The sequence below is a fragment of the Dipodomys ordii genome, unplaced genomic scaffold (genome assembly GCF_000151885.1).
Source record: "Dipodomys ordii isolate 6190 unplaced genomic scaffold, Dord_2.0 Scaffold59, whole genome shotgun sequence".
NCBI classification, from domain to species: domain Eukaryota; kingdom Metazoa; phylum Chordata; class Mammalia; order Rodentia; family Heteromyidae; genus Dipodomys; species Dipodomys ordii.
In genome coordinates, this window is record NW_012267275.1 from 8,945,852 (window position 1) to 9,088,622 (window position 142,771).

The 142,771-nt window shown below is 35.0% G+C and overlaps 2 protein-coding genes across 19 annotated transcripts; one reads left to right on the forward strand and one right to left on the reverse strand.

The window, feature by feature from the left end:
- Positions 1-23,249: 23,249 nt before the first annotated feature.
- Gin1 (gypsy retrotransposon integrase 1) lies at positions 23,250-41,917 on the reverse strand. 6 transcript variants are annotated; one of them, XM_013022001.1, is made up of 9 exons: positions 41,842-41,903; positions 41,373-41,583; positions 37,114-37,259; positions 35,018-35,211; positions 32,622-32,927; positions 27,177-27,368; positions 25,786-25,968; positions 24,946-25,231; positions 23,250-23,839 (listed from the first exon to the last, which is right to left on the reverse strand). In XM_013022001.1, the coding sequence occupies exons 3-9, from the start codon at positions 37,253-37,255 to the stop codon at positions 23,565-23,567; spliced, it is 1,578 nt and encodes a 525-aa protein (XP_012877455.1). In that variant the 5' UTR covers positions 37,256-37,259; positions 41,373-41,583; positions 41,842-41,903; the 3' UTR covers positions 23,250-23,564. The 6 variants fall into 6 exon arrangements, with proteins under 6 accessions (XP_012877455.1, XP_012877457.1, XP_012877454.1 ...); XM_013022003.1 differs by lacking the exon at positions 41,373-41,583 and having other exon boundaries at positions 37,189-37,259; positions 41,842-41,913; XM_013022000.1 differs by lacking the exon at positions 41,373-41,583 and having other exon boundaries at positions 41,741-41,884.
- Positions 41,918-42,067: 150 nt separating this feature from the next.
- Ppip5k2 (diphosphoinositol pentakisphosphate kinase 2) lies at positions 42,068-106,985 on the forward strand. 13 transcript variants are annotated; one of them, XR_001175263.1, is made up of 33 exons: positions 42,068-42,247; positions 50,223-50,618; positions 52,913-53,108; positions 55,687-55,777; positions 57,357-57,442; positions 59,914-60,068; positions 61,778-61,879; positions 63,662-63,823; positions 65,205-65,326; positions 66,328-66,429; positions 67,483-67,569; positions 68,282-68,357; positions 68,442-68,551; positions 69,219-69,304; positions 69,475-69,516; positions 69,658-69,783; positions 69,926-70,047; positions 70,251-70,433; positions 72,149-72,290; positions 74,243-74,466; positions 78,327-78,454; positions 79,206-79,320; positions 82,509-82,616; positions 82,701-82,817; positions 87,005-87,172; positions 89,350-89,523; positions 90,785-90,857; positions 92,488-92,607; positions 93,456-93,518; positions 97,065-97,205; positions 97,654-97,703; positions 98,074-98,341; positions 99,776-99,849. XR_001175263.1 is itself a non-coding variant. In XM_013022054.1 (32 exons), the coding sequence occupies exons 2-32, from the start codon at positions 50,505-50,507 to the stop codon at positions 105,504-105,506; spliced, it is 3,774 nt and encodes a 1,257-aa protein (XP_012877508.1). In that variant the 5' UTR covers positions 42,068-42,247; positions 50,223-50,504; the 3' UTR covers positions 105,507-106,985. The 13 variants fall into 13 exon arrangements, 11 of the variants coding, with proteins under 11 accessions (XP_012877508.1, XP_012877509.1, XP_012877517.1 ...); XR_001175264.1 differs by having other exon boundaries at positions 98,089-98,341; XM_013022054.1 differs by lacking the exons at positions 97,654-97,703; positions 98,074-98,341 and adding an exon at positions 105,394-106,985 and having other exon boundaries at positions 99,776-99,901.
- The last annotated feature ends 35,786 nt before the right edge of the window (positions 106,986-142,771 follow it).

The window sequence follows — 142,771 nt, forward strand, 5'->3', positions numbered from 1 at the left end:
CCCCAGAATGAGACCAAAGGTGTTTGAGGGCGGTGGGCCAAACACTCCTGTGGAAAGAATCTGATTTCCTGACTCGGGGGTCAATATTGTGTGGGAGGAGGCACAGAGGTCCAATTCCTGTGGTTGTCCGTATGAGGGTGCTGATGGTGTGTGAGGGGTCACTTGGGGGACAAACCTGACAGCCCCAGGGTTCTGTCCCGTTTGGTTTCTGGGGTCCTGGGGTGGACCCCGGACAAAGCTTCCCTGTTTGGGTGGTAGAGGATTGCCCTGGATATTGGTTTTGGAGCGACATTCAGAGGCCTAATGTTTGCCCCGTTTGCACCTTGGGCATAGGGACAGAGGGGGTGATTTTTCAGCCTTGGGGGCCGTACAGTCCTTTGAAAAATGGCCAGGCTGTTTACAATTAAAACAGGTTTTATGGGTTTTGGCTCTGAGTAAAATCCTTAAGGGCGGCACCTATGGCCAGGCCAATGTTATTCGAGGTGGCGTCAACATCAGAGCAAAATCTGATAAAGTCAGTAATGGTTTTGCCACGGCGGTGGGGATGTAAAGCCGCTTGGCAAGCAGAATTGGCATTTTCAAAAGCAAGATGTTTAATAAGCTCATTATCAGTTTCTTCCTTTCCCATAAGGCTCTTGGCAGCCTCTGTAAGGTGTCCAATTAACTCACTGTAAGATTCATGGGGTCCCTATTGAACTTTGGCCAAAGAGGTAATGGCAGACCCTTGAGAAGGGAGGCTTTTCCAGGCCCTAAGGGCAGCGTGTTGAATCAGAACAAGCAATCCTGGGGGAAATTTAGCCTGGTTTTCATTAGTATCAAATGGCTTATTGCCCATCAATTTTTCTATGGTCCAGGACTTAGAGTGACCGCCAACAGATGTGTTATGGCGAGCAATATCCTGGCATCTTTCACCATAATCAGCCTTCCATAAAAGAAAATCTCCTCGTGTTGGTTAGCATGGCCCAGTCATTAACTGTAAGCCAGTCCTTGCTCAATGATTCCAAAAGAGAAATGGTATAAGGGGCGGTAGGGCCATACAGGGAAACAGCATTTTTTAAATTCTTTAATATGTCTAAATTTAAGGCAATGGTATTTTTGAGTTCTAATAACCAGATGCTCTCCTCCTACCTCCTCCCCATTTGAGTCATCAGACTTGGGTCCTCCCTCGGCTCTTCCTCTCTGTCCTCCACCTCAGTCTCTTGATCATTAGATTCTCCTTCTAGATTTTCCGAAGTGGCTCTAATATGAGACCGAGTGACTGGAAAAGCATGAAGGATCTTTTCTTTTTTTGTCGTTAATTTTTGTAAGCTTGGGTTCCTAATCTCTAGGTCCAATTTATATAGTTGTTGTAATAGTTGGGCCTTTTCCTTCTTGACTTGAAGTAGGGACCTTAAGGTCTGGGCTTCCTGGGAAAGCTTAACTGTGGCTTGTCTGGTGACCTCCTCAAGGTCTGTTGAAGAGGCCAAGGCAGGGGCACAGAAGGGAGGGGCTATTTTATAGGGGGGGTTGCGTGCCCAAGGGCTTTAGAGGGGGCCAATCTGAGGCGTGGTATTTAGCAGCCTCCTCTTCCAAAGTGGCCTTGTCCTCCGGGGGAAGGACATCATTATTGGGCCTTTGGGATCTGAGGTTAGAAAGAACCGGGTATATAGATTGTGGTTTTTGTAATTGTGAGTCGCTGTTAGCGGCAGGCATTGGTTTGGAAACCGAGGGACAATGGGACGCGACTGGGGGGGGGGTGGAAGGGAGAGGAGTTTTTGGGCAAGGGAGGCCTGACTCCCCTTAAATTTATGTTTTAAAAATTCTTCACCTTCCTTAAGCACTCTAGACACATCTTTGTGTTGGTGGCAAACTTGAAGGATCTCATTTATGAGGTTCCAATATGAAAAAGCCTGAACAGGAATCTTTTCGGGGCCAAAAGTTTCATAATAATCCTTAAGACAGTCTCCAACACGACCCCACCTTCTTTCATCTATAGTGCCCTCCTGAGGAAACCAAGGGCAAATATCCTCCAGGAGCATAAAAAATTGAGTTAAATCTTTTTTCTTAACCCGCGTTCCTCATGCCTTGAGTGAGGCTTTTAGGCCTTGAACAAAAAGTTCATGCTTACTAAGTGTTTGTCCCAGAATTGGGTCGCCTCCCTTACCTTACGGATCTGTATTGCAGTCGGGTGTTTCTGCGGTGATCACGATGCGAATCTTCACTCACTGAAGAGAGCAGCCCCTCAATTGGGTGACATTCAGACCAGGATCCGTGCTTCGAGCCCCACGTTGGGTGCCACCTGCCCCAGCCCTCGGGGTTGGTCAACAAGGGCTTGAAGAGGAACTGACCTGAATGAGAGACAAACCAGACATGAGGAAGGAGACCAAGACAGGGTTCTGATCAAGGTCTGTTTATTGAACTTACAAGCAGGCTTATATACTATAAATGAATGAGGAAGTGGTTGCAACATATTGGTAACACAGTTTATTTTACAAAAAACGGAATGCAGGTGGGTGGGGTAAGTAAAAGATCAGTTTCTATCTTTATGATAAATCTAAGCCACAGGGAGGTCTGTTACAAAATTCCTTAGTGGATGAGCTGACAATTGGCTTTGTGGTTAAGCACTCTAGCAAGCAATAGCTTTAGGAAAAGTTTTACAGTGGTCTCTGGCATATATATTATTTCTAAATGTCTGAAAAGCAAAATTCTAAGTTTGGAGAACATAGTAGTGAAAGATCATATCCGAGCTCTTCTGGGATTTACTTTCTTTTTTTAATTTTATTTTATTGTAAAGATGCTGTACGGAGGGTTACAATTACATGGGTTAGGTAATGAGTGCTGTTCTTGTTGAGCATTATTACTCCCTCCTTTGTTCTCTCACGATCCCTTCCCTCCTACACCTCCCTCGCTACCCCACCCCAGAAATTAAAGTTTATTTCCAAAATACTGTCTTGTGAGTATCATTGTTGCAATGTGTCATCTTGTGTCCCTGTTTCAGCATTTTGTTATTCCCCTTACCCTCCCCAAATTAGATAAATGTATATACAAGATGCAGGGTACCAAAATCAAGTGTAGTGATAACAGGGGATATACCATAGGGGTGAAAGCATACAAAGGAAACAAAACAATCACTCACTTAGTAAATTTAAAAAAACAACACAGAAAGACCTCTTGTGTGCATATCTTGAGGATCACTTTGCTTAGCATCATCTTATATGGTCATATGTACATAGCTTTTGAGCTTTTCTGCTCATCTGATAAAATTATACTAGACATATACTTATTGCAAATGAGGAAAACCATGGGATCATGGGTCTGGATTACTTCACTTAATAGAATGTTTTCCAAGTCTTTCCATTTCCTAACAAATGGGGCAATGTCATTCTTTCTAATGGAAACATAGAATTCCATGATGTCTATATCTATCTATTAGATAGATAGATATAGACAGATAGATATAGATACCACATTTTCTTAATCCATTAATCTACTGAGGGGTATCTGGGTTAGTTCCACATTTTAGCTATGGTGAATAATGCTCCAGTAAACACAGTTGTGCTGGTAGCACAACATAAGTGGGATTGCTGGGTCATAGGGGAGCACTATATGGAGTCTTTTGAGGAACCTCTATACTACTTTCCAGAGTGGTTGGACAAGTTTACACTCCCACCAAGAATGCATCAGGGTTCCCTTTTGGCCACATCCTCTCCAGCATCTGTTGTTAATAGATTTCTTGATTATAGCCATTCTAACTGGGGTAAGGTGGAATCTCAATATTGTTTTGACTTACACTTCTCTTTTGGCCAGAGAAGTTGAGCATTTCTTCATGTGTTTATTGGGCTTTCTCATTTACTCTTCAGAGAAGTTTCTCTTTAAGTCTTTAGCCCACTTATTAATGTGGCAGTTGTTTCTTTGAAGATTTGTTTTTGAAGTTTAATTTTTTGAGTTCTAAGTATATTTTAGATGTGAGGCCCTTGTCCATTGCTAGTGAAGGTCTTCTTCAATCTGTGGGCTTTCTACTGATCTTGCTAGCTATGTGCTTAGCCATGCAGAAGCTCTGCAACTTCATGTAACCCCATTTGTCCAATCTTTCTTTGATTTGTTGTGTTTCTGGGTCTTTATTAAGAAAATTTCAGCCTATGCCAAGGAGCTCTAGATTTTCTCCTATTGTTTCCTGTACTGCTTTCAGGGTGTCTGCTTTGACTTGGAAGTCTTTGATCCATTTGGAGTTGATTCTGGTGCAGGGTGATGTATAAGGATCAAGCTTTAGTTTTCTACAATTTTACCAGTGCCATTTACTGAAGAGGCTGTCTTTCTTCCGTTCTAGTTTTTTAACTACCTTATCAAAGATTAGTTCGCTATCTGTGGGTTCATTTCTGGGTCTTCAGTTCTACCCCATTGGTCCCCAGGTCTGTTCATGTGCACGTGCCAAACTATTTTGATTACTATGGCTTTGTAAGAGAGTTTGAAGTTTGGTATTGATTATTTCCCCAGCAGTGTTCTTTCTGGTAAGGATTGTTTTTACTTTTCAGAGGATTTCATTGTTCTATATGAATTTTTAGATTGCTTCTTCTATTTCACTGAAGAATGAGGTTGGGATATTGATGGGTATTACTTTGAATTTGTAGATTACTTTGAATTTGTAGATAGTGTTTGGCAGTATTGCCATTTTCACAATGTAATCCTCATAATCCAGGAGTGTGGGAGGTTTTTTCACTTCCTTAGTTCTGCTTTAATTTCCTTTTTCAGGTTTTTAAAGTTATCATCATAGAGGTCTTTCATTGCTTTAGTTAACTTCTAGGTATTTTATTTCTTGTGGGGCTATTACAAAAGGAGTTGCTTTCCTGATTTCAGCCACACTCTTCTCATTATTGGCATACAGAAAGCCATTGATTTTTGAGGGTTAATTTCATACCCTGCTACTTTGCCAAAGTTTCAAATCAGCTCAAGCAACTTGGGAGTAGAGTCCATGTGGTGCTTTAAATACAAGATCATGTCATCTGCATCCCTATTTGGATCTGCTTTATGTTTGCATCTTGTCTTATTGCTTTAGCTAGGCATTCTAATACTAATTTGAAAAGGAGTGGAGAGAGTGGACATCCTTGTCTCATTCCTGAATTTAGAGGAAATGGCGTTAGCGTTTTGTCATTAAGTATAATGTTGGCTGTAGGTATGTCATATACAGCCTTTATTACATTGAGGAATGTTCCCTGGATTCCTAGTTTTTCCAAGGCATTCACCATAAAGGGGTTTTGGACCTTGTCAAATGTTTTATCTGTATCTATTAAGATAACCATGTGACTCTTATGATTGTTCTTGTTGATGTGATGAATTACATTAGGTGATATGCATATATTGAACCAACTTTGCATCCCTGAAATGAATCCCTTTTGATCATGGTTATGAATCTTGGTTGTTTCTGTGGTGATGTTTCCATTCTCATCTCTGATTTTATTTGGGTGTGTTCTTTTTTTTGTTTTTTGGTAAGCTTTTCTAAGGGTCTCTCAACTTCGTTAGTTATTTTTAAGAACCAACTCTTTCTTGATTCTTTCTATGGTATATTTTGGATTCTTGAATTGTTTTCAGGCCATTATTTGACTTTTATCATGCTCTTTTTGGTTTTCTATGTGTAGGACATCTTTAAGTATCTTTTGTAATGCTGGTTTGGTGGAGATATATTGTTTCAATTTTTCTTTGCTGTGGAAGGTTTTTATTAGTCCCTGCATTATGAATAAGAGTTTAGCTGGGTACAATATTCTTGGTTGATAGTTGTTTGTCTTTAGGGAGTGGCATACATTATTCCAGTCTTTTCTTACTTTCATGATCTCTGATGAGAAGTCTGTAGTTATTCTGCTTGTTTTCCCTTTATAGGGAATTGATTTTTTTCTCCTTGACATTTTTAAGTATCCTTTCTTTGTTCTCTAATGATCCTGTGCATATTGCAATGTGACAGTGGGATGCCCTGTTCTGGTCTAATCTATTTGGGGTTCTAAAGGATTTTTGTATCTGAATGGGCCTTTCTTTTTGTATATATGGGAAGTTCTTTGCTATGATTCTGTTAAGGAAATTTCCTTTAGCTTCTGTCTCTAGTCCCTCCTTAAATTAGGTTTTCTGATGGTATCTTCTATATGTTGAAAGGATCAATTATTTTTCTTGGATCTGTCTTGAATACTTGTATGTTCTTTGTAATATCTAGGCTACTTCAATCCCAGAGGTTCAATCTTCTGCATGGTCTAATCTACTGTCAAGACTCTCTGCTTATTACCTTTTTTTTTTAATCCATTAGATTTGATGGCTTCAAAATTTTTGTTGGAGTTTTGTTTTAGATCTTGTATGGACTTCTTTACCTCCTTGATTTGGTTTTCAGAGCTAAATCTCAAATCCCTTAGTTGAGTGGTTATACTTTCAGTTGACTCCCTTTCCTTTTGTTGGACTTCATTCAGCATTACCTTTGTGGACTTCATGGATTCCTCCAGGTTTCTGTTTGTGGATTCTATGATTGCCTTTATTAATTTTAATTATTCTCATCCTGCTCACACAGTTCCTCTATTAATATTTGATTATCCTCGTCACTCTCTCAAAATTTCTCTATTAACTTTGCTAAGCCTCATCAGGTTCACACAGTTCCTCTATTAATATTTGGTTTGCTTCATCCCACTCACACATGGCCCTATCATGGTCACACAAAGCCCTCTGCATAACTAGAATATGTATAATACAAGCAGAAGAGGTCAAAAGCTATGTACATATGACCATATAACCTGATGCTAAGTAAAATGAACCCCAAGATAGGGACACAAGAGATTTTATCTTTGTTGATGTTCTTTTTAATGTAAATATACTATGTGACTTATTTTTGTTTCTTTGTATGTTCTTCCCCTATGGTACAACCCCTGTTGTCATTGCATTTTATTCCCATGTCCCACATCTTGTATATATATTTTTCTAATTTGGGGAGGGGAAGGAGAATAACAAAATGCTGAAATAAGTATACAGGATGACCCATTGTAACAATGAGATGTATAAGACATGACCCATTGTAACAAGGAGATGTACAAGACAGTATGTTGAAAACGAACTTTACAATAGGGGGGTGAAGGGGAGGTGAGGGAAGAGTTGGGGAGGTGGGGAGGAAAGGGATGGTAGGGGAAAAATAAAGGAGGGTGTAACAATGCTTGATAGGAAATGAACTCATTACCTTTCTCTTGTAACTGTAACCCTTCTGTACAGTATCTTTACAATAAAAATATCTATTAAGAAAAAAATAAGAAAACCAGTCTTTTAAATATGTATTTAAATTTTTTCTTGAAGATTGATATGAATATTAACATTTATAAACATTTCTGCACTTCTGAAAAAAAAAGCCCTTTGCAGGTTTTCAATCTTTTCATTCACCATGTTTACTACTAGTGTTTGTAAAGCATTCTGAGGACTCTCCTCTGGATTATTCATTAACTGCTCTGTTGCCTGTTTATAATGAGCAGGAGATGAGGTTGCTTGATTTGCCCTTTCCCTTGTGGTTCTATGGCTTGTTCTGCTCATTTAGGTATGAAAGATAAACCAATTCCATGCTAGAACTCTATTTTAAGTCAAGCATCAACCTAGAGCCCTGTAGTTGCACAGATTTGTTGACACAATCAAAATGAATACAGATATAATTTACTTCAACAACAGACAACTAGGGCTCAATGTACTAAGTAAATCAAAGAGGGAATCAAGAGACCAGAAATTAGTAGGTATAGGGAGAATTGTGAGGAGAAAATAAGATTAGAGCAATGTAGGAAGAGAAAGGAAGCAAGGGAAGATAACTAAGACCTACATTCAGAGAAAGGAAAAAGACAGAAAGAAAGGAGAAGAAACAAAAACAAAAAGGAAAAAGAAAAAGAAAAAAATTAAAAACAAAAAATTATATAACGAAATAATACTACAATTAAAGGAACTAAGGTTGAAAATTGTGAATTAAGTAATCAATTTTCACACAATGAAAAATAACGTTTAATAATCAAAGATGGTACATATCTGCAGATGAACTGAACAGCAATTAAGTATAGCAAGAAAAGAAAAAGGACGAAAAGGGAAAAAGGAAAAAAATGAAAAAACTAGAATTTTTTAAAAAACATTAAGTAAAAAAAAGAAATCTTTGATATATTTGGGGATTTATTTATTATTTTTATTTGCCTTTTTTAATGTTTTTTATTGTGAGAATACTGTACAGAAGAGGGATTACAGTTACATGAGCAAGGTAATGAGTACATTTCTTTTCAAGCATTGTCTCTCCTTTGTTTTTCCCCTACCATTACTTCCACAACTACATTCCCCTCCATCCTCCCCGCCACCCAAATTGTAAAGTTCGTTTTTCGACCTCTCATTGTTGGCAATGGGGCAACCTGTATCCCTGTTCAAACAATCTTGTGTCTCCCGTCTCCATATCCAGTCTCTTGATGGTGTCTCTGATTTGCTTGTGGTGCTTGCTTTTCCTGTAGCTTAGTATGTTTCTTAAATCTGTTCTAGCACAAGTACTTTGTGAACCTTCTCCCTGAATAGTTCAGTGGGAGGGTGATCTGCTGTGTGTGTCGCCCAGGACATAGTTGATCCTTGTAGCTTGGAGTCACTGCAAGGGAGCTTGAATGTAAGTGGGGTTGTGGCCTGTCAGCAATCAGTAGCTTTTCCCTGACGGGTAGCTCCTGGAACACTCTTGTGGCGCAGCATGGAGCCACTCTCAGGATTTATGCCATTTCCAGATTCGAATTGTTTTCTTTTACCCTCCTGCAACTGGGAGAGCTGCCCATGCTGCAGAGGGGCCCGGGCCAACTCAACCTCTGTTTACCCAGTGAAGAAAGTTGCCCTTTCCTGGGCAGAGCTCCTCGCTGGGGAAGGGCCACTTTCCCCTGGCTGGTCAGGCTCTTTTGACCTGTTCAAAAATGGCTGGTCAGTGTCTGTTTCTAAAGCCTGAGTTATCGGCTAGCTGTTCTGGCCTGATCTTTCCCAGTATCAAAGATGGTGCTCTTCACCATGGTGAGAGGAGGGACTGCCTTCCAAGAGCTGTTCTGTGAGGCTTGATAATGTATTGTGGGGTACTCAACCTTTCCCTTGGTTTTCTGTTGTCAGCAGGACGAAGACTTCCGTTCCTGACTGGTTCACACTGGTGGTGAATAGAAGCCACTGGCACTGTCCCCACTGCCTTTGTCCCAGCTCTGTCTGTTGATGTGGTGGGAGTGGCAGCTGCTGCCACCACCTGTGAGCCCTCGAATCTGTGTCTTTAAACAAGCTGCCTGGCTGGGAAGGTGGCTCAGTGGTAGAGTGCTTGCCTCGCATACCTGAGGCCCTGGGTTCGATTCCTCAGCACCACATAAGCAGAAAAAGCCAGAAGTGGCACTGTGGTTCAAGTGGTAGAGCGCTAGCCTTGAGCTGAAGAGCTGAGGGACAGCGCTCAGGCCCATCAGGCCCTACAACTAAGGAAAATAAAAATAAAAGCTGCCTGGGTTTTTCCTCTCTGGCCAAACTCTGTGTACTATGATGGTCCACTTGACTTGGTATGACTAGCCTTAACTTGTTCCTGCACCAGAGCTGGGTAAGCTCCTAAGCTGTTCCTCGGCCATCTTCCTCTATCTCCTGGGATTTACTTTCTAGTACATATTACCATATTAAGATATGCTGATAAATGGGTAAGTTTTTGTTTGTGCAGGACAGAGAAAAGTCTAAATTATACTTGTTATAAAAGCTCAACTTTATCTAACCTTCTTAGGAAATAGTTTGTTTTTTTTTTTTTAATAAATAGATGTGTGAATATTTTCTCCCAGTTGGTAGGTTATCTTTTATTTCTCTCAAATTTGTGTTTCAAAAGGAAGGTATAAATTTTGATGAATTCCAACTTAGTCTATTTCCCAGAAACCACAGGATTAATAGAAATCTTTAAGGAGGACTAAGGCTCTGATTTTTTTTGTTTTGTTTCAATCCAGTAAAAGAGATAACATCAGGAGACATCTGTTCCCAGAGGCCTGCTTGCTTTTCCACCCCATCCCACCCTGGCAGTGCCATCCCTCCTTCCATTCCTCTCCATGGATCTCACTCTGAGAGAAAGCCACATTGAAGTTCATTCTGAAGTGGCTATGCACTTAACATCTTATCTAGCTTCTGAACAACTTTCCAGCTCTCTGGGAAGATAACCCTATCAAAGCTTATTTTTCAGTGGATTGTGATCATGTTCTTAAAAGAGAAGGAAGTGTTTTGGCTATTGGTCCAAAAAAATCTCGAGTAAGAAAATGTAAGGACACAAAAGATGACCTTTGATTTTGGGTATGTGCACATGTATTAATTTCTCTACTTCGGTCACTCCCTCTGTATGCCTCTGTCCCAAAGCTCTGAGTTCCTTGTGTTGATTTTATTCTCTAGCATGCCATTTGTGATTTGTTGAATTTGATTATATATAGTTATATATATATATATATATGTATGTATATATAGGGATATATAAAGATATTTGTTGGGATTATACATAGAGATATATAATATATCCATATATATCTATATATATATGGATATATACTTGTATAGGGATAAATATATAGATATAGATATAAATCCCTACCCACCAACCATGAATTTTGAAACACTAGTGGTTTGGTTTTATTTTGTTTTTGGAAAGGATAATAGTTAGAAAGCTTTCATCCACAATTCTTTATAACTCATTCGTTCTTTCAGCAGTGAGAAAACTTAGCTTTGAAGACAGTTTGAAAATTTATGGCACATGCATCATAATAATCATCCCGCTCTTCTCCATGGTAAAGAAAATGGGATTCTTTTTAAGTCACTCAGGCTCATGCAACAAATTTTGGATAGGATAAACTTCCCTTAGATCCTAAGGTTCCACATGAAAAGTACCAGACAGTCAAAATTTGGATAGTAAGGAAGAAGATGATTGCTGAGTAGAAAAAAAATATCTACTACAATCTCAGTATAGATTATGCTCAAGGATTAAAATTCATTTACCTGTGGAGACCTGTTAAACTTACTTACCTCAAGTGCTCATAATCTAGAAAAGAGAGAGAGCATAAATTATCAAGTTAAGTTCAGTGATTGAAGTACAGCCAGACATGTGACAAAACTTTGGAATGAGAGACCCCAGAAGGTATGTACCTTAATGTTCAAGAAGATAGATAAAACTAAATAAAAGTTGTAGATAGTTGGTAATACCAACTTATCTTTGCATACATTTTCAATCACTCTAGAAGCTATCTTAATAGCAAATATTGCATCGTTTTCTAATTTACCCATTGATAGTTTCTCAAATAAGAACATCATTCCATAGTAAGAATTTAATAAAAAACAAAGACTCTGGGGCATAGTTTGTTTTGAAATAAGTGCTATAAAATATTGTATTGGTGCCAGTCATTGGGCTGAAAGAGTCTGAATTCCATACCAAGTATTTGAAATATTAAGTGTCATATTCCTATTCATATATGTAAATATTTAAATATTATAACATTATTTTCTTCAAATGGCCTAGTAATCATTCTCATTATTTAAACTGGTTAAATGGCTATTTGAATTACTAATAATTAAATGGATCTGCTGATTGATGATGAATTGATCACCAGCAGGAAGGAGTGAAAGACTGAACAAAGGAAGAAGAGATTTGAGACATTCACATAAGTGAATTTTTATAAAGATTTCTTTGGAATAGTTATTACTAGTGCGGTGAATGACTGACATCTGGTGGTAGAATTTGGTAATAAATAACTAAACAAGGTGTATCTGTGCACTCAGAAAAAATAAGTTCTGTACACTAAATGATGGCTTTAAATAGGATAATACAAGTCAAGCACTGGTAACCGCTCATGCCTGTATCTCTAGCTATTCTGGAGAAGAGTTAATGATCATAGTTTGTGACCAGCCTGGGAAGAAAAGTCCAGAGACTGGTCTCCAGTTAACCACCAAAAAGCCAGAGTAGTGGCTCAAGTAGTAGAGCACTGGCCTTAAGTTTAAAATCTCAGGACTAGTGCCTAGGCCCTGAGTTCAAGTCCCAGGACACACACTCTCTCTCCTCTCTCTCTTTCTCTCCCCCCCCCACACACAGGATAACTTAAAAGACTGCTATTTATCCAATTGTTAGATCAAAATCACTCCAAGTAGCTAGATACTTGAAAATATCTGCAATGTGAGATAACACCAACAGAGTCACTATTAACACACTAAAAAGAAAATGATTAAGGGTGCTAACCTTGGGTGATCAAATAAATCAAAAGGAACTTTTTAAAAATACAACAACTATCAATGAAATTAAATGATCATCTATTACTTTATTGTTCTCTACTAGATTCCTGACTAAATTTATATTGACCCATATTAGTTTGTTTTTTTGTTTAAACTACTAAACCAATCAGCAACTCAACAAGTATGTGTTGACTCCTTACCCCATGCTCAGTTAACTAAGATAGCACATAGAATTATAACTAGGATTTGCATTTTGTCCTTAAAAATCTACAAACTTATTAAAAGAAATAAAAAATAATTTATCAAAAACATAATATATTATGCCATATATTTAATGTAATTGCTATAATTTCCTCAGAAAATAAAATCTGGAGTTTTCAGGTATATTGTATTTGAGCTAAGTTTCTATAAACAAGCAAGATAAGATGTGGAGCAGCTCAGAGTAAGTTTTGTGAAGGACTGTTTTGGGGTTTTGTTTATTTATACAATAAGAACTTGGCATATTTATGCTTTTTTTCACCTGGTAGTGACACAATAAAAATATGAAGATGAGGGGCTGGGAAGGTGGCTCAGTGGTGGAGCGCTTGCCTTGCATGCATGAGGCCCTGGGTTCGATTCCTCAACACCACATAAGCGAAAAGTAAAAAAGCCGGAAGTGGTGCTGTGGCTCAAGTGGTAGAGCACTAGCCTTGAGCTGAAGAGCTGAGGGACAGCGCCCAGGCCCAAAGTTCAGGCCCCATGACCAGACCCCTCCCCCCCCCAAAATGAAGATGAATGGGGAAAGATTAGATGAGGAAATGGTAGCTCTTGTGTGTGGAGAAGGGTAAAACGAAGAGGAGCTCCACTGTTCCTCAGTCATTCACTGTATTATTTTTCTTATTTCAAACAGTTTCTTGTCTTAACATCTTTGAGAATAAAAGGTTCACTCCAATTTTACAAGAAAATGTTAAAGAAAAATTTGTATCATTCATGCATTGAAAATAATTGTTAAAGTGAAGTTGTAGAGAAATAGTAATAAACATTTAACTGCAGAATGTATACTCTGTATTATAAGAAAAATTTAGTAAAACTGAGTGTACAAAAGTACAGCCCTTTCCCACTCCCAGCCAGTGCCAGTGGCTCCTGCTTGTAATCCTAGCTACTCAGGAGGAGGTCTGAGGATCTGAGGATCGCAGTTCCAATTCGGCCTGGGCAGAAAAGTCCTGTGAGACTCTAACCCCAATTAACCACTCAAAAACCAGAAATAGCACTGTGGCTCAAAGCTGTAGAGAGGTAGCCTTGAGCCAAAGAGAGATGAGGAACAGCCTCAGGCCCTGAGTTCAAACCCTATGGCAGATAAAACACAAACAAAAAAAAGCCTTCTTAAAATAAGTATGAAATCTCCTAGCTAGAAACAAATGTATTGGCAACAGGTTTCTTTGTTGTAATCAATAAAACATAATCCATGAACTAGTACATGAAATACTGTGCTACACATGTATACAATGTTTTATAAATACTAGTAAAATTTATGTGTTTTAATTTCTTTGCCAATTGCGACAGTGGCCACATACTTCAGGGGAAATAAGACTTCACTGAATCAGTCTAGTCATGTGACATTGATTAAAATGCATTGAAACTGATTTATTAACTCCTGTGTATATATAAGTAACTCCTGTGTATAGATAAGTACTTGAAGATAATAAAAGTAGAATTTTAAAAGGTAATAAAAATGTTTTATAAAACAGAAAATAGTATCTTGAAAATATATAATTATAACTCAATAATAAAAGGCAACTTAATATGCAACTACATAGTATATAAATTACAACTCAATAAATAATATAAAAATAGATCAATAATAAAAGACAACTCAACTTTAAGCAAATAATCTTAAGAAATGGGTCTCTGAAAAGATGTACAAATGACCAGTAAGAAGATGAAAAATGTTTAGCATGACTAGTCTTCAAAAGGGAAATGCAATAAAGTCACAATAAGACATTGTTTTAAACAGTTTTCCATTGACACAAGAAAAATACCTGAAATAATACACAAATAGAGAGAACATGTGTAATTGGGCTCACAGTTTTGGAAATTTTGGTCCATTATTGATTGGTCCGATTGAGTCTGTGGAAAGGCAGACATCATAGTAGAAGCACATGTGACACAAATCATGGCCATGGAATGACAAACTGTAAGAGGTAGCTGTTGAAATCTTGCCAGCACCTTCAAGGGCCCTTCCTCTATGACCTGAAGAATTCTCTATCCTTCCAATAATGTCACAAGTAATGCATTTAATAGTCAGGTCTTTACAAAACACCTCAAATGAAAACTATAATGAATACATTTTTCCATGCACTGATAGCTATAATAAAGACAATGAGTTTATGAGACAACATAGAAAAATTGGTATTTCATATATCATACATTGATATTGAGATGCAAACTGGTACTGCAGTTTTGGAAAATAGTGTGGCAGTTCCTCGAAAAGGTTAAACCTCTACCTCTATGTGTATACCAAAAGAAAAGAAAATGAGTATAATAATGAGGATTCATGATAACGTTACTCATAATAACCAAATTTTGGAACCAAATGTTCAGCAAATGATGAGTAGATAAATGTTAAATATGTATTCATTTATAATGCAATATTGTTCAGCAAAAAATAATGAAATACTGATATATAGTTCAACAATCATGAGTTCCAAAAGTGTAATCCTCAGTGATAGAAGCCAGTCACAAAGACCACGTACAAACCGAACAATAGGCAAATCTGTAAAGATGGATTGCAAGCTTTTTTTTTTTTTTTTTGGTTGGTCGTGGCACTTGGACTCTGGGTCTGGGCGCTGTCCCTGAGTTCTTCAGCTCAAGGCTAGCTCTTTACCACTTGAGCCACAGCACCACTTCCGGTTTTCTGGTGGTTAATTGGAGATAGGAGTCTCTTGGATGTTCCTGCCTGTGCTGGCTTTCAACTGCGATTCTCAGATCTCAGCCTCCTGAATAGCTAGGATTACAGGCATGAGCCACCGGCACCGGGCAGATTACACGCTTTTTAAGGTCATGAATGGTACAGCATTTCTAAAATCGGTATGGGGTGTGGGATTTATTTATGAAGTGATGACATGTCCTAAATTTAGACTGTGCTGATTTACACAATTCTGTGACTATAACAAACTACTGACTTTTCACTTTAAATGAGTGGATTTTATGCAATGCTACTTGTATTTCCATAAGGATCTTTAAAAATGAAAACACAACTGTAGTTATCATTAAGCCAAACAAATCACCATCCACCCCTCATGACCCAAAAGCTCTCTGGCACATCTGGGCCATCCTTTTTCATAAGCTTCCAAAACTGATTCACAGCTCCTTCAAAAATGGAATCATCCAAACACTACAAGGGCTTTAATAGAAATTCCAAGTTTCAGACATGAGAAAACACACTGCATGTATCCTGCTTAGTCCAGCAGATACCCTCTCCCAAGGTGTCCTTTAATACGCCATTCTTGCTCAGAGAGGCCTATAACATGGGAAAATCATGTGTAGAAATTTGTGTTTCACAGTACAATCATCCTTTGCTGCTGTCCTCTTGCCCCAGTTAACACTCCCTCTCCCCTGCCCATTATTGGGTAGATTGATTCCTATTTTAGCTCCTCAACCAAGGAAGCCTCAGTCTGTAAGATTCAAAACCTAATGGATTGAAAGCCTCTCCTGGAGGAGAGAAGCTAATATGGAAAGAGCTGAATTACATGTCTTAGCTGCTTGCCCTCAATGCTCATTCTGCCTTGCCCCATTATACATGATTTCCAGTTACTCATGGCAGTGGGGATAACACAGTGGATCTACACAGTTTCCTCAGCTCTGAGCAACATCAAAATGTTCTGCAGAGCAATAACCTCTTAGTAAGAATTATATACAATGTTAAGATTTTTAAATTCAGTGACAGAAATCAAAGTTTAGAAGTAAAATTGTGATTTGGAATAGAAAATATTCTAAAGAATTTTTATTCTCATTCTGAAAAAAAAACAAAACATTCCAGTTTTCAAATTCTAAATTGAGGTGAATATGAAAAAGTGACATTGGAACATCTTCAGACATTCTGCATTAATTAAATTGGATTGTAATGTCCTAGGCAAAGATAAAGTAATATATACTCACTAAATTACTGAGATTAATATTCTCCTTCATTCAATTTCTGCTGTCAGAAGAGAATGTTGACTATTGAGAACTTGCCTGCTTTATTTGTGGTCCCTTAAGCATGGTTGTAGAATTAGCTATACCTGCCAAAAGGATTAGTGGACAGAAAGCTTGGCTGTTGTCATTCATAAAGCTAGGAAACATACTGGAGCATCTGCTTCCTATAGCAAATAATGTATATATTGCCAATGAGCAATTATTTAGTCACCAGAAGTCTCAGATCACTTCAGCTTCAGCAACAGTTAACCAGAAATGTGGCGCATCTATGTCAAATGAAGATCTCTACAGCAAAGAGGAAGTCAGCTGAACGGTGAATTTCTATCCTCTGAATTCTAACTCACATCCAACTGTTCTTTCAACAGATCTGATCAGATATGTAACCTAACATGTTCAAAACAGAACTTACCAGACCTTTACTTTCCAGACCTGCTCCTCCCTGTCTTGCTCATCTTTCTAAAAGTTGGAAAACATGTATACTCTTCTCTTTCCCTAAAGACTTAAAATTAATATGTCATCAGTTTCTACCTTCAAAATATGACAGGTGATTTTTTTCTTCATTTCTGTATTACTGCTTCCATCATTTCCCATCTGATTCCTTTTCTACTACTCCAAATCTCTTTCCCCATCTATTCTCACTCCAGTTGCCAGTGATTCCTGAAAATGTAAGTATAATCATGTTACTCTCTTCAAATGCCCCCAGTTACTTTCCAGATTATTTAAAATTGGCCTAGAAGCTCAGAAACAATTTACTCTACCCGCCTTACCTTTACTTCTATTTATATTCCATCTTACTCTGGGTCCCATAATATGCCTCAAAATTACCAAAGAAAGATCACTGTGTCTTTAACTTGTTTCTCTTCTCTGGGATGGTTCTTCCCTCAGGTTTACACATAGTTCCTTTTCTTACCTTCTTCAAAATTTTGCTCATGTCACACTCATTTTTTTCTTTTTTATTTATTTTTTATTGTGAAAATACTGTACATAGGGGTTACAATTACATGGGCAAGATAATGAGTACATTTCTTATCAAGCATTGTAGCCTCCTCCTTTGTTTCCCCTTCCCATCCCTTTCCATCTTCCCTGCTCCCGCCCACCCAATCCTCCCCGCCCACCCAATCCTCCCCGCCCACCTTTCGTTTTCGACATTGTTGCAATGGGTCTACCTGTATCCCTATTTAAGCGATTTGTTTTTCCTCTTCCCCTCCACAAATTATACCGACATCAAATACAGTGAAAGCATAGGTTATACTGTGGGGCAAGGACATACAAAGCAACAAAGAAATTATCTTAAATATGCGTTAGAAGCAATCGCATGGATTAAAAAAAAACATTTGAATACATATCTTAGGGTTCATTTCCCTAATATCACCTTATCTGACCTTTTCTGCTTGACTCAGACATATACTAGATACTGCAAATAAGGGAAACCATGGGACCTATGTTTCTTTGGGCCTGGCTTACTTCATTTAATATAATTAAGTGAAGTAAAACACTCGTTTTTTTCAATTCTCATTGTGTTCATCTATTTTGCCTGTTAGATGTCATTTCTTTTATTCCCACAGCTATATAGTATTCCATTATTTAATAAATTATGACTAATCATATCTATTCCATTGTTGAAGGATATATAGGCTTTTACCAATGTTCTGTTAACAAAAAAATCCTGCTGTAACATTCCTAATTTCTTGTGCAGAATTCCCAAGTATAGGTATAAGTATCCTTATTATATAATTCTAAATTGTTTTTCCAAAATAGTTATATCAATTTACACACTTACAAATAAGCATATTTTGTGTGTGTGTGTGTGTGTGTGTGTGTGTGCCTTATATATTTGCTAATAGTTTTGTTATATTGCCAATTTGGTAGGTTTTAAGCAGACTCTATTAATGTTTTTTTTGTGGTTACTAATATGGCTATGTTTGGCTTTCAAATTAAGAATAAAATGACAAGATAAAGATAATCCAATGGAGGTAGGAATGGTTGCTCAAGCCTGTAATCCTAGTTACTTGGGAGACTGAGATCAGAGGATTGTGGTTAAAACCCAACCTGGGCATAAGTTTGCCAGACTCCATCTCCACCAATGGCTGTGCACCTGTCACCCTCAGCTACAAGTAAGAGGACAACAGTCCAGGCCAACCCAGGTATAAAAGGAGACCCAAGCTCAAAAATAACTAATGGTATAAAAGGGGGCTACAGGCATGGCTCAAGTGATAGAGCACTAGCCTTAAGGGGAAAAATAGAAGCTCAAGGACAGCACCCAGACTTAGAAATTAAGACCTAGGACCTATGGCTGGCAAAAACAAAATGGATCAACATGTGCATGGAGTATAGAAAATGCATTGAACCCCTAATGATTTTTTTCACCTCTAGCCTCAATGAGGATACTGGAATACAAAATTTTCTTAAAGGGCAATGACCTTTCTTTGAAAGAACACCCACAGTGCCTAAGAGAAAAGGAGCACCAATATCCTAACTTCATCAACCTCTCTGTGTTTGATCTTCTATCAAAAGATAATTTGCAAATGCCCACTGACCAATGCCATCTGTAAGTTAAATATGTACCTCTGCTGACATATATTCAGAGGCTAGAATCTTGGACAAGAAAGTTGATGTAGTGGGCATAGAGAGACAAACAAAAAATACCTGTACAGACAATTTGGTCTTTCTCTTCTATGAAGTACCTATTCAAAAATCTTGTTCATTTCTACATTAGGTCATTTATCATTCTTATATTAACTTATAAGAATTCTTAATGTGAAGTTGTTTCCACTTTAATAAGATGTTTTCTTTTCCAATCCTTCTTTTTTCTTGCCTTAACAATGCTACTGTATTCAGTAGTGATCCTTGCTTGTTCATTCTTCTCTTAATTAAGTTTCCTAAAAACTTTCAAATGGACATTACTACTTACCAAATATTTTTCTGCTTTTATCAAGTTAGGGTATAAAAATTACTACCCTACAAGTCAAATATAGCCATATATATACATATATGCATATACGTGTGTTTATGTGTGTGTGTGTGTTGGTCCTAGGGCTTGAATTCAGGGTCTGGGTGCTGTTTCTAAGCTTTTTTTCCCCTCAAAGATAGATCTCTGCCTCCTGAGAAGCTACAATTACATGGGAGCCATGGGCATATAGCCTCTACATTTTTGTAAATAAAATAGGAAACATCACTCTATTTGTTTAGTGCATATGCCTGTTTGCACATTATAGTGGTAGAGTTGTGTGATTCAAACAAAGACCAGATTGTCTACAAAGGTGAAAATATTTGCTATCTAAATAGCTCTTTAAAAATGTTTGTGAAATCAGGGCTGGGAAGGTGGCTCAGTGGTCAAGCGCTTGTCTTGTATGCATGAGGCCCTGAGTTCGATTCCTCAGAACCACGTAACCAGAAAAAAAAAGCTGGAAGTGGCGCTATGGCTCAAGTGGTAGAGTGCTAGCCTTGAGCTGAAGAGCTGAGGGACAGCGCTCAGGCCCAAAGTTAAGGTCCATGACCTGACCCCCCCCCAAAAAAAATGTTTGTGAAATAAATGAGTGTATCATTTAACTTCATGTTTCATGTGATGTTGTTGATTAATCTTATCTTGCTTACTCAAATCTATTATCTGTACTTTTCTGCCCCTTTCACTTTGGTATTTTTATTTTCCATTCCATTACTTTTCCTTATCTTGATAACTTCAAATTTGGCTTTTAGTATATTACTTCTTAATGCCACGTTAAATTGCTTAGCTTATTATTATTTTGGTGGTGCTTGGGTTTGAACTCAGAGCTTTCAGCTTGCTAGGTTCTGGCCCAGACACTTGCCTAAAGCTTTGTTTTATTCACTAGCTAATTTGGACATGGAGTTACTTAACTTTTCTGCCCAAGCTGGCCTTCAACCAAGAATCTCCATCTCAACTTCCTAAGTAGTTAGGATTACAGGAGTAAGCCCATCTAGCTCATTACTTTTTAACCTTCATTAAAAAAAATGTTATAAAATTTCCTCTGAGAAAATTTAGTTGAATATTAAAAAAATAATTTTTAATTAACTTTTGTCATTACTAAGGTTTGAACTTAGGACTTTGTATTTACTATGTGGGAATGCTACCACTTGAATCACATCCCCCAAAGCCCTTTTTACTTCCATTGTTTTTCAAATAAGGTCTCATTTTTTTGTCCAGGTCCAGCTGGTTTGGACCATTATACTCTTATTTATACATTCTGCATTTCTGGGATGACAGTGTCAGTTCATAGTGTTATAGCCCTTTTGCCTTGGAATGGCATTATTCCAGGAGTGGATCACCATCACGTACATTTCAGAGGATGAAAATGGAAGCAGATCTTTGCTGAACAAAGAATATAAGCTGTAGCAAAGATATGTGACTTTTGTTGTTTGAGGAAGATTTGCAAATACAGAATAACATGACTCATACACAGAAGACAAGTAACTTTGATGAGGAACTATTTAGAGGAGGAAGAATTTTTCTTAATCACCCAGAATTTGCAATTAAGGAATGATTCTGAATAGTTACTGCTGTCTTAAAATGGAAAAAGTAAAAGGAAGGAATGTTGCTTCATCTAAGGCACAAAAAAGGAAAAAAAAATCCCATTTATCTAGGATATGGTCCAATTAGATTCCATCATGAACTTTGTCTTGCAGATGAAAATAGGAGTTTTGAACCACCTGTATTTTCTTAAGCCTTCTTTCTGGAATTTATTTGGTCTGTGATATGAGGTCTGAGATTCATTTCCACCTGTTCCCCAGTCACTTAGTCTTTGACTTACACAATATAATTTGCAACATCACATAACAAAATTCACTATGGTTGATGAATAAAGTATATGAGATATTCTATCATGAACTTAAGATATACACCATTGATTATCAAAGCTAAAAACCCATTTAGATTTTTGTTACTCTTCTTCATAGCAAAATCCCATCAAATACCTCTTTTTATTTTTCTTTTCTATACAACCTTCCAGATTAATCTTCTTAAAACACAATTCTGCTCATGACATTTCCTTATACAAAGACTCCCCATAGGTTTTGGTCTCAGAAAGTAATTGAGCTAGGCACTTGTATTTTTAGTTTGCTAGCCTACTGTAACAAATACCACAAACTAGGTGACAACAGAATTTTATTGTTTCACAGGATTGGAGACAGAAGTCTGAGATGAAAAGTTAGCTTCCTTCTGAGAGTTGTATGATAAACTTGTTCCACAACTCTATCCTAGCTTCTGAATCTGCAGAAAATCTTTGTCATTTCTTGGCTGACTCATTTTTGCTTCATTGTCATATACCATTCTCCAAATCTGTGTCCATAGCTCTACCTTTTATAAGGACACCATTCATAAGGAACTAGAGTCCATTCTATTCTATAACAAATTATATATGAAAAAAAAAGGCCACATTCTGAGGCTATGAGATTAGGAATTTGGGACGGGGCACATATCACCATGAACAATGAGAGTTCTCTACAGGGTCCCAGTTATCATTTCATTTTAACCCTTAACTTGTTACTCTACATTCAGGGCAACAAGAACAATAAAAAGTGCTGCTTTTCTGTGAATCATTAAAACTTCTCTGTCCAAACATTTCTCCTCCCTTAATTCCTTTGTGTTCACTCACTAAATCCTGTACATTTTCTTTTTTTAAATTTTTTTTAAATTTTTTATCTTTTGTCGGTCATGGTGCCTGAACTCGGCCTGGGCGCTGTCCTTCAGCTCAAGGCTTAAGTGCTCTACCACTTGAGCCACAGCACCACTTCTGTTTTTTTCCTGCTTATGTGGTGCTGAGGAATCGAACCCAGGGCCTCATGCATGCAAGGCAAGCGCTCTACCACTGAGCCAACTTCCCAGCAATCCTGTACATTTTCAAGGGTAAAGTTCAAACAATCCTTCTGACATATAGATTTTCGTAGTGCTTCTTAACATTTGTTGGATAAAATTACATAGGCATAGAAGTAATAGTTGACTTCTTTTTGGTGGTACTAGGGGCTAAATTCAAGTCTTAATGTTCACTAGGAAGGTACTCTTACCATTTATCTTACAATCATTTTAATATGCAACATGAAAATGAGAAAATACTTTTAAAAACACAGTTTCAGATAGTAATTCCAAACCTATCTTAAAAATTATCTGAAATTGTTTAAACAGGGATACATTGTAACAATGAGATGTACAAGACACTATGTCGAAAAAACAAACTTTACAATTTAGGCTGGGGGGGGGTGGGGGCTGGGGGGTGGAGAGGTAGTGTAGTTGTGGAGATGGGAGGGAAGGGATCAATGCTTGATAAGAAATGTACTCATTACCTTGCTCATGTAATGTAACCCCTCCTCTGTATTCTCACAATAAAAAACTTATTAAAATTATCTGAAATTATATTAAAATTCCACATTGAATATTATACATTGAAATCATTATTTGGTAAAAGCCTACTAAACAACTTTATCTCCTACAATATTGATTGTAAAAGCCCAAACAAGACAGAAACAAGATTCATACTATACTTCATTCAGTATTCGCTAATCCCATTGTAAGAAGTTTAAGTTTGTTTAAAAGAGGAGAATAGTTAGGAAAAAATGAGAAATGAAGCCAGGCACTGATGGCTCAGCCAGGAGGCTGAGATCTAAGGATCTTGGTTGGAAGCCAGCCTGGGCAGGAAAGTCCATGAGACTCTTGTCCCTAGTTAACCACCAGAAAACTGCAAGTGGAGTTGTGGCTCAAAGTGATAGATCATTAGCCTTAAAAAGAAAAGCTCAGGGATAGTGCTCAGGCCCTGAGTTCAAGCCCCATGACTGACTCCTCCCATTCCCCCCAAAAAACAGAGAGAGAGAGACAGAGACAGAGACAGAGACAAAGAAATGAAAATGCAATTATTCATATCACACAAAGGTTTTAAAATTTGGAGATGGAATTTATTTGCTAAGAAGCAAAAATGCTTTTCTTGTTCTTCTATTGAGACAACTTGAATTCTATATACTTCCTTCACACACATCATATTCAAATACACATATGCATATTTATAAATATGTATACATATACTCTGATATTCCAATGCAATACAATTTTAGATGAATTATTTATAAACTTATATGATTTAGTCACTAGGAGTATATTAAGACACATCTATATAACATATTTTAGTAGAGAAAATATGAAGATCAAATGGACTTATATAATCTAAGCCAACACTTTAAATTAATTTTGGTATTTACTAACTTAAGTACTCAAGAACTTGGTTTGAAGAGTCCAACAGACTGAAAGTCTGTTTGTCAAGAGTACCATGATCTTCTATCAATGGTGAGATTTTGGAATTTGTATATTCTAATAGTTCACGATCCTTGCTTGATGTCAGCAGTTCAGTCTCAACTACACCAATAGTTGTATCTTCTACAAGTATATTTGCTTGATATGCTCCAACTGGAATTTCAGGCAATCCAATGTAGTCATGATCTGCCACTACTGAACCTTGCAAGAGATAAAGACTATCTGAAAGAAAAGACATCAAAGATTGCTTTTTAGAATTATAATTAAAAATCACTTTAAAATTAAGCAATGTTAAGTGAGGAGTAAAGCCCAAAGTAATATAATTTAACCACCTATGAATTAACAACATATGAATTTGGTAAGCCACTAAATAAACACACACTAAAGACTGAAATATATGAACATAAATTGACAGGTCACATAAAGAGTTCAGGAAAATCAAGAACTTTAAAAAAGTCATTTCTTTTTTTACTTTACTAGATTTTATTTGTTACATACTTATGTGTGTAGTATAGATGGTAGGATTAGTACAGATTAAAAATAAATTACAAACTGCTTTTCAGATAATGATAATATTCTTAATGTACATTTGTAACACACTTCTGGCTGAATTACACTATACTCATCAAAGGTATTTTAATATAGGTGTTAACTCTTTACATTTATAATTTTAGATAATTATCCTATCATTATAGGACCCATATTTAGAAGATAGTATACTATTGCTACAATATAAATAAACTAGATGAGGATAAACTGGGCAAAGATAATCTTAAGTGAAAAGAATGTGGAAGGAGGCAGATTTCATAAAGTAGCTTTAAAAGTTCAGTTTATGTAAGTCTAATTTGATACCAAAACTCTTGAAACTTTTAAGATCTAATTCATCTATAACACTGACAAGGAAGTTTTGTTTTAGTTTTAAGAAATATATCATTATCCTCAAAAGAAGTGTTTAAAATGACAATCTGGACAATATGTTTGTTTTGGACTCTAATCATCATGGTTTTTTTTTCCACACTGAAATGAGACACATAGTGACAGATGGAATACTGTAAAAGTGAAAACAGATGTAATACTTCTGTGAAACAGGGCTGCTATCTTTCACATGAACTATGAGAAGCACAGTAGGAATGAAATAAAATCTCTCAATTACAAAAGATACATTTTGATGAAACAGACTATTTGAGGTATCTACAACTATAACAAGTTTTATAAAAATCTAGGAAGGAAAATAAAACCTAAGTAAGAGGAAAGAAATGTTTCTGAATGTTTTAACCCACCTCCTCTCTCAAACAAAGGAAAGATGGAGAAAAGTGGTAGGTATTTACCTTGTTCATTGGACTCTCTTACATAAGGCTTAAGATGGGACATTTTGATAGGCCTTTTGAGTCTAGTCCCAGTATTGTCTCTCAGGACAGCACACCCATTTTCTGTAATATAGTCTATGACACAAGGACCAACCCATTCAGACTGAAAACGACCATCCTTCCACCAGTTTTTCCTTTGTCTTAAAACTTCATGGCCCACTTTTAAATGAAATGGATTTAACTGCTTTGGTTTCTTTTTAACAATAATCTTGTTTTTATTCAGTTCATCCAAATTGTTGTCCTTTATCTGTAAGTACAATGAAGATAAATGAGATGAGTAATTTCACAGAGTAAACACTATTATAAACGAAGCTATTCATTGTGATAGTACCAAAAGGTGGGCACAATTTTTAAAACAGCATTTTAAATTCTGTATTATACCCCTACTTTAGTTTTTGCTTTTCTGTGTCAGAAGTGGGGCTTGAACTCTGGGCTTAGGTGCTATCCCTCAACTCTTCAGCTCAAGGCAAGTGATCTACCGCTTGAGCCACAGCGCCACTTCTAATACCCCTACTTTAGATAGAAGGAAAACTAACATAGGTTAAGTAATTTTCCAGTCTAACTACAACCAAATAGCAAAAGTACAGATTTGACTACAGCTTTAGTTTTCTACTACTGTCTCTCAGAATTTCATAGCTTTTAAGCATACTGTTAAAGTAAGGTAAGCAAACTTGATAAACATATTTACAAGTATATATTTGTATGCATATTATGTATAGGTACTTGCATGACTATATATCTTGACACTTAAAATGTAAGTATCACTTTTTAGAGTTTAGTTTTCAATTTAAATACAATCACCTGGCCCACAGATGCAGCCTTATTCTCCATTATTTTATTAGCTTCCACTTCTTTAATTGCATCTAGAATTCTGGAAAACGTACTTGCATTATCATCATCCATTTCATGAAGACCATTTGAAGTTTCTGGCATATTAGGATTTCGATTAAACATTTGAAAATATGGTGTATTTTTAGTAGGTTCCTATTTTAAGAAAAATGAACAAATTTTGCAATGAGACATTTGTCTAGTCAGAGCTTACAAGTAAAAGCTTGAAAAAAAGGCACACACCTCCTGGAGTTCATTTTGATAAATTTTAGATGGTCAAATGCATATAGCTATTGAGACTATGTGATCTTCTCCTAAGAATATCCTCCTTTGGTCCCACTCTGTGTGAATGCCTAGAGACCTGTATAATTTATCATGTTCCAGTGTATTTTTTTTCTTTTACCATCTAGTATGTCTACTTGTAGATTTATAGGCACATTCTAGATACTACAAATGAGGAAAACCATGCAACCTGTTGCTTTGGGTCTGGCCTACTTTGCTTAATATAATTTTTTTCCAGGTCTTTCCATTTCCTTACATATGGGGCAATACCATTCTTTATGATGCATGTGTAGAATTTGTGTATACATACACACTTTCTTGAACCATTTGTCCACTGAGGGGCATTTGGGTTAATTCCATATGTTAGTTATGGTAATAAATGCTGAAAAGAACATAGTTGTGCTGGTAGTTTTAATGTGGCCTTGTTTGTGGTCTACTGGATAAACATCCAGGAGTAGAACAGCCAGGCCATCGGGAAGTTTTGTTTAGTCTTTTGAGGAATCTTCATATTGCTTCCTATAGTGGTTGAACAAGTTTACATACAGTGGAATAGAGTTTCCTTTGGCTTCATCTGACCATTGCTAGCATCTGTTACTGTTAATTTTCTTGATAATGGTCATTCTGACTGGAGTGAGGTGCAATCTCAGTGTTGTTTTGACTTGCAAGAGATGTTGAACATTTCTTCATGTGTCTATTGGTCATGCTGCTTCTGAGAAATCTGTAGCCTATTTATTAATTGGGTTATTGTTTCTTTGAGAGTTTATTTTTGAGAAAATCAGGTTTCTTTTTGTTGGTTGCTGTTTTTGTTTTCATTTCCATCGGTCTTGTTTGTTCTTTGGGAGGGTAAGTGGGTGGCACAGAAATGGTAGAATAAAGGGTGAACAAATGCATCAGTGATACTCTTAACTAGACACTGTTGAAAATGAACTGTACAACTTGCCAGTGGGAATGAGAGGGACTATTTGGGAGAGGGATGAAGGGGTAACATTGTTCAAAAAGAAATGTACTCTTTATCTGACTTATGTAACCATAACCCCTCTGTACATCACCTTTACAATAACAATAAAAAGATAGGCACATACCAAGTGAGTGATATTGAAAGCAAATGAAACAGTTGGCAGGTGTTCATCCCAGCTGTTCGGGTGCTCAGTACAGTGTCTGGAGAGAAAGGTTTTGATTGTGCTTGGTGTACTTTCAGATGGGTTAATAGTTCCAGAGCCATGAGAAATTATAATCTGTTTTGTACCAAACAATCCATACAGCTCAATATTGATCTAAAAATAATAACAATTTAAAATTTGTGTTATTCTATTCATTTAAAAAACCCTTCACGTGCTTGCTTCAGCAGCACATATACTAAAAAACCCTTCAGAAGAACTTGAGTCTTGTCTCTTCTACTTACCATAGCCAATCAAATCCCTATATTTGTTTAAAAAATTGTACAGACTGAGTCCTTACTATGTACTGGTTAATAGACTACGATTTCCTTTTTGTAATCTAGAAAATAATAAATGAAGCTTTATTAATAATGGCTACAGACTGATAATAGCTGCCTGACTCAATTAATAAAAATACATGATATGTGATGGTACCCTGACAGAGAAGAATTTATAAAATGTAAAAGTCTGTAACAGTTTCCTTATTGATGCTTTTGCTTTTAGTAGTAAATTAATTTACGATTATAATACCTAGATTTCACCATGCTATATTTGTCACAGAATGATGGGTAGTTAGCTTAAATCTCCTGCAATCAAACAAGGTAATATTAAGATGTAAATACCTACCAAACAAAGGAAAAAAATGACAGAACTAATACTTGTTAGACACATTAATGATATTAAGGAAATCATAAACATCTAAATAGTCTTCCCCCAAACTGGATTATCTTACTTATTTCTTTGAAGAAATCACTTCTGTTATCAGAAAAGGCAAGCAAGGTAATACTGCATTTACAAAAACACATTCATATCTTAGTGGATGGCTTAACATAACAAAATTTTACTTAGTATATGTGCAAAACTGGCTATAAATCTGGGTGCCTCTTGAAGGTAAATGTTCCCTTTAAATACCTTAATTGCAAATTCTAGATGAGCCAAGCCATTATGCATTAAAATATTCCATCATGTGGCTAGACATTTTTCTGAAATGTCATTTTTGGATAATTAGGTTATTTTCTATCTCGCTAATATAAATGGCTCTATTTAAAGTCATAAAATAGCTGTTTTTTAAAAAAATTGCTTTTGGTGCTAAAAATTAAACCCAGGGCCTCAAGAATTCCTATATTAGTTTAACACTGCTCTATACCCTCATTCAACAAGAAATTTCTAAACTTAGATGATTTAATTAATGTAAGTTTTTAAAAAGCATTGTTTTCCATACGTCACCTTTATAATAACAATTAAGAAATGACTACTAACTAAAAGACAAAATATACTTACAGCTTTTAGTGGATCATTGGCAAATTACAAAACAGTTTCAAGCTGCAATGCTACCAATATAATTGGGTCAATTTGCTTCCTACTCTTTGCTTATGTAAGTACAGAATACAGTCTTGCATCTTTTAATGCTATTGAACTTAAACATTGTTCCATGCTTACAATTTCTATTCCCTCTTGAAAATTATATTAATGCTTTTTACTAAATTTATTACTTATTTGATTTTTTTTGGTCAGTTATGGGTCTTGAATTCTGGGCACACTGTCCCTCAGCTCTTCAGCTCAAGGTTAGCATTCTACTACTTGAGCCACAGTGCCACTTCCAGCTTTTTCTGCTTATGTGGTGCTGAGGAATTGAATCAAGTGTATCATGCAGGGGAGGCAAGCACTACCACTGAGCTACCTTTCCAGCCCAAGTTTATTTGAATCTTTTATAAAAAGACATTAGCACTTTATTTTTTTTGCCAATGGATTTGCTTTATGTTTTTTGATCTATTTCTTGGCCTTTATGATTTGGTTATTTTACCATAGATATATTCATTTTTATGCAGACAAATATGGTGTTCTGCATAGAAACTTATATTGCTGTTTCTAAGCTTTCTATATATTAGAACAAGAGAAAATTACAGGATATTTTTTGATCTTAAGTGAAATTCTTTAATTTAAAGTAAAATTCTTTAATTTATCTGAAAATTATTTGTTATGCTTAATTCTAAAATCATACTACCATAATAAATTAAAAATTGTGGAAGTGGTGCTGTGGCACAGGTGGTAGAACGCTCGACTTGAGCTGAAGAACTGAGGGACAGCACCCAGGCCCAGAGTTCAAGCCCCACTGCTAACTAGTTTATTACATAATCCTTCCCTTCTCCACTTACTTGTGACACTATTTATCACTTCGACTCATTGCCAAACTCTGCCATGTTAACAACAGAAGTCAATATAGGTAGTTTCAACTAGGTTAGTATAGCTCTGTTTCAACACCGGATCAACCAATAATTCTTTTGATGACTTCAAATCTTTATAGAAATGATTTTTATTTTAGCCAATGTAAAAAAACCATTGTTATATAAAACTCAGTAGGAAACAAGAAATGAGGATGAGTTTCTAGTAGGTACTTAAGAACAAGAAATTGGTTATTTAATAGTAAAAAAAATTAGTAATTTGATGCTGAAGACTGAATCAATGCCTATGCACTCTTTACCCCCGATTCAAACTCCTGATAACGACTGTTTTTAAATGGCTATATCCCAACCAGAATGATTATAAGTTGCCGGAAGAATTGACATTGTAGGTCTGAGACTGCTATGCTTTGAAAGGCCATTTACAATTTTGGCTGTTGGCTAGTGTCTAAGATCTTGGATTTTCTTCTCACCAAAAAAGTTTTCAAACTGTTCTTTAACAGATAACAACTCATTTTCTAAACAGTTCACACAAATAATGTTGTCAACACTTTTCCTTTTAAGAGTTTTGAATATTGGCATATACCAGGCAGAAGGTGCCTCTATGAACAGCTAGCAATACAATCTCTAGGCAGTGAGTTCACAGTGAGTTTCTCTGGTTGGCAACATTCCATATGTGCTGTCTTAAATAACTGCTGGAGAAATTAAACACATCCATGTGTAACTCTACTGCATTTTATTTTTTGGTCTGGATTTCTATACATACATCTTTTATGTTTGCTGATTCTACTTTGTATCCTTTCACTGAACAAATCATTTTTCTTTTTAAATAAAGGCGATGTACAGAGTTGGTTACAGTTACATTAGTCAGTTAATGAGTACATTTCCTTTTGAACAGTGTAATTCTCTCCCTCATTCAGTTCTAGTTTTTCCCCTCCGAACTTCCCTCCCTCTCAGGTTGTATAGTTCATTTCCAACATGGTGTCTAGTGGGTTTCAGTGGATTTCACTGATGAATTGGATCACCCTTTGTTCTACTGTTTCTGTGCTTCCCCTTCCCAAATCAGATAAATATATACAAGACAAGAGGTACAGAAATCAAAAACAGTGATAGGAAGGAATAAACCAAAGAAAAATTGTTGGTGGGAATGTAAACTTGTTCAATCACTTTGGAAAGCAGTATGGAGGTTCCTTTTTAAAAGACTACATGTAGCGTTCCCCTATGACCCAGCATTTACCCAGATGATCACAAACAAGGCCATACTAAAGCTACCAGCAGCTACAGCAGCATTATTCTCCATAGCTAAAATATGGAACCAACCCAGATACCCTTCTGTAGATGAATGGATCAGGAAAATGTGATATATATCCACATACATACATACAATGGAATTCTATGCCTCCATCAGAAAGAATGACACTACCCCCATTTGTTAGGAAATGGAAAGACTTGGAAAAAATTATATTAAGTGAATAAGCCAGATCTAAAGAAACATAGAGTTCGTGGTTTCCCTTATTTGCAATAACTAGTATATGTCTAGGATAATCTTACCAGACAAGCAGAAAAGGTCAAAAGCTATGTACATATGACCATATGAGATGATACTAAACAAAATGAACCCCAAGATAGGGACAGAAGAGGTTTTTTCTTGTCACTGTTGTTTTTAATGTACTATGTGATTTTTTTTTGTTTCTTTTATATGTTCTTCCCTTATGTTATACATATAACCCCTGTTGTTACTGTATTTGATTCCAGTGCCCTGTATCTTTTTTTTTTTGTCAGTTGTGGAGCTGAACTCTGGGCCTGGGCACTGTCCCTCAGCTCTTCAGCTCAATGTTAGTGCTCTACCAACTTGAGCCACAGCACCAATTCCAGCTTTTTCTGCTTATGTGGTACTGAGGAATTGAACCCCAGGCCTCATACATGCAAGGCAAGGACTCTACCACTGAACCACCTTCCCAGCCCCTGGTGCCCTGTATCTTGTATATACATTTTTCTAATTTGGGGAGGGTAAGGGAAATAACAAAATGCTGAAACAAGGATACAGGCTGACCTATTGTAACAATGAGACATACAAGACACTATGTTGAAAATGAACTTTACAACTTCCAGGGGAGGAGGGGAAGGAGGAGTTGGGGACGTGGGGAGGGAAGGAATAGTAGGGGGAAAAACAAAGGAGGGGGTAACAATGCTCTATAGGAAATGTACTCATTGCTCATGTAATTGTAACTCCTTTGTACAGTATCTTTACAGGACAAAAGAACAGTACAATAAAAAAACCTCGTTTCTATTTCTTAGAGAACATTTTGATAAGCTTCATTTTATATGATCATATGCACATAGCTATGGAACCCTTGTGGTCCTCTATTATATCCTCCTTTGTTCTCACTGTGTCAATGTTTAGACTGCTGTTTAATTAATCATGTCTAAATATACTCATTTGTCTTTTACTATCCATTGGGTTTATTTGTAGCTTTATAGGCACATTCTAATTACTACAAATGAGGGAAATCATGCAGCCTGTGTTTCTTTGGGTCTGGCTTACTACACATAGAGCTTCCCTCTGAACCAGTAATTCTACATCCTGGGCATCTATCCAACTGACCACAAACCAGGCTACACTAAAGCCACCAGCATGACCATGTTCACTGCAGTATTGTATACCATAGCCAAGATATGAAATAAACCCAGATGCCCTTCAGAGGATGAATGGATCAAGAAAATTATAACAATTTTAAATATCACTTAAATTTAATAGTATATTTCTTTTTTAGAGCTTTCAACATATATTCTTGCTTGCTTATTCTTTCACTCAGATTAACTGGAAATAAAGCCAAAGCAAGGGAAAAAAATACTTTTCAATATTGAATAGTCATATTCATTAGCATTATGCATTTTCACTTTTAGTCAAGTCCTTTTTTACCTACCATTTATAAAAAAAATACGCTAGATACAAACCATCTTCTTTTTGGTTTAATCTTCTCATTGTAATCTGAAGATACCCAAAGATAGGTTTAAAATCCTTAATGTCACAGTATGTATTAAAATCAGTTTCCTAATTTCTACCTCAATTACCTTTGTAGTATACACTATATATCTCTATACTTATAGCAATTTATCTGAATTTATCAAGCACTCTATAATATAGAAGGCATTATTTGTTGTTCTAAACTTAAGCAATTTGCCTTACCTGTTGAATGAATTCATCACATTGATCCATTATTATTTTCTGAGGAAGTCCATACAAGAAAATTACATTGAGAATGGCTTTGGAAATTTCTGATGCTGAAGTATCATGGAGGGGTAAAAGCACAACCCACTTTGTGAATAAATCTGTCATGATTATAGCATATTCATGACTTCGGTGGCTTTTATGAAAAGGTCCCATCAGATCAACTGTAATTACATTCCATGGATTTTCCACCTTGAGAATGTGCTGTTTAGGTGCTAGAATAACTGCATTTTTTGCCACTTGGCAATGCTGACAAGCATATACCTAAAAAGAGCCATGAATTAAAGAAAATATTATCAAATATTAAAATATTCAATATAAAATAAAGTAATCCTATAAATCAGAATTTTCAAAGCAGTTGATAGGTACTTTGTAAGTTGAAGGAGAAACTTTTGAAGTGAGAGAAGCTAACTGAAAATAGCCTTGTATTCAAAACAATATGAAAATACTAGTTTTTTCTTTTAAAAAACTATCTTTTGGGATCATATTTGCAACATAATTCTGGCTCACATCAGTAGATCAGTAAATCAGTAGATCATAAAATAAGCTTTCCACTATTTCAAATGGACATACAAAAATTGTACATATTTATGAAGTATATGTGATGTTTCATTGACCTATTTATAACAGGATATAAATGTTCACAATTTCTATAGACAGAAGATACTTCCTCCTGAAGTTACTCTGAAGTTCATTCATTTGTTTACTACAACATAAGTTGAATTAAAAAATATTACAGATACCAGAAGTTTCTCTTGGCCCTGGGATAGGATAGTGAGCAAAAAAAAGTCTATGTTCTCATCAAACTTTCATTTGAATGATATAAGATCATTAACTCATAGATGATACCATTTTTCAATGTATTTCTGGAATTTCACTTTGGAAACTACTAACATTATACTAATTCTGGAAGAAAAAATTTAGTAGTTATTACATTATAGTCAGTTAATTCTGATGAACACTTTCACTTTTCAACTTAAACTTATTTACTAGATGTAATCACCAATATTTCTAAAAACACATAATTATTCCTGAATGATAACGATTTAACAAAGATTTAACTGAACATTGTAAAGAAATGCATGGAAGGTTTACTATTTGATTTTGCATCTGCTTTTGAGTCTTGGCCATGGCTGACATTTTGTATCTAAAGAGGGAATAACACAAAACCTGAAGCCCACAGTGGGCTTGACTTAATATGAACAACACATTTATTATCTTCCACTCAAAAAAACCCAGTAGTACTGGCATTATGGCAATAAACATTTAATCAAGAGAAATCAAGTCTCAATTTCTTTTTTTTGGGGGGGGGGAGGAAGGTTGGTTGTAAGGCTTGAACACAGGGGCTGGACAGTGTCTCTGAGCATTTTTGTTAAAAACTAGCACTGTATCACTTTGTTGTTGTTGTTTGTGTTGTTGTTTTTACCAGTCCTGGTGCTTGAGCTCAGGGCCTGGGAACTGTCCCTGAGCTTCTTTTGCTCAGGGCTAGCAGTCTACCACTTGAGCCACAGCTCCACTTCTGGCTTTTTCTGTTTATGTGGTACTGAGGAATTGAACCCAGGGTTTCATGCATGTTACACAAACACTCTACCACTGAGCCACATGCCCAGCCCAACTCTATCACTTTGAACCACGGCATAACTTCTGGATTTTTGATGGTTAATTGAGATAAGAGTTTCACAGACTTTCCTGCCCTGGCGGCTGCCCTTGTTCCTCAGATCTCAGTCTCCTAAATAGCTAGGATTATAGACATGAGCCACCAGTACCCTACTTCAATTAAATTTTGACTACATAAAAGAGTTCAGTGATAAAATCCTGGTTTTAAAAAAAATCTTCTTACTAAATAGTTATTGGGCCGGGTATGTGGCTTAGTGGTAGAGTGCTTGCCTAGCATGCATGAACCCTGGGTTCAATTCCTCAGTACCACATACACCGAAAAAGCTGGAAGTGGTGCTGTGGCTCAAGTGGTAGAGTGCTAGCCTTGAACACAGAGAGGCTCAGGGACAATGCCCAGTCCCTGAGTTCAAGCCTCAGAACTGGCAAAAAAACAAAACAAAACAAAAAACAAAAACAATTCCTCATACCACATAAACAAAAATAAATATAGGCTGTACTATAAAAATCAAAATCTAATTATTTCTCAAAAGCTTAAAGATTTTTTTTTTACTACTTTAAATTATGCTTTAGTGGTGGCTTAAAAGAAATGTGAAGGAAATGTCCCTTTAATTAAAAAAAAATTTTCCACAAGAAGTCCTGAATACGAGGTGATATCTACAGTAAATCTAGGGAATAATGAATTTTGTACATTCATAAGAAAAGTATGATTCAATGTATCCTAAACACACAAGCCATACCCACTGTTTGACATCATTGGTCACAGAAGTCCAGTAGTAACTGGATTCCACTAGAGTAAGGGTTCTGGATATGCCATGATGGACTCCTGTGTCATTCTCGTGGCATTCTCTTAGGGCTTTCTTTTTTTCTTCATCGGAAACAATTACCAAACGATTTTGTTTTCTTTCTTTTCCAACATAAAATAGCTTTTTCTCTGAAATGATACCAGAAAGACAGAACTGTAAATTTTCTTAGATTTATAGTGTTAAGATAATCATAGAGCCAGGCGCCAGTGGTTCATGCCTATAATCCTAGTTACACAGGAGGCTGAGATTTGAGGATCACAGTTCAAAGCCAGCACAGGCAGGAAAGTCTGTGAGACTCTTTTTTTTTAAAACATTTCTTTTTATTATTATTATTGTGAAAATACCATACAGAGGGGTTACAATTACATGGGCAAGATAGTGAGTACATTTCTTATCAAGCATTGTTGCCTCCTCTGTGAGACTCTTATCTCCAATAAACCATCCGAAAAATGGAAGTGGCACTGTCGCTCAAGTGGTAGAGCACTAGCCTTGGGCTGAAGAAGTGAGGGACAGTGTCCAAGCCCAGAGTTCAAGCCCCACAACCAACCAAAAAAAAAAAAAAAAGATAATCATAGCCTAATCTTCAAACCATAAGGGTTTTAAAAATTTTCATTTTACAAAATCTTTCTCCATTTAATAAAACACTATTTACTTGTACTGATGACATCATGCAACTAGAAAAGGTTATCCACTGTTACACTCACTAAGTATGTAGGTAGAATACTGGCTGTAATTGTGTAGTTATCAATGTAAATTGAGCTAACTTTTTCATCAAAGCATGTGATAAGGAAATAGGAAACTGTCATTATATGGGTGCACTCAAAGTAGGAAAAAGTGTACAGATGATTCCTGAAAATGGCATAAATTAAAACATAATGTGCTAAAACAACTCCCTAGAGCAGAATTTTCAAAAATATTGCATCATAACTGTATTATTTTTGTGAGCAACCATGTCTCAGTTTTATCTAGACTTAATTAGAAGATAGAGAGTATAGAGAACCTTGACCCTCACGTTTTGCTTCTTTAAGTGAAGCAACTAGGGGACTAGAAAAACCATTATTTTTACAGGATGGATGGAGTAGCTATTCAAATTTAAGAGTGTATCTTTAAGATGTTACATGCTAACCTACATACTGACTATAAGATTCCTAACTAAGTAGGCAGCCTATGACTACCTATCTAGCTAGGTCATCCAGGTATCTCCAGGTCCTACGATGCACTGAGAAAGTAACATCATAAATGATTAAATGAATGACTGTCTTTACTCTTTAGTTAAAGATGTAATGGCTCTGATTATTATTAAAAAATAAAGAGTTTGTGGTAGGTTAGACACAGAGATATATGATCAGAAGTAGAGGCATGCCTCAAGTGGTACAGTGACTACTGTGGATGGGAAAAAAAAGCAAGAGGCCATGAATTTAGGACCCATTAACAATGCATATACACACTATTAGTGGCATTAACATCCATTTAGTTATTTGGTGATTACTTTTTCCCTTTGAAGGAGGGCAGGTAAAAAAATGAAAAAGTGTCATGAGCTTTCAAGATAAGCATCCTACTGTCCTTTAAATATTAAATCTATCCAGAGGAAGTCAGGATCCAAAAAAAGGTAATACTGATTATAACTAGATGGAGAGCAACAGATATGAATACATTTTCTATTTTAGTAAACAAACTACTTAATGCTGTTAATTCTGTCACATTGAATACCAAGTAAGTTCTACATTGACAGTAGCATCAGTGCTTAAGTGTGCACTATAAGAATAAGAACTACTGTAGAGCAAAAGCTGAAGAAGTTAATTTAGATAAATATATGTAAATCTTTCTCATGGTATTTCTTTGATCTGTAACTTAAAAGGCCTTTCTTGGCTTTAATGCAATCTTCATTTTGCTTTCAACTGAATACTCTTGTTAACTGAATTGATAATTGCTTAGCAACAATCAATTTCTATAGAAAGACTCAGGATTCCATAAAGAACATACGTGAAGAAAAGTCTATAAGTTATCAAGAGTTTGGAAAATAACTTCACCTTTGAATACAAATTTTTTTGCTGCTCTTCTTATGCCACTTCTCTCGCTTGGCAGTGTAGTTGAATGATATTCACCTGTTCGTTTATAATATGCAATCTGCTTAAGATGAAGATCACCATTTTTCCCACTTCGAACCATCATGAACCTGTTGAAATAACAAGATAATTTAGTTGCTATTTCAGTTCAGGCTTCTGCCACATTTCTGCTTATGAATGAATAGAGCATTCCCAGAATATTATCTGTGAGGGAGATAACTGTGGTACAGGAAAGGAACAGAGTGATGTATATGAATGTAATATCCAAATGCTATTTTTGAGATGCATCATGACAAATTATCTTGTCCCTTTTGATGTGTTAAGAAATGCTGAAGATTTTCTTTATTCTGGAAAAAAAGAGCTTCAGCAACAACAACAAAAAATACTTCAACATCATCATCATCACCACCACCACCAACAAAAACCCATTTTCTAGGACTACAGTTCTAGAGGTAGAGGAACTCAGAGGCAGAGGGTGAGAAGGTCATGGCTTGAGGACAGCTTGGACAAAAAGTTTGAGGGACTCCAAGTTTGTGGGCTTCCACCTGAATTAATTAAAAGCTGGGTGATGTGGACATCATCCAGCAATGCAGAAGTGTGAACAGGAGTATCTTGGCTCAGACTGGCCCTGGCACAAATACAAGACCCTATTAGAAAAAATAATTAAGGCAGAAAGGTCTGGGGACTTGGTTCAAGGAATTAAATGCTGGCCTACCAAGCACAAGTCCCCGAGTTTAAATGCTACATGTACAACCTCCCCACAAAACAAAATAAAACAAAACAGCCTAACTCAAATATATAGATATATTTTGTAAGTTGCTAAATGGAAATGTAGATGTTTATGGCCAAATCTCATAGACTATTCTTGATATGCAAACTACCTGCTCTTAAAAAATATGATTTATGGTCCTACGTATACTTTTTCAATGTATGAAGAAAAATCTTTCTGTAGAGTAAAAATCAAACCCTTACACAATCAGGAATGAAGGGAACATAATGAAGGGAACAAAAACATAATTTCATCTAAAAGAGACTATTCTGTGACTTTTGGTCTTTGTCTCCTGGCTGCCAAGTTCTTGAAGACTCATCCTGACAGAATGCACTTAATAGTTTGATAAGAACTGTCCAATAGGAGGTACTGGAAAGGCAAATCAGAATGCAGAAGAAAGAGGTCAGAATATTTATAGGATATGCCACTATGCCAAGCCCTCAATTTTTGAGACATACTACAAAATAAGATAGTGTCATACTTGCATTTCAATAAGTATATTATATGCATATATGGAAATGTCATAGTGGAACTGTATTTTGTACTTATACTAATAAAAATATCCCATTTAAAATAAACATTTTAATTCTTCCCCAATTAAAAAAAGAAGGAACAAATAGGGAATCTAGAATAGGAAATCCAGCATTACATCTCTACATAAACTTTACATCTCTACAGTTCAGATGGTAGATTTATAATAATAGCTTCAATACCATGGGAGAGGATAGGGTCTTTAAGTGATGCTGAAAAATAGTTCCTGGATATTTGTAAAGAGAAAAAAATAAACCATAAACACCTACTTTGCATTACTTAGAAAAATAATTCTATGTGAATCATAAATCTAAATGTGAAAGGTAAATGACAAGGCTTCTTAGAGAAAACACAGCCAAGTACCTTCAAAATCTTGGAATAAGGTAAAAGTTTCTTAAACAAGACACAAAAGACTCTATATAAAAGAAAAAAATGTAACAAGAATTTATCGAAATCAAAAGGTCTGCTTATCAAAAGATATGACTAAGACAATGAAGAGATAAGCCACAGACTGGGAAGGATATTTTTAATAAACACGGTAGACCTTTAGCCAAGACCAAAAGTGGATATATAAAATTTAAACACAACTGAGTGGTATAACCCGCATGTGGATTTTTTTTTTTCATTTTCACTGTGCTTAGTCAAAAGTGTATGTATTGAATCTGTGATAAGGAGAGCTCACTAGCTCAACAAAGGACTCATACGTAGGTTCTACAGGCTTATCTCCTTTTAGAAGGTAATGGTAATAGTTAAAGTAAAGCAGAAACCACATTTTAATGAGATGAGATAGGGAGTGGTCAGATACTGAGAAACAAGAATGAATGAACTTAAGCTTAGCTATGAAAGCAAGGAGCCGTAGATAGTTGTTAGAGACAGATATGTTCATTTACTGATCAATTTGTGTATTCAGACACAGCAATGGAGAACTAACAACCAAGATGTACATCTCTTGATCCATATGGAGTTTACATTCTAGTAGAGCTAAGAGATTGTGTTAACAATCACTTTCATAGAACCTTTATTCACAATAGCTAAATGGTGGAGCAACCCAGGTGACTTCTGATAGACAAATGGATTAAATTCAATACATATATATAGTGAATCGTTATTCAGCCCCAAAACGAAGGAGCTTCGGACAAACACTACAACATGGACAGACCTTGAAGACTTTATGCTAAGTAAAATTAAAAAGTTACAAAATGGCAAATACAGTCAAATTCATAGTGATTGGGCTTAAGAAGGAAAACAGCAAAAAAATTAGTATCATCTAATATGTACAGAGTTTTATTTATATGACATGAAAAAATTCTGGAGATGGGTGGGTGGTGATGTATACAGGAATAAAAACATAGTTAATGTCATTGAACTTTATACTAAAATGGCTAAGATGGTACAGTTCCTATTATGTGTACTTTACTACAATTAAAAAACATTAAAGATAAATTATGTGGTTTTTTAAAAAGGAATAACCCCAAAAGTTAGATTTTTTAATGGAAGGGCTTTTAGAGACTATTGGAAATAGAAGGGAGAAAAACTGTGTGACTAATAATGGTCTGAATGGCATGATCTTTAGACTGCAGTAAGAGATAATATCTGACTCAGAAAGTTATGGGTCTTATGATCATTTCCAGTATTATAATGAATAAGCAATGGAAAAAAATTACTCTTCCTAAAATACTAAAAATTCCTACAAAGGCTTCTGTCTACAATGTAGACACTCTAACAATGAAAAAAACCTACAAAACAACATAGGATGACAATTCCCTCCAAACTGCTATAGATTAAATGCAATCCCAATTGGAAACAAGAAGACTCTTCCCATCTACCCTGCAGCTCTTTTGAAGAAAACTGTTAAGCTAATTCTAAAGTTGATGTGGAAAATTAAAACAAAACAGGATAGTTAAAATAACTTTGAAAAAATGGAGATTGTTTAAAAAATTCACAATATCTGATTTTAAAACTTCCAAAAAAGCTATGATATATAAAGTCTGTGTGGTAATGGTAAAATGGTAGCCTTCACTCATGGAACAGAATAGTGTCTAGTGACACTCATATATAGTAAATTGATTTCCAACAAGCTAATTTAATGAAGAAAGACTAACATTTGGAACAAAATTCTGGAATAACTGAATATCCATACAAAAAAAGATGAACTACAATTCATACTTCCTATCATATGTGAAAATTAATTCACAATGAACAAATGGAAAGCCTAAAACCATTTAATTTCCAGAAAAAATATTTGTGGGCTTAGGTTAGGCAATCACTTCCTGGAGAATAAAATGAATCATTTAAAAAACAAAAAGTGAAAACTTTTGTTTTTTTAAGTTATTGGTGAAAACAAATCACACCTGCAATCATTTTTAGTATATATGAAAAAAATGAAAAGAATTTGCACCTGGAATTCATAAAGAACTATCAAGTTGGGCGTGGTGGGACATGCTTATAAATTTGAGTTACCCAGAGAAAGAAACTGGAGGATCATAACTGAGGCCAGCCCAGGAAATAAGTTACTGTGCTTCTATCTCAACAAACAAGCAGCATGAGACCCTATGTAAAAAAACAAACTAAAGCAAAAATGGATAGAGGCTCAAGTGGTAAAGTATGCATAGCAAGGGGGAAAAAAGCCATGAGTTGAAATCCTAATACCACCAAAAGAAAAAACACTTGCAAAGAACATTGAATATTTTTCATATGCATCTGTCGTGTGTCTTTTTATTTAACAAATACATCTTCGACCATTTTAAGTTGAGCTGTTTTTTGATGGTTTTTAACTTCTTCACGGGCCTTTGGCCCCAGATGCATGCTCTTGAAGGCACCTGGGATTTAAAAACCAAAATTCCATTTTGAAAATTTCTCTATTTTTGTTCAGAAATGCCTAGGTAAAAAGGATAAAATGTTCCCTATGCATTGATTTGTTTACCACTTCTCGTGAGATCTCGTAGTCGTTTCCCGCCAGAAGAGATTTTCAACTGAGGACAAGTTTTCAGTGAGGGCAATGACAAGAGGTGAGAATTCTTCTGCAGTCAACCCACAGCCCCACCCCAGGGTGGAGTCCACTCCAGACCATCGCCACTGGCAGGAAGCACACCAACTGCGTGTCCACTGGCTTTTCAGGGCAAGGTCCTTGACACCTTGGCGTGAGCAGGAAAATGACCATGGCATTAAACAATTCCACCCATTTTAGTTACCTCCCCCATTAGCCCAACAACCGCAATTCGCCCCATCCCTAACCAGGCCAAGGTCCTCCCGCCCCAACGGCGCCTGCGCAAAACCAATCCAGACTCCTACCCTTTTTTTCCGTCAGTGAATGGTTTTGAACATTACTCTCAGGTTACACCTCACTTTCCAAAGCAGTAGATCTAACAAAGCATACCGGGATGACCACTCACCCAAGTGGTCCTTAAAATACAAACGACAGGATTTAAGCCTTCCTCTCGCGACTTATCTGGTGCTACCGGAAGCGGAACTACCCGGGTTCGTTAAGAAGGGGGAACCTGCTGGGGGATTTGGAAAGACAAGGCTGTAGATCGTTGGGCTCGTCACCGGAAGTCGTTCGGGCCGGTGGTAGATCCCTGTGAGACCCGAAAGGGCGGGAGGGAAGAGGCGTGCCCGAGATTCAAGAGGTGTGCGGAAAGCTCGCTCGGGTCTCGGGTGCCGCGGCGGCCGCGGCGGGGAGGCGTGCTCGGTCTCCGCAGCCTCACCTCACCTCTGTCCCCGGGATCAGAGGGGAGAAGCCAGCGTCTGGATGGGCTCGGCTATCCCCAACAGTTGGCGTGGCCACCGCAGCCGTGGCAGGTGAGGGCCCCCAGATAACGCGGGAACCCGGGGCCCGACCACCGCACCCCGAACGGTAGCTGCGGTTGCGGGGCGTGTGCTTTGATCCTTCCTTCCTGTCGGTACCCTGCGGGTCTCGGGACACATGCTCTCCAGGGAGCTGGGCGCTGGAGCCGGGGGGGGGGGGAGGATGGACCGACCGACTGACAGACGGACGGACAGCCGGGGCGGGCGGGGCGCGGGGCGGTGACAGCGCGGCCCTGAGGTCCTTAATTGTCTCGCTGTCTCTCTTCCTCCACCTCTTCCTCCCTCATGGCTTCTCGTTTGAGTTTGGAATTTTAGTTCAGCCTGAAGCCGACCAGCCTCGCTTGTCCTCCGGGAGCCGCTGCCCCTCCGTCCAGCCGGGTGCGCAGCCGGGGTTTGGAGAGGTTTGGGGCGGGTGTGGGGGGGGGGTTGGGGATCTGGAGGGCGGGAGGTGGGGGGTGGTCGCTGTGCTGACTCCCTCCATTCCCCGACCCGGGGTCTTTGTTCCTCTGCCTGCCCTCGCCTCCACGCCCACTGGCCCAGAACAAAAGCATTGTGCGCTCGTGCAGCGGGCGCGGCCGGGGCGGCGGGAGGCTGCGGGTCCCGTGCCCGCCTCCCCCGGGAGACAGGACGTCGTGCCATCCTCCGGCCCCGGGGGTGACCTTTGGCTCTCACCCGCGAGTCTCTGGACGACTTCCTGGGGCGCTTATCAGGCTGAGGGAGTCCTGCGGGTACTCGTGCTCTCGCGTTGTAGCGTACGATGAAGGCTGGGCTGTGACAGTGAGCACGGAGGGCTGACTTCGGTGTCTCACAGGCTAGGGCTGCTGCGCTAAGTAGAGGATTTTCTTTTTGCCGATGTAATTTCTCCAGTGAACTGAGGAGAGTTTTAATTTCAGACAGAGAGAATGAGGATAGTTGCCATCGATGAGTCATGGTGCCAGATGCTTGACGTACATTTCCCTTTGCACCTGTCCATAATTCCGTTGCTTATCTTCGTTTATTATTCCCTCTTTTTCCTTCCCAAAGAAATACAGGCTTAGAGAGGTCACCCTCGTAACCTTTTGCTACAAATCTGTATTAGAATCTGAGTATACTAGAAACCATGTATATCTAATTCTAAGTACTCTGTGCTAATTGTTATTCTGCCACAATTCCAGTTTCTACACTAAAATAACATTATCGGTGGCTCGAAGTATTCATTTATTAGAAAAAATTGATGTACCTCCTTATGTCAGACAAGTGACAGGCATGATCTCTATGGTTATGGATCAGCAGTATTAATTCAAAACTTCAAATACTGACTGCAGCATTATTTTATAAAAAGCCAGTGATTAAATTGATAGTGCAGAAGGTTCAAAGTTACTCAAGGATTGCTATTTAAGTTTTAAACTCATGAATAATTGTGAGGGTATTAAATTAATTAGATAATAAAACATAAGTACCCTGCATCAAGTTAAGTACTGGGGATAGATAGATGAGGCCCTTGTTCTCCCAACAGCTGCATTGCACCTGCATATAGAACATGTTGTATAACTTATTAATTGTCCCAGGTGGATGTGGTATTGTGGTTAGTGGGAGAATGTACTTTCTATTCTAGATGAATATTTCAAGGTGATATGTGTTGAGTTGATACACGCACTTATTTTCAAATACATCTGTATGGGTGTATATAAAAAGAAGTAAATATGAAAAGATTGTCCACTGGGATAGGTACATGGACAGAGAACAGTATAGTCTTTGAAACTTTCTGAATATTTGAAAATTTTCATAGTAAGAAAATATGGAGGAAAGCCCGTTTTGATAGAATCAGATCATTATAAAGTTAGATCTAAAAGTACCATGAAGCATAAAGGATGGAAATGGAGCTCTGTGTTTTGGGGGCCTGGCAGGAAAGTTGTCAGGAAAGCATTTCTTGGAGTCTTTCAGTTGGCTATTTAGAAGGGAATAGAAACTTCATGGAAACAGTGAATTCTAGGCAGAAAGCAATGCAGGCTCAGCAAGAAGATACTGTATAAATATTTGAAAAGGAAGAACAAACTAAGTTGTGTGGAACTTGGAATAAAGAATCTTAACAATGCCAGGTGCCGGTGGTTCATGGCTGTAATCGTCAGGAGGCAGAGATTGACTGGTTGGACTGTTGAGGCCAATCCAGGGAAAGGTTTGCAAGACCTTCAAGACTGGGTGTGGGAGTGTGCACTCATCATCAAAGATAGTTTAGGAAGTGTAAATAGAACAATAGAAAAAAGGGAGATCCTGTCTCAAAAATAAGAAAAAAAAGAAAAACAATTTTATGAATAATCATTGTTGCCTTTACCAGCTCTGCTTGCCAGAACTGTACTCAGTTACCCCTCTTAATGTATCTTACTAGTACTACCATGGAATTTAACCACCATTTATAACAGTGCTTCCACTGGAAATGCTTTGGGGGGTTGGGGAAAACTGGTTATGTGTCTGTGTTCAGGTTGAGCAAAGGGAACTGAAATTACCATTTCAACTTCAGAATTGAAAGTAAAATAACAAAGTAAAATAACAAACCATGGAGAATGTGCTTCATCTTGTATAATTCTCATTAAATTTCACTTTGTTTCAGAGTACCTGCTGCTGAGAGAGGAAAAAAAAGATTTATTATATATTTTTATTTTTCTAAGAACTCATTACAATAATGAAATAAGAATTATCCACTTCTTTTTTCTCTCTGCTACATGAATTTGTCTTTGATTTAAACAGACCTGACATTTACAACCTTTGTTGAACTGTGATCATTGGTTGATTTGATCAAGTTCAAATTATGTAAATAGGTTTCATTTGTAATAACATGGTGGACACTTATATCAAGCATTTATAAAATGAAGAAAATGCCCTATTCAGGCTGTTCATTGTAGTTAACTGTTTCTCAACTTTTTTCACATTGAAACATACATAGAAAAGTAGTAGGAAGTTTTCAAACTGTAGGCATAGCTCAAGTGGTAAAGGACTAAACTTGAATGAAAAGCCAGATGAGAGTTTGAGGCCCTGAGTTCAAGTCCTATTAGCAACGCGTGTGTGCACCCACATGCGCGTGCGCACACACACACACACAAGCACAAACACACAGGGTAGTATTTATAATGTATCGTGGGAAAAGAGAATACGTGGCCCTGCTTAGTGGATAACAGTAAATTTCATTCCCTTGTGCAACTAAGGTCAAAATGCATAATAATAACAAGCAATCTTGAAAATTATTAAGGAATGTTTTGTGGAGAAGTATTTATCAGTTCCTTAAGAAGTGCCAAGCACCAGGAGGATAAAAGATTCTACTTCATCACTATTTCTTATTCATTATAGGTGCCCAATAGAATTCCCATACTGCTCCCATACTGTCATAACATAGTGACCATGTGTTTTAGTTATTGTATGCTTCATTTGTTTTACCATGCTCTCCATTTTTTAAGGTGATATACACGTTCTTAAACTTGGCTGCTCATTGGAACCACTTGGGAAACTTTAAAACTACCTGAGTCTTACACAAACATTCTGATTTTAATGGTATGGGGTATGGTATAGAAATTGGGACACAAGCAAGCGTTTTGAGTCTATTATGTTGTATTTAGTCCTTACAAAAAGTTACAAGATAGGTATACTGTACAGATGAGAAAACTGAGGCCCTGAGAGATTGGTCATATAGTTAATTGGAGTGAAGAATCCAGCTATGGTATTTTGGCTCTTAAATCCATCCTCTTAACTATTACCTTGCAGCCCTTCTATAATATATTTCAGAACTTTCATATAATGAAGTGGAATAAGTGATTTTTAAAAAGGACTTTCTCAACTGTATACTTTTCTGAAATCTGTTCTGACCACCTTTATAACAAAAATTCTACAATTGTTTTTATAACATGTCTTTCTTTGCCTTGGTTCTCTCAAATGTAGTAGATAAAACTGAAATTTTTGTCTTAGTCCTCTATGAATGTTAGCTATTTCTCCTACTTTATTGTCTTCCATTGCTTGCTTGCTCCATCATCATCATTATTCTTTGAACATAGGAAATACGCTAAACATACTTTTGTTGTTGTTGTTTTTGTTGTTTTTTGTTTTGTTTTGTTTTTTGTTTGTTGTGGGGCTTGAACTCTGGGCCTGGCTGCTGTCCCTGAACTCAAGGTGAGCGCTCTACAACTTGAGCCACAGTGTCACTTTCAACATACTTATTTGATGTTTCTTAATCTGAAATGCTGATTTTCCTGATTTTGAAATGGTTTATTCCTTCATTAAATGTCTGCTCACTTGTCATGTAAGGAGAGGTCTTCCTAACATATTTATGTGTTGACTTATCTATTGCTATTGTCCAAAGAATGAATAAGACATTGTTTCATATCTAAGCTTATAATCACATGAGAGACATGTAACTACACATTCAGGCAGCATTTAAGACCTCAATTGAATTTGAGTAGCTGCAAATTCATCAGTTAATTCACATTCCTTTGGGAAAAAATAATGGAATGCATACTCAAATTTGATTTCTATTCATACATATACGTGTTTTATAAAATATATAAAAAAATCAGGAACTATATTGAAAAGATTACTAGAATAAGTAGCCCAGTTAATACAAATGAGAACCACAGCCCTGTCTACCCCAAGAGGTCATGGGATTATTAACTGAGTTTCAAATTTTTATGTGTCTCAGATATTTCACAATGACTACTTTAAAATGGCAATTTTTTTTTTAAATTTAGTTTTATTTCTTCCCCTTGAAACAAGATTTTGTTATCTTTTACCTTTTTTGTTTGTTTGTTTTTGTCAGTTGTGGGGCTTGAACTCTGGGCCTGGGCGCTGTCCCTGGGCTCTTCAACTCAAGGCGAGTGCTCTACCTCTTGATCCACAGCACCACTATTATTTCTTTTTATAATTATTTTAGAACATAAATTAGAAGTACAATTGCCCACATTGAATGCTTTCTGTGATAAGTACTTTTTCTTAGCATAAATATGTTCATTTCAATAAACAATGAACAATATTGTTTTAGATTTCCACATACTGCTAGTAGGCAGCTTGATTTATAAAAGTGCATATAGAGCTGGGCATTACTGAGTATTGAATATCTTTCAAGCGCACTCCCTCACATACAGCAAGTGTTAGTGTAATTGAAGTTACATACTGTTAATATATTCTTTTTTAGTAAATGAAGCTGAAACTAGCCTAAGTTGCTAGTTGTTATATTTAACTCTATAATCTTTAGTGAAATATTTAGAGTATACTTAAATGGGAAGAGTTTTTTAAGTGAAATTTCAAAATAGTACAGACCTGAGGTTAATCTAGTCATTGCTTCCAAGTTTTACACCAATTGCAAGGTGTTCTTTTCCTTTCATGTTTTTTCTTTTTTAATATGTATTTTATTGTAAAAATACTGTACAGAGGGGTTACAGTTACATAAGCAAGGTAATGAGTACATTTCTTATCAAGCATTGTTACCTCCTCCTCTGTTTTTCCCCTACCCTCCCTTCCCTCCCACTTCTACAACTATACTCCCCCCTCCTTCCTTACCTCCCTCCTCACCTAAATTGTAAAGTTCATTTTTCAACACAGTGTCTTGTACATCTCATTGTTACAATGGGTCAACCTGTATCCCATTTAAGCATTTTGTTTTTTCCCTTCCCCTCCCCAGGCTCGAGGAGTGTATATACAAGATGCAGGGCACGAACATCAAATACAGTGAAAACACAAGTGTTTTTTTCTTTCTTGCTATTGTTCCTAACATATTTATAATGTATCAGGTGATTTTTTTGTTTCTTTGTATGTTCCTCCCCCATGTATAACCCCTGTCTTCACTGTTCTTTTCTTTATCAGCAAACATTTAAAAATGCTAAATGGTGCAGAAAGAATAGAAACAAAAATCATACTTTATAAATTTTTTCTTTCATTTTTTAGTCACATATTGTTCCAGATTTCAGAACACTGTGATTTAAAGATGGATGAATTCAAGGCTGACTGAGCAAATTGGTTTTAATGTTTCCAAGACAATTTTAGGAAATTTGACTTTTGAGTTGTGCTTTCTCTGGCCTAGATATTATGTTGCTCAACTCTTCTTAATAAATATTTGATCAGGTAATTTCTTACCAGTCATCAAATGCAGCATTTTATTTGCAGTTTCATCTTGGTAGGTAATTTTTGTTACCTAGGGTACAACTGTACATAAATAACTATGGAATGGCATATTTTGAAACTTTATGATAGTTTTTAATTTATTTTTTCATTAGTGCCTGATTATGGAGAAATGTTACTGATTGTCAATGAATCACATAAAGTTCCTTGCAGAGTTTAATACACCTATAAATTGAGAGAGTCTGTAGACATTATTAGAGTTGCTGAATTATTTTAATTGTTTTTTATCTTTTTAGCAGTACTTAGTGTTTGAACTCCAGGTATTGTACTTGGCAGGCTGGTGAAATGACCATGCCATGCCTCCAGCCTGTTTTCACTGGTTATTTTTAGATTAAAGTCTTGATTCTGGCCTGAACAATGAACCACTTACTTGAGGGTTTCTATCATTGCTGGGGTTACAGGCACACACCAGTATATCTGGCATGCCTGTGTGGAAACATAGTCTTGAGAACGTTTCTTTCCAGAATGGCCTGGCTTCCCAAGAATCTTAATCTCAGGCTCCCAAGTAGCTTGGGAAATTAGTTGTGGTCTATTTCACTTACCTGTGGATTGAGAAGAGGTCTAATGAACTTTTCTGCCCATTTGGCCTCAGACAATAATTGTCTCAGCCGGGCGCTGGTGGCTCACGCCTGTAATCCTAGCTGTTGAGAAGGCTGAGATCTGAGGATCACTGTTCAAAGCCAGCCCAGGCAGGAAAGTCCATGAGACTCTTATCTCCAATAAACCACTAGAAAACCGGAAGTGGTGCTGTGGCTCAAGTGATAGAGCGCTCTTGTGCTGAAGAGCCCAAGGACAGTGCCCAGGCCTACAGTTCAAGACCCACGACTGGCCAAAATAAATAGATAAATAAATAATTGTCTCATTTTTATCCTCCCAAATATTTAGGATTATAGTTGTAAGTCACTGGTGCCCAGATAGATTTGCTAGATAATTTTTAACTACTGAAAGTTTAAAACCTATTTGCTCCCAAAACCTTGTTTTTATTCTGGTTTTGTTGTTGATTTAACTATGAGACTAGAATGCAGAATAAAGTAATGTTTCCTTAAAAACTTATTTTTGACCTGGCCTGTTACATTTTAGGTTGACTTCTTGTTGTTAGATTCAAAAGGGGAAAAAAACGCTAGAGTAGGGGTAGACAAAGAGATAGATCAACACCAGTGCAGGTCAATTAGGGCAAAAAAAAGTAAATTACTCTAAGTGGGAGCTTCCAGCCAGAGCCAGAAACTCACTCCCTGCTTATAATCGGAAATGTTTATAAGTAGGTCTGAAAGAATGCTAAAACTGTCTAGTAGAGGTGCTTTGAAAATAACTTCTTGGGCTGGTAAGGTGGCTCAGTGGTAGAGTGCTAGCCTTGAGCTGAAGAGCTGAGGGACAGCGCCCAGGCCCAGAATTCAGGTCCCATGACCGGAACCCCCCCCCCAAAAAAAAAGAAAATAACTTCTTGAGGCCTCAAGGTAAGGACATCTAACAGTTACTTTAGATGATCATTTTTCAGTGTTTCTTTTGAAATGCGCAGTATGTTTTATATGTTTTGCTCTGTTTCATGGAGATGTTTCTGAACTATGTTCTGAGAGACTTAACTTTAACATAATTTTGTTATGATTTGAATATTTTTCCCAATCTGTTAGATATTTTTGAATTTGAGGAATTTAATAGCTTGTTATTTTATATCATCTTATATTGTTAGGTTGTATTATACTGAAGACTTAATTATTTAATTTTATGGAAGAAAATACTGTTATAGATACTGATTTTGCATTATAAGTAAAAATTGTTTTTACATGAGTACTTTTGAAATACACTTTCTAAATTAATTTTTTTCACTACATTTTAGGTAAAAAGGTTGCTGTATCGACTCAGGGAAGCAATAGCCTCACTATTTTTATATTTTAAACTGTATATAGCAGCAACTTCTGTATCAACAATGAAGTAATGCTATCTGAAAACAAAAAAGCATTTGCCAACTAACTCAACAGTTTCAAGTGGCTGTATAAGAAGAAAGGCACTATAGCAAGCCTGCATATCAGCTTGTACAGAGAGAATGCTTTCTTCAGAAACTATTTATTTAAAAATAGTTTTAATATAGTTCTTGTAAGTTATATCAGATGAAATCAAAATGAGTGAAGCCCCCAGCTTCTTTGTTGGAAATGAAGATACAGAAATAAACCCTGGAAATTACCGACATTTTTTCCACCATACAGATGAAGATGAAGAGGAAGAAGATGAGTCTGTAAGTTGCTTTATCCTTCATCACTGTGGTGAGAGAATAGTACAAGGATTTTTATCACTCTTAGTATGAATTAACACTGTGATTTTACATTAAAGTACTTGCTACATAAAATTTAGAAGTTTTTTTGTTTTTTGTTTTTGGTCCGGTTGTGGGGCCTGAACTCTGGGCCTGGGCACTGTCCCTCAGCTCTTCAGCTCAAGGCTAGCGCTCTATCACTTGAGCTACAGCACCACTTCTGGCTTTTTCTTTTTGATTATGTGGTGCTGAGGAATTGAACCCAGGGCCTCATGCATGCAAGGCAAGCACTCTACCACTGAGCCACCTTCCCAGCCCTGGAAATTTTTTTAAACTGTAAAAAAAGAGTGATATTATTGAATTAGTAAATAAGAAAATACAGCAAATGTACTTATCCATCAAATTTATAAGTTGTTAAATGATGCTTATTTTAGTTTTTTTCCGGCTTCAGAATTGGATAGAAAAGTGACCAAGAAAAAGAAATCTGGGCTATATGTCAAAAAGTTTTCTGTATATTAAATGTATAGCAAATACATCATGAAGGAAATGACTATAAAGATAGTAAAGGATGATTCAACCAAATTTGTTAAGCACATAACATGTTATCAGTACAAATGTGAATTGATCTAAGATATCTCTATTAACTGTTCAGAAGTCTAAAAACTGAGTGAATAGAGAGGCTATGTTAAATCTACCTGAGTATGTGTTAAAAGTGTTTTTTTTTCTCTGATATATTAATATTGGGAAAACAATCTGTACTGTGTCTTAGGAATGACACATATCTGTAATGTTCGTTTTTCTAGTTATATCAGTTATATTGATATGGACATATGACTATATATATTTATATAACTAGAGATAGATAGATTGTAGATAGATAGTTATCAATCTATCTCTCTAAAGCTAGTTATATCTGGTTGTAGCTAGTATTCATTACCCAATTTTTTTATATAAGCCAAGATTATTTCATTCTGAGAACTGATTTAAAATACAGACTTAATACATGTTTATCTTTCTTATATTTCAAATTGTAACAAAAATTTAAAAGGTAAACCTGTCATAGTTGGGAAAAGTAAAGCTAAAACAAAACTAATTATTAGATCACTCCTTAAATGGTTTTCCATAATATCATCTTCATTAACAATGAAGTTATATACATATCAAATACAAGCACAAACTTAAATAATATATAAATTAACTCAAAATATTCTTTTAAAACCTTCAGTTCAGAACACATCCCTACCCACTACCTATGAAAAATAATAAACTTCAAACCTTATCCTTACCACCCAAATTTCTCTTCATCTTCTTTGATTTACTTAAGATTGAAAGCACTACTGACTCAGTCTCTACTAGTCTTACTCTTTTTCTTTGGAGTTCTGAACAGTACGAACACCTATAGGAAAATCAACTATAGGTTTTTTATACAGGAAGAGAGTAAGAGAACATAAAAAATGGATACTCAAAGGAGATGAAGATAGCAGATCCAAAGGTTCCAGTTTATAACCTGTGTAATAGATAATGAAGTCTAGTGTTTGATTTGTACTCTTTAACATTCGTGAGTTGGAATAGGCAGTGTAACTGTGGTAGACCCAAGAATCATGCAAAAATTGAAGAGTGAATCTTGAGTAATTTTTTGAGTCTCTGATCTACTCATTAAATTATTATTTATATAATCTACCCTTTTAAGCCATGATTTAGTCTAATACTGCTGAGATTAGTAATATCATGAAGTAGGAATATTGAATATAAAGACTGGAATGTCAGGGATTGACAATCTCTGTTGACCGAGTGGCTTTCTCTAAAATTTCTTTCCATGTTGTCACTGATGGCCAGCTAATGTTGAAGATAGATTTATAAAAATAGTTCTTAGAGAGTTATGTAACTCTCTAGTTGGAAATACATTTTATTTTAGGCAACAAAATTCTTTAATAATTTCCATTGGTAGATTTACTTGAATTGGATGGGTTTGAGCCCTTATTTTTCCTTTTCTTCTGTGAGAAGAGAAAAACGCTACAAACATTTGAAAAAGGGAAATTTATGTTTTTGATTAAACAGAGTTGAAATGTGATGAAAGTTTTTATTTTAAAATTTTATTTCCATAACTTTGTACAAAGCTATTCAAAATGTATTTATTATAACAATGCTATACTTTAGTGTCTTTGTTGGGTAATATCACTCTAAATATATTTAAGGCCTCACCTCCTAAAAAGAAGGTAGTTATGTTTCAGAGTTCATGTTAAGTCACCTGATTTGCGGTTGTTGTTTTTATCTTTTAGCCACCAGAAAGGCAGATTGTGGTTGGAATATGTTCCATGGCAAAGAAATCCAAATCCAAACCAATGAAGGAAATTCTGGAACGGATCTCCTTATTTAAATATATCACAGTAGTAGTATTTGAAGAAGAAGTTATTTTGAATGAACCAGTGGAAAATTGGCCTCTATGTGATTGTCTTATTTCTTTTCACTCTAAAGGTATTAAAACAGGAAACCCTTTATTCTGAGTATAAAAATAATACATATTATAGAGTATTGAATAAGGCTGAAAATTAAATTTGTTCTAACTCATAGGAAAGTGATATCAACATTTTGACATACTTCTTTGCATTCTTTCTTTTTCCTGTGTATTTTTTTTAATTTAGTGTGTTATATATTTTTTTCATTGTTATATCAAGAGGATTTTTTCCTTCTACATCACTCTTCAATTAATTTGAGTTTTATATGGCATAATAATCATTTATATATACTATAACATTTTTAATATCCAAATGCTTAGAATAGTTTCCAGTTTTCATTGTTAAAAATTAGAGTGTGATCAGTTCTTCAAATATATCTTTATTTGAATCAACGAATATGTCAAGCCCTACATTAGTATCATATTGAAAGCAATCATTCTTTCTTTAGGTCTTACATACTGTTTTTTAAATTATAAAATACCAGTTAAGTTTAAACATTGCTTTGTGTTAAAATCCTATAATCAAAATTATTGCTAAATATATATCAGAATGTATAATTAATGTGGTGAATGAATTTCCCAGTAAGCAGTAATTTAAAAGATGTACTCAATATGAAATATATTCATTTTTATTTTTTGAACATTTTTTAATGTTATCTTATTAAGTAATTGAACCAAAGGGGTTTTAATTCATCATGTCAGTTCATGAGTACATCTTATGTCACCTTTCATCATTACTACTTACAAAATAAGCAGTACTGAACTAGGTTAAAGTTGTACTTATACTTCAGCATGTGGGAAAGTCTGGAGACTTTGCGTTCACCTCTAGTAAGTTGATTTTCATTATTCTTAGAGATGCATAGATCTGTTGTTGCTGATAGAGGTTCCTTATTTCAAGAAACTTCAAAATTTATTAATCCCTGGGGATGTGTTTTTCCTGTAGCATCACATGATATTTTCTATGATAGTTATTTACCTCTAAAACCTAGGTGCTGTGTCTGAGGACATGGCCCACATACTGTTTCTTGGTAAGAAAAAAGTTATCCTTTTTAACAACAAAAGCAGTGAGCTGATTATAGGTGTTTTCTATTTGCTGAATTCTAGTATGAGGTTTCAAGTCAGAAATATTGAGACATCTTTACAAGTGATGAATTCTGAGTCTAAAGACTTGAAACTGATTCTGGTATATGGTATCTGTATTTAATTTTTAAATAGGCAATTAGGAATTACCCTCAGGATAAGTATGAATAAGTCATGTTTAACAGAACATACCTTTTTATTTTAGTATAGCTTTAGTATATTTTAATATTCTGTTCACTTTCATTGCAGAAATACAATATCTTTACAGACTTAATGTTCAGTAGTTAAATAGTAAAGTGGTGTGTGCTCGCTTATTTTTTTTTCCTATGCTTATTGTGGTTTTTGAACTCAGCCTCATGCTCTTGCTCAGCTAACTTGCTCTTGTCTGACCTTCCAGCCCTGGAACCATGCCTCCAATCTGACATTTTGTTGGTCAGTTGGACAGGGAATGTCACAGACTGTTCTATTTGTTCTCAAATTATGATCCTCCAGCTCTCAGTCTTCTGAGTAGCTAGGCTTACGCGGGTGAACCTCTAGCACCTGGCATGCTTGCTGATATTTTATCATTTCTATTGATAGGATAGGTAATTATTAAAATATTGTCATTTTAAAAAGTAACGACATTTCATTTTTAGCACTTAATTTGCCAGCTATACTATGCTGTGTTTAATATGTACTTTGTTATTTGATTTCTTACCAATCCTACTAGATAAGACTGATATAATGGTCATTTAGAGCTGAGAATATAGGTTTAGAGAGGACAGATATATTTGTACAAGGTTTCATTGCTAGTAAACGATGCAAGCAGGATTTGAACACGCAAGCTTTTAACTGCTGTGGTATACCTCCCTATAGTAATATATATTAATGGATAAAATTAGTCAGTATAGGCAGTAAAACCTAACTATTAAAGTTATTTTAGGCTTCTCACTATATTTTATTCATTTTCATTGTAATTGGTAATTTTACTAAAATCTAGAATTTTTGTAAATTGATTTTCAAAATCTTAATATTGGTCCTAGCATGGCATGCTGCTCACATATTTCTATTATATATGTTGTATTAATTCATTTTTGCTTCTGTTTTAAAATGTAGATGAATTTTTTGAGTATTAGCTGCTTTGTATGCCTAAACATCAAAATTTCAAGTGATAAGGAATTGTTTTAAAAATCACCCAAGTAGTTTTGATACACTACTGTTATTTATGTCTAGCTTTCTCTTTATAGGTGTGGTAATTTTACATTCAACAAATGACTTGAATAGTCAGACATTGACTAAGATGTCAATGCCATAATTTGGTAATATAACCACTGACTTGGTATGCTTTATTAATAACCTAACTAGGAAAAGTGAGATTTAATAGTATAAGTTCAAAGTCTATATTATTTCATACCTTTTATTGAAGGTAGAAATGTACATGATGAAATTATTCTTTTATGAAAGGTAGCATGAAGTTAAGTGTTAGATGTCAACTTACTTTGAGATTGTACAGAATATGTTAATAATATGTGTTCTTAGGATTTCCACTGGACAAAGCAGTTGCCTATGCAAAACTCAGGAATCCATTTGTAATCAATGACTTGAACATGCAGTATCTCATACAAGATAGGTGAGTGGTGAAGTTGGCTGAATTAAGGAAAGGAAAATTAATATTTATTTAGTGCCTACTATAGAATGATGTGGCATCAGGTGTTTCTACATATAGTGTGTTAATTCATTGCATATTTAAAAAGTACTCAGAAATAGGTATTTGTTAACTAAATTCATAGATGAGGGAACTTGAGAATCAGAGAAATTGTTTTATTTAAGTGCTTAACAGACATTTAATTTCCAAATCCAACCAAATCATGGAAAATGAAACAATCTTTATATCATGTGACTGCTAATGAAATTATTTAATTAGATTTTTGTTTTTGCTTATTTGTTTGTTTTAGGGGTACTGGTCTTTGAACTTGGCCTTACAGCTGGTAGGCAGGAGTTCTGTTTCGTGAGGGATGCCCTAAGTTTTATAACTTAACCTTTTTTTTTTATTTTATGATTTTTTAAGTTTTAGTTAGGATTAATTTAGTGTAGCAAGATTAAAGTAAGGAACATTTTTTTTAAGGAAATGATAGTTGGAGTAACTCATTTCATTGTAAATTTTAGCATTCATTGAATAAACCAAAAGCATAATTTTCCAGCTGATAATATAAAATGTGTTCACATTCATCTATTTCTTATCATTGGTGTTTCACTTGGTAGTTACTGGTAATTTCATCTGCATTAGCTATTATAATATGACACTACTTATCTTCAAGTACACCTGTAATGTGTTTTTACTCAGTAACATTATTAATATTAAAATTGAAAAACACTTTTCCTTTGAATTATATAGTAATGTGCACTTGCATGTATCATATATACATATTAAAAATGCTCCAGTACAAGCATAAGGAAAGCCATCCAATTCTGTTACCATATATATTGTATTTTTCATATAGGAATCAATACATCCCTACTCTCATTTTTCAGATGTGAACATTGACATACTATGAACATTTCCTCATGTCATTAAGTATTGTATTAACCTAAGGTTTTAGTAGTTAGGCTCTAATCTGTAATTGCAGTTTGTCAGCTTTTACGATTTCTTTATATATATTTTCATTTTTGTTTCTTAGGTTTCAGAAAAGCATTATATACAAATTTTGCTGAATATTTTTTCTCATTTTAAAAATCATCTTTCAGTAGTTATACAAAGGAGTTGTCATATAACAAAGCAGTTTATACAACTACAATAAGTCTTTTTTTTTTTTTTTTTTGCTGGTCCTGGGACTTGAACTCAGAGCCTGGGTGCTGTCTCTGTGCTTCTTTTGCTCAGGCTCGAGCCACAACTCCATTTCTGGCTTTTTTGAGTAGTTAATTGGGGATAAGCGTCTCATAGACTTTCTGGCCCAGGCTGGTTTTGAACCATAATCCTCAGATCTCTGCCCCCTGAGTAGCTAGGATTACAGGCATGAACCACCAGTGCCTGGCTTACAATAAGTCCTTTTATAGAATTGTTTTCAATCTTTAAAATGATATATTTATTTGAAAATTTAAAAAGTTTGATGATATATTCTTTTTAGTTAAAAAACACAGTAAGATCATAGTTGTATAATAATATATTAATTGTGAAATAGAGCAGTAAAGTAGGATTTTTTTTTCTTCAGGAGAGAAGTATATAGTATTCTTCAAGCTGAAGGTATCTTACTTCCTCGTTATGCAATATTGAACCGTGATCCAAATAATCCCAAAGGTAGGAATAAGGGAAGAGATTTTAAGCAATTTAATGTTTGCTCCTGACATGTTTGCTTCTTACATTAACCAGATGGAATTTGTAGTACTCCATTTAATAGACTTTTTTTTAATAATATAAAAAAATAAGTGCTATATTCATTTACAATGTGACACAGCCTAGTATGTGGCACATCTTGTAATTTCAGTACTCAGAAAGAATTTGAAGATGGGGAAGTTGAGGACAGCCTTGCCTAAATAGTGAGTTGTAGGCCAGGTAGGTTACACAGTGTGATTCTGTTTCAAAATCCAAACAAAAAGTAGCACAGTGAGTTGCAAGGCTAACTAATAATTTAGGAGTTAAATGCACTACTTTTCTATAGTCTGTGTTTCTAAAAGTCAAAAAGAATTTTGAAATTACATGCTTATAAATTTGTTTAGATTAGGGAAAAATAAGTGGTTCATCTGTGACTTAGAAACTATATAATAATGATGTCATGATTAAACATCTAAGGATAGGAATTTTGAAATCATTAAAGCATCTGTTATTCTTTCTTTCTAGTTACCTTTAGCATGTTTTAGCTCGTCAGTATAACTTACACTGAAGAGGAAGGTGTTTGACTAAGGAATTAATATTCTGAACCAGACATTCTAGGAGAGACCCTTTTCAGCCAATAGAAAGCTGAGTGAGGTGGTACATGTTTGTTATCCCAATAATATGAGAAGCATAAGTAGGACGATTATGGCCTAAGTTGGCACAGGCAAAAACATGAAAACAAAAGAGATTGGAATTGTGGCTGGACATTGTGCCTGCCTTCAAGCCCTTGGTCCTTATTTTCAAACCCTAGTACTGCCACGGAGAAAAAGAGATTAATGTTATGGTAATGGCATTTTAGGAAATTTAATAACTTATTAGACATAAAAAGCACCTTCTTTTGCGAATTATATATACTATCTAATCTAAGAAACTTCTCATTTGTATACAGGTGAAAAATTAATTTCCTATTTGGATTGATCACTCTTGTGTATAAGTTACTTTTCAGACTTAAATGATTTCATGTTATATAATAATTGGGATTTAAGTGAGCCTATCTGCATTTCTAGAAATAGTCATTCTACAGTCAATTGTCAGTTTCTCTTAATGGCATGATTTTATATCTAACTTTGAATTTTATGCCAGGATTCTACGAAATGACAAGTTCATAATATTCTGAGGAACAATTATAATTTTTGTGCCATTTTTGCCATAAATGTTGGCATGTGTTGTTTTTATAAAACTACCTACCTACATTATCCAGGTTTACTTTTCTCCATAATTTTCTCCTAGTTAAAAAGAAAAAAAAAGTCTTTCCAGGCCCTGAAGGCTTGGCTTGCACCTGTAATCTTAGCTACTTGGGAGGCTGAGATCTGAGGATTGTAATTTAAAGCCAGCCTGGACAAAGAAGTCCATGAGACAGACTTTTATTTCCAAATAACTACTATAAAAATTTGAAGTGGAAATAGTCTCTCAAGTGATTAAGTATAGCCTTGTGCACAAAAGCTCAGAGCCACTTCCTGGGCCCTGAGTTCAAGCCCCAGGACCTGCAGAAAAGAGTGTGAGAAGGAAGGAAGAGAGGGAGGAAAGGAGATAAGAAAGAGGGAGGGAAACAGAAGGAAAAAAATAAGTCAGAAATTCTCCACAATTCAGTGAAAATTTTTTTCATTCTTTTTTTGGTGATATTGAAGTTTGGTCATATTGAAGATTGTGCTTGCTAGGTAGGTGCTAGCCCTGTGCTTGCTAGGATGGTGCTTCCCTCCTTATCTTTAAACAGGGTCACTTGTGTGTACTGGGCTGCTTGGTTTACAAATCTTATTTATGCAAAGCACCATACCTAACTTTTTATTGGGGTCTCACAATTTCCCTGGCCTGGTCTTAAACTATAATCTTCCAAATCTCTACCTCCAATATAACTGGGATTACAGAAATGAGTGAGCTGTTGTGTCCCACACAATACAATATCTACATTGAAAACTAAATTAAACTTAAAAACAAACATGAACTATTCATCTTTTAAAATTAGAATTTATTTTCAAGTAGTGCTGTAATAAAGTCTTTAATGGATATCAAAGATTTTAGCCATGACTACAAATCAAGTACAAAAGAGGAGGTTTTTAAAAATGTTTATGCTAGACCCTACTCACTAAGATTTTATATATGTAGTTTTTCCAAAGCTGCTTGGGATAAATGATTATAGCATGCAGTCATTAAAATAAGAGAAATTCAATTTTTCTTTATTTTTCTTTCTGTGCTGAGCATTGAACCTGGGACTTTATAAATGCCAGGCCAGCACTCTACCATTGAGCTAAATTCGCTTGTGTTGGTAGGGCTCAAACAGCTTTGTTGGAAGTTAGAACAATAAATTTTATTGCTTTTTGTTTCTTTTTTTAAAAAATGCTATTTAGATGTTATAACACAGCGTGTTTTTTTTTCTTGCTTTTGAATTTGACTTATAGAATGCAATCTGATTGAAGGGGAAGATCATGTAGAAGTAAATGGGGAAGTTTTCCAAAAGCCATTTGTAGAAAAGCCAGTCAGTGCAGAAGATCACAATGTTTACATTTATTATCCCACATCCGCTGGAGGTGGAAGTCAAAGACTCTTTAGGAAGGTAAACTTTTGTAACCTTTATATGAATAATATTCTTCATTGTTATAGAAATTATATTGACACTAAGTAAGCATTTACGTATAGTTACATATTAAACTCTCAGAAATACATCATTTGGAGATAAATTCCCCAAAATGATAATTATATTCTGTTCAAAAAAGAAAGCATCATTGTAGCTATTTAATAGTTTGTAGGAAAATTCCTTCCTTTAAATCCCAAGAGAGTTCCTTGGTTTTTTTTCTCTACCTCCTATTTGTGTTTCTGGCAGACTAAAAATTCAGTTCAAAATACACAGTGTTTTTGAAATATGGTCCACAAAAATAGTTTATAAAAAAGTGCTACTGAACCTCAGGCACTGGTGGCTCATTCCTATATCCTAGTTACACAGGAGTCTGAGATCAGAGTATCGTAGTTGAGATCTGAATATTGTGGTTCGAAGCCAGTCTGGGCAGAAAAGTCTGAGAGACTTTTATCTCCCAATTACCTACCAAAAAAAAAAAAAAAAAGCCTCCTTAAGTGGAGTTGTAGCTCGGTGGGAAAATGCTGGCCTTGAATATAGAAGCTTGGGGACAGGGACCAGGCACTGAGTTCAAGCCCCAGGACTGGCACACACAAAAAGTTGTACTAATAACCTTTATATGCTTAATTGCATCCATAATAAATAGTTGCACACATCATCTGAAATACTACATTTTAATGCTTTATGGATTTAGAGAGATTTTTTTTTAATGAGGTAGTTGAGAAGCTTTAGCCTAAATATCATTGTCAAAAATAGTCTTTTAGTAACATAGTTTAGCAGAACATCAGAATTAAAAGTAAATTTGTAAATAATCCAAAATGCAAATTAAGAACACAATGAAAGAGCCAGGCCTCCGTGGCTCACGCCTGTAATCCCAGCTACTCAGGAGGCTGAGATCTGGGGATCACGGTTCAAAGCCAGCCTGGGCAGGAAAGTCCATGAGACTCTTTATTTCCAATAAAACCACTAGAAAACCGGAAGTGGCGCTGTGGCTCAAGTGGTAGAATGCTAGCCTTAAGCTGAAGAGCTGAGGGACAGCGCCCAGGCCCAGAGTTCAAGCCCCACGACGGACAAAAACACACACACACACACATAATGAAATACTATTTTTATTATAGTGTCAAATACTACATTCTAACAAGTACAGGCAATGTAGAACAGCCATAAGTCCATTATATATTGCCAGAAAAACTAAATTGTTAAAGCATTTTCTTAAAAACTTCCCCAATATATGTGTAATTTTTAAATGAGCCCATTAACAATTCCTTATAGACACATTTGCACATATGCCACATGGTAACACTTATAAAAATGTTTAAAGCAACATTGTTGTAATACTCAAAGATTAGAAAACAATCTAAATATGCATGAATAGGTGAATGGATAAATTCTGACTTAGTTATACAGTGGCAGTTTTAGTAAAATTGAGCATTGCTGAGTTACATGTGACAACATTAAGTAATTCTAGAAACAATTCTTAGTGTTACTCAGATTTGTATGCTTTTTAACTTACCTATAAATTACAGATACTGCAGGGAAGAATATGGTGTCCAACACATAATAAGCATTGTTGAATATTCATATATTTTAAAAGGTTTAAAACTGTAAGATGGAATATCTAGTAAACAGCCATTATATTATTAAAATAATTTAAAATTAATTTTATATTGATGGGTATCTTTTATTTCCAGATTGGCAGTAGGAGTAGTGTATATTCCCCAGAAAGCAATGTACGAAAAACTGGCTCATATATATATGAAGAGTTTATGCCTACAGATGGTACAGATGTTAAGGTAGGATTGATAACAGTATATTTTAAAATTCTGTACATAAGGTGGGATGATGTTAAGATGTAGTGAATTCAGGTATTGTTGATCCTTGACCGGTGGATGCTTGATAAACTTTCTAAGTAAAAATTACTTAGTAAATCGGTAGGGAGGGGAAGAGTAAGAGAGGAGAAAAGAAAGAAAATGAAAAGAATACTGTAACATGAAAATGCATTTTATAAACCTAACCTGGAAAGGATAGCATACTGGCATGGTATACTATAGATAGTGAATATTTTACAAAAGCCCATTATTGTGTTGCTGCTGTGCCAGTGACTGGCGTTGTGAGAGTCTTACCATCTGTCACAGGCTCATGGAAAAATTAAAACTCAAAATTTAAGTTATGACTTCAACTGAATGCATCGCAAATCAAGTGAAAAGTTCATAACTCAAGCCATCTGACATGGATACCATGTAGATTTTAATTCTGAATTTTGAGTTTGCCAATAAAGGATAACCATTTAGCCATATCACATTTCTGTTCTGTGTCTCTTGTGCACTTAAGGATTTTAACCTGATTTTTTGATCCAGGGACAGCTTTGGAAGTTGGAAGTTGATAGATTCTTTTTTAAGAATAGTGTTCTTACATGGTAAAACACCCAGAATTGCAACCAAAATGATTTTATTAGAATATAGCTATTAAAACATTTTAAATGAAACTTTTAATATAGCAATTTATATATAATTCATTAAAGTGTCATTAATAATTAGGGATAAGGATTCTAGTAGTTATTAATTTCCAGGCCTAACGTAAATAATACTTTGAAATCTGTGACATTGTAATGAAATATAAAATATTGCTCGTGATTTGAGTTAGTGATGAGAGTTTAATAGCTCTACTGTCAGGCAGTATTTCTCTCATCAGACTGTGTTTCAAATGTATAAATGCCATCAGAAACCTATCCTTAAAAAATCATCTGATGAATCCCACCAACTACAGGAGAATATCAGCAGTTATATGTGCTGGGCACCGGTGGCTCACATCTGTAATCATAGCTCAGGAGGCTGAGATCTGAAGATTGCTGTTCAAAGCCAGCTGGGATCGGAAAGTCCATGAGAATCTTATTTCCAATAAACCACCAGAAAACTGAAAGTGGCACTGTGGCTCAAGTGATAGAATGCTACCCTTGAGCTGGAGAGCTGAGGGACAGCCCCCAGGCCCAGAGTTCAAGCCCCACAACTGACAGAAAAAAAAAAAAAGACATAAGAGTAGCATACAAGATAATTAAGTCTTCTGCCTTACAAATCGGATTTTACAGTGTGATATACAATAAATAACCTTTCTGCACATGAATATATCATGTTATTTTATACCTCTGTCCTTTGTACTCATTACCTCTGCTTAGAATGCCTTACCTGGCATTTTAGAAAGCAAAGTTTAGGATGGTTTCATTTACAGCTATCCTGTGCAAAAAGTTAGTGAGACCTTAACGAAATGTTAATTTAGCCAGAAAGATTTGTAATCTTAGTTGTCCAAGTGGCAGAATTGTGCTGTAAGCCCTGCTTAGGTAAAAATTGTAAGACACAAGTTATTTTTCTTTCCTTTGTTAAATGTAAACAATTTTAGGATGAAGCCTCACTTTACCTTTTACAATATAACCTTTTCCAAATCATTGAAACTTTTGCTTTGTAAAATAAAACTATATACCCAGATTATACTACCTTTTATTGATTTCTTTTGAATGTATTACTTGCTGATTATGTATTTAACCAGTAATGTATACTATATATATTTAACATTTATGAAAGGTCTATACAGTGGGTCCAGATTATGCTCATGCTGAAGCTCGAAAATCTCCAGCACTTGATGGCAAGGTAGAACGAGATAGTGAGGGAAAGGAAGTACGATACCCTGTGATTCTCAATGCACGAGAGAAACTAATCGCTTGGAAAGTCTGCCTTGCTTTTAAGGTAAGATGTTGTGTAAGCCATAGGGGCCCTTGTAATAGCATTTCAATCTTCTTTTTTGAGTAAGATACATTATTTGGACTTATATAATTAGATAAACAAGCTGAGAAAGTAATTCACACTTCTGAACTGTTCATATACTTTTCAAGTGGTTCTATTAGTGTGAATATATGTTTTTGTATTACTTTATTATTCTGTATAAAATAGAAAATGAACATATTTAAATCTATTCAGAAAGTACAATTACAGAATAACTCTGAACCAATATTTAAGACTGCCTAACTTACTGTAAGAAACTGATTGTATTGCTTTCATAGAATGATTTAAAATATTTTAATAAGCAATCCATTGACCTGATGATAAAAAATGTTTAAAATATTATAAAATATGAAAGCAGTGTAATGTACTTTTAAGGAAAACTTTTAAATTGTAATATTTGACTATCTCAATTAGTCTTTATTACTAACTTTTTATCATAATACTAATAATTAAGTAGAAGTACTGCAATTTGCATTAAATGACAGATAAATTTTGCTCTTTTAAGTTTATATTATAGCAAGCCAAGCACTGGTGGCTAATGCCCATAATTCTAGCTATTTGGGAGAATGAGATCTGAGGAACATGATTTGAAGCCAGCCCAGGCAGGAAAGACCATGAGCTTATTCAGTTAATCCCAAAAAGCTGGAAGTAGAGCTTTTGAGGCTCAAGTGGTAGAGCATTAAATAAAAAAGCTCAGGGACATCCAGCACCTATACCCTAAGTTCAATCCCCAGAACAGGCACAAAATAACTTTTTAATTAATACATATTACTGGTCATTAAACTTTAAAAACATTTTCAGGTTAATAATAATTTGAAGTCTTCTTTATGGAAGAAATGCTAGTCTGTAAATACATTTTAATAGATTTCTGTAACTGTTTAAAAATTGAGATTCTAAAAGCTCAAAATCACATTATACCAATATGTGATGGTATGAGGGTAAAATATGAAAGATAAGAATGTTCTTACAACCTGAGCAGGAAATGTATACCTCTCAATGTATTTTATCTTTCAATTAAAACACATTTATTTCAGGTCCTCACAAATATGTGGTTATCAAGGTTTAAAATAACAACTACAGAACTTCAGCTACTTGTTTTTTTCTTTTTACTCTCTAATCCCTTCTTCTATATTAACTTCATGATAAGAAACTTAGATAGTTATATGGAATTCACAATGTACCTTGGTTTATGCAAACTACAAATTTGTAACTTTTTGCTATTTGAAGTTGATTGAAAAATACTGTTTTTAGGCAGTTATAAAATATGGTTTAGTCCAATAAGACTAGGAGGGTGAATCATAATAATTTAAACGAAACCTTAAAGTTTATAACTTATTTTAAATAGCAAACAGTTTGTGGCTTTGATTTGTTACGGGCCAATGGACAGTCCTATGTCTGTGATGTCAATGGATTCAGTTTTGTGAAAAATTCCATGAAGTATTATGATGATTGTGCAAAAATACTTGGGTAAGAATTTATTACGTTCCTTTTCTTTTTAAATTTCATTAAAACACTAATTTTTAACTTTTCTTGAGTAACTATCAGTGTTCATAAAAATGAGACTTCCAAAGACAGTCAGATCCCGAATTAAACTTCAGATTATCAAGGCTAGATATGATATGATCACTATAGATGAACGCCTAAATAAAGTTTTAAATTCAGATTTAAAATGCTATAACATGGTGATTTTTAGTCAAAACTTTCATCAGTTTTTCCTATATAATTATAAATGAAATGTTTTATTGTCTTATTTACTGGTACTAAACTAACATTTGTGAAATAAGTAACCTAAGTAAAATAGAATTCAGGATTGTTTTGGATGATAATTCTTCCTAGATACATATTTACTTGAAGATATTATTATAACATCAAGCTAATGTAAAAGGAATTATTATTTTATATTTTTGGTCAAAGACAATAAGTCTGTTTTCTTTATATCTTGATTCAGGAACATTTTAAATACATTTCAAAGGTATGTGACAGAATAGGAAAATGAACACTTCAATAGTCACCTTTTATAGAATATTTCCAATTTGTGAACTTATCCTTAATATTGAGGGGAGAATTTTACTATTAGTAAATGCTATATTTGAACACAATCAGAACATGTAATTACTTGAAAATCCCTTCATTGTTATGCCTATATTAGTACAGTATAGTAGTAATTTATTAAAAATAAATATGGTACCTAAAATAGTTTTATAGAAGGTATGATGTGGCTCAATGGTAGAGTATTCAGCATTCACAAGCCTCATTCAGTCCTTAGCACCATAGTGGATTGGGAGGGTTTCATAAAAAAGACAATCTTGGATTTGAGGATATGTCTAATTACAAACTATATAATCATCATGATTTATTTAAACACGGTATTGATTTCTATTTCAAAACTGAAGTAAACAAATCCCAAATTTGTGCTATTTTTACTACTTAGGTAAGTGAATTAATAATATATTTCTTCGGTTTTAAAGGAATATTGTAATGAGAGAGCTTGCTCCACAATTTCATATTCCTTGGTCAATACCCTTAGAAGCTGAAGACATTCCAATTGTACCAACTACATCTGGAACTATGTAAGTTTGAACTATTCTTATTCAGAACTTCCTTAAGATTTAATTGGTCTATGTTATTATAATAAAAAATAAATTTTGGAATGAGTATTAGACAGTTTACTATTTATGTTTTCATATAATTTCGTTTGATGATAGAGAAAGAAATTATGTGCTTTTACCAGGGTCCAGTAAGCTGAAAGTCATATAATATTTTAAATAAAATCTTAAAACGTGATTAACTATTCATAGAACCACCTAATCAGCCATATAACAATATAGATAACAATCAGTACAAAGGTTCCTAGTAGTCTTATAACTTTGGCTCTCAAGTTACATCTTGAAGTAAGTTAATTAAACCAATATTATCAGTGTTTCATAACACTGTTAAGCGCTTTGACAAGTCAGATGTGTTGAATGAATGCTACATATTCACTGCTTAGAGATGTATAGTATCATGTTAAACATTCTTGTAAGTACTGATTGGGAAGTTTATTTAAACCAGCTTTTTCCAAATATATTTCATGTTATTTCTTTTACATAATTGTAATAATCCCTAAGGATTGTATACAGTGGTTTACCCTTTGTCAAATGTTACCTTATATTTCTTAACCTTTGCATGCTTCTAAAACACTTACCTTCCAGTAATTTGAATTATTTAAGTACTTACTCTTCACATGAGAAAAATAGAGCAAATATATAAAACAACCATCGAGTAAAGCTGTTTGGTTTGACTTAATGAAATTTCAGCCTATAATACTCTTAATGGAACAATATGAATATTTAATAGAGTTCAACCATCAGAGTATATTCTCTTTTATCCCAGGGTTAACACTGTCATCTCTAGGAAGAGAAAGTGTTATATTATATATCTTAATATCTTCCCCTTCCTCTGGCTGCTTAAATCCTTTTCAGGATTTGATCTCATAAAATGAGACTGGATTATTATAAATATTGTTTTTTATGGGGAAGATCTTAAAATGGTAAATGATTGTCTTCAGTAATTGATTGGACACTAGAATTATAGAGTACATATCTTTGTAAGAAAATTAAGAGCATACTTTTCTTTCATTTTAGGATGGAGCTTAGATGTGTCATAGCTGTCATTCGTCATGGGGATCGAACACCAAAGCAAAAAATGAAAATGGAAGTGAGGCATCAAAAGTATGGTTCAAAAAATAAGTTAATGTTCATAATCAGATTTAATGTTTTGATATGTTAAGCTTTTTTGATAAGTATTTCATATGGAAAAAATGCTAGTATTTCTTGACCATGATAGATAAACCACTAAATTCATACAAATATAGAAAATATAGATGCTAATTCCTGATATTATTGTGGCAGATTCACTAAATATTAGTATTACCAGGCTTTTATAAAGGGAGTTACATTCTCTTGCATTGCATTCTGAAAACTATTAACCTTTTAACCTTTTGGAAGAAAAATAGTGAATTCTAAACTATGCACTGACTTCAGAGAGTATATTTTTGTTTAATTTCTGTTCAGTTTTCATCTTGAGAAAAAATTTTAAATATCATACCTATTAATGTAGTTGAGGAAGGTTCTGAGTTTTATCAGAAAAGTAGAGAAGCAAAAGGTTGGTGTATTTTTTCTGAGCATTTGTACTCGGGTGGATTATGTGAACCCAAGAATTTGAGGTTAAGCTAGGCAACACAGCAACACCCTGTCTCTGAGGTAATATAAATAGTGATACAGTGAAAGTGAAAACACAATAATTAAAAATCTGTAGATTTTTGTGTTTATTTCCACATTAAAATTTTGAATATATGATTTATATATGTGAATTTATATATTTTTATATTTATCTCTATATATGTATAACAAATAACTAACAATGCTCTATATTTTTCACAAGATTTTTTGATCTCTTTGAAAAGTGTAATGGATATAAATCAGGGAAGTTAAAACTCAAGAAGCCAAAACAATTACAGGCAAGTCTGTTTACTTTTATATTCTTTTAAAGTTTTCAATAAATTTAAATAAAAATTTAAATGTTTTGTTAATTTATTTTAAAGGAAGTGCTGGATATTGCACGACAACTTCTAATGGAGCTGGGACAGAATAATGATTCTGAAATTGAAGAAAATAAACCAAAACTTGAACAACTTAAGACTGTTTTAGAAATGTGAGTATTTTTTTTGAAAGTCTTACTTTTGATAACTACTTATAGTTCTTTTTCCATATTAGTTTTCTACAGCTTAAACATTTTTGTTTTCTTCTTGATCATTACAGTTGAAAAGGAATACATAAAAATCTAATGTGATAAAATAGGTTTTTATATCAGTGAATTTTATTTTAATGGAAAGATTCAAAGAAGAAACATCATATTTTGATGTTCTATGAAATACTACTTAGAATGAATTTCACATTGCAATATTAACCCCAGATTCAGTGCTGTTTAAATTTAAAAATGTTTCAAACTATATTTTAAGCCATCAATTCTGGAAATAAACTTTACATGTCATTAATAATCTTAGGCTCTTTCTTACTAAAGGTAAACACTTTTATATTTTTGCACGTGTCATTCTGTTTTACTTCAGAATTGTCTAACTTTTGTCAAAGCAATTTTTTACATTTTATTTTCAATAGATTAGAATGACTGCTGTGGTACAAATTTTCTAGGAAAATTTGAAAGAGTTTACTAAGGCAGTAACAAAAAAGACAGTATAGAATTAGTATTTCTCTGTTCCTCCATTTTAGTTTTCCTTAATACTAATATTAATGCTAATCTTCATATTATTCATCAGTACTTTATGAATCCTATTCATTTGGCTTGCCATTTTATTTTTCAGGTATGGCCATTTTTCTGGAATAAATCGTAAGGTCCAATTGACATATCTCCCTCATGGTTGTCCTAAAACATCTAGTGAAGAGGAAGGTTTGTCATTTTAATGTCTACTAAGTTTTATATATTTAGTTAAACTTTCTATACATTGTTGATTTCTTTTGAATGCTGGCCAAATCACTAAGAAGGGAAAAAATAATTCTCTGAAAATACTGGGAGCCTTTCCACATTTGAGATTTTAAAATTAAGTAATATTTTCACAGGTACAGCAAAAGTCATTTTTAATGGAAGCAATATCCCACAAAGTAGGTACATTTAGAAAATATAATAATTTATACATAGTCCAAATTTAACTGCAGAAGAGAACACAGTGAAAAAGATTTATACTGACAAATACATGTTTGTCAATGAACTTAACATTTGTGTTATTTGCTCATGTATTTTAGATAGTCGAAGAGAACAACCATCCTTACTTTTGGTTCTAAAATGGGGAGGAGAATTAACCCCTGCTGGAAGGGTCCAGGCTGAAGAACTTGGAAGAGCTTTTAGGTGTATGTATCCTGGAGGGCAAGGTAAGTCTTGAAATTTCTTGAATGTAATGAAAAACATACATTTTATTTTCAAATTCTGGTTTATTTTGTGATACTGTTAAGCACTTGTAGAAATACAGTGAAATAAAAATATAGCTTAAGTGATTTGAGGATTTATTTCCAGGAGATTATGCAGGATTTCCTGGTTGCGGTTTACTTCGATTACATAGCACCTACCGACATGACCTCAAAATATATGCTTCTGATGAAGGACGAGTCCAGATGACCGCAGCTGCTTTTGCAAAGGTATATGAAAAAAGAGTTTTAAAATTACTAGCATTTTCATCAAGTATTTTTAAACATTTTTGCCTTAGCAAAATATGAAAAACTTCAAATTTTGAACTTCCCACTAAAGCCATCAATTAGCAATGACGAACTATTGAATTATTAACTATATATTACGTTATTTTGCATATTTGTAAATTGTTGATTTTATTTCATGTGTTTAGGGGTTATTGGCTCTAGAAGGAGAGCTTACACCCATTCTTGTTCAGATGGTGAAAAGTGCAAACATGAATGGTCTCTTAGACAGTGATAGTGATTCTCTGAGCAGTTGTCAGCAACGTGTGAAAGCAAGACTTCATGAAATTCTTCAGAAAGACAGAGATTTTACTGCTGAAGATTATGAAAAGGTAGGTCTTAGCAAACTCATTTATATTAGGCAATAATTCATGGAGAAAAGGACATAAGAAAATAGAAGACAGGCACCAGTGGCTCATGCCTGTAATCTTAGCTACTCAAGAGGCTGAGAACTGAGGATTATGGTTCAAAGCTAGCCTAGGCAGGAAAGTCTGTGAGACTCTTATCTCCACTTAATCACCAGAAAAGACAGAAGTGAAGCTGTGCCTCAGATGGTAGAGCAAGAGCCTTAGTAAAAAAGCTCAAGGAGGGCTGGGAAGGTGGCTTAGTGGTAGAGCGTTTGCCTTGCATGCATGAGGCCCTGGGTTCGATTCCTCAGCACCACATAAGCAAAAAAGAAAAAAGTGGTGCTGTGGCTCAAGTGGTAGAGGGCTAGCCTTGAGCTGAAGAGCTGAGGGACAGCGCCCAGGCCCAGAGTTAGGCCCCACAACCGGACCCCCCCCCCAAAAAAAAAAAAACAACTCAAGGATAGCACCTAAACCCTGAGTTCAAGTTCCAGAACCAGCACACACACACAACACACAAACACAAGCACATACACACAAGCAGAGAGTTTATTGCACCATAAGGAAAGCAAGTTAAAGATGTAATCACCAGGTAGAGAAATACTAGTACTAATGGGAGGTAGTTAAAATACTTTATATACAGATGTAAAAGTGAAACAATTAAGATTGTTGAGGTTGGTTTGGGAAGCAGCATAGAGAGGGATAGTTGGATGAAGGTATGTTTCATGCATACATGGGCACATCAGAATGAAACCCTCTTTTACAACTAATGGATGGTTATAAAAATGGAGAGAGAGAAAATTCTTTTTTTTGTTTTTTTTTTGGTTTTTTTTGTTGGTCATGGGCTTGAACTCTGGGTCTGGGCACTGTCCTTCAGCTCTTCAGCTCAACACTAGCACTCTACCACTTGAGCTACAGCACCACTTCCAGTTTTCTGAGTGATTTATTGGAGATTAGAGTCTCATGGCCTTTCCTTTCCCAGCTGACTTTGAACCGTAATCCTCAGATCTCAGCCTCCTGAGTAGGATTACAGGCGTGAGCCACCGGCTCCTGGTGAGAAAATTCTTTATGAATAAAAAACACGTAAGTTGTAAGTTGGTTCAAACTATCTAGTCCTCTATAACTAGAAATAGAGTTTTACTTCAAAAATTTTATATTTTAAAATTTTACTTCATGTGATTAACTTGCAAGCTTAGTATCAAAACTGGGATTTGGAACTATTGTTTATATAAACTATGGTTTATATTCCATTTAAAAGGACACAATAGACATAGTAACTAACATAGTGATTAAGAGTACCGCCTCTGTAGCCAGAATTCAGTGTTTGAGTTGTTTTTTTCACATAATAATTATTTGACCATAAGCAAGTTATTTAGCCTCAGTTAATGACTTCATCTGGAAAAATAGAAGCTTATTATAATTACATGTTGATATGTGTTAAACCTATATGTATTTATTATGTAAATCAGCCAATTCTCATCAAATCTCATATTTTAAGCAGTGTACTTCTGCTGAGTATCTCTGTGGGTAAGCTAATGACAGTTAATGTTTAATATTTTTGTAACATGAAATGTTAAGATTTCTCCTTGGATCTTATTACTGTATGTTAGATGGAATTCTCCATCTACTGGAAAAATCATATATGGTTTTCTGAAATAACTAGGCATAACTAAATGTAAAATGTATACTTTACTCATTTACAGCTTACTCCCTCTGGAAGCATTTCTCTTATCAAATCAATGCATTTAATTAAAAATCCTGTGAAGACCTGTGACAAAGTTTATTCTTTAGTCCAAAGCTTGACTTCTCAAATTAGACATCGAATGGAAGACCCCAAATCATCAGGTAAATATATTTTTCTTAGAGCATAAAATAAAAGTTGCTGTCCAGTTTATTTAAACATTTTTAAATAGTTTTACCAGTCCTCTGATGTTAAGAAATTGAGCCTCTCTGGAAGTATAGTTATACTATAAATTAGTATATATCGAGGAAAGGAAAAATAACTAATTTACGTGTTTTATCTGCGATTGCATGAAAAAGTAGAAAATTCTCATTTGATTATCTGATTATTTAACATTGCTTGATACTAAAACAGCGTTAGCAAAGGGAGAAAACAAGATGTGACTATGTTTCTAGAGTTAACAACTTGAAATTTTTTGTCATTGCTATTAATCTCAAAGATTCTTTTCTGCTAATTATGCTAATTTCTAGTCTAGCAAAATAGTATTTAGAGTTTAGACTTGAAATATAATTTTATAGTTTGTTGTAATTTTTTTTATTGCTTTAAAGTTAATAATATATTTAAAAAAAGCCTTTTGTAAACTTGGTTCCTTATCCAGGTATTTATATCTAGTACTTATACAAGTCTAAAAAAATATAGGTAATGGTATATGCCTATAGTAGTATTTTATATTTAAAAACATGCAAAGCACATGCTGTTATCATTGAGCTACACCTCCAGTTATTAAAAATATGTATAATCATATATATATATTATAATAGTCTCTTGGTATCCTTGTATGACACCAAGGAGACTACATTAAGGAAAAACCACTAATGTTCAAAACCTATAGAGTTCAGTAGTAAACTGTAGTTACTTGATTTCTTTTTTCCTTAGTGTTGTCTCACTTCTGCTAAGGACATACTGCTTTTCATCAAATCTAAAATTTTCACATTATTACTTAAATTAAGCACATTATATGTCCTTTTCACCTTGGGAAGACTATCATAACTTTTACCTGTGTTTTAAGAACTATTTGAGTTTTAGGAATCATTTTCATTAAAGAATGTTTCATAGAGAAACATTCAGAAAATCATACAGTGGTTTAAATGCAACCAATAATGTCTCCCAATGTACGCAATACTTTTCTACATCAGCCAAGTCGCATAAGGAGCAAATGGAATTTTTGTTTGTTTTTGAATTCGTTTTGTGTTTTTTTTTTTAAAAAACTTCTTATTTGGCCATGCTTCATCAAAATATGTGTAACAAATTTTTTAATAAAATGATCTTACTGTCTAGATTATCTGATATATATTAATAGTTCCATATTGTATTTTTATATAATAACTATAGCATCTTATTTTTTTACATTTTTTCACTTAAAAATCTAGTAATAGACCAGAGTCTGTAGCTCACACCTGTAATCCTACCTACTCAGGAGGCTGAGATCTGAGGATTTGTAGTTTAAAGCCAGCCTGAGCAAGAAAGTCTGTGAGACTCTTATCTCCAATTAAGCACCAAAAAAACCATAACTGGAGCTGTGGTAGAGCTCCAGCCTTGAGCAAAATAAGCTCGAGGTCAGTGCCCTGGCCCTGAATTCAAGCCCCAGGTCAAGCACACAAACAAAAAAACTCTAGTGGAGGCAAAACATTGTGGCATATGCCTGTAATCCTAGCACTCAGGAGCCTGAGACCAGAGGATAGGAAATTCAAGGCCAGTCTTGGTTATAAAAATAAGTTTGAAGCTGGGCGCTGGTGGCTCACGCCTATAATCCTAGCTACTTTACTGCCATCCCAGGCAGTAAAGTCTGTGAGGCTCTCATCTCCAGTAAACCACCAGAAAACCTGAAGTGGTATTGTGATTCAGGTGGTGGAGTTTTGGCCTTGAGCTGAAGAGCTGAGGGACAGTGCCCAGGCCCAGAGTTCAAGCCCCATGACCGACAAAAAAAGGCTTGAAACCATACTCAACCACATAGTGACATTTTGTTCCAAAACAAAACAAAATAAAATTGTCAACATTTCCATATAAATTCTTGAGATTCTTAAACTAAATATAATAAAAATGTAATTTGTTGTAGATATTCAGCTTTATCATAGTGAAACATTGGAGCTTATGCTACGTCGATGGTCCAAGTTGGAGAAAGACTTTAAAACAAAGAATGGAAGATATGATATCAGTAAAATCCCTGACATATATGACTGTATAAAATATGATGTCCAGCATAATGGTTCCCTGAAATTAGAAAATACAATGGAATTATATAGGCTTTCGAAGGCGTTAGCAGATATTGTTATCCCTCAGGTAAGTAATTGTTAAAATTCAATTTTCTTATGTTATTGTATAAATAAGTACTTTGAAATATCTACCACAGGGTAAGAGCTAATTGACTTGCATGATCCTGGATAAATCATAGCTTTTATGAATTTGTATTATAAACTTATTGTTGATATTATACATAGTAGCTGTTTTAACAATTTGCTTACAGTTAAATTAAGATGAAATATAAATATATTCTCTATATATGTACAGTAGGATTTTCTCTTGATATGATATATTCTATGGGTTTGGGAAAATGCTGTCACACAGAGAATCAACTTAATATACAAACTTAACAATGAAGCACACAATACAAAAAATATGTTAGAGTAAAAAAAGTTCCAGATGGCATGTTAAGATCTTTTTTCCAACTTAGTAATTTCAAATTACTAAAATAATTTGGATGTTACAAAGTTGAGATTGGAGTGGATCAGACTTTCCAATGGTGAATTAAAGTTCAAAAGCAGGAAAGTATGAGCTATATATACATGTGTACCATGTATATATTAAATATGTATAATATATATAGCTATAGTAAAGTCAGTGTTTCTTAATATTCATGGAAGGTCCAAATTAATGGGATAGACTTCAAAAAGTGGGAATTCAGGTAGTATACAACCTCTACCTATAGATATGTATATATGCTATTACCTATACTTTTGCTATGAAAGAACCTCTATATTGTCAATAGTTATACAAGATAGGTGTATAGCGAAGATTATTTTTAAATTAATTTTAATAATTAGTTACAAATATAAGACTTTAATCACTACTTATGGTTGAACTGGAAAATTAGTTCCATTGTATAGTACTTGCCTAGAATACATAAGGCTCTAGGTTTAATCCCCAATGCTAAAAAAAATAAACTTTTTATAATAATTATATTCATTTTTTTCAAGGTGAGTTTCAGTATATCTAAATATTAACAGTCAGTGACTAAATAAACAGACATCCTTCATGTAATTGTTCTCACAGTAACTTTTATTACTTGTCTTATTTAATTTTACCTCTCTTTTTAGAAATATACATTTCTAAAATATACATTTTAGAATTGAGAATGAAAATGATGGTGTGAGCCTAAAAGAGTAGTCAAGTGTTAATGGAATTTTTGAGGATAATTGTCCTCCTTACATTGTATATATGTCTCAGTTATTTTGCTTGCACAACTGAAGAAACTGCTCATTATATGCTATAGATTAAGTATTTGTAACATTTTAAAGTATCAGATTTAAAAGAAAGACTTTTTATTGTTAAAAAGATTTGAGTCATTTTTGCCTGTTAATTTTTCAAGTGTAATTGTTATTGTATAAGTTACTTTTTTAGTCTTAGATCTCTTTAATCTATTTATTTAATGTGACTGAGTTTGAACTTAGTGTCTTAGACTTACTAGGCAGGCACTCTATGACCAGCCAGCTCCTAAATCTTGGGACAAAACAAAAATTATACCCAAACTGCCAGTCTTATTTTTGGTAAATTCACAAATTTAAAAGCAAAGTTTTGGGCTGGGAAGGTGGCTCAGTGGTAGAGCACTTGCCTTGCATGCTCGAGGCCCTGGGTTCGATTCCTCAGCACCACATAAGCAAAAAGAAAAAAGCCGGAAGTGGCGCTGTGGCTCAAGTGGTAGAGCACTAGCCTTGAGCTGAAGAGCTGAGGGACAGTGCCCAGGCCCAGAGTTCAAGCCCCACAACCGGACCAAAAAAAAAAAAGAAAAGTTTTGTTTATTTTTTAAAATACATGTTTTGGCCAGCACCAGTGGCTTATACCTGTATCCTAGCTACTAAGGAGGCTGAGATCTGAGGATCTGGGTTCAAAGCCAGCCCATGCTAAAAAGTTCCCTGAGACTATCTCTAATTAACCACAAGAATACAGAAGTGTAGCTATGGCTCAAGAGTTTAAGCCTCATGACCAAAAAAAATTAGAAAAAAATATATATAAGTTTTGAACTTATTTTATAAATTCAGGAACAGAAAACTTGGACTTAACATTTTGTTTGATAGGTCTTTATTTTGGCATAAATGGGAATTTCTTCATTGTATAATTGGACATTGAGTTCAATTTAGTTACACTTAGCCTTCATCAGACTCTAAAATCCTCGGATAAAATTCTGCATGTATTCATAATCATTGGAAAAGAAGTTAAAATTATAAATATTTATAGTAGTCATTTGTAATGAAATACAAGTTTGAATAGAGAAAAAGTAATTTTACGTATATAATTCCCAAGCAAATGAATACTGTAAACTTTGAGACTTGATTACTCAAATTTAAAATTTTGACTTACTTAGAAAATGCATGTTAAGAGTAACACTGTTCAAGAAGTGTTTATGTATTCTGGTATACTTTAACACATTACTATGCTTCTAAACACTTAGCTTCTGCTCTTAAATTGAATTTTTATAATTATGCTATGTGAGTTACATAATTCAAATCATATCTAGGCTTGCATAAGACAACAAAGGTCTATACAAATCATTTTAACAGTTGAAGTAACTAATTATGCTAGATATTTATGCTGTTATAAATTTAACATTTCCCTTTTATCTATCTTACCAGTAAATTGGTTCTCTGATTTAAAATTGTGCATTAAAATAGTCATGAGAGCATGATAATAGAATATTTAAAGCCCAAATCTGACATTAAAATTCTCTTAGTTAAGACAGCATACATTTTGAAGTTTGAAGATGATTACTTTCGTTAATTGTATATTATGAAATGTGGAAAAGTTGTGCCATAAACTCCAACACACTGTCATGGAAATCATCACAGAAGGTTTTAAATAGCCTCATCTGGTATTTTAATCAGTTCTGTTTGTGTGAGAAATATCCTAACTACATAGGAGAATAAATCTAAGAATTGTTTGGTACTGAAGATGGTAGCAAATAAGCAAAAATGTCACGTGTAAAAGTGACATATTGTATATAAATATATACCTTTTATATACCCACCTCAAAAGTCATCTATACTGGTAAAATTGTTGACTTAAGGAAATAAGCTATCCTTTAAAATAACTAACCCCAAGATATGTTATCTATTCTGATGTTTTGGCATCTGAATCTTTATGGATTTTCTGTTGGCAGGAAGTAGTTTTAAGCAGAAGTGTCCCAAAATAAACATGGGCAGCAACTGTGTGTGAATTTCTGTGAGGATATTCCTTTCTTCCTGTCTGGGTTCCACTCCCCACTTTATTCCTTTTCCCTTTTCCATTGTTGTCATTCACACAAATCACAAATTTCCTTTTTTCATATAAAATCAATTTATAACCTGTGACTTTGAAGCTAATTTCATTACAGTTTACTATAAAATTACTATATTGTCTTGATCAATTCCTTGTGGTTCTGATTAATTCGTGATTATAAATGTTAAGTTTAATCATTCTGTGGCATCTTTTCTTACTACCAGTTAGAACTTTAACATATTGGCAAAAATCTGAGTCTAATAATGTCTTGGGCTTTTTAATCTTTGCCATCTTGATCGATAAAATTCTCTTGATTTAAGTTTCTATTTCTTTTTATGTTAATTGCCTATTCTTTATTTTAGTTTTCCTATTTTCAGTCCATCTTTTAGTATTATGTTGAAACTACTCATAAAAATTGTATTCCTCTGTTCATTCTGTCATCTTTAGAAGTAAGTTCCTTGCTTTGTCAGTTTCACCACAGAATACTTCCCATTATGCCTAATAATATGAAAGTAGTATGTTTGCAGTTGAAAAAATGTCAAACTCTCAAGATCTCTAATGTTCCAACAAATTTTAATAATATATTTGTGTCTCAGTAGAATTCTTTATTTCAAGAGTTTGGAGCTCTTAGTGATTATATCCCCTGTCTAATACTATGTATTTTCTCTCAGGAATATGGTATAACTAAAGCTGAAAAACTGGAGATTGCCAAAGGCTACTGTACTCCTCTAGTTAGAAAAATTCGCTCAGACCTTCAGAGGACACAAGATGATGACACTGTAAATAAACTCCATCCTGTGTAAGAAACTGTTAGTTGTTTAAGTCCATGTGCATCTATTTTTGCACACTTCAAATCTAATTACTCTTTTGATGTTTTTGTATAGAAGTCAGGAGTGTGTAATTTGGTATACTGTAGAAATAGATTGCCTAGAGATTCTTAATTTGATTTTAGTAATGCTAAGGATCAGATCCAGGGCCTTACAGATACTTGGCAAACACTGCCACTGAGTGGCATCCCCAGCCATGGGTTTTTTGAGACTGAATCTCACTATAATTTAGGCTAACCTTGAACTTGATATCCCCCTTCCTCCATTTCCTAAATACTAGAGTTACAGGAATGACCCACTGTGATGCTAAATTGGAGAAAATCTGTAGTGAACTGGGAAAAGATGTATATTGTCATTATGTGGTATCATCGGTGTGTGTCCTGTGGAAAGCATTAATGTTTGAGGATATTTAGGTCTAAGACCACTGGTGATCTCTTTTACAATGAACTTAATTACTACAGTTTGTTAATTAAATTTACTCAACATTTACTTATTCAACATTATAATCTTTTCCTGAAACACAAAGTGGAATAGGCTTATCCTTTCCCTTTCCTATCTCTTATCTATCAAAATATCAAAGTAAGTCCTTTGTTGTGGTTGGAAAATGTATAGATTTATATACTTGGGGCTTTTCTAATAGTGTTAGATTCTATCTTATACAACAATTTTGAGACAATAATTTTTGAGTAGTTACATTTTAGCACTGTCTACTTCTATCTTCAGGTATTCCAGAGGTGTTTTATCTCCTGATCGTCATGTCCGTACTAGATTATATTTCACCAGTGAAAGCCATGTACATTCTTTACTGTCAATACTTCGCTATGGTGCCTTATGCGATGTAAGTATAATAAATTATTCCAGTCTAAGTGACAATTTTGTTTCCTTGAATTTGTAGTCAAGTTGCTTGTGCTACTGTGGTACTAATTGTTTTGATTTTCCATAACTTTTCAAGGACTTGATATATGCTGAACATGTTGTTAAGACTTGCAGAATAGATACATGTTCTCTTTCCTTCTGAGAAGACCAATTTACTCAAGTGATAATAAAGTACTTTATATCTAAAGTACTTTAAAGTGCTATGTATATACAGATAGGTTAAAGAGATGCTGATAAATATGAGCATTTTGAGGTCAGACTTGACAAGTCTTAGTGTTTGATTAGACATGTGCCTTTTATGTGCCATATAATAACACACCAAGATTCAGAGTTGAGAGGGTTGACTAGCATCAGTTAGGTAGTTTAACTTAAGGGTCTCCTGAGGTTACAGTCAGACAGTGCCTGCCATTCAAGTCATCTCAAAAATGTTCTCTCATGTTTAGTATATACTCTCATTTCTAATATATTGACTGTTAGTTGAGACCTTACCTGGAATTGTCAACCAGAGTAATATCAGACCACTCGTGTGACTTGCTTCCTCGAAATACATTTGAGTTACAAAAGGGAGCTTCCTAGGAAACAAGTATGTGGCATTTCTGTGTCACTTCTATGGAAGCCTTTGGTCCAGGCAGGCACAGAAAGCTATATCCAGATTTAAAACAATGGAAATTAACTCACTAAATGAGCAGAGTATTACTATAAAAAATATGCAGGGTAAATATATGTGGTGGTCAATGCTGGAAAACACATTCTGCCTTAGTGTGCTTATTCAAGGGCACAACAGTTTCTTCCCACAAGCAAAGTTCACTTAGCCTCTCCAGCATCCTCTAGGTAAATTTACTATGTAAATTTAAGAGTCTAGAATCTCGTCTCTAAACTCACAAAGAGATAAAATTTTTCCTGGGCTTTTTTTTCAGCATATATTGGTATTCACAATTGTATACAAAGTGATCTTTAACAGAAAATTTTTTCATACTTATAAATGAGTGATGATTTGGTGATGATTTGGTATGTGTCTATATCATTACTAGGCCTTGATAAAAATTATGATCAAAATTATCCTAAGGTTATTTCAGTGTTTTAGTCCCATCAAAATTTCAAATTATAGCCTGGTACTGCTGATGGCTTGCACCCATAATCTTAGCTACTTAGGAGATTGTGATCAAGACAAGAGTTTGTATGCTTTATTTTTTGGAGGGAAAAGAGACACATATCTCTAACATGGTACTCTTGTTAATCCTTTATATACAATATAAAGTAGAAAGAACATGAAGAGTATAGGAACTGATAGAATGCCTGTGTTTAGAATGATGGATAAACTGGCAGCAGATAAGGATAGCGAATCTGCTTGGATTTCTAATGTGAGTAGCAAGGTTTAAAGCAGAGAAGTGTGTTATAAAGACTTGGAAGTTGTCAGTCATGTAATTTAGACAAGGGTTGTAGGAGTGGATCTAGAGCTTATTGGGATATATAGAATGTAGATTTGCTTTCTAGCACAAAAACAAAACAGTCCCACTCTTTAAAAAAATATGCACTTCAGAAAAATTGCTTTTTCTAAAGTAAAAATTAATGATGATACCAATGGTGTCCTATTTTCTAATTTTTTTTTGTTTGAACTAGAATTCAAAATTCTAATTAGATTTCAGAAGTTAGGTACAGAAAGTGGTCTTCACTTTAAAAAAAAATGATTGTGGTTTCTTACATACTGTGTTCAAGAAGATACCACTAAATGTTATTTAATTTTAAATATTCTTTAGGACAGACTTAGTAAAAATCTGCATCTATAACACTGAACCTAGATGGTATTCTTTATAATGTATAACAAAAATCTCATTTACTTCATCAAATAAAATAGTATTTAAGCTTATTATTTTTAATAATTTGCATTTAGTGAAATTAGAAATACTATACTAATTTATGCTATTTACAGTTTTGACATTTGAACATATTGTCACAAATATTCATCCCCGAAACACAAACATCTATTCACTTACAAAGTGATACATTTTTTTTATTCTATAGCATTTCTTAGTTTAGGAAAAACAAAGGAAATACTAAATACTTTGAAGGAAATACTAAACAGTGAAAAAGAAATATGAAATGAGAAATATGTAATGGCAAGAAGTCTTACATTATATATTTTTTAAAACAAGCACATTCGATAATGAAGTTCACAATATTATATGCCTTTGTTAGGTATAAAATTGTTGAGTGCTTTTATAGTACACTTAAGGCTTACATACAATAAAAGAAAACTATCTTTGGGCTGGGAAGGTGGCTCAGTGGTAGAGCGTTTCCCTTGCATGCTTGAGGCCCTGGGTTCGATTCCTTAGCACCACATAAGCAAAAAAGAAAAAAGCCAGAAGTGGCGCTGTGGCTCAAGTGGTAGAGCGCTAGCCTTGAGCTGAAGATCTGAGGGACAGCGCGTAGGCCCAGAGTTCAGGCCCCATGACCGGACCCCCGCAAAAAAAAAAAGAAAAGAAAAGAAAAAGAAAACTATCTTCAATCTACATAAAGTTTGTAAAGACTTTGATGACAATTAACTATGGACTTTACTTTTTGACTAATTTTACATCTTCTACTTTAATGCTTATAACATATGTTCTGTAATAATATCTTTTGGTTCTGATGTTCTGTGATTATATTTAAAGATCAGTAATTCTCTAAATGAATATGGGGGAATGGTAAAAGATGGTAAGGTGAATGGAACTTCAATATGCCTCCTCCTGCTGACATTTTAGAATCATTGTATATAAAGGATATTCACTATGTATGTACATCACAAACACAGACTTCATTATATTGAGAAGAAAAACATACGGCTAATATATAGTGTTAAGAACTATGATAGCTACTCTGCTTGGTACCTTTGTTCCTTACCCTCTGTTCCTTCATTACTGGGTGTCATATTTCAAAACATGATTTTTATTTTGTAGAAACTGTTTCAGGACTTAAGAGTTTCTGATACTATTGATATTTGTTTAAACTAGCTTAAGACACAGTAAGACGGTGAATTTGAAAGATTTTGCATGTAAGTATTCACCTAATATATATGGTATCACACAGGATTAAACAAACTCTGAAATTGACAATAAAGTGAATTTTAGGAATATAGAATGGAAAAATTCTTACCATATACCATTTGATTAGGAATCAAAGGATGAACAGTGGAAACGAGCTATGGACTATTTAAAAGTTGTTAATGAACTCAACTACATGACACAGATTGTTATCATGCTTTATGAGGATCCTAACAAGGTAAAAGAGTTCTTGATTGATGTTACCCAGGGGCAAATAAATACTTGAAGTTCTTCACTGTAAAGATGTTTTTCATATTTTTAGGATCTTTCATCAGAGGAACGCTTTCATGTTGAATTACACTTTAGTCCAGGAGCCAAGGGCTGTGAAGAAGATAAAAATTTACCATCTGGCTACGGATATAGACCTGCCTCCAGAGAGGTAATGAAGACATGTAGAGAACTTGCAGTGCTTGGTTACCACCATCCTAGATTTCCATAAGGCTTCTTGAAGTTTTCTGTTATGTCCTATACATAATTCTTATCACCAACAGCTTAAACTTTTGAAAATATGACTTAGATGGACATTTTTTAAATTTTTTAAATTTTAACTTTCTAAATTTTTCATTTGAAGTCAAATGTTCAGATTGGCAAAGTATAATTTTTGTTGTTTTCTGAAGCAGTACTTCTGCTAAACAGTACTTCTGCCTAGCGCTTGATGTGAGATATTCCATTTTCATTTTTTCTGTATTAAGGACTAAATACTGTCTGGATGATTTTATGTAAGTTTTGTGCTATTTTTTTTTACCTGAAATACTTATTAAAATTGGTTGTGTAGAAGCTCTCTAGATATGGAATATTTAAGACTATATTTTTACTTACATTTTCAATTTCTTTAATTAATGTACTGCTGATGCCAGAGATCTAGTCCCCTGAATTTAATGATTTTAATTCATAAATATATTGTGGGATATATTGTGCCTTCTAGCACAAAAACAAAACAGTCCCACTCTTTAAAAAATATACACTTCAGGGAGAAAAGGAAATAAATGTTTATTAAATTTTCCAGGCAAAATGAGGACTATATAAGCTCTCTATCTTACAGAAAGGCCCAGACGTGGTAGTGCACAGTTGTAATCTTATTACTTGGGAGGCTGAGGAAGAAGGATCAGAAATTCAAGGCTAGCCTGGGCTACAAAGGAAGATTGTCTCAAAAAAATAAAACAAACAGATAATTAACAGAGAAAATTGGAGTTTATACTTGATACTTCTTTCTGTTAGGAGCTAGTCTATAAGAAAGGGTTTAAGAGACAGTAAGAAAATGAATGACCCTAGAGCCTTTCAAATGGGTCTTGTGTTTAAAAAATAAATCTTTCATCCTGGAAAAAACTCAAGTATTCTTCATATACTCTTATAAATCATATGCATACCTCACACATGCTTCTCCTCTATATGCTTTTTACTCACATTTATTCTTTATTCTTATATATACTGAACCTCTTTGGCTTCCTAATTTATTTCTAGTAGTATTTCTTACCATTAGTGTGTAAATTGTTTTCAGGTTTCTCAAATAATATAATAATTCTGGTGAGTATGTCCTCAATTCTCACAGGTATACTAAAATGGTATAATAAAATATTCTGGATGTACATTACATGGATTGTCTGATAATATGTTAGCAGTTAATTCTCTTGTGAAATCTCAGTTGAAAAGGATTGAATGCTATCTCTTTTCCCATTACGTCTTCCTACCCATTTACTTTCAACCTTTTGTAGTGCGACTTCTTTAGATAAAATATATTTAAGTTTTGAAGGAATGACATCGATCAAGATACAGTTTTCTTAAACACTGATATGTTGAATTGAAATTCTTTTGTACAACCACTTTAAGATATTTTTTAAAAAGATACATTTAATTTTTATGCAGTTTCATAATCTTTATCTTTGAATATTAAAACTTGACTTTTGGAGGGTTTATTATATTACCTTAAACCACTCACTATTTTTCTATTTGTTCTACATTTTTGTATTTGTTTTCTTCTCATTTATTGACTTTCTTGAAATTATTTTCCACCACTAGGATGCCTGGTAATTTTACATTATTTTGCTATCATTTTAATGGCTAGTCTTGAGTAATAATATGAATCCCTGACTTGTTCATGTCAGAAGAACTTTTAATATTTAGTAGGCAATACGAAATATTTTAATTCTATTTACTCTCCCATCTTATTGTTATATTTTTACTTACTCATATTTTAGGAAATATATTTTAAATCTCATTATTATTGTTTAAGTAAATATTTGTTTAGACTTGGACCATTAGAATGCTATTATAGAATATTGCTGACCATGGTAACTCATATCTATAAATTGAGCTACTCAGGAGGCAAAGATAAGGATCATAGTAGTTCAAAGCCAACCTGGGCAAAAAGGTATCAAGTCTGCAAATCAACAAATAAACCTACATGGTAGTACATAGTTTTTAATACCAAAAAGCCTAAAAAGATGGCCACTATCCAAAGCCAGCCCTGGTTAAAAATATGAGGCTTTATGTGAAAAATAACTAAAGTAAAAAGGGCTGGTCGTGTGAGTACCTAGTAGTAAAGTACCTGCCTAGAAAATATGAAGACTTGAGTTCAGTCCTCAGTATAGTAGAATCATAGCTTGAGGCCTCATCTCAACTCACTGAGCTGAGCTCAGTGACATGTCCTATAATTAAAGCTACATGAGAAAGTAAGATTGGGAGGACTGTAATTCCAGGCCAGCTTTGGCAAAAACGTTTATAAGGCCTCATCTCCACAGAAAAGGCGGGGTATATTGCTTGTTCCTGTTAGCTGTTTTGGGAAGTGTAAATAAATAGTAGGACCATGGTCTAGGCTGTCTGATGCAAACAAATGAGACCCTGTGTCAGAAATAACCAGAGCAAAGCCAGGTGGCTCACTCCCATAATTCTTCCTAATGAGAAAGCTGAGATCTGAGGATCATATTCTGAGCCAGCCAAAACAGAAAGTTCATGAGACAATTATCTTCCAATTAACCACCCAAAAGCTAGAAGTGAAGCTGTGGCTCAAGTGTTAAAGTGCTAGCCTTGAGCAAAGAAGCTCAGGGACAGCGCACAGGTAGGTAGGGAGGGAGAAAAAGAGGGAAGCAAGGAGGAGGAAAGTCAGGAAGGTCAGCAGAAAGGTAGAAAGGAGGGGGGGAGAGGAAGGCAGGCAGAAAAGGACAGAAGGATGGGAGGAAGGAAGGAAGGAGGAAGGAAGAAAGGAAGGTAAAGGAAAGGAAAGGAAAGACGGAAAGGAGGGAGTGACCAGGGCAAAAATGCAGATTTTAGTGCCTGCTATAGCAGGCTGTCCCAGGACAGCCCCCCTTCTTCCCTCCTCCCCCACAAAAAAGAAAAGAAAATTGTAGAATGGAAATTGTACTTTATGTATCTGTATCCTAGAATAATCCCTAGTACATGGTATACATTAAATGTAGTATTTAATATATTATTGAATGATTATTTTTATGCATTATCACATTTATTGGAAATATTTAGGGTAGAATTTAAGAATTCTAAAATTCACATATTTTAAAGCTGTTTTATTTTGAGAACATTTCTATATATTTAAATGAATCTTTTTTATTTTATTTGTATTTTTATTTTTTATTTATTTTTTAAATAAGTTTTTTTATTGTGAAAATACTGTACAGAGGGGTTACAATCACATGAGCAAGGTAATGAGTACATTTCTTATCCTCCTCCTTTGTTTTTCCCCTACCATCCCTTCCCTCCCTTCTCCACAACTACAACCCCCTCCCCCCACACACACCCTGCCTAAATTGTAAAGGTTGTTTTTCTACATGGTGTCTTGTACATTTCATTGTTTTCAAATTAATCTTTACTTTCATATTGTTACCTGTTGTTTGCATGTTTCATGACACTGAACTGAATTCTTTATATATACATAAATTTCTTTTTAACCTGTGGGTTTGGACTCATGGCCTCATATTTATTAGGAACCCGAACCCTTGAGCAATTCTCAACCTCTATTTTTTTTTCTTTGCATTAGTTATATTTTAGAGAATGTATCACACTTCTGCCTTCCATTCTCCTACCTGTGCCTCTGTTCGGATTATAAGTATGAGCCACCATGCTAGTCTCTCTAACTTTTCCCCAGGTTGGCCTGAAACTGAACTTCTCATGGCCTCTGCTTTCTTAGTAGTTGGGATTATAGGCAGAGCTACTATGCCTGGCAATATATGTTTTTTTAATTGTCTTTTTAAAAATTTGTTGGTTTAACATCTCCATAGAGAACATATTTTGAAGTCAAGACTTTCTCAAGCTACCTAGTAGTGTAAAATTAGATTGTTATAAGAGTTTGTTTAATATTAATTCATTTGAGACAAAAAAGTTATGGTAATTACTTAATTGGTATTTGAATTTGTTTTTGAATTTGAAAGAATTTTCTTTAGGGAGGGGAGTAAGTGGTCCTTTGAGAAAGGATCTTACCATGTATCCCCTACCAGCCCGGAAATGCCAATCTTGCTGTCTCAGTATCTTGAGTGTTCAGATTATAGTGCTTTACCACTATCACTCTAAAGAGATTTTTTTAACTTGAATTTTAAGTGTATTGTATTTTTCTCACAGAATGAAGGCAGGAGATCTTTTAAAATTGATAATGATGATGAACCTCATACTTCTAAAAGAGATGAGACTGATCGAGCTGTGTTATTGTTTAAACCAATGGTATCAGAACCAATTCATATACACAGGAAGTCTCCACTTCCTCGAGCTAGAAAGGTGGCTACCAGCGAAGTAAGTGTATCTGTTAGAGCATGGTTTTCGTAAAGTTAACTAACTATATATATATATATATCAATAAAAATGAAAAGAAAATACAGCTTTAATTATAGAGCTTGGGATCCTAACAAATTTTCGTCAACTTTGTCTATTTTTCAAACAAATTTTTTAAATGTAGCAACAATAGGAAAACAAACTGATGAGTTTTAAAGCAGCACTTTATATATAATTTTTAATAGAATTTAATGCACATATTAAATAAGGCCTTCATAACTTGATAGACTGATGTTTGTCATGTCACATTATTCTTCAATAAATATTATTTTAAAGAGTCTGCCTTTTAGTGCATAAAAAATTTTTATTTTGTTAAAAGTATACAAGAATTGCAAAAAGTGCTTCAACAATAACTGATTCCAGTAGCACTCAGGTTAAAATAGGCTATTCCAAATTTTTAACATGATTGTAAATATCTGTATATAAGTTTGAGATTTTTATGGTATAATTGAAAAAGCTACCTTTATATTAAGAACTATAATTAAATAGGTAAACAGATTATAATACTAACAGAATGATATTTAAATAACCAAATCTTTCAAATTAAAGTTGAACAATTAGAATAGTGATTAAATATTTTATCATCTTATTTTTTTGTACTCCTTATTTTGAGTTATCTACTCTAGAATGATTTTTGTAGTTCTGATTAGTGTCAATACTTAACTAACGTCTTTTCTAACAAAAACTAGCTAAATTAGTCTAAAGATAGAACCACCAGTTTTTAAGATACATTTTTGTTGAAGTTTGCATATAACGTCTTAACAGATAAGAATATGAATAATCAAAAAGAAAAAAGAAAAGTTCAGTTTTACAATAACAAATTGTTTAAGTGTGTTTTAAGATTCTCAAATCTCAAATAACTTGACAATTGTATCTAAGAAAACAATCTATTAATAATGTAGGTCCTTTTGGCTTGATCATTTAATAAAAAGTAGGTCATTATAAGTTATACTAATTAGGCTTATCTTGAATATGACATTTTATTTTAATTATAAAAGGGGGGTTGTGTTTTAAAAACATAAAGAGAATGGTTAACAAGTACTTGATTATTTATTCTATTATACTTTATTTGAAAAATGAGAATTCTGTGGCTATGTCCAGGTATGCTAATCTTTGAAATGCTAGAAATGATTTCTATGAATATAACCTAAACCACCATTTGTGTGAGGGCAGTGATTTTGATGTTATGAACAGCAATCTGCAGTTAACCAGTTCGTTTAGAATTTCACAATCAAACCCTCTTCTGCCTCCCAGAAGGCCTTTGTAATACTGACACAGCACAAAATATTTTGAGTCTTGACTTTGCAACCCATCTATATTTATAAAGCTTCAACTAAATCACTGCCCTTGTTGTCCCTTAGAGTATAGAACATATTTTCTCATGAATACTTAGTTGTTTGCGAGAGATTATGTCTATACGACGCAAAACATTTACTTCCTTAAGGTAAATTATTCAAGTAAAACCTTGAAGACTCTTTCTGACACATGGAGATAGAAGTTTGTACTTTCAAAAGATATACAGAGAAAAAGACTATTGTTTTCATTTTGTGCAAGTAGATTTTACTTTGTCCTCATGGATATAAAACTGAATATGCAAACACAAACATGGAACAATTAGAATGTTTGCTGCATGTTTTGCCTACTGAACTTTGTAAAATAATCTTTGGGAGTGGGTAAACACATAGCCTGAAAGTATAAAAAAATACAATCAGTGTCCATCTTATGAAGTTTTTTACATGTCAAGCAGACAGACTTTTTCACAGTATATGAAATCTCTTTAACCCTTTATACAATCCTTTGTGCTTTTACTGAAGTACTCACCTCAAATAGCACAAAATCTTATCAATATCTAAAATGAAGCAAAATACTTCCATATTTAAATAGTTGCCAAAAAAGAAGTATTAAAACTATTCCAGTTTTTAGAGAGAAATTTTAATTATGAAAGCAGTATTAAAAGTATTTTAAGTTAATCAGATATTTTTATAATCATTATCCTTTGGCTCCCAAATTACTGTTTAATAGTTTTTAAACTGTATTTTTTTTTCTTTCTGATCATTTGGCTCTGTTGTATCTAACTTTGCATGCTCTGCTTTTTGTTTGTTTGTTTGTTTGTTTTTTGCCCCCTTTCTCACTTCCAGGAAGAGAGCCCCCTGAGTGTGTCTAGCCCAGAGGGTACTGGTACCTGGCTGCATTATACCAGTGGTGTGGGTACTGGGCGTCGAAGACGCAGATCAGGGGAACAAATCACTTCTTCCCCTGTCTCCCCCAAATCATTGGCTTTCACATCCAGTATTTTTGGCTCATGGCAACAGGTTTTTAAACTTTACTTCATTAAACATTTTTCTTCCCTGCATTCAGAGCAACAAAGAGCTGTCTTTGAGGACATCTAATCCCTTACAATTTTACATCAGAGTAAATCCTTCTGTTTTTAAATTTCAAGCTTGTTTAAAAATAATTTGATATCTGACAATATTTGAGGGAAAGAATAACTGCTCACATTGCATGCGCTTAGCCTTTTTACTGAGAAAGTTTTACATATCCAGGATTTTTTAAAATCATCAATAAATTTTATTCTGGATCTTTAGCCTGCTGATTTAATTACTTACAAAGAAAAAATCTTTCTTTTACTTGTTTTTTGAAAACTTTTAGAAAATTAATTATGAAATTTCACTATATGAAAGTGTACTTAGCCTGTACTCCATAAATAAAATTTTTTTATTCCATTTGAAATGTGCTGAGAATTTAAACTTTTAAGTGTCAAAATTTACATGGCCTGGTGTAAATTAGCAAGATACATCTATTATTGATTGCTCTTTCCCTCACTATTCTTTATGTCAAAGTGTATAATTAAGGGATATATATAATATGTTTTTTAAGGGATATATACAATATGTTTTTCTTTGAACTTTAACAGGCAAGTCGTATGTGCCCATCAAACCATATAATTAAAAATAAAATGACTTCAGAAGGACTTTCTGTGATGTCATTTAGAAACTTAAAATACTTTTTGTTTTGTTTCAATGGAAGATCTGCTGTCACAGATGACTTCATTGATAATTTCAGCAATTTCCTTTGGAAATATAATGCATTTGATTATAGCAAAAGGGATTATGGTATCCATTAAGGCTGTCAATATTTAAAGGTTACTCTGATAAAGCCCATGCATGGATCAGTACTTCTATGGTGACCTCAACAGTCTCTGTCTTTTCTTTTGTTTGTGGTTGTTTTTTCCCCCCTTCAAATACAGGAGCTGTTTAAGAATGGGAATTTGGCTTCTTTTAAAAGAGAATAAAATTATATCAATCTAGTAATTATTTCTTCTCATCTGTCTTGTTTCATACATGATGTTTCATTCTGAATGCCTGCTTTGCACCACCTCATTGCAACGACCACATATGAAATGGACTCCCTTAAGACGGGATCTTGCATGATCTTTCATGTTTTGTGTGTCTCTACTAATATTTATCATACAGCTTATTAACCTTTGTCTGTCTGAAACAGGCTGCATATGAAGTATGGATTTTTGAGTTCCTTTTTCTGTTTTATTTCACTTATTTCGTGTTCCTTACACAGGTTGTATCTGAAAATGCTAATTACCTACGAACACCAAGAACTCTAGTGGAACAGAAGCAGAGCTCTACTATAGGTATGTGGTGCAAAGGAAATTTTGTATTATATATCCTTCGTAAACTCACCATTGTATACATGTGTAAAACTCATCAGGGGTAATAGCATGACCAAATGTTATGCTTAGTTTGTAATTAATATGTACTAATTCAGAAATGTTTTGTTGTACAGCTCAATGAAATTTTTAATTTTGTGTTGTAACCCTTTGAATGCCTACTACGGTAACCATTTAATCTACTTGCCAATGCTGTGTTCTAACCTTGTACTGTGTAAGTTAATTTATGAAGGACATTTCATTTCCCTGATTGATAACGAATGAAAAGATGCTATTGCCTGCAAAAAGCTTCTTTCTAATCGAAAGATATTTAAGTGAAGTGTTTCAAACTCAAAAATTTGAGTTTATTAATTTTCCTTGTGAGCAGATCTTAAGGAAAACTAAAGCAAAACTAATGCACAGTTTCAACCTTACCTTTTTTTTTTTTGAGCTCTAAGCATAAGTGCTTCTTTGCTTACAGCAACATTGGAAAACAAGTTTTAAACCCAATATTGATTAAAAAAAAACTTTTGATAAATTCTTGCCCAAATAAGTTGAATGAAAGCATGAATAGACTTCATTGTAAGTTAAACTCTGTATATATATACTATATAGTCTCTCTACTTGGTGTTTGAGCTGTATTGATTCCCATATATGAGGATCTTTCTTGAGCTAATTACATACACATGCCATATATTTAAAGCTTAATATTCACAAGTTTCATTATCGAAACTTATATACTAACCCTTTTTATTGAACTGTCACTATATTTGACAGAAATAATGGTTATACTTTTGCTTGAATGTAAGAATTCTGCTAAAAATTAAGCATAAATGTACACTGGTTTGCATGACTGAAATTTTTTTGCCTGTTGTCACAAATAAGTAAGATTTAATTACTTCTTTTTAAGAATTATTGATAACTCTTAAGTCAAGGCATCAGAAAGATTTTTTGCAAGCATTCAAAAAATACTGATTTATTGTAAATTAATTGTGCCAGGAAATATGCTTTTTTATTTTTTTAATTGCCGGTACTGGGGCTTGAACTAGGGCCTAGGCTCTGTCCTTTAGCTTTTTCACTTAATGTTGGCTGAATACCACTTGAGCCACTTCTCCACTTCTGGCTTGTTGGTGGTTAATTGTGATAAGAGTTTCATGCACTTTTCTACCTGGTCTGGCTTTGAACTGAGATCCTTAGATTTCAACATTGTAAGTAGGGTTGGATTACAGGCAGTAGCTACTGGCGCCTGGCTATATCTTGATTCTTAAAAGTAGGTTTTCCAAATTCCTTCTCATCCTAAACTATTTTATATGGTGATATTTTTAATATGTTTAGGATGTGAATGTCTGGTCATTGTCTGGGGATATTTTCTCAAAGGTAGCATTTTTTCCAGCACTGTTTGCCTCATTCGTAACTTTGATATATAATAGTGCTTATCAAAAGCATTGTATTAAAACTATCACTATTAAAACTGTAAGCGTATGTGAGCCTGTTCTAGGCCCTGCCACAGGCTACCTGTGTGTTTGTAAGACCATGTTAACTGCATGCTGCATGATTTCCCAATGTGAATGGAAGAACACCCGTTTTTGTATGTATTTTCTCTAACTTCCATCAGGGTCTCACTGTTCGGGCCTGTTTAGCACCTCAGTGCTCGGGGGTTCTTCAAGCGCTCCTAACCTACAAGATTATGCTCGTACTCATCGTAAAAAGCTGACTTCTTCTGGCTGCATAGATGGTATGTGCACATATGCACACTCAAACTCATACTTATACCCACGCACACACCCATGAGCAGTATTTCTCAAAAGCAAGTCTAAGGCCAGCGTGGAATCCTATCATCCTTTTCATAAATGACTTCTAGTGCTCTCTGTTTTCCACAGCTCGAATCTATCTTTGATCAAACAATTAAAACCTGTAGTTAAACTTATAGAACTTATACAATAAGTAGCTTGCTATAATGGAAAATAAAAAGCTTCATTATGATCTTCTTTTAGCTAACTGATAATCCATATTACAAAAATTAACTTTTTTTTCATCTTAAACTTTTGTTCATTGTTAACCTCTGATATTGACAAACTAAAGCAAATGTCATGTTTATTAATACAAAAAATACATAGGTGATGTTTTCATAAAATGAACATAGAATAAGAATATTTAAGATCCCTAGTTAAAGGAAGTCCTGTACTGTTGTTAATGTAACTTTTGATATTTTGATACTCAAAATACTTTTGAGATTCACAGAAAATCTGTCCCTTTTGTTCACCAGGAAGCTTTTTAGCTCTTTCACAACCAGTGTTTCTTCAAATATATACATGAGTTTACTTTAGTTATTACAACATGGGTTTACCTGAACTGCCAGCTCATCCTGCTTTTCTTTCTTTATGTATTTCTTTAAACATTTTGCCTCTATCATCAAGCCAGTTTACTGCTTTTAACCAGTATTTGGCTTATTACTTTCTCTCACTGTCCCTTCTGCATGTCACCTAACTCTAACCTCCTCATATATTTGTTTTTCCCTCTTTTTGTTAAGTGTTCTTTTGGCAGCTATTACAAATTTCAGGTACCTGTTTTTCTCTTTCTCAGACGCCACACGCGGTTCTGCTGTTAAAAGGTTTTCTATCTCATTTGCTCGACACCCAACCAATGGTACGTTTTGCTTTTATTTTAAAAGATACTCCCCTGCTTCATCCCTTTTTAATTTTTCTTTTATTTGACTGGGATATACAGTATCATTCTCCATCCTTAATTTTAATTGGCATATAGTTCCAATTTATTACTTGCCCAAATTATTGATACTGTCTAGCTCTTTTTTTTTCAGTTGTAATTTCATAGTAATTTAACATTACTCATCAAACATTTAAATGACCACAATAATAATGAGTTTTAATCCTAAATTAACACCTGAAAATTCTAATTTTTAAGTAATCAGTTTATACAGATTTTTAAATACAATCAGTATTTCTTAATTTGTTCTTAATTCTTAATAATTTTAATTTTTTTTTAAATTTCCTTCCTAATTCCTTTCCTGGTCACATGGTTTTTATTACTGAGATAGTTAATAAAAATACAGAGCAACCCATGTCAAAGAGCCAAATGAGAAATGTCTTTAAAAATTTCCAGGAAACCAGCTCATGCAGGTGTCCCTGTGTATTACTGTCCCTGGCTATTTGTCTAAAGCAGAACTGGACTTGGTCTGGAGCACTCTGGAAACTGCAGCATTTGCTTTGTCCTTATGTTGCAATATAGTTTGCTATTTCCAAACAACCACTTCCTCTGGCATACTGCTTTTTTTTAAAATGTGGAGGATTTCTAGGTAGGAAGAAGATTCAAATTAAAATCTAGAGAAACAATTGAGCTACATTCAATTTTTGGAGCTAAATAGGAACATGTTTCTTGGCCATAATTTATAAGTTGAATTGCTGTTGTATTATAGCTTCCTAAATAAATAATGAGCTTGTGGTTTAAGAGGGAATATTTACAGATTTTTAAAAAATATTTAAGTTCCAAAGTATTGTTTTAATAAGTAATGTTAAAATATTTTCACCTATGGAGCTCTTTTTATTCTTATTTTTACTTTCAAACTTTTAATTAAAAATTTTTAAACGCACAAACTTTTATGATATTTAAGGATTCAGCTGTTTGTGGTCATTTCTTCCTTTGGGGATTCCTTTAACAACACATCTAGATTATAGTGCATTAATACTGCTTGAAGGTGAAATAAGATCTCATCCTCAAGTAAAAGTTTAGCTTTAAAGCCTAACCTGCTTTCTTCTATTACAGCTATTTAAATGGTACTTAAAAAAAAAAGTATCCGTAAGAACCTCTCAGAAGTAAAGTACAAGTCACAAGAAAAAAGTAAAATTTTAAGATGAATATCAGTAGTGGACCATGTGCACTTATGTGTTTTAAAGCCAGTATTGCAGGTTTTATATGGGAGAACTGCATTTAACTGAGAATAAAAAAATAGTAATACATATGTTAGATTAAAGTGAAAATAGATTAATTTTATTGCTTTGATTTAGGCTTTTCTTTTTTAATGTTACTTTTCATACATTATACAACTCAGTGCATATAAAACACATTCCTTTAAATTCTAGAAATATTTCTTTTTTAATGCAAATCTTTTTTATTACAAATTCATGTGCAGAGGGATTATAGTTAATAAGTAAGGTAGCTAATACATTTATTTTAAACAGTGTTACACCCTTGTAGATTTATTTTTTTCAAGTTTTTTTGATGCTGTGGTTGTTGTCTATCTGTCCTATGAATTGTCATTTGAATCTTTCACTTGCCTTTTTTTCCATATAACTTTCATGTTATTTCCATGTTTAACATATATCATGGACTTACCCTTCCTTCATCTTTAGTTCAAGGAACATGCTGAGACAAGTGTCTTCTGGCAGTGCTTTCCCTTGTTTTCGGGGCCTGTGTGCAGAACACTACACCTCTATAGGTGCTGGTCTGTTTCCCCTGTGGAAATTCTAGGCTCCAGTGGTATGTTTTCATGGCTTCTAAACATGTCAGCAGAGTGGCTTTTTAAACTTCTCACTAAACTTTTCATTACACATTAAACTAATTTACACTAAAGATAAATGGTGAAAAATATGTAGTCCAGAGAAACTTTATTGTATTGTCATTTGACTTATAAAATTTAGCAGACAAATGAAAGACAATAATAATTACCAAAGATATGAACATCCTGGGGAAAGGAGAAAAACACATGTCAAGTTTAATGTAATGCAAAGAAAGGATTTGAGCTTGTTTGCATGAATTTTATACTAAAAAAATGTAATGTACAAGCCTAATTTCGTCAGTACTTAACTGAGATGTTTTAGCTGCTGTTATATTTTTAGGTTTTGTTGTTTTGAAGTATGTGAAATGTGTTGTCATGTTTCTGTTTGCATCTGAAAATTAAACATCACTTTTGTAAATTGTTTATATAGGAAAATTAGATTTCTTTTCATCAGTTTCCCTATCCTAGTTTAAAATTTCAGAAGTTATGGGGAATATTTCTCTCAAAATTTAGATAAATAAAATAATAATCCACTCTTAAATGAGCACATGCCTGTTGAAGCAGTCTGTATATTACTAATTTTTACTTTTTAAATACTGTATTGGATTTTTATGTGAGAGTAAAAAATTTATTTCTTTGAAGGAGAATTAGTCTGAACTTTTGGGAAAATGGATGCAGAAAAACTTGATACTTTTAAGAGTATGTAAAAGCAATTTTTAAAAACATTCAGTTGAATAAGCTTTAAGTGAAAATTTTCTTAAAAGTGAATAACCTGTATCTTATTTTTGTAAATTAAACTGTGTTTAAGTGCCTTTGCTTCTTATTAATACATATTAATATATGTTAATAAGTATATTAATATATACATATTAATGCATATCTGCATGGTGGTTTCATGGATTTTTTTATATTTCTGTGTCACTTTTAAATATGGACATATTTCTATCTTGTATTGCTTACTTACTTGACCTAAGCACTCACCAAGATTTCTAATAATAGAAATTATTGGTGTTAATTCAGTACAGGAAATTCATTCTTCATAAGTAATGGTTTACTTGACAAGAAATTACCTTTACCATTCTGGCATGAGGTACACACCATGACATCATCTTATTCACCTATTGAAAAGATTCAGCTTTGAAAGACAAAACTGAGCCAGGCACGATGTCACACACCTGTAATCTCAGCTGCTCAGGAGGCAAAGTTTGAGGCATTTCTGGGCTAGATACAAGTTCAAAGTCAGTCTAGGCAACTTAGGGAAGCCTTGTCTCAGAATTAAAAAAAAAAAAAAGTAAAAATTAAGGGCTGGGATGTGGCTCAGTGGTGGAACACTGCAAATAGAAGGCCTGGGTTCAATCTCCAGTTTAAAAAAAAATGTATTTTTCCTTTTTGGTTTTTCCCCTTTTAAGTCTTATTCTTAGGTTGTATCAATATAGCAGGAAATTGTGCTCATGATGTACTATGTGATTACATATAAACTGAAATCTTTGCTACATCTTGTTTCAACTCCATATTGCAGAGCATCTGGTGTCATGACTTGAGACATCTGTGTGTTTGCATGTGTTAACTTGGAAATACCTAAATTTTCCACTTCTAAACAATGGTTCTCTTCCTTTTTAGTTATCAGTTTTAAAAATACTCAATTTTACTTTTCATTTTTGTTTTTGTTTCTCTTGTAGGCTTTGAATTGTATTCCATGGTGCCGTCTATTTGTCCTCTAGAAACTCTTCACAATGCTCTATCTTTAAAGCAGGTGGATGACTTTCTTGCTTTCATTGCTTCTCCATCAAGTGAAGCTCTAGACAAGACTCCTGAAATGTGTAGGAAGATTTACCTTCATATTTCATTGTTGGGCAGTAGATAATGTAAAAATATAAACTTAAGTAATACTTGGAGTGAGTAGAACTTTAGGAGGGAAAGGGTATAATGTACAATGTACTATTTTTCTTGATTTCTCCTCCAGTCACTTTCTTGTATGAAAGAAATATCTACAATCCAGCAACAGTATAATGTAGAGCCATAATCTTTTGTAGAAATATATTTGCTAGAAATCTTACATTCATATAATTTATTATCATATTAAAAAATAATTTCTAAAAAAAAAAGTAATTTCTAACATAATTTAAAGAATAATCAGTCCACAGGATAGTTCCTGTGAACTCACACATACACGCATGCCTCTCCTCTTACTAGTTTGGGTAAGTAAGTAGGAAATAGCTCTTACTAAAAAATAACAACTTAGGACAGTAATTTTTTTATGTTTCTTAGAAATATTCTGAAGAATTTATTCATTTGTATGAACAGAAGGCATTGACTAAGTAAGTTTTACAAACTACTGTATTTTTACCTCCCTTTGGAAAAGTATAGTTAAGTTAGAACATAAAAATGATGAAGTACTGGAAAAAACACAGTAACTCAGATTTGCTAAAGCTTTTTTTTTTCATTTTTTTAAAAGAAAAATGTCTTTTGTAACATTGAACATAAAGTAACACTATTTTGAGACCTGTCATTTTGGAAATTGCTTTGACTAACTTATTTTGTGTGGAAAGTCATTTTTTTCTGTATAACATCTCTAAACATGTTAGAATTTCCAGTTTAGTCAGCATTAATTTTAAGAAAGAATACTTTTCTTCAGTGATAAGACCTTGCTTTTCTAGCCATTAAACTTTAGAGATAACTGTTGGAAAGATTTTTTAATTTCAGATTTTTGCATGTGAAATGTATCTGATACCAAGCATCGATAATATTCCAAATAAAGTAACAGCTACAAAGTCAAAACCAGGAAAATGAAAGGAGTTCATCTCTTTTTATGTTACTTCTAAGGAAGTAGAATAAGCAATGCCGCTTCCTCAAAATCATCTAAATAAATTGTAGTTTACTCCTTTGCCTTATACTTGATAAGCCATTGCTTCCTTGGGATAAGGATTTCAAATTTTCAAGCTTGAAAGAGCTTCCAGTAAGTACATAAGTGTTTGGAGTAGATATCACTATTGTTTAATTTTGGAAGATTTACAGTGTATAATTTCAATGTAGTGGAATAATGCTGACCGTTCTGACAGAATTTTAATGGAATAGTTAGAAGAAGATAATCTTTTAAAGTATATGCTGTAATAGTGTTACTTGATGACAGCTTCATTTTTGTAATGAATTCAGTTCATCAAAGTGTATTAATAAGATATATTAATGGAGCAAAGGCTATTAGATTCAACTTGCAGGTGTGCTAATTAACTCTTCTCTATAACTTGGGTCCAAATTATATCCCAAGTCTTTCTAGCTCTCTTAAAATTTAATTGTTAAGAAAACTAGATGAAAAAGTTAGTTACTTTATGCAGCTCATAGAATTAGGTAAACTTTAACCAATAATGTAGATTTTTGGTCTACATGAAAGAACCTTTTATTCCCAAAAATCTTTGGTATCCATCAGAAAGAGAAAAAGTTAAATGGTGAGAGCTTGAGTTTACTATGGCTCTTCATCCAGAGTACTTATGTGCATGGATCCATTGTTTTTTAATAATTGGAGGAAAGTTTACAGTTTAAATGAAAAAAAAAAGCATAGACATAATTGAGGACTATTAACTACTTCGTTGAGCCAGACACATTCAGATCTTCTAGATTATGAGGGTGTTTTTCTTTCATTCTTTTTGAATGAAGGAATTATCTGAATTTTATATGGTTTAGATTACCTACGAGTTGATATTTACTTAATATACTATAGTAACATTTTTTGCACTTAATAAGAGCAGAGACACTATGGCATGGTTTTAACTGAAAGAGCATTTTCTTTTTGCCCCACTCTGTCCTCTCCATTTTGGCTAGAAAGCAGTACTATGGAGGGTATAAAACAACTTCCAAATTCCCTCCCTTTCATGATGATAAATCTCAGCTGGGTAAACCAGGAATGCAAGATGATTGCTTAACTATATATAATGTAGTTATAGTATACTCTCAGATTGATACAGTCATTACTCGAATCTTCATTGATTATTGAAACTCAGACTTAGAAGTTACAAACTGTTGTGGCAAGAATAAAACTATGCCATCAGCTCTCAGCCATCCCTTAAGTGCCTCAGTTTGTATCATGCAAGGTAAAACTCAGTATGTTACTTTATTCTTGTTGGCATTCATACTGGCAAAGCGTTTATAATATGAGCAAAATATCTATTTTGATAAGACCATGAGAGAACTTTTTTTATGAGAAAGATGATTTTACTGAATTTACTCTGTAGACTTTACTATGTCTATTATCTACTACTACTATTTATGTCAATTATTATGCATCTTTTAGAGTCACTAAATTATGTCATGAAAACACTTCTACAGTGTGAATGTAGAATTGGCAAGAATTATTAACTTTTCATGTTTGATTTATGTTCATTTGATCTTGTTCCAGCCTATACTGTCTCACGATCCAGTCCAGTCCAAAGAAGAAAAATATCTCTAAATACATATACACCTACAAAGATTCTACCAACACCATCAGCTACCTTAAAGACTACTAAAGCAAGCCAGAAAGCAGGTTAGGAATGTGTGAGTTTGTGATTCTGAATGGCAGTTGTTGCAGGAATGATAATACTTTTTTTTTAAATGTAAAATCTGTTCATAAGTAGGATCATTACATTTTCTAGTACTTTCTTGAATAATATTCTTCAACATTCAAAATCTTTTATCATAGTCTATTTGTGTATATTTTTATTTCTGTTATCTCTCCTTCCCTTCTAGTCTGGTACTTATTTCCTTTTCCATGTACTGATTTCTCTTAATAAAATGGCTTCAAACTCATACTTTTCTTAAATTAGTTTACAGATTTTCTTCAATTTTTACATTTTACATGGTTTTTTTCCTTGTCTCCATTCTCAATTTGACTACCAAATTAAATTATCTTTCATCAGTGTTCTTTTGACTTGTTGGCATATTTTATTGTTGTTTCTCTTAGCACATCTTTAAAGGTACTACTTTATCTTAGTGCTTTTTCCATGTCTCTAATTCTCTTGCTTCAAGATGAGACAGAAACAGTCTCATCTTGTTCATTATTTCTTTTCTTGAATCTTTTTCTCAGAAATTCTTACAGCTCCATTGCTTTTGATGTTAACCTCATGGGAAATGTCATTTATTTCCCTTCTAATTTTTTTTGGAGGAGGGTAAGTCGTGGGGGTTGAACTCTGGGCCTGAGCGCTGTCCCTCAGCTCTTCAGCTCAAGGCTAGCACTCAACCACTTGCGCTACAGTGCCACTTCAGGTTTTCTGGTGGTTTATTGAAGATAGGAGTTTCACGGACTTCCCTGCCTGGGCTGGCTTTGAACCACGATCCTCAGACTTCCCTGCCCGGGCTGGCTTTGAACCACGATCCTCAGATCTCAGCCTCCTGAGTAGCTAGGATTACAGGCATGAGCCACCAGCACCTGGCCTTTTTTTTTTTTTTTTTTGTCTTTTTTTCATGGGCCTGAACTCTGGGCCTGAGTGCTCTCCCTCAGCTCTTCAGCTCAAAGCTAGCATTTAATCACTTGAGCCACAGCGCCACTTCCGGCTTTTTCTGCTTATGTGGTGCTAAGGAATCCAACCCAAGGCATCATGCATGCAAGGCAAGCACTCTACCACTGAGCCCCCTTCCCAGCCCTCTTCTAACATTTTTAAATAATCTTCTAGTAAGAATTGTATTTAGCTAGGCACCTGTGGCTCATGTCTATAATCCTAGCTACTCAGGCGACTGATAGCTAAAGATTGAAGTCCAAAGCCAGCCATGGCAGGAAAGTAACTCTTATCTCCAATTAACTAGCAAAAAAACAGTAGAGCTGTGGCTCAAATGGTAGAGTGCTAGCCTTAAGCAAAAAAACTCAGTGGATAGAGCCCAGACCCTGAATTCAAACTCTAGGACCACATAAACAATAAAACATAAAAAGAGATTGTACTTAGAAGCTTACAGAACCCACATTAATAGTTCAGCTCTGCTACTTAGTAGCTATATTACCTTGAATAATTTTCTTAACCACATGAATCCAGTCTTGAAGTAATAAAAGTATGATAATGGTACCCCCTTCATAAAATTGTCAGAGATGAATATAATAACAGAGTAATATACTTGGCACATCTTGTAAACACTCACTAAATATGAGCTGCCATTATTACTGTTTTATTATAACCAAACTCTTTACCTTTGCCCAAATAAATCCCCCTAGCCCTTGTGACAGTTTTCCCCCTAAATTCTTAAACCTTTCCATCATTCTAGACCCAACTCATCCTCCACCACTGATGATATATTTATATGATTGTCAAAACAAGTGCATCAGTGATATTCTGTACTACTCATTTGTTCTATCACACCCGAATATAGCTCCCACCAAATACCTAGGCTTTGAAATCAGTATTTTAAATAGATTTGAACCTTGTATATTCTAATCAGAAAATTTAGCTACAATGATAGGCAGACATCTTGGTACACACCAGTAATCCTAGCACTCAGGAGGTTGATGCAGCTGTGTCTTGGTTCATGGACAGCCTGGACCACATAGCAGTACCCTGTCCTAAAATCAACAACAAAAACTAGTGTTTAAGGTACTAGTGTTTAAGGTAAGTATCTTAAATTTCATTCCATACACAAGACAACTGAAATTTGTGTAGTTCCTTTTTTTGAGGAAGTTACTATAGAAAAATTACCATTAAGATTGTGACTTACACCAGTCCACAAAGCTAGTAGTCACTGAACCTAGCATTTGTATTATTTGTTCATTTATTTTGTCTTAGCATTGGTCAGCATCAAACCTACAGCTTCACAAAGGCTAGACAAATGCTCTAGCCCAGTTCCCTAGGATTTGAATGAGTTATGATTCTTTACATATTAAACACACAATAAACCCATCATTTCATGAGCATTTTAAAATAAGAATGTTAAAATGGTAGTATATGTGGTGTAAATGGCTTTTCAAATGCTTAGCTAATATGGTATTTCTGAGATGAACCCTACCTTACTTGATCGTGATGTGTCACATAAACATCAAAACAGCCAAAAATACCCCCCACAAAATTAGTGAGTCAATTCAGTTGGGAGGATTTTTGTATCTATATTTTTAAAAGATTTTACTCTGTATTTTTCAAGTAATGGCTTTTTTTGTGTTTTACTATCAGGTTAGTGCTGTTTTCATTAAATGATTTGAGAAGTATTCCTCCTTTTTGTTTTCATGAGATTTTTGTGAGTTATTTTATTTCTTCTTTAAAAGTTTGATAGAAGTAATTTTCTGTTTCATTTTTATGTCAGACTTTTCAATTTTCATTTTTCAAGTAATTTACTCATTTTTTTCCCAGTTAATCTCTTGTCTCTTTTTTGTGGGAAACAGTACTAGGGTTTGAACTCTGGGCTTTGTACTTGATGGGCATTTATTTACTATTGGTTGAACCATAACGCCCATGCTTTTACTCTGATTATTCTTTAGAAAGGACCTCACTTTTTACCCTGGCTGGACAGGATCAAAATCCTCCTATTTATGCTTTCCGCTGTAGCTGATAGCACAGGCGCATGCCAGCACAAACAGCTTGGACGGTCGAAATGTCTCACAAACTTTTTTGTCTAAACTAGCCTGGAACTATAATCTTCCCAATTTCAACTTTTCTAGTGGCTGGGATTATAAGTGTGAGAGACAGCATCAGTTTTTATGAGTTTTTTTAAATGACTGTGTTAACCTCTCTTTAATACGAGGAAGTTTTTATTAGTTTTATTAGAGATTTTTCAGTGTTATTGGCCTTTTCAAAGGGCTAACTTTATCACATTTTTTTCTGTTGTATATGAAAATTATTTTTCTTTCATTTTTTTTCCACTTTGGGTTTATTTTTATCCAGTTTCTAGTTTCTTAGATCATTGACGGTTATTTCTTCTCTTGCTAAATAAAATTTAAAGCTCTAACTTTCCCTCTAAATACTTTAAGTAAATTAAAAAGCCAAAAATTGTTATTTTGTATTTTTTATTATACAGTTAAATACATATAATAATATATAAATAAATGTAATTTCATTGATTTGTGAAGCACTTAGGGTTATAATGATTTAAAATCCAATTATTTGGGTGGGAGTTAGATATCTTTTTTTATCAGTTTTTATTTAATTCTATTAAATTACAAAACCCACTATCTGATTTCAGTTGTTTAAATGTGAGACTTGTTTTATGACCTAACATTGGGATATCTTTCTATAAGTATGAAGTTGTATAAATTTGTCCACCTTTCCTGCATGCCATATATAACTCCCACACATAATCACTAAACTACAGCACTATGGCACTTGATTTAAATAATCATATTTATTTTTAAAAATTTAGAGGAGAAAGAAAATCCTATAATTATCCACACATTGACTATTTTTTATGTTTTTTAATTCTGGTTTCCTTTGCCTTAAGGCCATTAGCATTTTTTAAAAAATAGAAACCACATATTATTACCAAAAAAAAAGTCTCTTCTGAATTCTCGCAAGTTCATTCTATATCTAATTTTTATAGATTGAGAATTCTAAATAAAATGATAGTTTTTTGTTTATCTTCATTTTTCTGCACTTTTAAAGAATTTTTTCTGTTTTCTGGTTCCTATTGTTTCCGATGAGAACTTTTAGTCAATTTGAATTCTTTCCCAAGTATACAATGTTTTTTTTTTTTAGTTTTTCTGCTTGATTTCCGTGTTTTCTGTGTTTGAGTTTCAACAATTTGTTTATGCTGAAGTCTTCCTTGGTTTCTTCTTGTAATAATTCTCATTACTTTTACCTGTCCTCCTTTTGTTGGTAAGCTCAGCCAATTTTCATTTGAGATATTTTATTCTACATTATTTAGTCTGTAGAAAATTTCTCATTTTTATTCATTGTAAGCATATTTTTCTACAGCATAAAGTTGCTGCTTTAAAAAGTTGCCTATTGATAGATAGCTCATCTTGATCATTCTTTATGGAAAAAGATGTTTTTTCTGTCTTCTTTGATGTGTTCAATAATTTAGGACTATGTTCTGGGTGTTAAGAATGGTATGTTGTGGAGACTAGATTCTGTTCTTTCACTTCTAGTGCTCCAAAGAATATTTTGTTGTTGCTGTTGATTATTTTTAAAGCAAAGAGTTCACCATTTGATAAACTTAGTTGCAAATCTATGTCAGTTGAAGTAACTGGCAACTCAAATTTCACTTTACTTCTTAAAGCCTTAGCCAAGCCATTTGGAGCTTAAATCGGCTAACCCCAAACATTGATCAAGGTTCACATACAAAATTTTTGTCTCTGATTTTTCCTTCCTAGGCTCTCATTTTTCCAACAACTCCTCTCATGTTTTAAGTGCAACTGCACTTAGAATAGGTATTGATATTGGTTCAGGTGTGGGAAAAATGAGTCTGAAGTCAAGAATGTTTCTTTTTTTAAACTTTCTAACCTAGTAATGAGTAATGATAGTAATGCGATAGAAGATACAGGAGAAAATTGATAGTTAATAGGGAAAATGTTAAATTTAGTTTTATTCATTAAGTCTATGGTTCATACCAAATATCTTAAAAAAAAATACTAGCAGGCAACTGCTATCGTAAGCTAAGGTAAAAAGCTGCACAAGTATATATTTGAAAATGATATATGGAGCAGGGTGCCAGTAGCTCATTCTTGTAATCCTAACTACTCAGGAGGCTGAGATCTGAGGATTGCAGTTCAAACCCAGCCCAACAAGGGTAGTCTGTGAGACTCTTATCTCCAATAAACTGCCAAAAAACTGGAAGTGGTGCTGTGGCTCAAGTGGTAGAATGCTAGCCTTGAGCTGAAGAGCTGAGGGATAGCACCAAGGCCCAGAGTTCAAGCCCCATGACCGACAAAAAGGAAAAGATAAAAATGAATTACAAACAGCCAATTGTTATTTATTTTCTCTATTTTTTTCTAGATTCTAAAAGTAAAAAATGTTTTAGGATTCATTCGCTCTACAGTGCTAACAATTACTCTGTCCTTCAACAGTATAATGATAGTGCAGACTCTGGATTCCCGCGTAAATCTAAGCAGTCATTTTTCTTTTTGTATAGCTGCCAGTGGACCTTCTGGTTCGGGTCTTCCTAATACTTCATCTCGAAAAAAGAGTGTAGCTATCAAACCAGAAGTGCCTGAACCCAAAAAAAGCACTGGGAAAAAGAAATGAAGCAAAAATGAGAAGCAGAAACTGGAACCTCTTGTTTTTAGAAAAAGCACTTGTACAGTAAAAACAAATGTATAATAAATCTTGACTGAAAACTGTCAAAGAAAATAATTTGTTTCCTGTATACATCTCTGTATTCATATAGAAACTCTTTATAGCATAGAAGGTTCTTTGTTTATGTTCATGACAGAAGTTCTGTCATGGTCTGAAAATGTTTATCATTCTGTGAGTAGTACCATTTGTGAGAGATCTCTAGCGTTACTAATACAATACTTACTATGTATCTGGAATAAGGACATAAAAGCCCAGCTGGCCTTTACCAAAGCACAGCCTTATTCAGTAGCCTCTGCACACACTTGTATCTCCATAAGGTTGTATCTTAGCTATAAAAGCTTTCAGCTTAGCAAAATTGATAGGTAATATTACGTACATATTGGAGACTTTACACAATTATGTTTCCAAAGAGATCTCATTGGCTATTTACAGTAGAAAAATGTTTTAATAGTTGTAGTGACATACATATATGCTGCAGTATTTAATAACTGGAATAATAGCATGGGTTAATTTTTAAATCCATGCTTTGACTTATTATTGCCAGTTATTGGAAAATAGTACATATACAGTTGGGAGGAATCTACCTTTATGCACATAAATTTGTATATTATTTTGTAGAAAATATTTTCTTTATGTATTTCCTTACCATAAAAGGTGCTTGACCATCTAGGAAATTTTTGCTTTAATATTGGCAAGAAAGGCATCTAATTTACAGTTTCTTTGTAAGGAACTCAGCTCAAAAAATGGAAATTGTCCATTATGTTAGCAGGTATTATATAGAGCATCTTTTTTTTTTAAACCCATTGTCATCTTTGTGTCTATCAGTCAATCTCATTGAGAAAACAAAGATTGAACCTTGGAAATACACTTTTTAATAAGTGATTGGATTTTGAAGGGAAATTGAAACCATTGTGTTATAATTTCATCCATAATGTGGAAAAAAATGTGTCATCCTAATTATTGGTGCTTTCCCCTCAGTGCATAAAAATTGTGAACCATTTGAAATGACTTAAACTATAAATCAAATAGTGCAACCTTCTAATACTGTCATGTATTGCAAGTAACATAGCTGAAATTGGTAAAATTTTATATTCAGGCTTATATTGAGAGAAATCACTGGAACTTCTCTGTATGAATGAAATTTCAATTCTTCAAAGGGACTCTTTTAACCCTAAATAACCTATATTAGCTGTCTTAGGAAATTAGCGTATTATTTCTTACTGTTAGTCACTTTGAAAGGCATCAGATACAAAAGTAAAAAAAATCTATACAATTAAATAAGTTCATATACTTCACATGAATGTAAATGTATTATGGTGATTTGTCTTTTAAGCAACTGAATGTAAGTTGAGAATGTGGTTAATGTATTCATGGTGATAAGGAAACATTTTTTAAGTGGAATTCAATTAAAATATTTTCTTTCTAGTATCAGAGTGACATTTTTCTCTTTCTCTTCTTAGCTTTCAAAATAGAATGCAGAAACTTTTAAATATTGAATAATATTTAGATATTAAATAACAGTGCTTACTGGCCATCAGTAGAGCAATTCACTGCTTCACAAACTGGAAATAATAGCTGGACCTGCAGCTCCATCCTCAGCCCTCAGCAGGCCAAGGCTGGAGGATTATTAGTTTGTGACCTACCTAATTTGGGTAGTTTGGGCTACCGAATAAGATTCTTGCAAGCACATGTCCTAACCTACACAATAGAACTGTTGAGTTTAATAACTGCAGTGAAGTCATACTTTCTACATAATAATGGAAAAAGTGACTTACGTTGTCCTTTTTAGTTTTTTCTTTTATTTCTTTTGAGACTATATGGTTGGATGAAAACTATGTCAGAGCTAAAATTATAGTTTATTATGTAGTGGAAGTTTGACTTAATTCCTCTTTTTCACTTGACTCTATTTCCAGTAGATGGTGAGTTTGGAGGGAGGGAATTAATAGTAAATTCTAGGGAATTCCAATAATAGCCCAATATTCTAACCATCGTAGAGTTAAAATGGCCAACTTGGGAAACTATCCAGCTACCCTATGGTGTTATTCATAATTTACTCTTCATCCTTAATCCTCTATATGATGCAGTTAAGTTTGTGGCATTAAATTTTTAACCTTTTTCATGGTACACAATATTCTAGGTGAGCTGCTCATGACTCAAACCTATAATCCTAACCATTCAAGTAGCCAAGATCAGATTGTCACAGATCAAAGGCAGCTTTGGACAGAAAAGTCTATGTAAATTCCATCTGCATAAAAACAACAAAAAAACCCCAAAAACCCTGGGCTTAAGAAATGTCTCCAGTAGTAGAGTGCCAGCTGTGAGCAAACAAGCACAAGGGTCCAACTTAGCCCTAGGCTTCCCTCCCCCACAAAAAAAGAAAATTCTTATTTTCCATTGGATACTTTGCACCCTGTAATTTGCAAGGTTAGCTATTAAGATTATGACCTATACTTTAGTTTGGCTAACATTTGACTGACATTTGTAATTAGTTTTTAATTGGTTTTCTTTGTGGTTTAATTTTAAAATTGCTCTTATTTAACAAATTAGTATACTCAAGTTTTATCCACATGTGTATATGTCTATAAACATATATATGTATATACACACACATACACATATGGAGAGGTGTATGCTCTTGTTTTTGTTTTTGGTGTTTGAACTCGGCCTGGGCACTGTCCTTCAGCTCAAGGCTAGCGCTCTACCACTTGAGCCACAGCACCACTTCCGACTTTTTCTGCTTGTGTGGTGCTGAGGAATCGAACCCAGTGCCTCATGCAAGCAAGGCAAACACTTTACCACTCAGCCACCTTCCCAGTCGCTATGCTCTGGTTTTATTACTTTCTAATTTCTTGGATACCTGCAACTGTATTTTTCATTGCAAGTAAAAAATGCCAATTGAAACTGCCTACACTAAGAAAATTTATTGTTTCACATTTCTAAAGGTCTAACAGGGCTGGCTTCAGCCACAATTCTATCAACCACAATGTCATCAAGGACTCTTCCTCTGGCTTAGTATAAACTGTATCCCACAGTTGTGCCCCATCACAGCCCTGCTACAGATGTCAGTAAGAATCAAAGCTGCTTATTTCATTGTTAATGACCACTTCGGCCAAGCTGATGATGATTCTTCTTCAATCATAAAAGAGTAAGTCGTTCACTTCAGTATGATTTAACCAAACAACTTCAGTGGTCATCTGTCCACCCAAAGATGAGTTCAGTTCTCCCAAAAGCTCAGCACCATTGGCTTTTTGAATCAGATCTTCATCATGGAAGGCTGGTTGGTCTATACATTGCAAATTATTCATTACTATCGGCCTGAACTATGAAGACACTTAAGGCAAATGAGCCAAAATTAACAAATTTTTATTCACTTTATGGTAATGTCATAAGCAAAAGACCAAGCTGGGCACTGGCGGTTCACATTTGTAATCCTAGCTACTCAGGAGGCTGTTCAAGCCAGCCTTCACAGGAAAGTCCATGAGACTCTTTATCTCCAATAAATAAAAGTGGAGCTGTGGCTCAAGTGGTAGAGTGCTAGCCTTAAGCAAAAGAAGCTCAGAGTGCCTAAGTCCAAGTCCAGGACCAGAAATAAATAAATATATAAATAATAGGACCAGAAAGGAAAGAAGTGCAGGCTTCTCTATACCATTTTTACCCTGTGAACAAGCATGGAGCACAGATCAACTAAATTGTTTTCAGAACAGGCAGAGGAAAATAATCTGTTGCTCAAGAGCAATGAAAAAAAGTTTCTACTATTTTATGGCCCTGGTAGAAGGAGTAGAGGGGGAAAACAACAACAAAACCACCAGTCCAAGTGGAAAATAAGCTTCAGTCGAAGCCCCCTGATAGGAGAGCTCAAAGGTAAGATTACAGTAAGGTGTCAAGAAGTCCTGACACCTTGACTACTCTGTCCAGAGGTTGCTGTGCATTGACTGTTTTCTAAATCTAACCATTGCCCCTTGACACCTTTCAAAGCAAAGCCCATAATTGAGCCTAAACAGTCACACAGGATTTGGGGCTAGAGATGTCTTTTTATCTTAGCCTCTATATGAAATGCCAATAGCATCCCCAGATGATATTGATCAAAAGTATCTCTAGTTGTTAGCAAATGTCTCCTTAAAGGCAGAATTGCCCCAAGAATCATTGCTCTAAATCCTATGATCAAGTAGAAAAAAAAAGTGATATATGACTAAAATCAGTATTCTAATAAGGAAGAATATAAGACAATGGGTATCAGCAATATGTACCATCTAGTACATTTGATCTATGTTTACTGTTGTTTGCTTATTCACTACTGGATTGCTTCTTAATTATAATTTTGAGTGACATTTCATTTGAGCGCTATTTGTAGAAAATCCTTCCTGTGAGTAATAATAATATTGCTTTTCTTCTATACACTTACAGTTTATTGTATTACTCACTATATACTTTCAGTTTATTTGCTTACTTCTTGTGTTTACCTTTTTATCTACAAGTATTTTTATGCCTTTAGTACTTGTTTAGATTTAAAGCACTGAATTTTGAGATGATTAAATTATTTTATTATTTCCCTTTGCTTCTTGTTAATTAGTTCTGTATTTCTCATAATAGGGCCTCATTTCTGGGATGCTTTAGTTCTTCCTTTCCCTTTCTCTTCTGACCTTTATGTTGAACTTTTTGTGATCAATTTTTTTAATAACAGAAAGACTGTTTTTAACATGGTCAAAGATACATGACTAAGCCCAGTTTTGTGTTTTTTTTTTAAATCTAGCTCAACAGTACGTTCATGCAGTTTCTTACAGAATATTGCATAGATCAATAGAAAATATATTTGGGCATAAAAATAAATTAAGAGCATCTCTAAGCAGCACTTATTTCTGCAAGACAGTACTTTGTACTGATTGAATAATCAGAATAAAATCTTAGCAGATGAACAGAATAGCTCAATAGCTTTGTATATATGACCATATAAGATGATACTAAGCGAAATGAACTCCAAGACATGGACACAAGAGGTTTTTCTTTGTTGTTGTTGTTTTTAATGGACTGTGATTTTTTTTAATTCTTTAGTATGTTCTTCTCCCTATGGTATATTCTCTGTTGTTACTGTACTTGATTTTGGTACCCTGGTATTGTATAGACATTTATTTGAATTGGGGAAGGGTAGGGGAACAACAGAATGGTGAGACAAAGGGCAAAGGGGGATCCAATGCAACAGTGATATACACAAGACAATAGTTGGAAACAATCTGTACAACCTGGGGGTGGGGTTGGGAGTGAAAATAGGAGAAAATTGAGGGAAAGGGCAACAGATTTGACAAAAAATGTACTTATTACCTTACTTACATAACTGAAAACCCTCTGTACATCACCTTGACAATTAAAAAACACGTGTTCTTAATAGACTGTCACTAACAGAATGACCTAGTACTTTTACTTCAGTGTGAATGATTTAGATGCTAAAGCTTTCAACCACAAAAATGATTTTATTTCTATTTAGATGTTTTTGGCAAAAGGCAGAAAACATATTTCAAAGTACAATCAGCATTCTATAGAATTACAGTATCATCTGTGAAAGCTTTATTTCTCACAGCACTGATCTCTTCTGTGTTGCCAAATGCAGGAAAGCAAGGAAACAGTGGTACTATCCACTCCCACAAGCTCTTTCCTGGCACAGCTTCAGGAATACAGTTAGACAACACCCATCAAAATACCACACAGCACAACAAAACTGACTGCATTTTATTTTGACTTTTTTCCATGGTATTTCGAATCCCCCATATTTGTATGAACTTTGTTTTCTTGTACTCTTTGACGTAGCACAGCATATTTGATTATGTTGTTTTGCACGGTCAGTGGGTTCATTTTTTTTTTCTGTTCAGTGATTTTTATCTCCTGTTCTCCTTTTCTTGGAGTGTTTTGCTATGAACATGGCAGGTCTGTTTTCAAATTATTACATTAAATAATGTAAGTTCTTTGTGGCTTATTTGCTTAGCAATGCACACAGTGGGAAAGACAGTATTTGGAGATAAACAGTCTTCTTTGGGTTACATCAAAGCTCCTAATGACAGGACTGTGGGTCTAGGAGCTATTTTAATCTTTTATTCTCTCCTGAGACAACATAGTAACAATGGCAGGCTTACTCACTCACCTTTGGGAGTCACTTTGGCCTTCTTTGCCATAACTACAGATGTTTCTGTGAATATGTCATTTGCCACACAATAGTGTTTTGTCAACAACCTGCCACATACATGATAGTGGTCCTGTGATTACAATGGAACTGAAAAATTCCTGCTGTCTGGTGATAGCTCATGGCATACCTCATGTTTATGACAGTCTTTGTATAAATCCAAACCTGTTAGCCTGACAATCATATCAAATTATAGCATATGCAATTGTGAACATGAATTTTTTTCTGCAAAATAGTAAACTATGGTACCCCAGCACTATCATTATATGACTCATGTTTGTGACCTCTTGAGATTTCATTACATACCATTCAAGTTTGAGGAATTACACCCTACCCTGGTATTCCTGTTAAGTGGCAAATGACTCTTTTCCTTTAAAGCTTGCTTCCCCTGTAACAGATAGTGTCTCAGAAAACCTCTCTTATTATCACTCATCCCAGTTCTGTTGTTTTAGAAAGAATCTAATTTTTCCCCCACTGGAGACTACCCCATCTGTTGTGGAGACTATTGATCTAATCACAAAATGAAATCCAGAGATGTAGGTATCTTCCCTGGTGTTTTCCTGTTTTGACCTTTACTAGATTTGGCAGCTCTGACTCACTGTGATCAAGTCCATAATGTCTTCTAGTTTTGTTGAAGATGGTTTATGTTTACATTTCATATTTAGAGATAATGTTTGCTGAGAAACTATTTTTCCATTTTAAAACTGGACATTGCCTTTTTTTTCTTTGTTACTATCCTCTGACAAGAAGGAAGAACAAAAGGGGCTCAGGCCTTGCTAGACTGCTGGTCACGGTTAATATTTTTTTAACAGCATTAATGGTTGTCCTGCCTACAGTATATTGTTTTCAAAATCAAGTAAAAATGGCATTTGCTAAACTAATGTCAGCCAGACCTCCACTTTCGGTGACATTTCAGCATTTTTACAGCCAAGGATGTTCTAGATAGCTCCTTAAACCCTTTTCTGAATGCTTATGTTGCCAAGGGAACAGCCAGTTACCTATCAATCCTCCATTCCTCCATCCTCCCAAAAGATCAAGGTTATTCTTGCATCTTCCCTTCTTAAGAGAATCTTTATGAAATAATTTAGTCCTCAAATTACTTTAAACACACACACACACATTTTTAACAAAGTGGAGTCAGGGGCATGCTCCACTCACCCATCTCATATTGTGAGCCATGAATGACATCATTGTGTAATCTTGTGGGATAATGGATGTACAGGTTAAATGTCAATTTAAAGCACTTATAAAAAGAAAACTTGAGGCTAGAGGACAAAGAAATACTTTGTCATATATGCATGATGTTTCAAACATGCTTAATAAGTGCAAGGATTATATTTTTTAAAGAAAATAATGAATATACTTGCTGAAAGTTTTTATGCTTTTAAAAGTCAATTTTCTTCAGCTTGTCAGTGCTGAGTAGAAAGCTCAGAGATATATGTGGGGGATGGATGGATGATGGATGGAAAAATGACAAAGGAGAGAGAAAGAAGGAAGAAATCCTTGCTGATTTAAGAAAAGGAACAGTAGCCAAATAACCAGGCCCGCCTCTCACTCTACATGCAATTTCTACTTACTTTATTTTATAGCCCCTGCCATGGTAAAATTCATGACAATAAAATTAATGCAGACATCTCAAGTGTTATCACGCCTGCAATTTTGTGTAACTGATTCCTCACTGGTCATCAAGACGCTGCCATATTTGTCTCCCTCAGTGGAATAGATGGAAAATCCCCAAAGTTAGAATGAATGACACAGTAGCGCTGCTATTAGAAAAGCACAGAGCCAGTGTCACCAGAGGGGACTGCATTAACCTTTAAAAATGAAAAAGATAAGTTTCAAAACTCAAACAAAGCCTACAGTAATTTCAGAAGTTCTATAAAACTTGGTAACTGTCGAGCTAGTCATCACGACTGATACTACCATGTGTTTGTGCCATAAGCTTGACAAGAAAATAAAGCACTGAGCAGACATTTTTTTATTTCTAAAAATTATCTTTAAGAAGTTGTACGAAGGAGTTTCAATTCAACATGTCAGTTTGTGAGTACAGTGAATCTGATGGATGGTGTTCCTTTCATCATTTTCCTCATCACTCCCAACCCATCCTTCCCATCCATTTTCCTAGATACATTTTCACATATCTACATTGAATATGATGACGTCATTCTCCCACCTTTCTTCTCTTCATTGTCTATCCCCCTCCCCTGACACTCCAAGTCCCAGCTTCCTACTATTCATTTTGTTAGACTGTAAAGTTTATTGTTCGAAGGAATTATACTACTGAATATTTCCTCTGCATATACCATACTTTATTTCATATATTTGTTCATATAAAAATGGACACTTCAATTTCTGTCAATGAATTCTATGCATGTAAAAATACTCGTGTTGAACTGCTCTGTTATGGTTTTCTCTATATTTTTCAAAGTCTCTCCAGAAACAAGCACAGTGGTCTGCTATAATTGAATGAGGAACTGGGAAAAGGAGACCTGGGTTTCTAGCTCAGCTCTACAACTAAATATCTTAGAATTTCGAATTCTCTATATTTTGATGGACTTAGTTTCCTTTCCTGTAATCCATGGGTTGTCTGATGGACTATTATTTCAAAAATATTATGACTTGCTTTTTCTTTCCCTTCTTTGTCAGAATGCTAGGACCTTTTTCATTCTTGTTATCATTAGCTCCTTCCTTCATCGCAGTCAACAAATGACTTTTGAACAATTTGCTAAGTGAAATGAACCCCAAGGTATGTATTATGTGATTTTTTTTCTTTTGTATGTCCTTCTCCCTATGGTATATCCCCTGTTGTCACTGTACTTGATTTGAGTACCCTGCACCTTGTAAATACATTTGTCTAATTTGGGGAGGGGAAGGGAAATAACAAAACACTGAAACAAGAACACAGGATGACCATTGCAACAATGATACCCGCAAGATACTATATTGCAATGAACTTTACAACTTTGGGAGGGGGAGGAGTGAGGGAGCAAGGGGAGGGAAGGGATAGCGGGAGAACAACAAAGGAGGGGGTAACAATGCTCAACCAGAAATGCACTCATTCCCTACTCATGTAACTGTAACCCCTCTGTACAGCATCGTTACAATAAAATAAAATTTAAAATAGAGAGTATAACTAATCATGGTAACTAATCTTCCTGATTCCTATTACTATTCCCTCTTGCTCCCTAGTGCTCTTCAGAGAAATTTGCTTGGTTAACTTAATACAATTAATGCCTTAGTATTTATAATGATAGTGTTGACAATTATCTGCATGATATAACCTATTTACATAATAGCTTCTCACTATTACCTAGAATTCATTTAATTCTGGTTATTGGTTAATATTGTGAGTTTTCATATTGGCCTAAATAAAATGAAATATAGTTATGGAAATGTTCCTGCCAGAAGGAAAAGGGTTATACAGAGCCGGGACCTCTATTTGGAAGCTGTGTCCTAGACTATAAAATTAGTGGCTATAAGGGAAATCTCTGAGTTTCAGAATAACCTGTGTTTCAACCTGTCCTGGTTATTAAACTGATATACATAAAATTAACCTGGCAAATGAGCCTGTGGATTCTGATCTATCTTAAACAGTTGTGATGCTGTGGTTCTAAAACAAAGAATAGTCCTTCCTTGATACTTTGAGTCCTCTGTACTCTGGCCAATGCTGTAGCCACAAATAACAATATTATCCCTTGCTGTAATGAGATATTCATCTTAACGGTTGGTTAAATTGTTCATCTTAACGGTTGGTTATAAATCAATTTAACTATATTTGTATATAGTATATAGTATTTGTATATAGTCATATATATACATACATATATCTATCTCTTATATATATATATACATACATATATCTATCTCTTATATATATATATATATATATATATTACACACACACACACACACACACACACACACATATACATACATACCTGTAGTTACCATAGGGTTTAGATGTCCTTATATTACTTGGTTAGGATGGAGGCTACTAACTCAGCAGAAAAGTCAGTTGCCAACTATGTTGTAGCAATTAGGAGGTATTTACCTATTTTAAAAAGTATCACCTACTTGCTCTATATAAAGTTGGATAGTTCAACATTGGAGATCCCTACTCACCATCAATAAAAATAGAAAACTCAGTGAACTCTTTGGAAAGCACAGAGGTGGCCCCTTTTAAAATGCAAATGCATTTGGGAGGCATACTTTCTAATCTAGTTATTAACCCATAATTAGATGCCTGTATCCTAGTAACATGAGAACAGGCCTTCCTTCACTAAAAGTGTGCTGAGTGCCTATCGTAAGCCAGTTGATGTGCTAAGCCCTGATGATAGAAAAAGCTGTCATTTTTCCATTTGTGTAGAAATTTCCAAATTGATCAAATGCTCAGAAGTAATCTTCAAATCTGGTAAAATGACCTAATCAATTCCAAGCACTTAGAAATTCTAGATACTTATTTTGGAAATATATTTATAATATCTTAAAAGCAACTTTGAAAAAGATAATAAAATCTGACAACCATCAGTGGCTTAATCAAGTTTGAGATCTTTCTTTTTGAAGGACATGAGGCTTGCTAAACACCAGAGTCTAGGGATATTGGGCATGGGGGTGGCAATAGGAATTGTGGCCACAGGAAGAGATGAGTAGGGGTTTCTGGACTCTACTCATAAAGGGTGACACAAAAAAGGAACTGCACTGTCCATGAACCAGAAGTGTAAGATTTCATATCTTCTTAAAAAGGCCTATAGAGACTCACAATAGAAGACAAATGTCAAAACATTCCATGGGAAAACTCTGCAACCCGAGCTACCCATATGACTCCACCATAGGAAACAACACTGCAGAAAAACGTAAAACAAAGACAATCTGTAATTCCCAAGATACGTTCTATGATGCAGAAAGAAAAAATTGTCACCTTTTAACCCTTTTTATTTTCATCTAGTAAAACTCGATTTTCCTATGTTTTCCTTGAGCAATTTTCCTGAGTAATCACTATATCATTATCTTTCCTAAGTTTCTTATTCCATGTGGGATGACATCTCCCATGTTATAAAGTATTTACCATCTTCAAAACTATCATCTTGCAATTTTGGCATTTTATTTTAAAAGTTATTATAGTTTTTTTTTTTTACCAGGTGCTGGTGGCTCATGCCTGTAAACCTAGCTACTTGGGAGACTGAGATCTGAAAATCATTGTTTGAAGCCAGCCCAGGCAGGGAAGTCTGCAAGATTCTTACCTCCAGTTAATCAGGAAAAAACTGGAAATAGAGCTGCAGCTCTAGTTGTAGAGTGCTAACCTTGAGCACAAAAAGAAGAAAAGAGAGAATAAAAGAAAGAAAAAAAAAAGCTCAGGGACAGCGACCAGGCCCAGACAACCCCCCCCCCGCACACGCGTGCATACACACACATACACACACACAGAGTTATCACTTTATTAAAGTAATATAGGAATATAAAGTCCAATGCTACTAAAAATATACCCAAACTTTTCAAATTCAGAATCCTTTCTTCTTATTTTTGAAATACACAATACTTTTACCTTCCTGTGCAACCAAACAACAGATCTTATTTTTCCTAACTGTAAATTAGTACCACTCAGCTAATCTTTGGAAGCCAAAGAATGATAATTGCTTGAAAAATCTATGCTTACCTTGATTTGACCATTGCACATGCATATGGATACATCTATGTCCCATATATATGTAATTTCATATCAGTTGAAAACACAATGAAGGGTTCACAAGATTCCTTTTTTAAGGGTAGATAGGGAACATTTATAGTTTTTAAAAGGGCAAAAGAAATACAAAATGCAATAAGCCATTTGAGCAGGCTTCATGCCCTGTATGAGTAGAAAGGAAAATTAAGTAACACTTTAAATCTAAGCAATGAAGCTTGCACAACACCATGCTCCTTTAGGTAAGAGAGTGTTTTATATAGCAGTCAAAAGCAGTGCTTACTGAGTCTTATTGATGTTGAAGGCTATAATCTAGTGTTTTCTCAGGCCAAGTTTCCCAATATTAACTTTGAGCAAGCTGAAAGATGGCCATAAAATAATATGAAATAGTTTCAAAATTTTGGTCATGTATAGTATACTTTTTTCCAAAATGAGAAAGACCTCCTCGTCTTTTAATCTTGAGAAGATTTGGGATAAGTCTGTGGAATATTTAAGAGAATCAAAGCAAAAGTAACAATATTTTTGAGCTAAAGGACCACTACATTTTTGTGTTTTGTGTAACTAATATTTAAGAAAATTTGGCCAATGGAGTTAATGTGTCAGGTTCAGCACCTGAAAGTTGAACAGGGCTTTTAGCAGTTGTTATTATAATAAAAATGAGCTCTCTCACTAGCAGCCTTTTTATAATCCACATACAAAGTTATTACACCTTTCTGGAGTCTTGCCAGCTATTAGATAATGATGTTAACTACATGAATAGGAATACAATTTCCTTGCTTCATTGTTCTAGTGTATTACTGAAAAGCTGTATACCACAGCTACACAGAATCCTAGCTTTTCTGTTTCTGTTTTCAGTGTGCAGAGACTAATATATGCAAAAAATCATTTGGCTAAAAACCTATTCAACTTCAGATTCCTGCCTAATTCTTCTGAATCTGAAGATAAGACAGGTTTGTGACTACAAATCTGATCTCAAATGATATTGTCATTAAAACGTATACTAGAAATCATAGATTGGTATAGTCATTAGACTATCAGATACTTTATTGTATTTTCCAAACATTGCACATTTTATCTAAAATAAAATGTACAGTGAAAATCCTAAGCATCAAAACATCTGAAGTTCTAGTCAAATGACTCAATCACACATCTTTTATTTGTGTGGAGACATACTCTTTTTAGTTTCCCTTTTCTTTCTTTTTTTTTTAGTTTTATCATACATTATTTTACTGAGTTCTACAAGAACACTGGAAAGTTACCAAAGCATGAGGTATTTATTATGCTTACTGGACAGATAAGGAAGTTAGCTCCTGCAGACTTTGCCAGAGGAAACGCTGTGAGTTAGTGAGAAAGCTAGAAATAGAATTAGGTGCTCCAACTCCTGGGCACTTCTGCTTCACAGAATGCTTTTTTCTCGCTTCACAGAATGCTTTTTTCTCACTCCTAGTACTGGGGTTTGAATTCAGGGCTTTACTCTTGTTAAGTAAGTACTCTACCTCTGAGCCATGCCCTATTTGGTATTATCTCTGAGAGTCTGGTATTTTTGTCTATTCCAGACTGTTCCTAGTCTTCTTTATGATTCCTGGGTACCTTGGAATACAGGCACCAAGTCCTTATGCATTAGATGTGGTAATAGTACTTGTTCTGCTCTGTGTGGCTGATAGAAGGAGTAAGCAAGAGAATGGATATAAAGTTCTAAAACCTATTATAATTTTTAACATTTTTATTATTATTATCTTTAAGTAGTTGTACAAAGAAGTTCCCATTTTACAAACCAGTATATGAATGCAAGGTGTCTGACAACATTGTCACCCATCACTCCTAACCCATCCCTTCTCTCACTTTTTTTCCTAAAAACTATTATAAATTTAAAAGCCTATAATACAGTCGTCCAACTTGCAATTCATATATTAAACACCAGATGGCAGTTTGGCTAACAAAGATAGTTCAAGGAGTCAGGTTATCAACAAGCATGAATATCTGAAAAGCAGGGCAACTAAATTCGAGAGGATTTCTGTGAAAATAAATGAACGTACAACCTCTATACAAATAATTTTATAATAGATCACAGAAATAATGGTAAACAAAAGGCTTAAAGAAGACATTTGGTTGTACTAGTTGCTTTCTGCCACTGGCCCTTCAAATTTTAAGTCAATAATTTACTGATTAAACATCTAAGGATGAACTATTTATCTTTTATAAGACTCAAATTTTCTAACCTGAAATGTACTGTCTGCATTTACTAACAACAGAAAAGTTTTTGTTTGTTTTGTTTTGCAGTTCTGGTAATCAAACTCAGAACCTTGTGTATGCTAGGCAAGCACGCTAACACTGAGCCACATCCCAGGCCTGAGCTGAGCTCCTATTACATATCAGGCATTTGACCTAGAAGCCAAAGATACAGGACATTAAAAGAACAAGTATCACATGCTGTTTACCATGTGTAGAATCTGGGAGTGTGGAGGGAAAATATGAAAGTAAAAAAGGAGCTGTTAATGAGGTGGCAACAAAACAAGAGCAAAGGAAGAGAGGATCGGAACAGAGGGGATGAATATGATCACAGTACGTTTTATGCATGCATGGAACATCATTATAAAACCCATTACTAGGTACAGCAAATATATGCTAATAAAAATGAATGGAAGGAAAGAACATAATGTAACTTGAAGGCTATATTCTAGTCATGAGAAACCAGTGGATAACTAAAGACACTATCATTTAAAAGCATTTATACATTTGTACTAGGATGTTAAAGCACCTTGTAATAACTCAGTCTTCTCAAAGGCAAGGTCAAAGTGGGCTTAAATATTTCTATATTTTTATACCAACGTCTTTGATAGACTACAGCTGCTATACTTGCAAAGGGGTTGTCAACAGCAACAAGTTGTAGTTCAGTCTGTGCCCCAGGCACACAAGAGTGCAGAATTGCACTGCTATTGTTTGTTTTGTTTCATTTTTGTGCCCACGGACTGGGCTCTGTCATTTAGTTTTCTCTCTCTAGGCTATCTTCTATCACTTGAGCCACACTTCCACTTCTGGCTTTTTGTGGTCAACTGGAGATAAGAATTTCATAGACCTTTCTGCCTAGGGTGGATTTGAACCATATCCCTCAGATCTCATCCTTTCCCTGAGTAGCTAGGATTACAGGCATAAGCCACTGTCCCTACCCAGAAGTTTACACCATTTAGAAAGAAAGGATGGTTTTTAAAGAACCTTTGTACAATGGCAGTTGCCAGAACACTGTATCCTAACCCCAGAGAAGCATGGATAATGTTCCTTTTTGCCTAAAGGAGAAAAGGTTCTTCCAGAGGGTTGTTAGAAAGGCTTGGCTGGAGTCCCCCCCAACTCCCACCCCTATCCCCACCCACATCCCCATCCCCATCCCCCGGAGCCAAAGCACAGGTCTGTGCATGCTTAGGCTGAAGTGGTGGAGCTGCTGGAAGAAATTTGCACTGAAACGCAGTGCACTTCTACAGCTGACCTGCAAACAAACACAAGTGTTCCTCATAAGCCTGATATGAACTTGAGAATGCTAAGAACTCCTCTTTGAAGGAGAATACAATGCTACAAAGAGATGAGTCAGCAGCGAGATGTTCAGGACATGCAGGAACAATGATGTGCATTTGAGGACAAACTGGCCAAGTCTTTGAGATGCTCTACCAGAGAATCAGTGCTGGCAAGAGCATCGCCACAAGGCAGCCCATAGCTTCTATCTGTGCCAGACAAGTAGAACTTTCCTGTCCATCTCCTTCCCCCTTTTCCATTCCAGCCCCATTCTGGTGTGAGGGCATTAGGAGCTGCCCAGAAGGCAGGAAGAAAGGGAACAGTGCTACCAGTTCCTCCATCCCTGTGTAGAATAACACCCACCCATAGCAGACCACTCGCAGGCCAGGAAGAAGTACTGACTCTGGAAGAGAGTTTGGAATTCTATTATCCTATGCATGAATGTTTTAATGATTAAAGTGAGAATCTTCTTGGGGCTAAAAGGGACTAGAGGATTTATGCAATTATTAATATTATAAAAATAATGGGAAGTGCCTTACATTTCATCCAGGAAGGGAAAATAATCCTCTACATAAAGTGAAAATACATTTACACACAAAACACTTCACATAGTACATAAACACTTTCTGTTTTCATCAGCAAAGAATGGGAGGGAGGGGCCTTTCTAAATAGCTGCAGAATGGGTATATGTGAGAATGGCTACGGCAGGGTGAACAAGGTGGGTTCCTCTGGGAATTGTGGTGTTGAAGCAACTGAGGTACATATCAATGATGCCTTCAGAAATGTTTCTTTCCTCCAGGACTACATGGTGTTTGCACCACAGGACAGCATTTTTCAAAGTGATATCCTGCCAACTCTTCCAGACATGAATACAACTGTAGAGAGCTTGGGTAATGCACAGTATACTTGGGAAATCTTTTTCCTCCCTGGTACCTGAACATCAGTATATTGTAGTTGTCCAAAGTATAAACGCTAATTTTGCTAAACCTAGAATATTTACTGATGAGTAGGAGGTTTCTCTGTGTGATGTTTGCATCCTTGTGACAAGACATTCTTCTGTGTGGTGACATTGTGGGAAAGGTACAACTAAGTATTGTCTCCAGAAAGGGGCAATATGTAAGGAAGCTAATACAGAGAGTATCCCAAGACACAGTCCCCTGCACCAGAGAGCAGTGTTGCAAGGGGAACATCCATAGAGGAATGGTCACTTATGATAAGAAGAGGAAGGGGCTGGGTGCCAGTAGTTCATGCTACTCAGCATGCTGATATCTGAGCATTGTGGCTCAGAGCCAGTCCAAGCAGGAAAGTCTGTGAGACACTTATCTCCAATTAAGCACCAAAAAAAGCCAGAAGTGGAGCTGTTGCTCAAATAGTGGAGTAGTAGCCTTGAGCACTAAAAATCTCAGGGACAGTGCCTAGGACAATGCCCAGGACCCAATTTCAAGCCCCAGGGCTGAAAAGAGAGAAGGGGAAGGAAGAGAGGAGAGAGAGAGACAGACAGAGAGAGAGAGAGACAGAGAGAGAGAGAAATGAGAGTATGAACGATCAAGGAAGGTATGAAAATCACTGTAGCTGGAAGACTGGGTAGTGGAAAAGAAGTGGAAAATACAGTGTTTTGTGATTCTGTGTAAGACAAGATATAGAACTCTCATTCCATATTATGATAAGGGAGTAGAACTGGAGGGAATGCTTTAGTATAGAATTGAGAAGAAATGAATTTTATCTTTAATTAAGACTTGTCTACCACTCTATATGTCAGACATTATTTAGAGCACAAGTATTCATTCATCAAATTCTGACAATAGTCTTTAAAGCAAGTACTATTGATCATCTAGTTTCAAAGAGGAGGGAACTAAAGCCCAGAAAACCTTGATTAATGGGTTCATTGGCTGAGCCTGGAAGCTGAGGTTTTCTAGCTCCATCACCCATCTCCTCTTTGTTGTTGCTCTATGGAGCCTTTGAAAGTCTATAAAGTAATATGCAAGATGCTGCTTGGGTAAGAGTCTATCACTAAATAGTCCAGACTTCAACTGCAGATCTGAAGGAAGAGATTTCTATCTTCCAGGTCCTTTGAAATGGAGAAAAATCTCACTTTAATCAGGATTAATTGACATTAATGTTCATTCTAGTAACTTCTTGATATGACCTTTGTAGACACAAGATGAAACTGAAATTGATGGGAGAGTGTTCCAGGTAAAACAACCCAAGTAATAAAACATGTTACCTCAGCAGTGCAGCCCAAGGGACACTTACATTTTTCATGGAAAGTGTTAAGCAGAAGGTGTTGATGTCATTTTACACACCATTTCACCAGATTTAGCTCTATGAAGAAGGAGCAATGAGAAAAAAAAAAAGGGCTGCACTTTTCTTCTAAAAATATTACTCCTATTTTGGCATAAATGTAATTCATGCATGCTACAGATAATTTTGAATAATCATAAAATTATACTTAAAGGAAATCCCATACTCCTAAGACTCTGTGAAACTATAATGTTTGTTCTTATGTCTGTCTTCTTGTTTTAGGTTTTATACTATTATGTTTTGATGACATTTCCTTTGCTCTCTATCTTTCATTATAGAAAATGTAGTTCTTTTGCTTTTATCTCCCCAACTGATTTGTATCATTTTCACATCTAGCTGTACTTATAAAGGAGCGAATGGGTTCCTAATATAAAGTGAGTCATACTGAAATGGGCTCCTTTACTTAGCCCACTTCCACAGATAAGCTTTTTATGTTTCTACTTCCTTATACTCATCCTCCACTTCTTTGTCTTTCTTAAAATAATGTGGTGTTTAAACTATTGTTTAATCATATGTACATAGATACATGTATACATATATATGCTTTTAAGGAGGATTTAACATTTGTAATAAGTCTTGTGACTATTTTTCAGAAGTAATTTCAAATGTACAAAATACTACAAAAATAGTACAAGGAAATCAACACTTCTATAACTTTTACTTATGTCTGTCTACCATCAGCATTTTATTCAAATTTTGGTTTGTCTAAATCTGTCTATGTATGTCTTCTATTAATCCCTCCTCTGAACCATTTGAATAAGATGAGAATTATCAGTGGATGCTAAATCCTTGAGGAAGTGTTGATTAAAAGTAGGGTATTTGCAGGATCTTAAATTGTATCCTCACAAATGAAGTACTAATTGAATGAGTTTCTGAAAAATTGTAATTAAGCCAGGCACTGGTGGCTCACACCTGTAATCCTAGCTACTCAGGAGGCTGAGATCTGAGGATCACAGTTCAAAGCCAGCCCCGGCAGGAAAGTCCATGAGACTCTTACCTCCAATAAACCACTCAGAAAATTGGAAGTGGTGCTGTGGCTCTAGTGGTAGAGTGCTTGTCTTGAGCTGAAGAGCTGAGGGATAGCACCCAGGCCCAAAGTTCAAGACCAACGACCAACCGCTCCCCCACCCCCAAACTGTAATTTTACAATGAGGAAATTAGGTAACAGTCTGGGCTAATGGTTAAAATGACCATCATCAGCGAGGGACAGATGTGTGTCTAGATGAGATATGGAAAAGACAAAGTTCTTGTCTCTATTTAACTGTGCAAACATCAGATAATCAGAAAAGTTGATAGTACAACAAGGAAATAAAAGCATAAGAACACAGAAGTCTTGAAAACATGATAAAAAAATGTATAACCAATATTCATAGAAAAGTCCACTCAAAAGCAGAATTCACATGCTTCCTAATTTACACAGTAACATTAATGGGGAAAACTATATTATATGATATAAAACAGGTCTTATTTAATTTAAGGACTCAAAACACAAAATGTCTTCTCTATCACTAATGGAATTTGAAATCAATAACACAAAGATTTCTGGTAAAATCACCAAATACTGGTAAGCAAACAATATCAACCACTTAAGATTGGATGTCAAAGAAGAAATCAAAAGGTAACCCAACATATTGTAATCTTTGGGATGTAGCTAAATGAGTACTTAGCAGATAAGGTCGCAGAAAAGAACAATCTCAAAACAACAACTTGCACTTGAACTGTGTGTAGCGAAAGAACAACACGTCTATCTTCATTTGGGAGATAGAATTTGCTAAGCAGTTAGCCACAGTAAATGAACAGCCCTTTCATAATGGGTTGAGGAGATGATCCAGTGGACCAAGGAGGACAAGTGATGGGAATTCTCAATTAACAATGAGGCAGGTTTTGATGATGATGGTTCAGAATTTCATGAGCATATATTTCTGGATAAGAACCTTGAAGGTTTTCCAAAACAAGGTCCCATCTGCCACTTCATGGAGCTGGTGACCTGTGGCCTTTCTAAAAACCCGTGTCTGATTGTTAAGCAGAAGGTTGAACACATAGAGGGTTTAGAAATTATTTCAATGAAAGGACATTCTAAAAGAAAATAACATACAGATCAATTAATATCATGGAAGGTTTTTTTCAAGCTATGAAAAAGTGAACATTATAACTAAATAAAAATTTACTAGAAAAAAACCAGGTCAAACCTAAAATAGTATGAAAAAGATATTAGCAAACATCATCATAGGTGAAATTAAAAATAAAAACAATGAGAAAATTGGCAAAAGCAAAATATGATTCTTTGAGAATATCAATAAAGTTACTAAAATTTATTTAGAATAATCAGGAAAAATAAAGACATAAATCACAAATATCAGAAAGAAGAAAGGTAAAAACTTACATATCAAGCAATAGAAAAAGAAAAATAGGAGATAATTACTGAGTAACTTAATGTAAATGAATTTGACAACTTAGAAGTAAACAAATTTCCTGAAAGACACAGGCACCAAAGCATCTTTTTTTAAATTTAATTTAATTTTATTGTGAAAATACTGCCAAAGCATCTTAATGAAGAAATAGATAATAATATCACTGTGCTCCTAAAAGAGACTAAATTTCTAGTTGAAAAAATAAACTTTGGTTCACATTGCTTTGCTGACAAAAAAATAAAAGAAAAATACCAATTCTAACAAAATCCTCTGAAAGCCAAAGATAAGTACATACTTCATATTTCAGGTTTTAATCCACAATCACCCTGATATCACAAGAGAAACAACAGAGATCAGAATCCTTCAGATTCTGAACAGATGAAAAATTTGAACAATATTTTATCAATAAAAGGACAACAATACCATGAGAAATTAGTTTGTTTCAATATGTAAAGATGCTTTAACATTTAAAAATTGGACAGAGTATTACTATAATCAAAGACTGAGGATAAGACTGTATGACCATCTCAAATGATGAAAAAAAGTATTTGACAAAATTGTATGTCTCTTTATAATAAACTCTCTCAAAAATTGAAAGTAGAAAAGAACTTCATCAGTCTAATAAAGAACACCAGACCTCTAAACTATCCCTATTTAAAGTTGTATAAGACTGAATATTTCCCCTAAGATAGAAAATATCAAAGATGTCCATTTAATTAATTAAAATTAATTATGTAGCACTAGGGTTTGAAGTCAGAGCCACAAAATTACTTGGACCCTGCATTATTCTGATTTTTTGAGGGGGGGGGAGAGTTGGAATTCCTATGGACTCTTGCCTGAGCTGTTTTCCAACCATATTCTTCAGATCTCACCCTCCTGAATAGCTAAGACTACAAATGTGAGCCACTAGCACCTAGAACTTGCATTATTTCTATTTTACATTATGTGAGAGATTCTAGCTAGGGAACTAAAGCAAGAAAAAAAAAGGAAGAGTAATCATATTAGAAAAAATGTCAATCTTTTTTATTTATAAACTCATATTTTTTGTAGAAAATTATTTCAAAAGTCATAATGAGGAAACAAACAACCCCATTAAAAAGAAGTAAAATGTTTCAAACACTGTCACAGAAACAAATAAGCACATGAAGAATGTACCATATCAGTATTCATCAGGGAAATATAAATTAAAACTTCAGTAAGATACTAGTACCCTGGTTAGAATGGAAAAACAAAAAAATAAATCACTGAAGATACTAAGTGTTCCAGAAAAACTGGAATGCTCATATAGTGTTAATGGGATGTACATAGTATAATCATTTTAGAAAGAGCTGACATCTACTTTAGAATTAAATACATGTCTGTGATTTGACTCAGTCTTTCGACTCCTGGATATCACTCAAATATTATATCAAAATATAATGTCCATAAACAAATGAATGGGTAAACATTGACAGTTTATTTGGTTTTTCATAGCTAACCCATTATGCTTCCCTTTTCCTCTATTTTCTTTCTTCCCCCTGCATCTCTCTTTTCTCCCTCTCTTTCCACCTCTAAGTTATTGAGCAGTTACTATAAACAACACTGAATAAAGTTGGAGATAAGAGCAGGGAACTGCTGTGGTCACTGAACTATACACCTTCCACAAAACAATTAAGATTAGTGAGCATTGCTCAATGGTTGGAAGCTTTGTGCTAAGTACCCTGGGGGACAGGAGATTTGAAGGAGTAAAGAACCTATTGATTGTATGTCACCAGATGTGAGAATGAAGAAAGTTGCTAGTCCAGGATTTGTAGCAATGGATAGGCAAGAACAAAACTTTAGAAATATGATAAAATCACCCTAGGTTTAAAGGAAGGAATCTATTCAGCCCTGTCAGAAATGTGGGATTTTTCTTCTTTCTCTGTTTGTCTGTACCTGTACCTGTCTCTGTATGTCTGTCTGTCTCTCTCATTCTCTGTCTCTCTCACACACATATAACAGCATATTTGAATTATGAATCTATCTTAAGCATAATGTGATTTCAAGAGCCAAATATTTCACATGACCTTATGATGATTTCACACTTAAAGAATAAAAGTTTTTTTTGGGGGGGGGGGGAGGTCTGGTCATGGGGCCTGAACTCTGGGCCTGGGCGCTGTAGCTCAGCTCTTCAGCTCAAGGCTAGCGCTCTACCACTTGAGCCATAGCGCCACTTCCAGCTTTTTTCTTTTTGCTTATGTGGTGCTGAGGAATCGAACCCAGGGCCTCAGGCATGCAAGGCAAGCGCTCCACCACTGAGCCAGGGGGAAACAAAGGAGGAGGCTACAATGATTGATAAGAAATGTGCTCATTATCTTGCCCATATAATTGTAACCCCTCTGTACAGTATTTTCGCAATAAAAATTAAAATTAACATTAAAAAAAGAATAAAAGTTTTCAACTGGGGACTATGAAAGGGTTAAAAATGTAGCATCTCTCACATGATTATGATACTCAATAACATGTGAGCCAAAGAGCAGATTTATGACTTCTGCCTGATGAGTCAATAGGATGGGCTAAAGTTTCAAAAGGAATCAATAAAGGAACACTGCAAAAGCAAGATACCTTATAAGGAAGTCACAGTCATCTTGGTTGCTAATGGCACTTAGCATGATGACTCCTTGATTAAAATTGATGATTTGTGGAGAATGGCCGTACCACTTCCTTGCAGGCTCTATCAGGTATTTTTTTTAAATGGACATGTGGAGAGGCTCTCTTACAAAGAGAACATATTCAAGAAAATACTGCATGAGAAATCATTATTGGTGGGTTAGGAATGTGGCTTAGTGGTAGAGTGCTCCTTGCATGCATGAGGCCCTGGGTTCAATTCCTTAGCAGCACATAAGCAGAAAAATCCAAAAGTGACACTGTGGCTCAAGTGGTAGAGCGCTAACCTTGAGCTGAATTGCTGAGGGACAGCGCCCAGGCCCAGAGTTCAGGCCCCACAACTAGAAAAAAAAACAGAAATCATTGTTGGTAAAATTAAAAATAAAATATGTGCGGGCTGGGAAGGTGGCTCAGTGGTAGAGCACTTGCCTTGCATGCCTGAGGCCCTGGGTTCGATTCCTCAGCACCACATAAGCAAAGAGAAAAAAGCCGGAAGTGGCACTGTAGCTCAAGTGGTAGAGCGCTAGCCTTGAGCTGAAGAGCTGAGGGACAGCGCCCAGGCCCAGAGTTCAGGCCTCACGACCGGACCCAAAAAAAATAAAATATGTGCATATTCAAAGAATAGGAGAAGTAGCTTGAAGGAGTGTTGCGTTGGACTTTTGAACAACGTAAGGCTCTTGAGTTCAGCCTTGCCCAGATAAAGGTCAATGAGCAGATCTTTGTCAAATCTACTATGGCAAGTGTAGTTTTACCTGAACTCTAGATCAGCAGGCTTTTTAATATCTCATTGGTTTCTTTGACAGGAAGAAATATTTTCCCTGGAGAAGTAATTAAATGAATTTTCTACTTGAAATCTTAATCTTACATGACTTTGGGGAGTGAATTTTACTTTGGGTATTAGGAAATGAATGAAGTGGGTTCTTTAACAAGGCTACCAAATTGCAGCTTCAGGTGACATACTTTTGGCACTTCAAAGCCTTTGTCATGTACATGAGAAGCAGCAAAACTCAGTCTTATAATATGACTATCTTTTAAGCAAATGTACTGAAGACGAGATGAGTGAATGAATGTATGGATCCTCACATTATATCCCTGAGATTCTTGGTTTATGTTCTGCTGGCCACTCAGAATGTTGGAGCACATGCAAACAGCTCCAGTTAAATAGGTATAAGAAATGGCATTTAAATTATGCAAATTTATTTGCTTACTACTATTTAAATTATAAAATGAATGTCCTGTGAGTGGACGATTCTTTTAACTAAATTCTATTTTGAACTAAGAAATTAGCACACAAATTGGGCACTGACCAAGGCAGAATACTCTGGAAAGAGATTGTTAGGGTCATATATTGTTGTAGGGATTAAAAAAATCATTCATCACCTGTATCATCATTATAGAAATACATCTAACACATATAGCTATCAAAGAAATAGGAAAACATCTAAAAAATATCATGAGTTTGGTTCATTTTATTTTGGAAATGTGTATGTGTGACCTGTGCTAAGTTAAAGTGGATGAGAATGCAGGTACAGCACATTTCCTGTTATCCTGGGTTTTTTTTCAAATTCTTTATTGTGATTAAGTGATTACATAATTTTCCAAATTTCACAGTATTGTGGGATAGTGATGCTTAATTAAAGTCACAAACACATTCTAACTTTCATGGGGCAAATTGTCTATCGTGGTCTATGACATTTATGAGTTCTATGAGCTTTGCAGTACAGTCCTGTTATCCTGTTTTAACAAATTCATATTGATTTGTTGTCTCCTTTGATGAAGTAACCACATGGATGAAAATTTTCTACCTTTGGAATTTTATTCTTGAGGAAAGAAAGCATCCAAGAGAAGAAGAGGGAGAGGTAAATGTGAAGATTGTAGTGGCTTTCAATAGGTGTTTTTATGTCACAAGTAAAGATATTGTTTTGGTCTACCGAGGGCAATGAATGTGGCAACCTCCTCTCAAAGCCAGGCACTGGCGACTCATGCATGCCTGTAATCCAGCTTTCTCACCCATCGCTTCTCCTACCCATCCTTTCTCTCACTCTTAGGAATTTTGTATGGATATGCATTGATTTCTTGATGGAATTTTTCCCCTCCTCTCTTCTTCATTCACCTATCCCTTTCTCTTTGACCCCACCCAATCATTTTCAAGTACTAGCATCCTTATTTTGTTGAACTTTGCCTTTGCCTTTCTAAGCAATTACACTATTTGAGTTCTCCCTTGAAAATACCATATTTCAGTTAATACAATTGTATACCACCCAACATGTTTACTTACAAGTTTATAAGCTAAACCTAGCTTCTACATATAAAGAAAAACATAAATTCTTTGTCTCTCTAGTCCCAACGTACTTAACATATTTTTTCCAGGTCTTTCTTTTCTTTTTTCTTTTTTTGGTTGGTCGTGGAGCTTGAACTCTAGGCCTGAGCACTGTCCCTAAGCTCTTCAGCTCAAGGTTAGTGCTCTACCACTTGAGCAGCACCACCACTTCCAGCCTTTTCTGTTTATGTGGTGCTGAGGAATCAAAACCAGGGCCTTATGCATGCGAGGCAAGCACTCCTGCTAAGCCACCTTCCCCGACCAAGGTCTTTCTATTTCTTAACATATGGTATAGTATCATTCTTTCTAATGGATGATATCATTCTTTTACACATATTAAGTAATTATTTTTATTGTTATTATAAAGATGATATACAGAAGAATTACAGTTACATAAGTCAGTACATTTCTTCTTGAACAGTTTCATCTCTTCCCTGATTTTCTCCCAGTTTTTTCCCTTTTCCCCACCCTCACAAGTTACATAGTTCATTTTTACCTAGTGTCTAGTGAATATCACTACTGCATTTGTTCACCCTTTGTCCCACCACTTCTGTTCTCCTCCTTACTCTCCACCAAACAGATAAACTTACATACAAAACAAAAAGTACAAAATCTCAAATAATGACAAAGGAAAAAAAAGCAAAATACAAAAAATCTTCTTGCTTCCATTTCTTGGATTTCATCTTGAAAAACATAATTTCATTCTTTCTACTGAGTGCATATATACCACAGTTTCTTGATTCATTTGTCTATTGAGGGGCATCTGGGCTCATTCTACACCTAGGCTACAGTTACTGTGGTGTTACTGTACCCTGGTTTGGATAAATTCTTAATCTTTTGGATAAATGCCCAAGAGAAGAATTGCTGGATCACATATTTGTTTTATAGACAGGGAAACAATGATAGTTTAAACCACTTCAACAAAGTAATATGGTCAGAAGTACACAGATTGTACACTTCCAAAGTCCATACTGCCACTGGATATTTAATCATTTTATATATCATAAAGTGGTTTGATGGCATGATAAATTGTCAAGACTGTTCCAACTGACCCATATGTGAAATAGTTTGCAGCAATAAGCACAGGAGTGTTTTTATATTTCCATCTACTATATTGTCTTTGTGAGGGGGTATAAAAGTTAGTACATAGGACTACACCTTCTGAACTAAAAAGAATAAAGATTTTTTGGCTACCTAGGAATAAAACAAAGCTATGATATACCAATAGTTTAATAATCAAAAAGATTTTAAAAGCCACTGCACATGATTTCTCACTAGAAAATTAACAAATTAATCAAGGCTGCTTACACTTGGAAAGTCTCCAGCTTTGATTAGTTGAGAAATGTTAAATTGATACTAAAATTATATTTTTGAATGAGATCCATTTTTATTAGCTTATATAAGTTATGCAGGGGGTAGATTTCATTCTTACATCTCCATACATATTTATTCCTCTTTCACTTTCCCTGCCCCCACCAAAGGCATTCCTAACAGGTTTCCTTGTTTTGTTTTCAAAGTTGCAAATAATTTATTTTGACAGCATTCAACCTCCTCTTATCCTCCCCAGCAGCCCAACTATCTCCCTATAATACTTGCCCACCACAGAATTTATTTCTCTTCCTCCTCCACCCTCCTACTGATCAACAGATTGAGTTTTTCTGTGCTGCATATGTGTGTATACTTGCAATGTGCTATAATGTTATTCTCTTTCTTTTTCCATTCTCCCTTCCCCTTCTCCTCCTAAGTAGCTTCTCAGTTTGGTTTATGTTCTATGTTTAACCATATATAAATTGGTATATGATATATATGTATATATATACATATATATATACACACATATCCATGCATATGTATGTCTCTTAGGCCTACCTTCCATATATGAGTGAAAACATACAATATTTTCTTCTTTGGATCTTAGCTTGTCTTACTCAGCATGACATTCTTTAGTTGCATCCATTTGCTGCAAATGTCATAAATATTTTTCTTTATAACTGCATAAAATTGCCTAATATGTTTCTATAAATGGTATTTTCTTTGTCCATTGAATTGGATCCATTATACATAATCAAAATTCAACATATACAGAAGAATACACAATACAACTTTATCTATTATGCCTGTTTTCAGCCATCAACTTTTCCTCCCTAAAGATAATTTTTCCACTTGCTGGATATGATTCTAGAGGTAAGTTCTAAATATACATGTTGGTTCTTTTTTGTCTGTTGTTTGGTTTTTGTGTGGATCATGGGGCTTGAACTGAGGTTCTGTCCTGAGCTTTTGTGCTCAAAGTTAAGGCTCTACTACTTTGAGTCACAATTCCATTTCCAGCTTTTTGATCGTTAATTGGAGATAAATGTCTCATGGATTTTTTTCCTGCCTTGGCCGGCTTTAAACTGTGATCTTCAGATTCAGCCTCCTCAATAACTGGTTGCAAGCATAAGTCACTGGCACTCAGCTACATATTTGGTACTTCTATCCTGTTTGAGATAATATCCTATTTCTAGGTAGTTACTGGAAATAACCCAGTGAAATCCTATATATGCTTCTATAGCACAATATCAAAACTATAATACAAGATCACAAGCAGAATACTGACATGGATACAGCCAGGGTACAGAGTATTTATATAATCACAAAAATACCAGGTGTGGCTCAAGGGGTAGAACATGACAGAGAGGGGGGGGAGAGAGAGAGAGAGAGGAGAGAGGGCCCAGATTCCTACTACTTATGTAGTAAAAACTGTCTTCAAACTACATTTTTGCCTGCCTCAACCTCCAGGATACTAAGCATATAGACATGTACCACCTTCCTAGAAGGTTTTCTTTTCTTTTCCTGCTATTCAGTTATTTTTATAAGGAAAGTGTTTAAGATAATAATATGGTTGCTTCACATTCAGAACTAAACATATGAGTTTATTTCACATTTACAAAACTACAATTATGTGCAGTACTGCACATGGAAACTTTACTAGAGTGTAAGTACTAGCACCACAGTGGTAATTGAGAGGGATCCAAAAACAATGAAACAAACAAAACCTAAGCATCAGTGGTCTTTCAATAAATGGGTACATAGACAGCTAGCTAACTAAGTAAAAAAACAGAGGATGGACTATCCTTTACTTTAGTAATAACACAGGTTCGATACAAACTAGGGTTCCCTCTCCCCACCACCAAATTACCATTTGACTTTCCTCACTGTTTCCACTTTAGATTTTCGTGAAACTATAGACCTATTATCATGTTAAAGTTCAGAGAAAGTCATCTGACAGTAAGGGTTCAGGGTAATCTTATCAACCCCAGGAACTCAGTTTAATCCCATTAGCTATTTCTACCATTCCCACACATTCCTACAGGTTCTACTCTCAGGAATGCTTTACTGTGGCATGGACTTCAGATGTGTCAGATTTCATCTTCACCCACTGTAATAATTTTCATCCACTCAGTACATTTTGAAACTTCTACCATAGCCCATGGGTAATTTAGAATTATGTTCACTTCTAAGTATGCGGGTATTTTCCTATTGTCTTCTATTTGCGAACTTCAACTTGATTCCAGCGTAGTTGGAGAAAATTCTCTCTCATATTTCCATTCTTTTATATTTGCTGAAGTTTGCTTTATGAACCAGAGTATGATACATCTTAATATATCTTCCATGGGTATTTGAAAAGATTGTGCATTTTTCTGTTCTTGAGTAGTGTCCCCATCGATGTCAATTAGATCCTGTTTGTTGGTCCATGGTATTACTGATTCTTGCTGATACATTATATAGTTGTTCTATGGGTTGGTGCTGGCAAGCTCTTGGAACTTTTAACTATCATTGTGTATTTTCCTGTTTGTCCTTTCAGTTCTTAAGTTTTTGAATTGCATATTTTGCAGCTCTGCTATTTCATGCTTATATAGGCTCTTTTTGGGTCTATAGACTTCTTTTATCATACAGTGTTTCTATTTTTCTCTGGCAAGTTCCTTGCTCTGAAGTCTACTTGATGTGATTATATTAAAGTAGCTATTTTGTGTTTGTTCCTACTATGTTTGTTTTCGACTTGTCTATATCTATATCATTATGCTTGAAATTACTTTCATTATATTTGAAATTACTTTATCTTAAATGGCATATAGTTGAATGACTTAAAAATCCACTTTGAAGCTTAAAATACTAAAGCCTCAAAGAACCAACAACCCAGTTAATAAATGGTTAATGAGCTAAAAAGAAACTTTTCAGAAGTAGTAAAACTGCTAACCTGCACATGAAGAAATATCTCTGGCTGTAAAAGAAATGCAAGTCAAAACAACACTGATATCTTACCTCATGGCCATTGTCAAGAAAGCAAATAAAACAGATACTGCAAGGATGTGGCCAATAGGGAACACCAATACACTGTTGGAGGGAATGTAAAATTGTTCAATCCTGGAAAGCAGTATGGAGATTTCCCCAAACAAACAAACAAAGACCCTACAATCCAGTAATTCCACTGATGATTTATCCAAAAGATTACAAACCAGGATATAGAAAAGCCACCAGCATAACTATGTCCATTGCACACTATTTACCCTGGATAATGTATTAGATCAGCACACATGACCCTCAATGGATGGATGGATCAAGAAAATGTGGTATATAGAAAAATGGAATTTTATGTACCCATTAGAGAGACTGATATTATATTATTTGCAATGAAATGAAAGAATCTGGAAAAAATTATGTTAAGTGAAGTAAGTCACAACATCAAATATGATGTAGAGAATTGAAGAAGAGAAGTTAAGTCTATTGCCTTTGTATTTTTGTTTATTGTTTTTCCTTTCTTCCTTTCCTTCCTTCCTTCCTTCCTTCCTTCTGTCCTTCCTTCCTTCTTCCCTCCTTTCTTCCCTCCTTTCCTTCCTGCTTTCCCTTCCTCCTTCCTTTACTTCCTTCCTTCTTCCCTCTTTTTTCTCTCTCCCTTTCTCTTCCCTCTCTTCCCTTCTCTCTCCCTCCCTTGCTCACTCCCTCTGTCTTTGTCTCACTCTTGCTTTCTCTCTCCTTGTTTCTCCAAAGTTCCTTCATTTATTGTTTTATTTTTGTTTAAAACTTCCTCAAATCTTTTGTGTAGGGTAGGTCTGAACATGAGATATGCTTTCACATTTTCCTTTTTTTATATTACAAAGTAAAGCATGCTTTATTATATTCTTAGAATCAATGAAGATACAGTTTTCCCTGCATAGTTTAAATAATTATTTGTCTTTAAAAATCTCATTACAAATTAATGTCTTAAGTTTTACTTTCAGTCCTGAGATATATTTTAGGAGGCTGTAGGATTCTGAAGTAACCATTCTTTCCTTTCAGCATTTGAAAAATAATGTGCCATTTTCATCTGGCCTTTTTGGCTTCTGATAAAAGATCTGTCATTTCAGCTACTTTTCTGATACAAATGAACTGTCATTTCTCTCCTGCAGCTTTCCAGACTCCTTTGTCCCTTGTCTACAGTATGTCTTGGTGAATATTTCTTTAAGTGTTTCCCAGCTTCTTGACTCTGTAGCCTTGTTACATCTTTTGTCTAACTTGTAATGTCTTCAACCATTCCATAAAGTACCTTTTCAGCACTAGCTTTTTTCTCTTCTCAGTCTAAGATTCTGATCATGTGAATGGTAGATCTTTTGTCAGAATTCCATAGGACCTTGAGGCTCCATTATTCTTTCATTTCCCCTTCCCCCCTTCTCCCTCCTTTCCTTGCTCCCCTTTTCCTTCCTTTCTTCCTTCCTTCCTTCCTTCCTTCCTTCCTTCCTTCCTTCCTTCCTTCCTTCCTTCCTTCCTTCCTTCCTTCCTCCTATCTAGTTTGTGTCTCTGTTTTGATTGGCTGTTATCTACTGTTTTTCATTCTAATTCTCTATTTTCTCTGTTATCTCCATCATGCTGTTGTACCCGTCCATTCTGTATTTTTGTTTTTACTTGAGTATTCTACTTTTCATTTCTAAATTTTCCTTTCCATATTCCTTGTTTCTTTTTTATTTTTAAAATAAGTTTCTTATTGTGAAAATATTGTACAGCGGGGTTACAGTTACATAAGCAAGGTAATGGGTACATTTCTTATCAAGCATTGTTACCTCCTTCTTTGTTTTCCCCCTACCATCCCTTCCCTCCCACCTCCACAACTACAATCTCCCCACCCCCTAAATTGTAAAGTTTGTTTTTCAACATAGTGTCTTGTACATCTCATTGTTACAATGGGTCAACCTGTATCCCTATTTAAAAATATTGTTTTTTCCCTTTCCCTCCCCAAATTATACCAACATCAAATACAGTGAAAACAGGTGTTATACCATGGAGGAGGAACATACAAAGCAACAAAAAAAAATCACATGGTACCCTTGTTTACATTTTCTTTGCTAAGATGTTCCATTTGTTCATTGGGTCTTCCTAATTGTTTTCTTTTCTTTTTGTTGGGGTGGGGGGAGTTGGAGGGAATTGAATCTTGTCTAGGTTGGCCCTGAGCTCCTAAGCTCAAGTATTCTTTTCTCTCAGAAGCTGAGAATACAGACATCATCACCTGCATTGGACTTCCTGTTTTCATTTTTTTCAAATATATTTGTGTCTGTCAAAGAATTTTTAGAAAGACTTTTTTAAAAAGTTACAGAATATGACACATAACTACTGTGTCTTGAAATAAAGCAAGTCAGCAGTACAAAGTGTTCCTATTGGGGTTCACTAAAATTACTACATTTGTAGGGTGCTTTGTTAGTTTGTAAGTGGGTTTTTTGTCGGTCATGTGTCTTGAACTAGGCCTGGGCTTACTACATTTTGTGGGGTGCTTTGTTAGTTTGTAAGTGGGTTTTTTTTTGTAGGTCATGTGTCTTGAACTAGGCCTGGGCACTGTCCCTGAGCTCTTCAGCTCAAGGTGAGCACTCTCCCGCTTGAGCCACAGCACAACTTCTGGTTTTCTGGTGGTTAATTGGAGATGAGAGTCTCATGGGTTTCCTTTGGCTTTGAACTGCGATCTCCAGATCTCAGCCTCCTAAGTGGCTAGGATTCCAGGCGTGAGCCACCGGCTCCCCGCAAATCACTACATTTTGTTTCATTCGTTTTCATTTTTTTTTATGGCAGTGAAATGGAAGTTCTAAAATGCTCACACTCAGAGCCTGTGGTTATCCATAAGTTATGAAGTATCAGTAAGAGCCTGATGTCATCTTCCCTGTGCCAGGCTTCTGCTTGAAGGAGAAATTATTGGACCCTCTAAATAGTTCTGAGGTTCTGAGCTGGCTTCTTTTCAGAGTTGGTGTACAGCCTTAGTGTCTGCTTAGTTTCTGTCTTTGACTTGATGTGGTGTGTGTGTGTGTGTGTGTGTGTGTGTGTGGCCAAGAGAAAATGGTGAGGGAAGAGAGAAGGGAACTGACTTGAACGTTTTCCCCCTCAAGGAAGGCATGGTAGGTCAGTGCGAATATATTAACACAATTGTATTGTCCTATTTGAAACATTGTCTGCAGAATTAATCTTGTTCTGTTTTTAAATAAAAACCTACTGCAAATAAGCTATCCAGATGCACTCTACTTGCTACTGTTTAGCAACTTTGGGGAAGAAGGGAGGTTTTGGTCTACCATGATAAAGAACAAGAATAAGATGAGACTTTTTTATTTCATTTGCTTCCGTGATGGGAACACTGTGTAGGGGTAGTGTCAGAGAGTTCCCAGGCTCCAAGGAGGGAAACAGCCCACATTTCTTTCAACCACTCATGGGATTGGTGAATTTATACATCAATTGTTTGGCCTAATTTTAGTGTTAGGAATAATTTTCCCATACAAGCAGGTTTTCAGAGAATCATAGCATTATAGACTATTCTGACACTAAATTATAATGGCTTATTTGTCTTATACCCTTGACTTTAAACTTCTTGAGGGAAGGATTGTGTTTTCTCTTTGTGTTCCCAGCTAGTAGTATATCTAGGAGGATTTGAAAAATATTGCCCTCTGTTTTTGGGGGGAAGTCTTTTTTCTCACTCTTGATATTTCTATCTTAATGAATGTAGATCCAGCGGTAACTGCAGTCCTGCCTTGTCCTCATGATCTTACTCTGTCTTTCAAGGCAGAGTCTCAGCAGCGAATTAAGCTGGGCATGCTCCACTACCTGTTTCTTGCATACTTGAGCATGAAGGAGCTTCACAAGTATTAAGGTATCTTAAATACCAAGTGTTTGTTAGGTAGAGATCTTCCTAGTCTGATCTTGGATATTACTGGGAGGCATTTCAGTGTAAATATGGAAATTACAAAATAAGACCGGTGGAATTGTACACTAAACAACTGTCCTCTAATGTTAAATAAACAATTGACTCCATTTTTTTATGGCTTTGGAATGGGACACGGAAGAGAAATGTTATTTGTTGGGTTCTATGGAAGAATACATCTCAACTTTTCATTACAGGTGAAGGATATGACCAACAGAAGTTAAATTTAGAAAAGTTCAAGTGGTAGCTTTTGAATGGTTGATACATGTAATTTAGGTATTGTGAGGGACACATGTAGAAACACAACTCAGAGCCTGTGTGTGTGTGTGTGTGTGTGTGATTGTGATTGTGTGCAAGTACTGGTGCTTAACCTCAATGCCTGGGTGCTTTCCTCTAGCTTTTTCATTCAAGGCTTCACTCTATCACTTGACCCACAGCTTTTGGTTGGTTAATGGGAGATAAGAGTCTTGATTTCCAGGCTGGCTTAGAATTGTGATCTGCAGATCTCAGCCTCCAGAGTACCTAAAATGATAGGAATGAGCCACTAGCACCCAGCCATAGCTATTCCTTAAGAAGCATGTAATTTAGTGACAAGTCAAAAGTTCTATACCACACTGATGTCAGGGTTGAACCCCAAAAGTGACTACTTTCATGATGTTTATCTTACTTTCTTTTTTTATTCCTGTTTCCTCTATCTTCTTTTTTATGGTACAGTTAAGAGTTAAATACAAATTTCTATGCAAATTATGAAACTTTATTGTGTGTTGTTTCTATGGTGGAATAGTCTGTATTAATTCTGGTATTAATTCTCTGATCTTACTTCCTGCTCTGTATTCTGGAGAGACCTTTTGGCACTCAGCCAAAGGTTTGCTAACTAGCAATGAATTCTGAATCAGATCAAGGCTAGTTCCTGCAGGACTTACAAAAGGATCTTCTCCTGCTGGTCTCCCTTAAGTAAGTTAAAAACATACTAAGCACCTATTACAGTGTCAGGCTCTAGGTTTACACTGTCAGGCTCTAGGCACATTCATGTTTTCGGGACTCTAGCTCAGGTGAGTGGTAGGGAGTTAATTTCAGCATCACAGGGAAAGTATCATGGTGGTGATGGAATCAGGGCACTGTTCATAGAAATAGTGACATCTTCACCGAAAGCTGAGGAATGGGAAGGGATGAGTCAGGCTGAGGCTGGAGTGGAGAATTCTGGGTGATCAGGGAATGATTGTGCACAGGTTCATGTTATTACCAAGTAGAATATGAGTATGGAGTTACATATGGTCAAATGGGAGCTGAGGTACAACTCACACTTCACTTTTGAGCTCCTCACCTACATTTCTAATCTTGACAATTCTGTGCAGATATACCACAGGCCCTAAATCAAACATACTCCATAGTAAGCTCCTTTTTTTCTTTTTATAATATAATAAGTGAGTAGATCTTTCTCTTGAACTCAGTCTGATCCTTGGTGCTCTTATTTCTTTGCCTCTTATTTCTGTGGCTGGATAATATTTTGAGACATTAGTTTTTGATATTTTTTTCAGTGTTTATTTAACTTTTGTAAATTTAATTTTATTGTCAACGTGATGTACAGAGGGCTTACAGTTACACACATAAGAATCAGTATGTTTCTTGTAGAACCCGTTACCCCTCCCTCATTATTCTCTCACTTTCCTTCCCTCTAATCTCCCCCACAAGTTTTACAGTTCATTTCCAATGTATTGTCTTGTGAGTATTGCCATTGCATTGGTTCATCCTTTGTCTTTTGTCTCATCATTTTGGTGTTCCCCTTCCCTTCCCAAATTCAGATAAATGTACAATCTCCAAGGTACCAAAATCAAATACAGTGACAACAGGGGATAAAACACAGGGAAAAAACACAAAAGAAAAACAAATCACATAGTATATTAAAAACAACAACAACACCAAAAATAAAACCCTCAGGCTGGGAAGGTGGCTCAGTGGTAGAGCGCTTGCCTTGCATGCCTGAGGCCCTGGGTTCGATTCCTCAGCACCACATAAGCAAAAAGAAAAAAAGCCAGAAGTGGTGCTGCGGCTCAAAGTGGTAGAGCGCTAGCCTTGAGCTGAAGAGCTGAGGGACAGCGCCCAGGCCCAGAGTTCAAGCCCCACGACCGGACCCAAAAAAACAACAACAAAAAAAAAACCTTCTTGTGTCCATGTCTTGGAGTTCATTTCACTTAGCATCATCTTATGTGGTGATATGCACATAGCTATTAAGCTATTCTGCTCATCAGCTAGGACCTGTTTGCCTCAGAAGAGACATGAGGCGGACACAAAGGAGTATTTCTTTTTCCTACTTTCAGTTGTTTAAAGACTATGCTCAGAAAGAGAGCAGGGTGTGCTGGAAAAGGAAGAGTGTCTGGGAAAACAGACAGAAGAGCCAAGGCTTTTGCCTAAGAAGATCCTGTAGTGTCTCGAAAGAAGAGGCAGAAGAAGGCAGTATGTTCAAAGATGATGGAGCATAAGGCCTAACTCTGGTAGCATCATTTTCCAGAAACACAAATGACCCAGACTATATGGAGGCTTTGTAGGATGGTCCCAGTCCTGGGGTATATCTCTAGCCTCAAGTAGTAGGGAACAAGACAGTGCTGAAAGGAAAGATGAAGGATGGGTCATCCCATCTAGGGACATGCATATGCAGGGTGAAACCATAGATGGCAACTCTGGGAAGGGACAAAAGAAATATCTAGAGTATGGAATAATCATAATAATAACAATAATAATAATATTAAAGACTGGCTGCCTCCAGACGTTACTTTCTCCTTCAGGAGAAAGAATAGCACATATCATATATCAGAGAGAGAGAGAGAAAGAGAGAGAGAGAGAAAGTAATAACCTAAGAAGGCTTGGAAAGTGAAATTGAATGACATGCTAAACCTTGACAGATTCACATTCAGTGTTTACCTTTATTCAACTCTGTGTTTGAAATGGCCCAATCCCTGTAGCCACTTCTAGTTCTCATGGCAGCTGCATCTGGGTTTAGCCAGTGCAGACATGGGTAGGAGGTCAGAGGACAGGGGAATCTATAGGACACTTCTTTCCGTCCCTGCAATGGACACTGTTTTGTCAGTTGTTCTCTTTTCTGTGGCAGCAGCTCCCAAAAGCTGGCAGAGCTGTACGATACCATAGCTAGGGGCTGTGGTTGTTCCTTTTTGAGTTATTTTACTGCCCCATTGGCTTAGCTTCTATGGTCTTCCAACCATGCATTTCTGATTCATTGCACTCAATTTTCTCTGGGTGTTATTAATGCAGTCTGTACATTCCTGATTAGACCCTGCTAGAAGGTTAGTTTACAAAAAAGGCAATGTGGTGTTTTCTGCACACCTACTTGTGTAGTTTGTTTCAAATCACATCGTTAACGATTTTAACTATCCTGCTCTCTCAAGTTGGTTGGTGGCCCAAGTGAGACTACTTAACATCAATGTGTCATCGTTGCAGACAACTGACATCATAATTTTTTTTAATTTTGATAAGATACATTGAGTGGCAAAGGGGCACCAGTCCCAGGTTCAGGAAACCTTTTTATTTAAAGTTCATTTCTATATTTGGCCCTAATCTTCTTTCAATGTGCAATTTTTTCTCTTTACAGAATGATTAGATCCTCACAGAACACACAGAAAGCTCTGGGAAGGCCTTTGTCATTACTTCCACACATCAGATCCTTCTGAACCATAAAGCTTTGCTGTCTACATCCAACCGAATAAAGAAAGAACCTAGTCATATTCCTGATGTTGCCACATATACAGCTATTTGCATCCATTACTGCGTGGTGAGTTGGTTTGTAAGGTGTTCTTCCTGACAGTCAAGAACAGATCTGACTTTTGATTGGGTGAACATTGTCAAAGTGAATAGTGCATGAGGTGCCATGAAGGACAGGAGACAATTTAGATATACTGTTCCTTCATGATGACCAGCCTTGGGCCTATAGATCAAACAATAAGTCAAAACTTCTTTGCTTTTTTTTGGGGGGGGGGTCCGGTCGTGGAGCCTGAAATCTGGGCCTGGGC

Bases quoted from the DNA above. Each gene is read 5' to 3' on its own strand.
- Gin1 (XM_013022001.1), bottom strand. From the start codon at position 37,255: ATGATGGTTCGAAGTGGGAAAAATGGTGATCTTCATCTTAAGCAGATT. The intron at 35,212-37,113 runs GTGAAGTTATTT...GTATCATTTCAG, and splicing joins AAAAAAATTTGTATTCAAAG to AGAAAAAGCTATTTTATGTT. The intron at 25,232-25,785 runs GTGATTGTATTT...TTGTACTTACAG, and splicing joins AGGCTGCATCTGTGGGCCAG to ATAAAGGACAACAATTTGGA.
- Ppip5k2 (XM_013022054.1), top strand. From the start codon at position 50,505: ATGAGTGAAGCCCCCAGCTTCTTTGTTGGAAATGAAGATACAGAAATA. The intron at 93,519-97,064 runs GTACGTTTTGCT...TTTCTCTTGTAG, and splicing joins TGCTCGACACCCAACCAATG to GCTTTGAATTGTATTCCATG. The intron at 97,206-99,775 runs GTAGGAAGATTT...ATCTTGTTCCAG, and splicing joins AGACAAGACTCCTGAAATGT to CCTATACTGTCTCACGATCC.